The sequence below is a fragment of the Pezoporus occidentalis genome, unplaced genomic scaffold (genome assembly GCF_034315485.1).
Source record: "Pezoporus occidentalis ecotype Australia unplaced genomic scaffold, CSIRO_AGI_Poc_V1 ctg158, whole genome shotgun sequence".
In the NCBI taxonomy this organism is placed as follows: Eukaryota; Metazoa; Chordata; class Aves; order Psittaciformes; family Psittacidae; genus Pezoporus; species Pezoporus occidentalis.
Window position 1 is genome coordinate 2,007,836 of NW_026913404.1, and position 113,100 is coordinate 2,120,935.

The window sequence follows — 113,100 nt, forward strand, 5'->3', positions numbered from 1 at the left end:
GGGACTTTTAAGCCTTGTATTTTAACTTTCCTGGTTTCCCATTTTTACTCGCCTTGCTGAATCCCCACCTTGCTGATATTTTACTTTGTTTTCTCCACCACCCCATACTTTAATTACTCCCACAACCTATACTGTTCAGACCAAATTCTGCACCCTGTGCAGGAAAAACCCCATTTGACTTTTACCCAAAACCTTTTCGTTACACTGGGTATAACTTAGAACACAGTCTGTCTCACATTCATTCCCAGGATGAAACAAACACGCCTCAGTCTCAGGGTAATACGTATTTTCCTTTTTGCTTTGTCCGTTTCTGGCTGTTTCAGCTGCAGGAGAACACAACTACGGATCAGAACTTCACACTCACTTCGTACTTGACTGTACATCTCACACATAAGTTCACACGGTCCCTGCCCGCGGCGGGGGAATAGGACTGGATGAGTTTAAGGTCCCTTCAACCAAACCGAACCACTCTGTGACTCCGTTACCCCGCAGCACCTCCGCAGCCTGCCCACCTCCACCACGGCGGCGGCAACGGCTTCACGGCCGAGCCCCATAAACATGTGGTGCAGTGCTGAGATCTCGCGAGACTTCACGGGAGCAGTGGCGTCGCCGTGGTTACCGGTGGACGCGGGGCCCTCCCGTTGAGGCAGGTACGCCGTGGCTCGCGCCCCGCCGCTGCCAGGTGTCGCGCCCCGGGCCGGTGCGGGGAGGGGAGGTGCGGCAGGGGCCGCGATCCCAGCCGTGAGCGCCCTGACGCTGTTGGTGGCGGCAGGACGGTGCGCTGAGGCGGTTGGCAGCGCCGGGGTGGAGGCTGGTACCTCTCATCTATCTGGGGTGGCTGGAACGGGGGGGCGCGAGGCTGTGGGGTGCTGTGGAGTGCTGGGGTCACAGGAGTGCCCTCGGCCCAGCCGTGTCTCCAGAGGGGTGGAAGCGCTGCAGACAGGCCCATGGGCGGGATGGAGCCAGGGCCTGGGGCTGCGGGAGCCCCGTGGGGCCAGTCAGGAGCTGAGGCCTTTGTCCCCACAGGCTCCACTGTCAGTCAAACGAGAATCACAGAATCCCAGACAGGTTTGGGTTGAAAGGACCTTAAAGCTCATCCAGTTCCAACCCCCTGCCACGGGCAGGGACACCTTCCACCAGACCAGGTTGCTCCAAGCCCCGTCCAGCCTGGCCTTGAACACTGCCAGGGATGGGGCAGCCACAGCTTCTCTGGGGACCCTGTGCCAGCGCCTCAGCACCCTCACAGGGAAGAGCTGCTGCCTAAGAGCTCATCTCAATCTCCCCTCTGGCAGGTTAAAGCTGCACTAGGGTGAGCTTGGCTGAAAGCAGCAGTCACACCAAGCCCTCCCCATATGCAGGAGGAGCTGGGAGCTGCAGCTGGGTTCCTTTTACTTGAGCGGCATAATTTTGGCATTACATGTCCTCCCTATGCTCCTCGTGAGAGCTTCCTCACTGACAAAGCCCCGTGCTTTCAGTGGCTTTTTGACAGCCAAGCCTAGAATAATGCCAACAACCATGGCTGCTGAGCCCTGCACATGCTTCTGGGAGAGGAATTGAGCAGTTTCATATTTCTTTTCCCCATTCTTTTTCCTGCAGAGCTATGGAGGTCTCGAAGGGGCTGTCTTCCAGAAAAGAGTCCACTGTATCTGTTCCCAGTGAGTCACAACCAACACCAGTACAGATCACAGTGCTGAAGGCGCAGGACCTGGTAAAGCTCTTCTGAAAATTGTTTAATAAACAAAGCTGGAGTGCTGTGGTGTGCTGTGATCCTGTTTGAGAAGAGCTGCGAGGTGACAAGACTACTGGAAGGATTGGTGGGAATATCATGGATTCAGCTATGCCACACTGTGGCTTCCTCCTCCCCATTGAGGGCTTGTTTGCACAGAGTAAAGGCTTGTGATTCATGTAGGCTGGGGAATGCACCTCCTCAGCAATGCTCCAGAGATGGGTTGAAATCTCTCTCTCCGCCTTCTCCGCCTATGTCTGTGTAAATGGCAGCTTTTTAAAGCAAAACAGAGTGAAAAATGTGTATCAGTGAGACAAATACCTCTCCAAAGATCTCACTTTGGATGTAAATTTGGCTTTTCATCCCAGGTACAGCAGTTTATACCATGTTGAAACCAAGAGAGTGGCTCCAGTTTTTAAAAAACAGTGGCTCCAGGGCAGTTAGAGGGAAGACTGTGAGGTGGTTCTGATCAAACTATGACTCCTGCAATTTCCATGTGCAGCATGATGCACCCTGCTGGCCTTAAAGTCTTCTAGAGGAACTAGCATTTAGGAGGGAATGCAGAGGAGAAGCTCAGCTAGAAAATGCAAATCCCCGCTTCTGCTCTAGCAGCAGGCAAAACCAGCAAACCAAAAGCAACTCCCTGGGTTGTGTTTTTGAGGTTTTTATACTGTAGTTTTTGAGCACCTCTCACACTGACAGACTCAGCAAACTGCATCTTAGGTGAGAAGTATAAGGTATGAGGAGGAAAAACAATACTAAAAAAGATAGACCCATGGATTAATTGAACCTGGAATGTTGCTTTGTGGTTTCTTATTGCTCCATCTTGAGAAACGTCTCTGGCAAAAGGAGGGAAGGTTACAAAAGTGCGATAGTAAGAACAACAATATGAGGGGAAAAAAAAATCCAGCTGTAAGAAGAGTGTAATCTGCTTAATTGGAGGTAATGGAGAGAAATATGAGAGAGGAGCCCAGGATAATTAATGGGACAGGGAAAGGTTAATTGGATTTTTGTGCTTAGCCATTCATAGAATGTATGCTCAAGGAGAGTGAGAAGGACTGAGAATTAAAACCAAGTGAATGAAATCTCCTTTTGTGCAAGAGCCAATACGAACTCATTACCTCACCACCAACAACGGAGGGTGGAGATCAGGCATCCCTGTGGCTCAGGACTAAAAAGTTGGGTTTGGGTACAACAGCCTCATGTTCAGGGTGGTGGCTGCTGCTCCCTGCATGGAGAAATAAGCCATGTTCCTCCTTGAAACTGAAACCTCCTCATCTCTACTTAAAGCAAGTGGTATGAAGGTGGTGTAGCAACATATGGCAGAGCTCCCCAGAGAGCTTGCTGGAGCCCTTCTGTCATTTCAGGCTGTTGGCAGCCATGTGATAGACACAAATGATCTCTCAGCTCAGCCGTGTGACTGAGGAGACTACAAAAGTCTTGAGCTTCCTGGAAGCACAAAAATATCAGAATCAGCCAGAAACAGAGACTGGTTTGCGTTGGAAGGTGCCTTAAAGCTCATCCAGTCCCAACCCCCTCATCCATTAGAACAGGTGGCTCCAAGTCCCGTCTAACCTGGTCTTGAACACTGCCAGGGATGGGGCAGCCACAGCTTCTCTGCGTAACCTGTGCCAGCGCCTCAGCACCCTCACAGGGAAGAATCTGTTCCTCATATCTAACCTAAATCTCCCTTGTTTAAGTTTGAGCCCATTACCCCTTCAGTGGGGTATTTTAGGATTTGCTTCAGCTGTGTCTTTCACTGCCTCTCTTGCAGTGAAACCTGGACCTCTCTGCTGCCACAGATTTTGATAACCCCTGGGGTCTCACAGCATGGTGGAGCAGGAAAGTTCCCTCCTAAAAGACAGGGAAGGCTAAGCTCTGCTCCTGTTCCCCATCCCTGTAGGGAACAGCGAAAGACCCCACTGGCGAGCCCTGTCCTGGGCACCGAAGTGCGCTGCCTGGCAGAGGCAACTTTGATCTTAGAGCTGTTGCCTCAGAGCCAGCTGCTTAATGTGCCTTTTCTTGACAGAAAACTCTCAAAAGCGATGTGTTAGTCACTTCAGTGTGCGTGGAGTACAACGGAGTGGTCCTGGGAGAGTCCTCCAGGACTAATGTCCTGCCAAATGGGACAGCAGACTACAATTTCACAACCAGCTTTGAGAGCAGCCCCAATGGGCCCAACTCCCTGGATGACATTGCACAAACCCCCGTGCTCTGTAAGTACCTGAATGTCCCTGGTTGGAGGTGGGAGTCACCAGCTGCCCTGCCCTGCTCTGCTCTGCCTGCCTGCTGTGACTCTGCAGGAGTCACACATTAAGAATAGCACTGCAGTGGTGGCAGGGTCTCAGAGCTTCTGTCCCAATCTCTGCCAGCTGGAAGGGTCTCCTTTCATGTTGGCCTGTGCTCCTTGGCTTCACTATTCTTGTCAGCCTTGGGAGATGGAGTAGAAGCATATGCCAGAGCTGCCCTTTGCAGCCCCTGAACTGCTGGTCTGAAGCTGTCTGAGAAACTCTGCCACTTCCTCTCTTTTTCATCCCTCTAGTGACAGTGATAGAAATGTTGCAAAAGGACAAGAAACAAAAGGACAGGACTGCACCTCTTGGCCAAGCTGTGGTGGACCTTTTACCTCTGCTGCAAGGTACAACACTGACTTCCACAGCCTCTGTAACCATTTCTTAATCCCTGGCAAAGGAATCGAATCATAGAATGGTTAGGGTTGGAAAGCACCTTAAGACCAGTTCTAACCCCCTGCCATGGGCACGGACACCTCACACTAGACCATGTCACCCAAGGCTCTGTCCAGCCTGGCCAAGGATGGGGCTGCCAAGGATGGGGCATTTACCACTTCTTTGGTCAGTCTGTTCCAGAGCCTCACCACCCTAAGCACTTCCTTCCTTTTGACAAAATGTTCTTTGTAGCATTGGGGAAGATGGGGTGACATCAGTAGGCCGTAATTTCCCTACAGAGGGTCTCACTCTGTGCTCTCTCATTCCTGTTTCTTTCCAGGACAGTGTTCATTTCACGTCACAGCTCCTTTACATGCAGTGCCTACCTCTCCATCAGAGAGCCTTCACCCAGAGGCCAAGGTATGTGGAATCTGGAACTGTTTCTTTGCTCCTTCAGCTCTCTGCTGCTTTTTAATGGAAAGACGAGCATGACTCAGCTCACCACGGATGTTACAAACTGTGTGTTACCAGCTTGGAGGCCTTTCCTTCTCCTCTTGACGTCTGTCTCTTGTTGCCTATGACAGGTGAATTGTGCTAGGAAATGTTAATGTGTGCAGCCACCAAATCACTCTGTAAAAAAACATTCAGGATGGAAAGCCCAGTGCTGAAAACCCAGAAAGAGAACAGGATTAGCTGCCTGGCTTGATTAGTCTTCCTCTCTGTGGGTAAAATATCTCAGAGTCTGTTATTGTACCGGCTCTGACTGCCTTCCCCGCAAGGTCCTTTTTCATTCAGGTGGTTGAAAAGTACCTGGTGAATAAAGCATGAGACTCAGAAAAACCACCAGCAAATTGGAGGGGAGGGGATTGCACTAACTTCTCTGTATCTAAGAGGTGTTACACAGTATGTATGAGAGGGGCTCTCATTAGGGAGGAGAGATAATAAATGCTGAGCAGCTGAGTTTCGCTGCACACCATCTATTGGATTGGGACAGATAATTAAGACTGAGATAGGGCAGAGTCAAATTGTGGCCCTGGCTCAGCATGCTCTGAATCACTGGGCGAAAAGTGATGTTCTTTTGCTGTGGCTCACTTTATGAGATCCCTGCACTCTTTCTCCCTGGCTCATTTTATGAGACCTGTGGAGCATGTGCCCTGCCTCGAGCAGGCTTCAATTTAACCAGACAAATCACCACAATTCAGACAAACCCATCGTGAAAGCTGGTCTGTTCTCTTTCATATTTGAGGTGAGGAAGAAGGCATTATACATTCTGGCCTTGGGTTTTTGCTGGCTTCTCCCTCAAGAGCAGGAGTGTTATAATTGTCAAGTTACTGGTTCTACTTTATCCTTGTTTCCTAGGGTGGCCTTGAAGTGACAGTGAGCACCAAAGAGCCTTTGCTTTCTGCCACACAGCTTTCAAACGGTAACTTCCTGAGCATCACACTGGAGGCAGCTTATTCTATCCCTGAAGCATTTGCTGCCACAGGGCCCCTGCAAAACTACATGGCTTGCTTGCAAGTACCAGCAGCTGGGGAGGTGAGGAACAGTCCTGGCACGTTGAAAGGGGTTTTGGCTGCTTCAACACTATGCAGCATGGAACAAGGCCGTGGGGTGTATAGTTCCTATGCTTGTGCAACAGCAGCCTTTGCTGTGGGTGCTTGGGGTCTCCCTGGTGTGATGTGTCTCTTAAACACAAAACAAGGTCTGCTCAGCAAGATTTGGATTGAAATGGCAGGTTCTTTTCCATGTGGCTGTTTGTTTGGCTTTTCTCCATTCTTTGTGTGTGGTGGAGTGGGTTTTCCAAGCCAGGCCCCTCCATTCCTGCTTTGCTTTGTTAGACCCAGCTTAGTGCAGCTGGCACTTGCTCCTGCTTGTGTTGGACATGCAAGTCCATTCATTCTCGTGTTTCTCTAGAAAGAACTCCCCTTGCTCTTCAAGAATGGCATCCTGAAGCTTGCTGGTGAGAAAGAGCCATTACCCCGGCCCAAAAAGTGGCCCCTTGCTAACATCATGGCCCCTGGCGCTCTGAGCATACCGAACTCCTTCATTGTTGGTGGTCCCTATGAGGATGAGGATGGAGAACTCAAAAATGGAGAGGTGAGGAAGGACTGGCAGTGTCATGGCTGGGAGAGAACCAGCCAGTCTCACTGAAAGGACTGAGGAAGGCTTGCATAGACTTGTTACAGGAGGAAGCAGGTAGTCGGTGCTCTGCACAGTGTGCAGACACACAGATGGGTCCCCTAGGACAGCAGAGGAGAGTTCTGAGGGACTATGGGGCAGGTCTGGTGCCCAGAAAGCCACCCAGCCCTCAGCTGCTGGGCTGAAAGTTGTGTTGTTTCCTTGTGAGCCAGGCTCCTAATATGAATGGGCTCTGGTGTCTGCAGGAAGGGCTGCTCGCTTACTCTACTATGGTGATGGTGATTTGGACTCCTCTGTCTGACTTCCATTCTCCCCCAGGGAACATTTTGGGAATGATGTAGATTGCTGTCTTGGCTCTGACCATGTGCTGTTTCTCACAGGACAGGGAATTTAGGACCCAAGCAGAAAGCATGAAGAGAGTTGTGTGGGACATGGAAAGTCGTTGTTACCTGGATCCTGCTGCAGTAGTCACGTAAGGGACCTGAGAGCTTCCCTTCCAGCATGGAGCAGTGGGGATAAACCACCCCAGAATGCACTCAGCTGGGTAACCTAAGGCAGGGAACAGCAACATGCAGGTGCTCTCACACTTCTTACATGATCAAAGTGTGGTTCTGCCTCACTTCCCATGGCTCCTGTAGCTCACTGTTGGCCAGAGGTGTTCACACAAGCAAGGGAACAGGTATATGCCTTTAACTGCTGGAGCAGCTTAGTTCTACAGTGGGAGAAGATGAACTGCCTGTAGCTGCTGTCTCCAGCTCATGTTGCCAGCAACTGGAGGTGGTAACTGCTCCCTCTGCTTGAAGGAAAGGACAGCAGAGTTATGGAGGAGGGTGGCCCACACAGCTCTCCTCTGAGCTGCTAATTAAGTTTTGCTGAATTCCCTGTACATTAAAATCCTTTCACTCCGTGTAGGCACTCTTCATGTGCTTTTTTATTGGATAAATGTTACCTTTAAAGCTCTAGACATGCTCAACATCAAGATGAGCATCCCATTCCTCTTTGAATCTTGCTTCGTTCTTGGCCTCAGCTGCATCGTCGCTGTGAGTTTCACAGCCAAATTAGTCCTCATGTGGAAATATTCCCTTCTATCTGGTTTGCTATTTAATTCTTTTCCCCCTATACTTTCATCAGCCTGCCTGCTGATTTCAGAGTTACCAAACACATTGAATGGGAGCTCAGGGTCTGCCTGCTCTGAGCAATTCAGGATTTATACCAAAGTTCATCATGTTCCTTTGCATTCATTTCATTTCTGAAGTAGCCAGGGGAGAGAAGAAACCCAGCCTGTTAATCTTATGATTGTTTTATAGCTGCTTGTGCCATAAATGCACACAGTGGTGGATGGAGAAGAAAATGTCCCGAGCTTGCCCCAGAACACATATGTTCCAGTGGCCAGAGGGTGTTTCCTGTGTCCCATGCGAGCGGGTGGGAGCAAACCCAAGGGGGGATGTTTTGGGGCAGAAAGGAGGGTGGTGTGGCTCTCCAGCTTTGTTTCTGCCTCTTCTCAGTGCCCTTCTTTGTGTTCAGTCTGCAGAAGCGCATTGCAGAGTGCCAGTACTGGCCCGTGGAGATCTGCAGGGTATCTGCAGCCTTACCCAGCAAAGGGAAAACCAGCAAAGCTGACAAGGTAAAGTGGGAAGGGATGTGTTGTTCTGGCTTGTGGAGCAGCATTGTGCGATTGAGCATTTTCCTTTCAATGCCTTTGTAATACCAAAACCAGCCTTGAACCAGGCAAAGCGAGTCAGAGAGCTACAGGCTTTGTGAAGGGATTAATCAGCCTTACAGAGCTGTTAAATAGACAAAGGATCATATTTTTTCCTTATAGCATACAGAGCTCTGGCTGATGGTCTTTGGCAGCCCAGTGGGAAGGGGTCAGGGAGAGGGAGCTTTCTGGGAATTAAGGTAATTCACTGGAGCTGATGGGGTTGGAACATCTTGAAGAAATTCATGCCTGCTCTCTTGGGTGTAAATAAATTATGCTTTTGCACAAAAACTGGGGTGGGTTAACAAAGAAACAGCCCCTCAGCTAATGGTTCTGTTCATGGCAGCTGGTTATGTGAGGGGTCCTAACCTGTTCCAAGGCAAAGTCATTTAAGTTTGTCTAAACCCCTTTCACCACTCACTGGTGCCAGAATGGAGACCCTTGTCACTTACCCTCACCAGTCTGCTGCTACCCCAGACACTCAGACCTACTTAGCTGCCTGATTCCTACCGGGGATGCACACCTCTGATAGGGTTACTTGGATTTCTAACCACAGAGTTGATAATCTTACAGCTGTATCTCAAAAAGACCACCCTGAGGAATGGCATGAGAAAGAAAAGCTGCCCTGCATGCACTGGGATTGAATTGATATTTTACATATTGAATGACTCCAGTGTATTTGGCCAGGTCGTCTTGGCTGTGTGCCAGCGACAGAGAGCCACTGCCTCATCGGTGCAGCAGTTTGCTCTGTGGGCTCTTCTTAATGGGATCAGTGGCCTTGTTTCCTTACAGAGAATCACAGTCCACTCAGTGTCTCAGTCCCTTGCTCTGTGTTTCCAGGGAGATGAGGAAAAGCAGATTTCCTTCCATGGTGTGGCATATGTCAACATGATGCCTTTGCTCTGCCCTGGTGTGAAGCAGATCAGAGGTGCTTTTCGTGTCTGTGCCTACCAAGACAGCAAAGTGTTTGAGAAGGTGAGAGCAGACCAGACAGCCAGGCTCAGCCCCAGCTCTGAAGTTGGGTTTGCACATAGTGGGGTTGGGAGCAGGCAGCACAGGCAGTGTGGTGTTTGGGAGCAGGCACATGGGCAGTGGGTACTCAGAGGCTGACTCTGAAACTTCATTGCCCTTCTGATCATGGAGAAAAATAATAAGCTTTTAGGTGAAGAATCCTCAAAGGCAGGGGATTTCTGGGCATGCATAGGCAGGTTTGGAGGCTGGGAGAGGCTCTGAATCTCACTCCACTCTTTTCTCTGCCAGCAGCTGAGCAGGAAGAGCTGTAAGAATGCTTCTCTCTCCCCAGTCTGGAACATGGGCAAATGAACTGTGCTGCTGGGCAAAGCAAACAGTGGCTCTAAAAGGATGGTGTTACCCCAGGCAACAGCCAAAAAAAATCTGTCACTGGAGCTCTTTCAGCTATAGCTCATGGAGGTTTATTTGTCTTTGCCTTTCTCCCACCTCTGTTCCTAAGAGTGACAGCTGCATCTCTGTTTTTCCCCCAGCACTCCTAGACCAGACCTGAGCTTGTTTCAGGAGGGCAGATGCACAGGCCTGGTTTTTCTGCCTACATTCCCTGGAGTGCTGCTGTCCAGGCTACAGGAGCTGGGTGAATTACAGCCTTTCTCTCTGCCTCCACTGCTGGCTGTGGCAAAGCAGAGCTTAGCACACAGCTTTTTGCTGGTCTCTGCTTCATCCATGTGAACAATGGCCTTGTGGCTGCATTGTTCTAATTGTCCTGGAGCATTTATCTGTTACAGTGAAGTGACACTCTGTCACTCTCATCTTCTGGTTTTGTGGATGCTTTAGGCTGCTCCTTGGGTCTAGGCGGTCTCGGTGCAGCTGCTCCATCTTCTTTCCGGGAAGCTCTTGCTAGTCCAGTTCACATAACAGTGATGGCTGGGAGGGAGCAGCTTGTCTGTGATCAAGCAGTGTGTAAACAATCTGCCAAACCTGCTCCTTGACATGTGTCAGGGAAGCTGCTCCATGCCAGAAGGTGAGGTAGGAGCTGAGAATCATTGCAAGGCTGGTTGGGGCACCCAAAATGTTACAAAGCAGACCTGAGTAGTGTAGTCACATTCATCCAACAGTCTACACCATCAGGCAGGTCCATAGCTGTGAGGCAGGTCCAGGTTCAGGTGAGGAATTCAGGCCAGCAGATCAGGATCAGGGCAGCCCAGGGCTGGGTTCCAGCCTATCTAACACATAGCTCAAACAAGAATCAAGTGCCTGTGCTCAGTGGAAATGCAGCTCTTGAGAGAAGTCAGAGAGCGCCTACAGAGATGTTCTCAGGAAGCTCGTTTCATAGTCTGACCTGAGGCTTCACAGCTATATGGTATCAGAGCTGGCCCTGAGCATCACAGCTGAACTAGGAGTGGAGGTTGAGCTTGTGTAGCTTCTTAATGCATTTAGGACACTGACAATGTGTTTTGTGATGTGAGAGGTTAAGGCAAAGGGGTGGGGAAGCCCTAGTCTGGTCCTTGAATCTCTGTTCCTTCTGGTTTTGCAGACCAAAAGCCAGCACAGCATTTTCCAGGATCTTAGGGGGCAGCTCAGTGTGACACGGATGGGCTCAGGGACCTTAGGAATCGGTGCTCCTCTTGACCGAGCTGCTCCCAACAAGACTCAGAAGGAAGACAAAGAGAAAAGCACCAACAAGAAGGTAAGGTCTAGAGAGGCACATTGCAACACGGTTGCTCCATTTCCCCATCAGAGGTAGCTGGAGGAACCAGGGACCGATGCTGGGGTGCCTCAGCCAACTGAGAGATTATCTTTGGGAGATAGTGTTATCAGTACCTGCTGCCTGAAATGTCCAACTCACACCCTGGACATGCAAAAGTGTGAGGCTTTTTACATCTCAAACAAGACACATCTTTTCTTCTTCTTCAACAGATGTCCCACATGCCCAAATTCCAGTTGCCAAATGGCACTGGGGAAGCAGAAAATGCCATGCATCTTAACCTTGAAGGACAGGTAATTATGCACCTCCAAAGAGAGGACTTGCCAGACCATCACCATGCTGGTGTCTCACACCTTGCATGCAGTTAAATTCTTCAAGAGTGAGCTGGACAAGGAATGTTTTACGTTAGTGCTGTCCTGGAGTCCTCCCAGTGACGTCCAGCTGGAGGGCAGTCTAGCACTGGGCTAGAAGGTCTCTCTAAATTTAAAAGGGTTCCTTCAAATTTTGGCTTATTCCTCAGAACATTGAGAATGCAGCTTCATTCTGCAAGCAGATTGATTATCTGGGCCTCCTCATTTTCCTAGACTGGCTTCTTGAGCTGAATTTTGCTTCAATCAATCATTCTGAGGTTATAAAACAAGCTGTATCTCTGCAGCTTGAAGGGGATTTGCTGAAGATCTGTAGCTATATGCTCAGTCTTCCATCATACTGTAATGGCTCTAGACAGCATGACACTGAGACAGCAATATTTATCTTTATAGCAATATGTTGAAGCAGGAACATTCCTGGTGATGGAGATAAAGCTGTACAAGGCCTTGGTACCAAGAAGACTGCGAGAGGAGCTCACCAAACAGTGCGTAAAGCCCTGCTGTGATGCTGGGGCTGACAGCTCCTTTCTGCAGGGTAGAAACAGCGCTGCACAGCGAGCTTCCCCTAGGAGTGCTCCATACAGACCATGAGAGGGCCTGAGCCAAAGCCCACTGGAATCAGGGGGAGGATTTGGCCAGACTCCTTAAGTGGTGGTATGTGGTGTGTTGGGAAAACACTTATGTTCATCCCAGCTGGCATCTCCCTCCTATTCCTCTCAAAAAGAGAGATACCAGAGAAGCACAACAGTGCCTGTGTTCCCATCAGGACTTTGTTTCCCACTAGTCCCTGTGTGCTTGCCTCTTGCATGTGCTGCTTCGTCAGGACTGGCCACCAGTGTGGACTCCCCTGAGTAGCACTGCTCTAACTTCCCCATAGCATTCTATCTTTTGCTTTTTACCTTTACAGGATTCCCCCCCCTCCCCAGTCTTCTACCCATTCCTCAGCTCTTCTGTTAGTTTTCAAGTTGAACCACTGCAGAGCTGCTCTCATCTCTGTTGCTTTGATTCAAACCCTATCTGTCTGATTTGAGGCAGTTTCTTCCTCTCCAGTGGTAGCCCTGCTGTGTTTCAGTTTAGAAAAGATCTAGCATGTATCATTTTATTGACTAAAACAGAGAAAATGCAGCAAATGAATGAAGTATGACAAGTGCAGGTGGTATGTCTCTCTCAAACAGAAAGCAGCAGCCATTCCTTGCAAAGAAAGTGTGTGTGCCATCTTCTGTGCTGCCTGCTCTCTCCTAGGAAGAACAGGTTGAAGAAGGTGAACCTCTGTAGAACCTTCTCCTGGCCCTTTTTATACCATTTCTCCCCAACTGGAACTTGCTTGAATTCAGTGTAATTCCTCCACGTTGGCCTGCCATGAAAAAATCTACCCTCCTGAGTCATGGGAAGGGCTCCGAGTCTTGGGGAGCTCCAGCAGATGCCACATATATATGTCCTTGAAGAGGAGATCAGCAGATCTTTTTTTGGGAAGGGCATTTAAATACATGACTTAGTAGAAAAGCATGGCTCTTTCTTGGGCCCCACCCAAAATCCTCTGTCAGCCTCTTGCAATTTGCTTTGCTAGCTGGGCAGGAGCCATCACACCTTTGCTTGGTGGGCTGGATTGTGTCCTAAGGACTGAAGGTGTTTTGGCTATCAGCAAGCAGGACATCTTGATTAAAATCTCAATGAATTAACACTGTTTTGACACCAAGGGTTTTAATAAGTTCTCGGTAAAAGTTCTGGTAATCCCCATGGGGTTTTGATGAGTATTTGAAAGGTCGGTGTAACTCTAGTAGTGGTACAGCCAGGGTTGGGATAGTGCCAAGGGGTCAATGCCTGCCATAACCACACAACGACGTGTTGAGAACTGCTGGAGTGGTGGCCTGGGTCGCAGAGTGAGAACATTCTACAGGCTGATTTCTTCTGTCCTCTCGCTGACAGGGTCAAGCAAATGATTCCTCCTCGCCCTCCGCTGCCTCCCTGGACTTCAGGAGCCCAGAAGGTACATGCAGGAGCCTGTGGCCTTGCCTCTGCCACCTCTTCTTGCCCTCATACCTCTCACACAAAACCTTCATTCTCAATATTAGCTCCACAGCAACATGTATATGAGGTTTGACGAGGAAATACACAGAAAAGAAACTTCTGGATGTGTTATCCTTGCAGTAGTATGCCTTAGGAAAACATTCCTGGGCTGCATCATTCATGTTCGCAGCCCATACGAAGTGGAGAGATGTAGCAAGAGCAGGGAAGGCAGCAGTGGGGGTGTTTGAAAGGAAACAGGATGCTGGAGAAAGAGGCTACCGAAACCTTAGAATCATAAAATCAACCAGGTTGGAAAAGATCATCAAGTCCAACCATTCCCCAGCACTGCCAAGGCCACCACTGAACCATGTCACTGAAGGCCTTGTCTACATGGTTTGTGAACACTTCCAGGGATGACAACTCCACCACTGCCCTGGGCAGCCTGTTCCAGTGCCTGAGCACCCTTTGGGGAAGGAATTGCTCCTAATATCCAGTCTAAACCTCCCCTGGCACAGCTTGAGGCCATTTCCAATTGTCCTACCCCTTGTTTCTTGGAAAAAGGGACTGACTGCCACCTCACTGTGACCTCATTTCAGGAGGCAAACCTTAGATTTACCCCAGGCAGTCCCAGCAGTTTCTTGTCTCAGATTAGCCCATGTGCTTCCTCAGACCCAGACAAACATGAACAGAATCAGCCCTGAGCACTCTCAGGTCACCCAGAATATCTGAGGACCTTTGTGTGTGTGACGCATCCTCAGGAAATGATCTGACAGCGCTGGCTCATCTGTGCGCACAGAGCAGCCATCAAAGGAGAAAGTCCCCAGCTAGCCCCTGGACAATGGTGAATTCAATGCACAGCGAGGAAGGAGCAGCTCTGCAGTGACTGACCCCAGTGCTGCTGCAGAACTGATTTGTGCTGGACTGTCTGGAGTGCTTCCAGTGCTATATTTTGATTGTCACAGCACATGGAAGCTTCTGCCACTGAGAGTATGGAGATTAGACACTGCTGAAGAGGGCTGCCCATGGGTTTAAAAGGCTTCCAGAAAATGTTTTTCTTACAGCCAATTTTACTGCTATAGAAGAGACACCAATGACTGAAATACTGGGTTCTGATGGAAAAGTATAGCAGAAGCAGTATCTAATTATGAAGGAGCTCTTTTGTATTTACACATAGATGTATTCACAGCCCTCTGGCATGGACAGGAAGGGATGAGTGACAGACTAACTGGGACTTGCCTCAGGTGGAGTTCGTGGGAGGTGAAATTAAATCCATTTCAAGGTTGATGGCATGAGTGCCTTGTGAAGGGTGATTGTTTCTTTATTTGTTCGTAGGCTGTGGAAGATTATCACCACCACGTCACGAGCATTGCTGCTGCCATCCTAAATGAATGCCATGAGCTCTTTGGGAAGCAGCTGCCTGACCAGACAACGACAGACCACCAAACCCTGGAGGAACAGAAGCGTCAGCTCAACTTTGAGCTGAACAGCTCTGGCAAATATTTTGCTTTTAAGGAACAGCTAAAGGTAAAGAGTCCATTTGTGCTTTTCACTTCTCTACTTGTTTTCTCCTGGCAGTTTCTCAGTGAGGAACTGCTGCTCCATGACGTGTGGCTCCAGAACCCATCCTGCCAGCTGAGGTTGTTGCAGGGCATGGTGGGGGGGACAGGTTCTCTGTAAGCGGCGAGGAGAAGCAGACAGGCCAACCCAATATGGGTGATAAGCAACTTCTAGTTTATTTGTGACACAGTTCACACATATATAGGAGTGGTATTCAGCCACTCCTTCTTGGCATAACAGTATTGGTTAGCACAGCTTCCTCCACATTCTCCTCCCACACTGGCCACCTGTGGGGGCCACCCCCTGCCTTGCTTGCACAGTCCTCCAGAACTCTATGGTTCTGCTCTTAAAGTCATTCTGCAACAATTCTCCTTCTAATGGAGCAGGCAAAGCTGCTTTGATCACACACCAGAAGAATCATTCCTGTCAATGGTGGGAGACTCCAAAGCTGGTCATATCCATTTGCCCCATGCTAATAGCCTGAGGAAGGCAAAACCTACTCTTACACACTCACAGTCTGCCCTGGCAGAAAAAAGGGGTTCCCCTGTCTCAGCTGGTCAGCCTTGGCCATGCTCCATCTGGGGACCCCTTCTGTGTGCCAAGGGGACGAGCCTTCCCACATGTTGTTCCTAAAGGGGCACCAGTGTGTCAGGGAGAGCCAGGGGTAGGAGGTGCGAAAGGAGCTCACCCGTGCTTGCTTTTATCAGTTCTAGGCTGGAATTCTTCCTCAGAACAAAGCTGGAGCTTCAGGCACAACCAGTGTGTTGTGGCTCTGCATGATTACAGAGTTGGAGGGGGGCACAGGGGGACCAGTCTTGTCCAAGAGTCTCATGTCTCCACAGTATGCTGTAGTGAAGATTGTGAGGGAGAAATACCTGAAGACCATGGCATTTGAGAGCCAGGAGCAGTTCCAGGCGTTCCTCAGTGAGCTCTACGTGTATCTCATGGACCAGATGCACATTGCCCTGAACCAGGTAGGGAGAAAGCTGGGATATGACTTCACTGTGGATCCAGGGCTAGACACTGTGAAAAGATCTAGTGAAAGACAGGGGACTTTTGCCTTCAAGACAGACACAGGCTCATGCTTTCCTTAGTTGCAGTTACCACATGTGGGCCTCAAGCCACATTCAGAGGCAGGGGAGGTTGAGATGAGCTCTTAGGCAGAAGTTTTTCCCTGTGAGGGTGCTGAGGCGCTGGCACAGAGTGCCCAGAGAAGCTGTGGCTGCCCCATCCCTGGTGGTGTTCAAGGCCAGGGTGGACGGGGCTTGGAGCAACCTGGTCTAGTGAAAGGTGTCCCTGCCTGTGGCAGGGGGTTGGAACTGGATGAGCTTTAAGGTCTCTTCCAACCCAACCAGTCTGGGATTCTATCATGATTCTATGAGTTGCAAGTAGTGGATATTTGCTGTCTCTGTGTGGCAGATGTACCTGGGAATGACAGAATGTGTCCCACCACAGGACAGGACATCTTGCCATTCAGCCCCAGCCATATCAGGCTGTACTCGGTGCAGTGCCAGACTGGGGACTGCTGCTGTGCTGGGATGAACCATTCTCACCCTCTCCAGGGTAACACTCTGTCTTGCTCCTTCCAGCTGCTGTTTGAGGAAGCTGCTCCTTCTGCCCCTCCATCCCAAGTGACCCAGAAGCAGCTCTGGCTCTTTGCTCATGAGGCTCAAGTTATCAAGGACTATAAACTGGCATCTCTCTACCACCAGCAGGTAAAGGAGCCCCTGTTCTTTCCTGATCATCTCCCACGTGTCTGGGCTGGCAGCCAGTGTGGGGCCTGTGCTGCTGACAGGCCTGACTTGTGCAGGGAAAAAGGAGGAGAATGTGACCAGGATACTCAGTCTGAACGTGTGTGAGGGATTTTCTAGGGAGATGCTGCTCTCTGGAGGATGTGAGACAGGGCCTGGCCAGGTCACTGAGGGTGTCAGCCTCGAGACCAGGGCAAATGGGGTGAGCTGCTCCAAAAGGCATGCAGTGTCAGTACTGGGGACACTGGGCCCTCAACAGGAAGCTAGGAGGATGTCAACTGAAGTTGGAGGATGTGTGTTAGGTGAAGGAAGTTTAGAGGAAGCCCAGCACAATCCCAGTTAAGGGAAATCCTAGCATGTGATGTAGATGAGGGCTTGGTTGTTGCTAAACTGGGCTGGGGTAGCCAGAAGAAAGCTGTGGTCACTCCAATATTGTTTCCAGTCGGTTGTGTGCTCTGAGCACAACTGCAGCACTCCTCACTCCAGCAATAGTTTTTTTTGTCTAGAGGGTAGCTAAGGACCAGTACAACATCGAGTGCTGGCTGGACTATGGGGCATTCTGCCTCCTGCTCGAGGAAACAACCAAAGCCCATGAGTGCTTCCAGCAGGCTCTTTCTCTGGATCGCAATCACATCCGGAGGTGCTGTGTGCTCCTGGTGGGTGGCTGGGTGGGTGAGGGTGTCCTGCAAGGCTAACCTGCCTGTCCCTGTTCCCAGTTTGCTGCTGTGTGGGATTACAGCTGCCATGCTGCAGCACGATGAAGAGGCAGAGGTTTTATTTGAGGATGCCTGCTGCTTGGAGCCATCCAGCGTGGTGGCCTGGACACTTTCAGGTACAAAACCAAGCAGCCTGTGTGCTCAAGGCATTCCTCTAAAGCCAAGTATTGCTGCTGCTCCCTTCTCTAATCTAAGGGCTAAGGGAAGGATTTTGCTAAGGCTGGATGTCTGCTTGCAGTTCTCTTTCTGTCTCACATAGGTTTGTTTTACGAGCTGCAGGATAATAATATTCAGGCAGAAATGGCCTTCCGTGAGGCTAAAAAGCTCTTGCAAGCACAGCTTGCCAAGGAGAGGAGCATCCCTGAGGCTGCTGAGGGAGAAGGAGGTAAAAAAAAGCCCATTTCTGCTGGGTGTATGAGGTCTCACAGCCCAGGCCCAGAAGACCACTTGCCAGGTAATGCTGGGTGAAACCACGAGGTGCCCCAGCAGTGGGGGCTCAGAGCAGTGAGGTAGATGGTGAACAGTAGAAGGGGATGAGACACTTCTAAGTATTTCTAAGAGAAGAAATAGATTTATAGAATGGTTTGGGCTGGAAGGGATCTTCAAAGCTCATCTAGTCTAACCCCCCTGCAGTGAGCAGGGACATCTTCAACTACATCAGGTTGCCCATAACCACATCCAGCCTGGCCTTGGATGTCTCCAGAGATGGGGCATCCACCACCTTTCTGGGCAACTTGTGCCACTGTTTTCCCACCCTTGTTGTAAAGAGTTTCTTTCCCATATCCAGCCTGAATCTCCCTCTTTTAGTTTAAAACCATTGCCATGATACAAAGGCTAAGGGAAGATGTGGTCTGTGAGCTACAGTAGACCACAACTTCACCAGTGAGAAATAACAGCACAAGTGTGCTGCTTCAAATGTTGAAGCTTCTTGAAAGCAGCACAGCCCATGCCTTGTCTTACCCAGAACCTACTAAAGAGACCAGTCTTTGAACTTATTTTCCTGCCCCAGACCAGTGCCACTGATAAACTGAAGTGTGCAAAGCAGCCAGAGTGCCTGGAGGAGTGTAGCTCTGGAGGCTTTGGGAGGGCAGAGATGCCCAGATGCCCCTGTGCCAGTTGTACATGACACTCACCCAGGTTTAGCTTTAACCAAAGCTGTTGCTGTGACTTCCCAATGCAGCTTGGAAATTACTGCCTCATCAATGCAATGGACAAACCAGCTGCTGGGTAGTGATCCTGAACATTAGGCTTCCTCTGGAACCCCGCTGAGTCCAGCCTAACTTTGAGCCAAGACTTGCTGTCCCAAGGCCCAGATATGTGGGCAGGCTGCAGGAAATGTTTATTTTTACTGTTATTACCACTCCATGCCCAGTGCCTCATGTCATTTGCCTTTTTTTTTTTCCCCTTCTCATTATGAGGAAAGAGATATTCATAGAATCCCAGACTGGTTTTGGTCGGAAGGGACCGTAAAGCTCATCCAGTTCCAGCCCCCTGCCATGGGCAGGGACACCTTCCACTAGACCAGGTTACTTCAGGCCCCATCCAACCTGGCCTTGGACACTGCCAGGGATGGGGCAGCCACAGCTTCTCTGGGCACTCTGTGCTAGGGCCAACCTGTTCCAATTCCATATTGCCTTATTTATACCTGTTTCTATCTTCACATGGTAATGTTGTACTCAAAACACTAGACCCTCCTACAAAGAAACTTCTTCCCAGTTCTGAATATCTTGTAGATCTTTTATATTTTCTGCAGAATCATAGAATGCTCCAAACTGGGCAGTTTATGGCAAACTGCATCTAATAGCTGTTGGGGGTTTCATTCCAGAGAAGGTTCCAGATGGGTCTGCTGACAAACTGACAAAGGTGGCGGAGCCTGCCCTGGCCTGTGGGGCACCCAAGGAAGAGGCGACAGCACCAGAGGCAGCCCCAAAAGGTATGGAGATGAAGGAGAGTACCTTGGGAGCACTGAGCTGTGGCCCTCCTGATGCCAAGTCAAGATATCATGGCTTGTTCTCTCTCCCTAGCTGGGAATCTCCAGACAAAGTAGGTTCATTCTGATTTTCAGAGCAGCACATCTCAGGAGGGACAGCCAGTGGGTGAGCACAGCTCTCTCCCTACATGTCAGTGCACCCAGTGGCCTTTATTGGCTACTTGGATGTCTCCCTCCTTAGATGCCAGCTCTTAAACTGTCCCTGTGGATCTCCCCTGGTCATGTGTTGTGGGATTTGCCTCCTCTACAACTCCACTTTCCCAGGAGTGGCAAAGAAATGGCAGCACTGGGTGCTTTGGGTCCCATTGGGTTGGTCTGAGGGGGCAGGGTCCTCATAGTAGTTAACTCTGAGAAGCCTCACTCATAAATTCCTACCTTTTCTTCTTCTGAACTTGGACTGGAAAGTTACTGGGTCTAGAGCATCATTTCTTTTCACATCTCTCACAAAACTTAAACCCTTCAGACAGAAACACTGAGTTAATCCCTGCTTCAGCCCTTCCTGCCACCTCCTGGGTTTCACACTCTGTTGCTGGGATTCCTCTGTCCCTGCCAGGGTCTCAGGCCCTGCTCTGGCTTCTGAAATACAACCCCCACCCCCACCCCCTCCCCCCCCCGGAACTGACAGGGACACGTCTTCTTGCAGCACCGTCCCCTGCTTCAGGACTTGGACAACCTCCCTGCACGATCTTCAAGAAGACAGTAGAATTCCTGATGAAAGCCAATGCTGTCCAGGTCAGCTCAATGCGGAATGGAGGAGTAGGAAGGGAGGTTTGGTCTTCTTCCAAAGAGCTGGTGGCAAGCTCCAGCAAACCCCCTTCTTGGGCATGGAGAACAAGCTGTGGCTACTCCTAATGCTGAGGGAAAGAGGGAGCAAACCGACCCAGAAATGCAAACCCATTCAGCCCAAAATGCTGGTGGTGGACGTGGTCCCCTCAGGTAGGTTCTTGGGGTGCTCAGCTCAGCACTGCTTGCTGCTGAGGGAGCAGCCAAGTCAGAAGTGGTGAGATGCGTTAGTGTGATGCTTCCAAGACTCCTTCCTTGTTTCAGACACTTGTGTATGTCAGAGTAAGTTTTGTGTCACCTGTGGAGTGTCCCTCTCCCACACAGCCGGCTCTGTGGGATCTCTCTGACTGCCATGTGATGCTGCCTGCCTTAATTTTACATGGCAGAAAGAGTTGCTTAAAGCAAACCAGAACTAGAAGTAATGGAGTTAAATATTTAAAGAAAGGATAAAGAAAGAAATCTGTGTGTTTTGTGTTCATGGAAGTCAAATAAGTGCGAGTCAGCCCTCCAGCCATGTCCTGCTGGGGTGCCCATGGTTTGCCTGCTCTCTTAACATGATGGGTGTCCTTCTTTCACAGTTTGTTCACAAGGCCCTTGCCCACGAGCTGCTGAGCCTCCAGGGAGGTCCCTCCAGTGGGTACTATTTGGCGCTGGCCCAGACTTACTTGCTGAAAGAAGAACTCTCCAAATGTGAAGAATGTCTCTGTGAGGCTGTTAGGATTGACTGCATGGTAACCCAGTGTGTGATCACTTCCCTCCTGTCCTCTCCCACACAGACAGGCAGCATTTCTGAGTGGGGATGCCTCTCCCTGTAGCATCTGCCTTTCTTTTCCCTTTGAATGTGTACAGCCTCTTTCTATCTGTGTGTCAGGCTCTGTTTCATGAGGAACAAGGTTGCTATTCAACAGTGGGAAAGTGGCTTTGGGGAGTGACATTGAATGGAAGGCAGGTTGAATGGAAGGCAGGTTGAATGGAAGGCAGGGGGAAGCTTACAATCCTGAATGCAGTTTGCACATTCACCATCCCTGGGGAGCCTGGCATGACCAGGACACTGTGCAGGGAACGTCTGGAGGGGGCTCCCATTGCTGGTGTCATGCAGGCAGCTGCTGATTTGGTTTTAACTCTGTACATAGAAATCTGCCCTGCTATAATTAAACACTGCTCAGCTCTTCCTTTCTGCTGCTGACAGGGTCCCTGCCCCTCTCCCAGTCTCCCTCCCTCTCTTCTCCCAGCCACATCTCACTCCTGGCTTTGTGTGCACAGAATCCAAATGTCTGGGCTCAGAAAGGGCACCTCTGCTACCTGAAGAAAGACTTTGGTGAGGCAAAGGAGTGCTATGAGCGAACCATGGGGTTTATGGAGGATGCTGAGGATATGCACTTCGTCTACCTGCGCCTGGGTTCCATCTACCTGGAGGAGAAATTGGTGAGGAGCCAGCAGGAGTGGCAAAAGGGAATCTGTCACAAAGCAGAAGATACCAGACCATGGGTATGAAACACCATGAGCTGTTGCCATAGCCAACATACCACAAGCCAGCAAATCCTTCTGGAGTGCTGTGTTCCTTTGTGCCAGCTCTACATCCCAGTTGCAACATCTCTGGGTGCTGCTGAGCCATTTCTCATCATCCCAGACACCAATTGACTGTACCAGTACCTGCCAGCACAGAGTCACTACAGCAGGGGCAGCAGGCAGGCTCCACGCCCCCCAGTGGGAACAGTGGGGGTCTAAACCCCATCAGAGATGGGAATTAGGTGTTTGGCAATTCATAGAAACCCAGACTGGTTTGGGTTGGAAGGGACTTTAAAGCTCATCCACTTCCAACCCCCTGCCACGGGCAGGGACACCTTCCACTAGACCAGGTTGCTCCAAGCCCCATCCAACCTGGCCTTGAACACTGCCAGGGATGGGGCAGCCACAGCTTCTCTGGGCAACCTGTGCTCCAGAGACCCTCAGCACCCTCACAGTAAAGAACTTCTGCCTTTCTGCCTTACATGTAACCTGAACTTCCCCTGCTTAAGTTTGAACCCATTCTTGAGAAAGAGGGTGCTGTCTGCAGCGATGTGTTTGCTGCAGAGTAACGTGCTCGTGTACCTTCTGTGGCAGTACGGCCGGGCGAAGAAGATCTACCTGCTTGCCTGCGACAACTCCGCATCCTGCCTCACCTGGCTGGGGGTGGGAATCGCCTGCTACAGGGTAAGTGCCTACAGGTGACCTTCCTTTAACTGGGATGTGGCCTGGGCTGCTTTTCCCCTTGCCCAAACTAAAGCTCAGCTCCCTGTGAAATGAACGCTCCTGAGGGCCATCGTGTGCTGTGTGCTGCGCTGTGTGGTCCTGCCTGGCACGATGGGCTGCTGGTACAGGAGATGTTGGAGCAGTCACCCCCACAACTGCTTTAGGAGCAACTTCCCCTCATCCCACTGCCAAGAGCCTTCCCCAGGGTGTCCAAACAACATGTAACCCAGCCAGGCCTGAGTTCTGCTCCAAGCACTTGTCCATGACCTGCACATCATCACAAAGGAACTAGGCAGAATGTCGGGAATCTCAGTGCTTTCCCTGCCTGGAGGAATCCAGCATCTGTGACAGGCTGCCGAGGACACCCAGCCCCTGGCAGGGGGTTCACCTCACCAACCAGGGGTTCACCTCATGAGGCTTCTCCATTGGGATGTGGCTGAGGGAAGAAACAGGGAGAGGACTTGAAATTCTGTTTCCTCCTTGGCCAAACATGCACCCCCTGGGAGCCAGAGAGGTGAGTGGTGGCCTGGGAGCTGGCTGCAGCCTGCTGGGCACTGCCTCCTGTGTCTCCCTGAGCCACCCTGCAGCAGGAAGAGGGATCATAGAATCCCAGACTGGTTTGGGCTGAAGGGACCTTAAAGCTCATCCAGTTCCAACCCCCTGCCATGGGCAGGGACACCTTCCACTAGACCAGGCTGCTCCAAGCCCCGTCCAACCTGGCCTTGAACACTGCCAGGGATGGGGCAGCCACAGCTTCTCTGGGCAACCTGTGCCAGTGGCTCAGCACCCTCACAGGGAAGAATTTCTGCCTAAGAGCTCATTTCAGTCTCCCCTCTGTCAGGTTAAAGCCATTCCCCCTTGTCCTGTCCCTACAGGCCCTTGCCCAAAGCCCCTCTCCAGGTTTCTTGTAGCCCCTTTAGGCACTGGAGCTGCTCTAAGGTCTCCCCTTAAGGAGCCTTTTCCAAGCTGAACAAGACCATTTCTCTCAGCCTGTGTTCACTGCTCAGTTCCCCAAGGCTGAGGCGTTCATACTGGTTTCCTTATGCCTGGGTCTGATGTGTAAATAGAGGGTGCTCCCACGGGGGGTCGGGAGTCAGCAGTGAGAGGCTTACGTTTCTGACCGGAATGCTGGATGCTGTCTCCAGGGGTAACTGGTTGTTTCTGCCTTAAATCCTTTCCCCACATCCCTGTTAGTGAAACCCTGCCAGATGCTTTTGTTGCACTGAGACCTTCAGCTGTTAGAGCGATTCTAAAGACCTTTCTCCCTCGGTTTGCCTCCTATCCATGACTGTCCTCTCTCTCTCAAGCTGAAGGAGATGGTGGAAGCAGAAGATGCCCTCTCTGAAGCCAATGCCCTCAATAACACCAACGCTGAAGTGTGGGCATATCTCTCCCTCATCTGCCTGCACGTGAGTGCCCAGCCCACCACCCCCATGGTCTATTGCAACGGCTCATGAGCCTGAACAACATGGTGTAGATGGTGGCGGTAAAGTCTGGGGGCTGTACTGGGAGAGGGTGAAACGTTCTGATGAGCATAGCAGCGCCCTCCATCACTGGCTGCACTCACTCCCCCAGGGCACATCCTTTGTGTGATTTCCCTGAGGGCCCACACCATTCCCATGGGATGATGTCCTCACTGCTCTGTGTCCTTTCCCCAGGGAGGACGACATATGGAGGCAGAGCAGTGCTACAAGTACGTCCTCAAGGTCAGTGTCTGCGCCGCTGTGGGGTGGGCAGAGCAGGGCAGTGTGTGACCAGGCACTGGCCAGAGTGTGCCCCACTATGAGTCATGGAATGGGTTTGGGTTGGAAAGGACCTTAAAGCTCATCCACTTCCAATCCCCTGCCATGGGGGACAAGGAAGAACTTCCTTATATCCAACCTCAATCTCTTGTATTTAATTTTAAATGCATTACCCCTTGTCCTATCACTATACAGTCCCTAGTGAAGAGTCCCTCTCCAGCCTACTTATAGCCCCCCATCAGCTATTGGAAGGCTGCTATGAGGTCTCCATGCAGCTTATCTTCTCCAGGCTGAACAGCCCCAACTTTCTCAGCCTGTCTTCATACGGGAAGTGATCCAGCCCCTGATCATCCTCATGTCCTCCTCTGGACTTGCTCCAGCAGCTCCGTGTCCTCCTTACGTTGAGAACACCAGAACTGCAGGCAGAGCTGCACCTGGGGTCTCATGACAGCAGAGCAGAGGGGCAGGGTCACCACCTTTGACCTGCTGGTCAAAGCGTTTGCCCTTTGACTTGCGAGCTGAGTTCGATGGTTCAGCACGGAAGGGCTGAGGCAGGAAGCCATGGGAGGGTTAAAGCTGCCCTGCCTGTAGCCCCTGTCCACGGCGGCTCTGTCCGGGGGTCGGGGGCGTGCGCGTGTGCCTCTGCCCCGCCTGACCCGCCCCTTTCCCCGCAGCTGGGCCTGACGAACGACGCGCTACTGCGGGAGCTCCGCGCCGCCCAGCTCCGGTTCGGCTTCGGCAACCCGGAGCTCTGAGCTCCGGCTCCGCATAAACCCCCCTGTCCCGACCGCTGCTGTCCGCCTCCATCGCGACCGCGCCGGGACCGGCCGCTGGGGGGCGTGCCACGCACGTCCCGAGGGGCGTGGCTTGATGTGGGTCACGTGACGGGGGTGGGGCCGGGCGGCGGGCGCGGATTGGCGGCGAGCACGCGGGACGGTTGAGCCGGCGGCGCGCGCTATGGCGGCAGGTAGCGGCGGGGGGAGTATGGGTACCGAGGGGTAACGAGCGGCTGGGGGAACCCTGGGGGGAGCCCTCGGAGCACGATGGTAACGGGAGTGTCACCGGGGTCGGGGTTACACCGGGGTTGGCGCGACAGCGGAGCGGGGGGGTAAGAGGAGAGTCACGGGGGTAAAAGGGAGACTCGCGTCATGGGGGGCTCCGGATGCGGACATACCGGGGGTGCCACCAGGGCTGGGGGCTCGGAGCATGGGCGTAACCAGGGGGGAGTCACCAGGCATGAGTGCGACGCTGGGTCTGGGCGGGGGGAGACACTCGGAGCACGGAGATACCGGCGGCGTCACCGGGGTTGGGAGGGGCGCGTTTCGGATCATGTGGGGCTCCGGGCACGCAGATAACAGGGATGCCACTGGGGCATGGGGTTTCAGAGCACGAGAGTAACAGGGGTGTCACTGGGCTGGGAGATCTCAGAGCTCGGGGGTTACCAGATCTGGCACTGGGCTAGAGGCAGGGTGGTGACACTGGGGCTAGGGGCCACTTGGGGTGTAGAGGTAATGGGGCCATCACTGGGGATGGAGGGACCCAGATCATGAGGGTAATGCGGCTGGTAGCAGGTCTGTCACCAGGCTCGGGGCACAAGGTTGACACCGGGGCTGGGTATACTCGGGACATGGAGTTGACTGGGTGCCAGCAGGACGGGGAACCTTGGGACACAGGGACAGCAGTGGGGTCTGCGGTGCGGGGGACACCGTTCCGCCACTGTTTGTGGTACCGGCAGCCTGGCAGCGGCCATACCTGAACATCTTCAAGCACTTCCGTGTGGAGGAGTGGAAGCGCTCCGCCAGGGAGGGGGACGTGGCCACCTTCACGGTAACACCGGGGACACTGGCACCAGGGTGCTGGGGGACTGGCTGCAGTGGGCACCGCTGACCCCCCATTGCCCTGTGGTTTGGGCAGGACGCAAGGCTGAAGGGAACTGTGTACCGGATCCGAGGCTCCATACCCGGCAGCAGCTACCTGCAGCTGCCCCGCACTGGGACACAGTCACTGGGGCTGACCGGGCGCTACCTCTACCTGCTCTTCAGGCCTGTGCCTTGCAAGCACTTTGTTGTCCACCTGGATGTCACCACCGAGGTAGGACACTGGGCAGCCTTGTTAAACTGCCATCATGGGTGTTGTGGCTAATGGAAGGGTTGAGGGGTGGTACTGGTGGTCTTGGGGGGAAAAACCTGGCTGATCTTTGTTGTCACTGGTGTTTTATCCTGGACTGGAAATGGTTTCCATCCTCGTGGCATCTCTGCTGGTGACAGGAGACAAGGAAGGGACAGCAGATAGGATCACTCACCTTCTCCCCTGCAGCATATTCCTGCTGAAGCCACCAGGGTGACTAAAGCTGTGTCTGTGTCTGTCACCTCAGGAAAAGCAAGTGGTTCGCATCTCCTTCTCCAGCCTCTTCAAGGAATTCAAATCCACGGCCACCTGGCTGCAGTTCCCCTTTGTCTGTGGAGCTGCTGAGGGCTCGGCCAGGGCACCCAGGCATGGTGAGGAGGATTTGTGCTGCTGCTCATGGTGCGCAATACCAAATTCATTGAGTTTGTAAGTGGACTTGATGTATTCGAGGAGAGTGAAGAGCAGGAGACCCTCAGCAGATGGGGGTCAGAGCTGTGGCTCCCAGGAGGGATGTCCCTGCTTTGCAGCAATGAATTACGGGGCATATTTTCCCACCTCCCATCTTGGCGCAGGCAAGCCAAGCCTTGTGGGAGTCATCCCTGGTGAATAGTACCACTTAACCATGTTAATCTTGCATCTATGTTCTGTGAAGCCCAAGGTCTATAGCATCTTCTTCCCTTTCACCACTTGCCACTCTCTTCCCCAGAGCTGGTGGGAGATGCCCCCACTGACGTGCGCTGGACCTGCCTCATGCTCGACCTTCGCTCCATCCTCTCCCTCTACCTCAGCCGTCACTACAGCCACCTCAAGAGCATCAAGCTCTGCTGCAGCCTGCTGGTGAAAACCCTCTGCACCAGCGACTTGGTGTTTGACCCAGGTGAGGAGCTCAGCGTGGCCTCTCATTTCTCCTGTGACCTCAGCCCAGTCTGGATGGAACCCTGGGTCATACTGGCTTCTGCAGCGTGGTGCTGACAGGCTTAGCCCTGGAGGAGCACTTAGCTGCCATTATGGTAGGAAGCAGAAAGGGCAAAATACTTGGTCTGACGTTAAGTTTCTGTGTGTGCTGGTGAATAAAATCTCCCAGCCTCCAGAGGAAAGTGTCGTCTTGTTTTCCAGCTGTAGAAGTGAACAGTAAGGGCAAAGTTAAATATCTTACTAAAGTTAGAATTCTTTTTCAGGGGTAAACAATCAAGGTGTTCCCAAGCTTCACTTCCCCAAGGCCTGTGCTTTTATCTGCTAGAAGAGCCTGTGGGTTCTTTTGTCTCAGAAATCTTCCAACCTGGTTTTTTGATACCCCTGCTCAGTGTGGCAGAGATACTTCAGTCAAAACTTTTGGTTTTGCCTTTCTTTATTTGCACTGGTAATCTGCCCGAGCTAACTGACGCCATCAGTGGAGTTCCAGGATGTTGCAGGTGCTGCTTTTGGGTTCGTGAAACTTGTTCTGTCTGGAGACTTGCACGAATTTACAAACATATGAAGGAGACAAGACAAGCAAATGAGAAAAGAGCCTTAACACAAATCACGTGAAATTGCTGAATCACTGAATAGAGAATCTGGGGAATCTCGGGCCTGGGAGATACAATCCCAGACTGGTTTGGGTTGGAAAGGACCTTAAAGCTCATTCAGTTGCACTCCCCTGCCACGGGCAGAGACACCTTCCACTAGACCAGGTTGCTCCAAGCCCCATCCAACCTGGCCTAGAACACTGCCAGGGATGGGGCAGCCACAGCTTCTCTGGGCAACCTGTGCCAAGTCATGGGTTTGTGCTCTGGGACGTCCCCTGAAATACTTGCGCACCTCGGGCTTGTACTCTTTGCTTTTCAGGTGTTCTCAAAGACAGAAGCAGTTTGAGCCCTTTCACTGGAAACATGATTGCAGCTCCACAGCCCTTGGAGACCTGACCCTCTTTCTGTCCTCTGCCTCCAGGCGTGACATTCTCCGAGGCCCGTCAAGCCGAGCTGGCATGCCACGGGGTAGTGCCCATGCCACGGGAAATGGCATTCCCTGTGCCAAAGGGCGAGAAGTGGCACGACCTCTACGACTACATCAGGTACGGCTGCTCCTGGCTGCACTGACCCCACTACAGCTCCAAGACCTCTAGGAAAGGTATTTAGATAACACTGCTTAAGGAATGACAGATCCAGGCAAACGTGGGGCTCAGTGGAGACATTGCCATCACCCTAAGTCCAGCATTTAGGTGTTGTTAACACATTTAGCCTGGTCTAAGCTTAATGCTGATGGGTGATGTTTTGGGGCAGGAAAAAGGCTGTAGAGGACTCCAGTGTCCAGAGTTAACACCAGTCCTCTCTGTCAGTGACCTCTTGTTGGGATGGCTCCCCTGTAACACCTTGTTGGGGGGCAGATGTAAAAGTACATCCCTCAGCTCCTGTGCTGGGTTCCTGTTGGTGGTGTGGGAGCACAGCACTCCATTCTATCTGGTGAAACCTCCCTGCAGTCCTGATGCAGCTCTGGGGCAAGAACACAAGAGGGATGTGGAGCTGTTGGAGGGAGTCCAGAGGAGGCCACGGAGATGCTGCAAGGGTTGGAGCAGCTCTGCTCTGGAGCCAGGCTGAGAGAGCTGGGCTTGTTCAGCCTGGAAAGAGAAGCTGCGTGGAGGAGAGACCTTAGAGCAGCTCCAGTGCCTAAAGGGGCTACAAGAAACCTGGAGAGGGGCTTTGGACAAGGGCCTGTAGGGACAGGACAAGGGGGAATGGCTTTAACCTGACAGAGGGGAGACTGAGATGAGCTCTTAAGCAGCTCTTACCTGTGAGGCTGCTGAGGTGCTGGCACAGGGTGCCCAGAGAAGCTGTGGCTGCCCCATCCCTGACAGTGTTCGAGGCCAGGTTGGACGGGGCTTGGAGCAACCTGGTCTGGTGGAAGGTGTCCCTGCCCATGGCAGGGGGTTGGAACTTGGTGATATTAAGGTCCCTTCCCACCCAGTCTAGTGGAAGTTGTCCCTGCCCAAACCATTCCATGATTCTATGAGGTTTTTGCTAGAGAATCCTGTTGGTCATAAACTCAGCTCATCACAGTCATCACATTAGCGACATTACTTATCAAGTGTGCAGTGCCAAGTTAACCCCTGGAATGTCATGCTGTAGATGAGACCCAGGACATGCTTTATTTAGGGTGGGTGGGGCAAAAGGGGAAATCTTAACAGGACACATGAAAAGGCTTCTGTGTCAGGCCATGAGTTGCCAAGTGGTATTCCTTGGTGCCAGTGCAATGTCCCAGTGACATGGTGTCTTCCTCTGATTTTGCTCAGATTCCCATCCGAGGGGTCCAAGCTGCCAAAGGATTCCATCCAGAAGAGCTGTCCCGGCCCTGTGCCAGGTGGGAATGCTGGGGATGGCAGCCAGGGTTGGATGCTTTGGGTTTCCCAGGGACCCCAACCTCCTCCTCGTGTCACTCAGGTGGCCAAGCCCCAGAGGATCCCATCCAGCAGCAGCCAGTGCCTCTCACCAGTGCAGTCCGTGACCGACTGTCCCTCGTCCAGCAGATAACCAGTCCCAGAGCTGTAAGTGCCTCAGGGAGGAGGCTGAAACTTCTTCCCTTCTGCCTCCCATGTTTTTCACCACATCTTCTCTTTGAGGGCCTTTATTTAAGAAGCTGCTTCTTGTTGCCTGTGGCCGATCTGACCCCAGTCTGGGCACAGTCTGTTGACTGCAGCCCTGCAGTTACTGATGGGGTGGCTCAGTGTGGCCCAGCACAGAGCAGAGCTGAGCTCAATGCCAAGTACCTCACAATCTCCAGACAGCTCCTCCGCATCTCAGCTGAGGCAGCAAATAGTTGTGTCTTCAAATTATAGATAAGAAATGAGGGCTGGGGGCTAAAGATCCCGATCAGGTGTCCTTTGGGGCAGAATAGTGTGTAGAGTCTGAACTGCTGGGACCACAGCAGCTGCCCTCACCCCTGATTTCCCATTCTCCACTGGTGATGGGGAGCTGCTACTCAGCTGGCTCGCCAGACAGCATGATGGCGGGCTTTTGGAGAAAGATGGGGAGAAGCCATCCTTCTCACACTGTGGAGGGGGAGAAAATGAGGAGTGTGACCACATTGCTGCTCTGAACTGGGATGTGCCGAGCTGGTGCTTTTAGCCTCTGCTTAGTGGAGAGCAGCTCTTTGAGTCTTTTCTGGGCTGGATCTCTTATGGGGCTCTGGTTTGCTGTCTGGAGGAGATGAACTGTGTATAGACAATATTAGGAGCACAGGGAGAGCGGTTGGTTAACATACCTGGCCAGGTTGGGTACCTACAGGGATACTCTGCCTCCATGCTGCTTTGTGTATGGCTGTGAAGAGTCATTTGGGAGACATGTGGGTGCCCTCGTCTCTGCCTTTGCAGAGGGTGGAAGGTACTCAAGGAGGGCTAATCTCACTCTGAGGCTTTGCTCTTTCTCAGATGCCACACCACTGTCCTGTCATTCCAAAGAGCATCCCTGAGGTTCAACTGACAGCCTCCAGGCCTCCGAGAGCTATGCCAGCTGGAGACCAGAAGCTAGAGAAGAATCAGAAGTCACGCAATGTGGAGGACACTGGCCAGTCTCCAACAGTTGGCGACGGAGGCATCCACGTGTACGCTCACCAGAGGAGCAAACAAGCCACTCGAGCTGTTCATGCTGGCTCAGAGGAGGTGGGTGAAGCACTGAGCAGTCACAGCAGCCTAAGGGTGCCTTTGGGATGCTTACTGCTGATGCTGAAGCAGCAGAGGGAGCACAGGCTTCCGGATGGAGTTTCAGTTAATCCCTTTTGCTGGTGTTATTTTTCTCCTTTCCACTTCCTCACCTTGAAGGAGGGACCCTGTGTTCAAATCCACTCATCTTGAGCTAATAATGTGTGTGTATTGATTTGCTCAGAGCACATGCAGGAAGGGCCCCGGACCAGGTGTGCTGCCCAGTAGGAGAGCTGCTGCCTGCAGGGTAGGTCTGGTGCTTCCCCCAGCAACCACTGGCTCTGGGCATCACCGGGACACTGCAAGGGCTGTCTGTAACCAAGCCTGGGTGGGATTGCTGCTTAACACTGGAAATCCCAGCTCTTGCCGACAGATTTGGCTTCTGCCAGGCTAAATACTGTAAAGCCATACCCTCTAGCAGGAAAGAACCCCTGTGCTTTAGAGAGAAACCAGCAATGGGGATGGAGGGTGGAGGACCTCAGTCCAGCTCTACATACAACAGCTCTGTCTCTTTTAATTCCAGAGGCTCTTACCAGATCCCATCCTGAAGCTGAGAATGATTATTGGCTTTGGAGGCTGCAGCACCAAGTGGGTCAGTAGCTCGGATGGTTTGGGGAGCTGATCTGTAATCCCATGCCCAGGGTATTAAGTTTGGAGGTATGAAAGGAGTTGAATGTACTGCTCGATAGGGAAAATGGCCCCAAAACAGATGGGTCCAAGCTTATGTTTGTACATGAGTCTTCTGCTGTTATGGTGGTGAATTAGAAATCAGGGGACTTTTTAGATCTCGTGGCTTCTGTGTTTTAACACGTTAAAATAGAGGTGCTTTGTAGGAGTCTGCAAAGGGTTTCATATTGTTTCCATGTGGCACTGTGCCTTGCAGGAGCCCAGCTTGCAGTGTGTGTTTCGGTAAAGAAAAGGTTGTTTTGGTTCAGTCATAGAATCATAGAACCAACCAGGTTGGAAAAAACCTTTAAGATCATCAAGTCCAACCATTCCCCAGCACTGCCAAGGCCACCACTAAACCAAAATTCCCATCCTGGGAGTTCTTCCCCATGTGAGATCCATCCCTGCCTATAGACTACTGCAGTTCACACTGGAGGCTCCTGTTTTCTTGGCTTGGCAGCTGGCCAAGGTTACACCTCATAAGCTCAGCAAGCCTTTGGGGAAGGGATGGTATCCCTTGGAAATGATGCAACCCACCTCGATCAGACTGAGACAGCTGGGCTTGTTCAGCCTGGAGAAGAGGAGACTCCTTAAGGGGAGACCTTAGAGCAGCTCCAGTGCCTAAAGGGGCTGCAAGAAACCTGGAGAGGGGCTTTGGACAAGGGCCTGTAGGGACAGGACAAGGGGGAATGGCTTTAACCTGACAGAGGGGAGACTGAGATGAGCTCTTAGGCAGAAGCTCTTCCCTGTGAGGGTGCTGAGGCGCTTGCACAGGGTGCCCAGAGAAGCTGTGGCTGCCCCATCCCTGGCAGTGTTCAAGGCCAGGTTGGATGGGGCTTGGAGCAACCTGGTCTAGTGGAAGGTGTCCCTGCCCATGGCAAGGGGTTGGAACTGGATGAGCTTTAATGTCCCTTCCAACCCAGACCATTCTGATCCCATGATGTGAGCAAGGCAATGACATGGAGGAAGCCTGGAGTGGGGAATAGGGCAAACAGACAAGGAGATAAGGCAGCAGCGTTGGTGTGGGGATATATGGGACTGAGCTGTAGGTAACAGCCCACACACCAGCTGTGGGGGCAGGAGAGGAGCACTAAGGCACAGCACAGCCCCACACCTGTTCCAGCTGTCACTCTCTCTGACCAGAGCTGGTTATCCCAGCGCTCTGCTTCCTGGTCACTTACTCCACAGCCTCAACCTCCAGGCACTGGTTCAGAAGAGATTAAACCATAAATGACCCACACAGACAGCTTGCAAAGCCATGTCCTCTCTTATTACAGTACAGCGGGTTTTGTTCAGTGTTGGATGGGAGCCTATTATGAGATGATGATCTCTCCATATGAGCACAGGAGCAGGCTATTGCCTTACCAGCTGCAGGAAATCCATACTATCATGTCTCAAGATACCCTTAGCCTTTCCAGAGACAGAATGACATTTCATTTTACTGGTGACCAGGAGGTCATCAACACTCACTGGCTGGGAACAGCAAAATCAAGTCCAAATGCTGACCCCATTATCAGCCCTCAGGAGCTCACACCACAAATACAAATACATCTATTGATGACTGAGCATCTGATGGCAGCCTTTAACTAAGAGAGACCCAGAAATAAGCCACTTCTTCCCATTGCAGCAGGCTCTATCCCTGCGTCCTCAATCTAATCTATAATTCAATTGGTTTTAACCCATCTCTTTGCATTACAAACCAGCTGAGCATCCTGCTAGATGGCCAAAAACAGACAACACGCACCTTTGCATCCCTCTCTGCAAACTTGGTGAACGTGTTGGTGTAGATCCTCCAGTCCCGCTTTTCCATTCAAGACTGTTACAACATCTTTTTCCTTATATCTGCTGTTCATGCAGTAGACGTGATTGTACAATAAATCCACTGAATGAAGTAGGATTTTAGCTGGGCTCTTAGTTTTCCATTGTGAGTTAGAATAATACTCGTATGGGATGCGCACACGCGTGCAGAGCTCCTGGGGAAGAAATCCCTGCAGGTCCAGCCCAAAGACCTGGGGCACCTCTGGAGGATCTGCAGCCCTTTCATTCCTGTCTGGGTCCTGCAGGCGCTGTGGGCTCAAAACAGCACTGCAGTGGTCTACCCCTGCCATGCGGTCATCGTGACCCTGCAGATCCACTCCAGGAAGCAGAGGTTCTTCATTGGGCACACGGATAAGGTGAGTGTAAGTCCTTACAAAGCCCCATGGCAGCACTGTCCATGTACCCCAGATGTACCCTCAGTTGCAGCTCTATCCCGGTGCTTCCTGCAGGTGTCAGCACTGGCCTTCAATGGGAGCAGCACCTTGCTGGCTTCTGCTCAGGCTGGTCCCCGGAGCGTCGTGCGCCTCTGGGACTTCCCAAGGGGAAGCTGCCTCTCCGTGTTCAAAACCCACGTCCACTCCCTCTTGTCCTTGAGGTGGGTTTCAGCCTGAGTGCAGGAATGTGTTCGGGTGGGTAAGGCGTTGGAGCATGGCAGCTTTCCCATGCTATTCCTGAGTGATAAATGAGGGGTGAATTACAGCTTCTGCTTCAGCCTGCTGGCAACCGGCCTGGAACAGCTGATATGCTGCCAGCTCCCTCATGAGCTTATCCCTCAGGTCTTGCTGTCTCCTCATCCTCACAACTTGTCTCCTTTTATTTCCTGTTGAGATGCACTTGGGGTACCAAGGGCTGCATTTCACCATGTCTCTTCTTGCAGCTTTTCCTACAGTGGAGCTGTTCTGTGCGGCGTCGGAAAGGATGGGCATGGCAAAACGGTGAGAACTGGAGTTTGGGTTTGGAGGTTTCCCTGCCCTGTGAGTGAGCAAGTGCCAGGATTCTGTAGTTATTTTGCAGACAAACCTCTGCTCTGGGCTTTCCTAGATGTGTTCTTCACTGCAGTCAGAGGGAGTTCCTTTTCTCGTTACCTCCTTAGAAATCACTTACCTTCAGCTTGGTGCTTGTGAGCATTCACACACGTGTTCCTTAGCAGCGAGCAAACAAATCCTTTTGGGAGCAGCCTGAGGGATCAGCTCAGTTTGAGCTCTGAGGCTGTTTCTCTCCCTGGTGTGGTCCCAGCAAGGAGCCCAGGTGGGGTGATGAAGGCAGCTGTGTGCTTCTGCCTGTACCCATTGCCTCCACAGCATTCCAGCCCACTGGGCTGAGGGTGACATGTTTGTATGGCATTTTGAGCTGGAAGGTTTGCAAGCATGTAGGGGAGGAGTGGGAATTGAAATGGGAGGTTCAACACTGACTGGCGTCCCAAATCCTTTGAGTTTTTTTATAGCATTTAGGGCAAGATGTGAGGTTTAATCTTTCAGTCCTGAGCCTCACAGGCATCACTGCTGGGAGGGATGGTGGGCACTGAAGCTGCCAAACACCACTGTAGGTGGGGGATGATGCAGAGTCCACATGTAGCAGTCAAAAATGAAATTGTTTCATGGGACTGTGGGTTTGCTTTATCAGTGAAACTGTTCTTATCCGCTGATTCGTTACTAACCACCACCAGCAATTAGCTGTGCTGTTGCTCACTAGGTACTGCCTGCAGGAAAACCAAACACTGCTCCCTTATTTTGTCCCAGGACGTGGCAGTGGTCCCTGTGCTGCATGGGAGCAGGCAAGCTGCAGCTGGGGAGGGGGGACTTATAGGGTGAAAACAGGATGGGAGAATGGGGTGGCCTTTGGTGGGGGCTGGCCAGGACCACCTCTCCCAGGGTGATGCTTCATCCCACCCCAGCCTCTGAGGTGGATTTAACACTATTCTGAATGTAGAGCATGAAATCACCTACAGTTCTTTCCCAATCTCTCCCTTTCCTTTGGGAAAAGGAAACTTGCCCCTCGTGATGGGCACGTGAACAGGTGACCCCACATCAGAGCAAAGTCCTATGAGAGCCAGTGCAGCCAGACTTGTGCTACCTCCAGCTCCTACAGACCAGCTCAGGCCTGGTAGAGATCTCGTATCTCAGCAGCCAGAATTCCCACTCTTCTGGATTTTCTTTTCAAGTCTGATCCCTGTTGCCAGGCAGGCCTGGGATTCAGAACCTGTAATTACGGATGCTAGAGAAGCATATTCCCATGAAGCTTTATAAAGCTCTTGGACTGTCCTGAACCCTCTGTGTGAGGGTTTTTTATTTCCCCTGCTTCAACTCTGTTATCAGTACTTTGTTTCCAGCTCTGGGGACGTTCCCGTGTGTGCAGCTGGTCAGCTGTGTGACAGAAATCTCCCTTGCTGCCAAGGTTTCCATGTTTGAACAACTCTGCCAGTAGAGAATCACAGAATTTCAGACTGGTTTTGGTTGGAAGGGGCTTTAAGATCATCCAGTCCCAACCCTCTGCCATGGGCAAGGACACCTTCCACTAGACCAGGTTGCTCCAAGCCCCGTCCAACCTGGCCTTGAACACTGCCAGGCATGGGGCAGCCACAGCTTCTCTGGGCAACCTGTGCCAGCACCTCAGCACCTGCACAGTATATATATCTTCCTTATATCTAACCTGAACTTCCTCTGTTTTAGTTTGAACCCATCACCCCTTGTCCTATCACTGCAGTCCCTGATGAAGAGTCCCTCTCCAGCATCTTTTCTTGCTTCAGATGGTGGTGGTGTGGAACACTGCTCAGGTGACCCAAGGTGGAGAGGTGGCTGTGCTGGCCAAAGCACACACAGATGTGGACATTCAGGCCTTGAAGATTACTTCTTTTGATGATACCAGGTAGGATGCAAAGGAAATAAATCAAAAGCATTGGTTCTGGCACAGCCTGGGGGGTAGAATGGGGCTGTGTTCTTGTTCTTAGTCCTCACTGGTAACTGGTGGCCGTTGGGGCATTGGCATGTCATTGGGAGAGTCCTCCCCTGGTGCTCATGCAGCCTCTCCCTGGGCAGGATGGTGTCGTGTGGCTGGGACAACATCAGGCTGTGGCGAGTGCGGAGTGGAGTGCTGCGCTCCTGTCCTGTTGACCTGGGCGAGTACCGTTCCCTGGAGTTCACTGGCCTGGCCTTCCAAGAGGGATACGCAGCTGAGCGGGAGCGCGAGGACCACACGTTGTAAGGGGCTGAGGGAATCACTGGGGTTGTCGGCAAGGAGGGATGCTTGGCATTCTCTGCATGAGCACAGGATTTTCCCTCTAGAATCGGGTGCCTCCTGGAGCTGGGAGAGCTTCTCTCCTGTTCAGCACACGTTGCTTCCCAAAAGAGATTTGACTGCTTGAGAACAGCCCAAGAAACATGATTTTCCTCTTGCCATTCTCTTCATTAGGGACTGTAGCAATAGGACAAGGGAATGGGTTCAAACTTAAACAGGGGAGACTGAGATGAGCTCTTAGGCAGAAGTTCTTCCCTGTGAGGGTGCTGAGGCACTGGCACAGGGTGCCCAGAGAAGCTGTGGCTGCCCCATCCCTGGCAGTGTTCAAGGCCAGGTTGGATGGGGCTTGGAGCAACCTGGTTTAGTAGAAGGTGTCCCTGCCCATGGCTGGGGCTTGGAACTGGATGAGCTTTAAGGTCTCTTCCAACCCAAACCATTCCGTGATTCTGTGGTTCTGTACTGATGTTTTGCCATATTTAATGAATTTCTCCCCCACCTGATGCCTGTGTTTTGCTTTCTCTTGGCAGTGTGATGCATAGCCTCTTGCATACAGACAGATACATGCTTTTTTCCCCCTTGTTTTATTTTAATCATCAAAGCCAGACCTTTGTTGCTGCCACATACCATTCCACAAGCAGAGCTGTCAGCTCAGCTGGCCCTGTCTTCCCTGGTGCCGTGTCCTGTGGCAGAGAGGTTCCTTTCTGACATCTATGCCGGGCTTTTAGCTGTTTTAATTAACCTTTCAAAAGGACAGGGAATAGAGTGGGAAGCCCCTGGTTGTAGATTTGCCCTTGGACCTGGTTGACTAATTACATTGCCATGAACCAGAATTGCTTTCCATCAGGCAGTTGAATGGCTAAACCAAGCTGGGTTTTTACTAAACCACACTGACACAGCCCCTTTTAATCCTGGTTAAGTGGAGCTTAAGTGCCAGAGCAGGGATCTTTCTCCTCTACAGCTTTGTCTGCAGCAAGAGTGGCCACATCTTGGAGGTGGACTACCAGAACATGAGTGTGAGGAGCGCACTGCAGCTGCTGCCTGTGCCACTCCGGGACTGCCAGCGGCTAGACAAGTCAGGTAGGAGCATCTACAGGGAGGAGGGACCAGCCAGGAGCAGCCCACCATCATCTGGGGCAGACACGAACTCACCTCCCTGGTAAAATAAACCAGCAGTTTACCTACTGCTAAGGGTTATTTTGCGTCAATTAGAGCATTTGTAGCTATTTGCTTCTTAAGTACCTCAGATAATCCTTAATACAGCAAAGTATCATTTTAAGAAAGAATTTTAGCATCTAAAATGCTGATTGCACTTTCAGAGAAACACCACTTTTAGAAACATGAAAAAGTCTTAATTTGCTGATGGGAGTCTTAATGTAGAGATGGAAAAAGAGCTAAGCAGCCCACTAAAAAAAGATGAATTTGGGGATGTTTCTCACTTGTCAGCCTGTGCAGAGTGTTTGGGAAGTCTTTGTTGCTGTGTAGAAAGCTTTGCAGCTTTCAGCTCTTCCACTGATTTTTAACAGCAGGAAGAATTTACTTTCAAGTGGTATTGCTCTCATATCTCAAAACCTAGTGCCCAGTTTGATTTGGCAAATTGAGCTGATTAATGTAGGGCAAGCCCCTTTGAGATGCGTGTAACTGTGGTTCTCGCTTCATGGGTGAGAAAGCACCCAAGAGGAGATGAAACGATGTCCTTGGGTGTCTTCCTGCTACCAGTGCTGGCTTTCGCCAGTGCTTTGACCAGTGAACTTTATACCTAAATCAAACCCACAGTTTTGGAATCACAGAATCTCAGACTGGTTTGGATGGACCTTAAGATCATCCAGTTCCAGCCCCCTGCCATGGGCAGGGACACCTTCCACCAGACCAGGTTGCTCCAAGCCCCATCCGACCTGGCCTTGAACACTGCCAGGGATGGGGCAGCCACAGCTTCTCTGGGCACCCTGTGCCAGCGCCTCAGCACCCTCACAGGGAAGAGCTTCTGCCTAAGAGCTCATTTCAGTCTCCCCTCTGTCAGGTTAAAGCCATTGCCCCTTGTCCTGTCCCTACAGGCCCTTGTCCAAAGCCCCTCTCCAGCTTTCTTGGAGCCCCTTTAGGCACTGGAAGCTTCTCTAATGTCTCCCCTTAAGGAAGGAGCCTTCTCTTCTCCAGACTGAACCAGCCCAGCTCTCTCAGCCTGGCTCCAGAGCAGAGCTGCTCCAGCCCTTGCAGCATCTCTGTGACCTCTTCTGGACTCACTCCAACAGCTCCACTTCCCTCTTGTGCTGTTGCCCCAGAGCTGGATCAGGGCTGCAGGGGGGTCCTCCCCAGAGCACAGCAGAGGGGGAGAATCCCCTCCCTCTCCTGCTGCTCATGCTCTGGGGATGCAGCCCAGCACATGGGGGGAGTTCTGGGCTCAAGCACTCACTGCTTATAGGAAAGAGCAGTGCTGGAAAAGGAGAGGGACTAGACATGGTGTGAGTCCTGAGAGGGGCTGTTCAGACTCTTCAACCTTTGTTGTGAGTCAGTTGTGGGATTCCTGGGTGCTGCTGCTTCTGAGGGTTCTGGTGCTGGTGCAGGTGGACTGTTGGACTGTTCTGGGATGGAGCAACCGTCAGTCTTAGTTTTCTTGTTCTGACTGTACAAGGTGCTGTTGTTTTTTGGTTTTCAGGTGCTGGGATTGCTATAAACAGCATTAGCATCTCCTCACACTTCTGTGCCACGGGTTCAGAAGATGGCTACCTGCGGCTGTGGCCACTGGACTTCTCAGCTGTTGTCGCAGAGGCAGGTGAGTAGAGCTGGGAGCTTCTGAGCTCTACATCTCTTTCAGCCTGCTGCTGTGAGGCCAGAGATCCACTGCCATGTCTCCTAAAGCTATTCTTAGGAGCTCAATCTCTCTCCTAAAGCAATTCTCAAGCATCTTTTGTGCTTGCTGTCAGTAGGGGTGACTGGCTTGGAAGTCTCCTACTCCAACAAGCCTTATTGATGTTCATCCTTGTAACTTAAAAGAGAAAGGCAGGATCTCCTGGGTGAGCACAGGCACTCTGTCTTGATTTCTGCACCCTTGTACCTATGGCTCATCTGTCTGTGGAAAATTAGGGGAGAAATCAAGCAGTTCTTCACAATTCTTGAAACAATCACCATCACAGCAGAGCCTGGGGACTTCTAGGGGGCAGAGACGAATTTATCACTTAAGCCTGCAAGCACCCAGTCTTCAGATGGTGGGATGCTCATTACTGAATGTGCATCTGCCTTGGTAGCTGTGTTCCAGCTGCTCCTGCTCCTTTTCCAGGGGGGTTGCTGACTCCTGGGTCTCTCCCTAGAGCAAGAGGCTCCGGTGAGCAGTGTGTGCATCAGCCCGGATGGCCGCAGAATCTTGTGCACGACAGCTGCTGGGTACCTGGGCTACCTGGATCTCCAGTCCTGGGACTCCAACACCCTCATGCGCTCTCATGAGGACTCCATTCTAGCATTCTCCATGGAGGGAGTTTGGAAGTGGATGGCAACGGTGTCTCGGGACAGCACCATCCGGGTCTGGGACCTCGTCTCCATGCAGCAGGTGGGCCAGATGAGACTTGGAAGGTGTCTTATATGTATTAATAGTCTTCCTGGTCTCTGTTTGGTCCAGTTACCAAAGCTCCACAGTTCAAGAGCCCTTAAATGTCCTCCCTGAAGCATAAGGGGCATGGGCAAGAAATAGTTTGGAATAATGGAATTCTGAGAGGTTTAGCTTAATGCATAGTTTGGCCTTAGCTCCTGAAGGTTTTGTTAAACAACAGTATTTCCATTTCCTCCATCTTTTGAATCACAGACAGGTTTGTGCTGGAAGAGACCTTAAAGCTCATCCAGTTCCAACCCCCTGCCATTGGCAGGGACACCTTCCACTAGACCAGGTTGCTCCAAGCCCCATCCAACCTGGCCTTGAGCACTGCCAGGGATGGGGCAGCCACAGCTTCTCTGGGCAACCTGTGCCAGCGCCTCAGCACCCTCACAGGGAAAAACTTCTGCCTAAGAGCTCATCTCAGTCTCCCCTCTGTCAGGTTAAAGCCATTCCCCATAGTCCTGTCCCTACAGGCCGTTGTAAATAGCCCAGATTTCATGTAGAATATTGCTTTTCAACAAGGCATAATAACCAAGGGTTTTATCTAGATGCCAGGACTTCACTGGGCTTCAGATCCATCCAGGCAGGACCAGATTTCTGTTGTAAGAATTCTGGTGGAGGTCTGAGGCTGTTTAGTTGAGCTTTGTCCAGCTTCATGCCTGTGGTGTGTCTCTTCCCCACAGCTGTATGACTTCACAGCTGCAGAAGGAACACCATGTGCTGTGGCCTTTCACCCTACCCAGCAGATGCTGGCCTGTGGCTTTGACAACGGAATGGTGTGGACCTTCAGCCTGGCCACCTCCAGTCTCCTGGTGGAGCACAAGTAAGGGCTGTCCTGGCAAGAGCCACAGTGATAATCATGGAGGTGGGAAAGTGCTTTTCTTGGGCTTGACAATGCTCATGTACCAGCTGAGTGGTGTTCAGGCAGAGGTGGCCTGCTCTGGGTGGGAAAAGTCCAACCTGGGAAGGCTCTGAGGGCTTTTTTTATGGCATCCCAGTGGACAGTTGACCCACATTAGGAAAAGCTTGTCCTAGAGAGCAGCTGAAGAGGGAGCCCTTGCAAGGCGTAGCATGGGAAGCAGTCTGGTCCAGAGGGAGAGGAAGCACATCCCATGGACAGCTGGTGTCCTGAGCTTGCTGCTCAGTTTTCCATGAAGTTTGGGTGTTGATTGACCTGAGCTGCTGCAGGCATGAGCATGGTGGGGTCCTGCCCCCAATTGCTTTGTTCTCCTGGGTTCTTCAGCATGTTGTGCTCAACATTGCTCCTGTTTTCTGACAGTTGGTTTGTTCTTTCCCCACCCCTGTTTTATGTTTTCCACCTTCTTTCAGACAGCACCGCACTGTTATCACTGGGCTGACCTTCTCTCCAGATGGCAGTTTCATGTTCAGCTCCTGTTTGCAGGGAAGTCTGGCTCTTTACAGCTGCATGGCACAGAAAAGCCACGTCTTGCGAGTCCTGGGTAAGACTCTGGGGCTGTGGGTTGCCTTTCTTCTTTTATGAGCACAGACATCCTAGCACCAAAACCAAACCTGACTCAGAGAGCTTTTCTGATGAATCTTCTGAACTGTGACATTTGTGTTAATGTGTGAGCAAACCCTTGTGACTGCCACCCCTTCCCTACCCCTCCTAATTCAAACACTCTCCACTTGCTTGGCATTATGATTTCATGAACAAGCTGGAATAACAGAGACTTGTTCATGCCCAAGCCCTGAATCCTTCTGTCCTGTGGATGTACAGTTTGTTTAAACTGGATCATTTCCCTAATCCTGCCTTCAGCTGTGCCGATGATCAGAGAAGGTGGAGAGCTCCAGGCAGGGGAAGCAGTACAGGGGCAAGGCAGTTTGGAAATGTTAATGTCACGTTTAACGCACCCTTTTGAAATGAGCCGTGGCAGCAGGAGAAGCTTGGGCAGGGAAAGGGAGTTCCATTATTGTACAAAGAGGAGGATCCTGCTCCAAGAAAAGTGTTCTTAAAGCAGGTGAGAAGGAATAGGGGCTTGGAGAGATAAATCACCCAAGTTTGGCGTCAGTGCTGCAGCTGGACCTTCGCACGTTGACTCTGCTCTGAAACCCTGTTCACTGCCTGGCCACGTTCCAGGGACAGAACAGTGGCAGTGGAATAAAAACCAAGGATTGCTGTGATTTTGGTGAGTTTTAGACCTTTGGGTCTTTCTGCCCACTGGGCTGACATCAGCACAGAGGAGTTGGGCACTGATTTCATTCCACACAGGGTTCAGACACCCAGGCCACAGCTAAGACCTCGCATTCATAGTTTCTTGTAACATTAAAAAAGAAACACTAAAATCCATTTTATTCCCTTGACTTTGTTCTGCTATCCTTGAAAGCACCACACAGTCAGGCGATGAGCCATGACTCTAGACCTTGTCTTTGAGGTCTGCAACTTTGAGTGTTGCAGATAAAATGTGTAGTATCTTCTACAACAGAGGTTGCTTCTTTCTGAGGCCAGAACATTAACCCAGGGCTGATTGAGAGGCAGGAGAAGCTGCAGGGTCAGCAGCACCATCACAGGGTGAGCTGGCTGCAGCGTGGGCTTTGCTCCTCTCTTCACTTTCTCTGGCTGTGGCCCTCAGGCAATGTGGTGGCCCTGGACACTGGGAGCAGTGCGGATGTGCTGGTGGTCAGTGGGGACAGCCATCTTCTCGCCTTCGTGGGACCCTCCAAGTACGTTGTGACTGTGATGGAGGCCTGCTCGCTGGATGAGGTACCCAGCGGGCTCCCCTCATCCTGGGAGAGGGTGGGAGGACAGCACAGGCTGCAGAGTGCTGTGAGCAGGAAAGGCAGTTCCCATGGGCTGCATCAGATGGGATGGATCGAGGGCTTTGGGCACCAGCAGTGTTGGAGAGGGCCCTTCTTCCACACCAGACACTTCCTCAGGGTGCTTACAGTGAGGTTGGTTTTCCATTCTGTGAGACAGAAACAACAAAGTCAACCCCCTCCATGGCAGGGGTTTGGAACTAGGTGGTCTTTAAGGTCCCTTCCAACCCAAACCATTCTATGATTCTGTGAAGGTTTCTTCTCCATCTTCAATCCCCTCTAGAAAGATAATTTGAAGAAGTGTTGTGTAGACTGTCAGCTCCAACTTCTCTTTGTGAGCTGCTGTCCTGGGCAGGAGGGACATTGCCTGGATCCTGTAGCCCCTCATTGGGGGGAAGGGAAGGGTCTGGGGGGGTTCCATAGCCTCGTGCTGGGGGAGCCACGAGAGCAATTCTGAAGCTTCTGCAGTATTTCCTCCAGTATTTGTTCAGGATCTCCTTGTTTGACAGCTGCTGAGGGTGGACATCAGCGTCCTCGATTTGAAGAGCACAGCCTTGGACTCTGCAGTGGGAGTCTGCTTTGCTCCTGTGCCTCGAGGCGAGCTCCTGGTGGCCACTTCTTCCAATAAAATCCTTGTGCTTGATGCAAAAACGGGACGACTGGTGCGAGAGGTAGGACACTGAGAAATTCATGCACTGAGGTCTTGTGTCACAGAAGCCTTGGGAATGTTATGTCACTGTAGGAGGGGGAAATGAGAGAAGCGCTCATTTTAGAGTTCACAGGCTTCAAAGAAACACAGGAGTTGGCAAGCCTGTAGCCATCCTGGTGCGGTCATGCTCAGGGTGAGCCTGAGCTTGTTTTCAGTCTTGTTGCATTCCTGCCTTCTTGCTGAAGCATAAGTAAGGATGTAAGCTAGCTCAGTTAATGCTGCTGGTGGTGTTTCTTGTCCTCAGGTGTCTCCCGTGCACAAGGTGTCCTGTTCTTCCTTGGCGCTGAGCAAGGATGGCAGGTACCTGCTCACTGCTGGTGACAAAGTCATCAAGGTGTGGGACTATCAGATGCACTCCAATATCAACTTCCAGGTACCGCCCACAAAGGGAGGGAAGGGGGTTGTTGTTGCATTTCTGAACCCCTGGGGAAGAGAGCAGCCCCCTCTGTGGGCCCAGTGTCCCTGTTTGCACAGCTGGAGCAGCTCTACTCTGGAGCCAGGCTGAGAGAGCTGGGCTTGTTCAGCCTGGAGAGGAGAAGGCTCCTTAAGGGGAGACCTTAGAGAAGCTTCCAGTGCCTAAAGGGGCTCCAAGAAAGCTGGAGAGGGGCTTTGGACAAGGGCCTGTAGGGACAGGCCAAGGGGCAATGGCTTTAACCTGACAGAGAGGAGATTGAGATGAGCTCTTAGGCAGAAGCTCTTCCCTGTGAGGGTGCTGAGGCACTGGCACAGGGTGCCCAGAGAAGCTGTGGCTGCCCCATCCCTGGCAGTGTTCAAGGCCAGGTTGGATGGGGCTTGGAGCAACCTGGTCTAGTGGAAGATGTCCCTGCCTGTGGCAGGGGGTTGGAACTGGCTGAGCTTTAGAGTCCCTTCCAACCCAAACCAGTCTGGGATTCTATGAAGCCCTATTCCTATGTTGTAATAACACTCGGCACCAAGCACAGCCTGGGCTGCCAAAGCACCGAGCTTAATGAGACCCTCTGTGAACGAGATGTAGGTGTGATCTCTGTGCTAGGAACAGAGCCACCCAGAGAAGAAAATGTCTTGCCCAGTGTTCCAGTAGCTATTGAGAGCTAGTTTTAGATCTTGGGGGGTTTCAGCTCCTGCTTGCTTCTCCAGATGTGTGTGAGGATGGTCAATCCTAGGTTCATCAACCCTAGGTCTGAGCACTTGCAGGTGTGTTGCTGGCCTCTGAGAGGATCTGCTGAGCTATGTAGACACTGGCTGTGAGGGCACGGAGTGGAGTAACCACCATGCTGATAGGACAGGGTGGTGCTGAAGTTCAGTATGTGTTCTCTCCCAGGTGTACATTGGGCACTCAGAGCCAGTGCGCCAGGTTGCCTTCACCCCAGACCAGCGGCATGTCATCAGTGTTGGAGATGCCATCTTCCTATGGGATTTCCTAGCTCTGCCTGAGGAGAGATCACCACCGACTGGGTAAGTGCTCGGTGCTGGGCAGAGTCTTCCCCTGCCTCCCTTTACTCCCCTGCCCCATCCTCACTTGGTGTAATGCCACTCTCCTGCCTTTTCCAGGCTTCATTCCTCTGAGTCTGTTCCACTGCTGGGACCAGGTGAGTTTGTCTCCTCCCATGTGTTGACACTGGCAGCTCTTCCACCACTGCTCATCATGGCAGAGGGTAGGGGTTGGGGTTTTTTGATTCCTTCCCTTAGGGATTTACACAGCGGGGGGGGGGGGGGGGGGGTAAACCAGCTAATTAGCCACAAAGGATGGTCTCTAGCTAGTACCTCTCAGTAGGAGTCTGCCAGGGAGGGGATGTTCTGAGCAGAGCTGCTCTGGGTTTTCTGTTAGGTCTTTCAGCTTTTGCCTTCTGTCTTTCACTGCCTCCATCTCTTCCGTCTTCTTTTTCCCTGCCCTCATTGTTCCCCTCCCTCTTTCCATCCCTCTCTTTAGTGACATGTTTTAGTGGTGGTCTTGGCAGTCTTGGGGTAAAGGTTGGACTTTATCTTAAAGGTCTTTTCCAACATAGTTGATTCTATGATTCTTTCTTGAAGAGCAGAGGAAAAATGGCTTCTCCCATATAGGAGGAAGCTGGAGAAATGAGCTTGGAGGTATCATCATTGATCAGCCCAAGATGATGAGGGAATCAGGGATGAAGGAAATTGTACAAAACCTTTTATTTTCACAGAAGGCAGCTCTGAGATGCTGAAGGATGCCTCTGAGACGCCTCGGCAGGCAGTGCCTCTTCCATTGCTGTCCTCACCGCCGTGTCTGGATGTCAGCTCTGTCCACCAAACAGGATGTCAAAGTAAGAAGAGATGCTTGCAGGAAAGGGGAAAAATAATCTTCCTTTAGGAAAAACTCCTTGTGTAGTTGAGCAGTATCCCTGGAGCCATCCCTGCCCATGATCCCCTTCCTGCAGGTTGACAGACCAGGCTGTGTTTTTTTTTCCCTAAGCTGGATAAAGCCAGCCACAGGTGTTGGACTTCAGCACTGCTTTATCCTCTGCTCTCCTCCATGCACTAAGCTGCTGGCACAAGCTTCTGTGAGGGCTACAGTAAATACCTTGTTTGACATACCCAGTAGGAAATGTCTTCTTTGACCTCCACGTGAACAGATGGACTGTTACACGTAGCAGGAGGATGACACTGGCAGAAATCAAAGGGTTGGTCACACATGAAGCGGTCCTGAAGGACACGGTGGCTCTCTCCTCCCACCAGGTATCTTTTCCGAGTCAGACAAAGAGGAGGAAGCAGATTTGCCAGGCAGCAGCCAGATGGTGGCGAATGGAGACAAAGATGCGTCAGTCCTTGTGGTGGAACCAGTGAGGAATGAGGAGCTCATTGTTGTGAGGCCCAAAGAGAGGCAGGAGAGGTCGAAGTCTCCTGGAACATTGGCAAGTGGTAAGTCAGAGGTATTGCCATCTTGTACAGAGCATGACCCCTTTGGGACACAGTATGCACAGGCAGCTTGGTCTATCCCTGAAAAATAAAGAGCATTGATATGGTACAGATAGACCTGGACATGTGCTCAGAGTTGTGAGGTGAAGGGCAGCAGCTCTGGGGCTTTCCCTTTGTGTGTGATTTACCAAGAGGAGTCAGCATTGAGAGAAGCTCATGCTAGTCCCCAAGACTGCTTGTTTATTCTGGCTCTTTCCCTACTATTGCTTCTAGGCACACCAGAAGCACCTGTTCAGCTTGGAGCCAATATCATCTCTAAGTGGCATGTTCTGTTAAAGCTCTCCATGTCTCTATTAATAGATGTACAGCCCCAAAGCTTCAGCAGTTGGTGGCCAGCTGCCAAAGCAGGCAGGAGCTGTTGGAAAGCTTCAACACAAAACTGTGCCTCTACTTCTTCTATCACGGATGTCTTTCTAGCAGAGTGGCTTATGCTTTCACAGCAATGTCCAGGGGACAGACACAGCATGGATGCCCAGAGGCTGGTTGCAGTGTGGCATGGCTGAGCAGGGTGATGGGTGGCAATGGAGGTTCCTTGTTAACTCCTGGAAAGCTGGTGCTTTTCCTACAGCCAATTGTGTAGGAGCACATCCGATGCTGCAGTCTGATTTTTGCCTTGTGTGTGTGTATGCACACACATAGAATCCCAGACTGGTTTGGGATAGATGGACCTTAAAGTTCATCCAGTTCCAACCCCCTGCCATGGGCAGGGTCACCTTCCACTAGACCAGGTTGCTCCAAGCCCCATCCAACCTGGCCTTGAACACTCTCCTGCTGCTCACACTCTGGGGGTGCAGCCCAGCACACGGGGGAGTTCTGGGCTCAAGTGCTCACTGAAGCTGGGTCATAGGAAGCTGCTCATCGACCAGCACCCCCAAGTCCTTCTCCTCAGGGCTGCACCATCCAGTCTACCCCTGTCTGTGTTCGCGTTTGGGTACATACACAGCATGTGAGCAGCTCACAAGCCACAGCCTAGGTGCTGCTCCCAAATCGTTCTTGAGTAGCAGCATCCCAGAGGTAACAACTGTTTAATTCTCTGTGTGGCAGAACCCAGAAAGGAGACTACAAACCCCAAACCCCAGTGCTCCGTGCGCCCAGATTCCTACCGGCATTTCACTCCTTGCTTCAAGGCATCAGTGCTTCCCAAGGTGAGAATTGTACCTGGGCAGGTGGTGAGTGCGCATTTTGGGGCTGGGATAGGTGGGTTTTCCAAACTATTTCTGGTTTATTCTGTTTGAAAGCAGTTTGTGAAGTGTACTCCTGGGCCTGATGCTCTATTACAAACTCCTCACGATAGTTACCCTTTCTCCTCTACATGCGGCTCTTTCCAGACTAGTGGAAAGTGAGTTGTGATCAACTCTTTTTCCGTTCAGAAAATCTGCATACATTTTTATTCCAAACAAATGCAAATGGCATGTGCTATTGAAAGGGAAAGCCGAGTGAGCAGTGGAGTGATTCATTTCACACCCGTGTTTGCGAGCAGATGCGTTGGCAGAGCAGGCTGGGGAAGGCAACCATTGAGCGTGGGGAGGATGGGCAAAGCCCAGCTCTGGTTCCGTGAACAGAGCAATAATAAAACAGAGACTTAACCTTTTCCTAAGCTCTCAGCTGTTCACTGTGCTTCTCTGCCCCTCTACCCAGCAGCCTTTCCCTTCCCCACTGTCTACACCCCAAGTGAGCAAAACCCACCAAACTCTTTGCCAGCAGGATTAGCAGCTGCTAATCAGTTGCTGCCAGCGGTTTGTGCCTCATCTGAGAGCACCTGTGCCTGGTTTTGCTGGTGCAGTCTCCCTTTTGTATGTGTAAGTGTGCTTTGGTACTCATCTGTTGATGTGTTGAACCTGAATGCTGTGAGTGCTGGCATGAATTTGGGTGTTGTGTGCACGACAATGTGTGTGTGTGCTTGCGCTCAGGCTTTTTCTCATGTGGGTGTTGAATGCACCTGCCTGGGCCATTCCTCTAGAGCTTATTTTAAACCAATGTCTATTTTTCTTGCAGAGTTTCTTACCTCCTCCAACTGGCAGTGAGGTCTTGAAGCTGAAAGCAGTGATCGGCTACAATGGGAATGGCAGAGGGAATATGGTGTGGAACCCAGACACAGGTACACCAGGAAGGCTCTGGAGGGGTGGGAGACATGTGCACTGTTCCAGGTTATGATCTTCTAGCTTTTGGGTTGGGATCTTTGCTTTAACACAGAGGTTCTTTGCATTACTAAAATGCAGTAACAGGATTGGAACTGGATGATCTTTAAGGTCCCTTCCAATCCAAACCAGTCTGTGAAACACTGGCACATGTTGCCCAGAGAGGTGGTGGATGCACAGTCCTTGAGAGGTTCAAAGTCAGACTGGATGTGGTTCTGGGCAACCTGATCTAGTTGAAGATGTCCCTGCTCATTGCAGGGGGGTTGGACTAGGTGACCTTTGAAGGTCCTTTCCACCCAAACTATTCTGTGATTCTCATTCTGCTCTGTTCAGCCTGGAGAAGGGGAGACCTTATTGCAGGCTTTCAATACCCTGAGGGGGCCGACAAGAAATCTGGAGAGGTCCTTTTTAAAAGGACATGTAGTGGCAGGACAACGAGGGATGGATTCAAGTTAAACAAGGGGATACTTAGATTTTATCTTAGGCAGAAGTTTTTCCCTGTGAGGGTGCTGAAGTGCTGGCGCAGGGTGCCCAGAGAAGCTGTGGCTGCCCCATCCCTGGCAGTGTTCAAGGCAAGGTTGGACAGGGCTTGGAGCAACCTGGTCTGGTGGAAGATGTCCCTGCCCGTGGCAGGCGGTTGGAACTGGATGAGCTTTAAGGTCCCTGCCAGCCCAGACCAGTGTGGGATCCTTTGCTACTGGCAAATGTTAGCTGAGACAGGCAGGTCAGGCTTCAGTTGTTGAGTGGATAGAGCAGAAGGGAAAGCTTTCACTAAGACCATCTTTCCTCCTTCCTGTAGGCTGGAGGGATGCCCAGCAGCTTTGCTCAGGTTAGGGGAAGGGAGATTTTACTCCACCCCCAACCTGATGGGCAGGATGCTGACATGCTGTGTTTCTACAGAGTCAGCTTTTACCTCTTAGCAAAACCCAGAATTTAACTGAATTGTGAGGTAGTGGGTGCTGTATGTGAAGCCTTTACGTGAAAACATCCCATTTCCTCCTCCACAAGGCTTCTTCGCTTACACCTGTGGGTGCATCATCGTGGTGGAAGACCTGCACTCGGGATCACAGAATCACTGGCTTGGCCACGCAGAGGAGATCTCCACACTCACTGTCAGCCATGATGCCCAGGTAGGAGAAACTTCTGCTACCCCAGGCTGGGTTTTGTCCATGTCGCTTTGGGATAATGGAATGTTACAGGCTTAAAGCCTGTTTGTCTGTTCCTCCTTCTGTATGGAGACCTGGGCTTATGGAAATGCAATGAATGGTTTTCAAAGAATCATAGAATCAACCAGGTTGGAAAAGACCTTGAAGATCAAGTCCAACCATTCCCCAGCACTGCCAAGGCCACCACTAAACCATGTCACCTCATCTACATGGTTTTTGAACACTTCCAGGGATGATGATTCCACCACTTTCCTGGGAAGCCTGTTCCAATATTGGAGCCTCATCCATTGTTCTGGCTCAGTAGTGACATTAAAGGCTGCTCCCTCCCTCCTGGTGATGGTCCATTCCCTCCTGCCATCAGCTGACAGTTGTTCTCACAGGATTTTCCATGTGCCAAACATCACTTTAATTTGAGACTAATTGTTTCTAAGACTAAAAGTATCTCTAATTACTTACCAAGGTTTCAGTGACAACATATTGTTCTGTTAGGTTCTTGCCTCTGCCTCAGGAAAGAGGGATGGAGACTCCTATTGTCAGATCTGCGTCTGGAACGTCCCAGATGGGCTTTGCACAGCAAGTCTCTTCCACCATGAGACCCAAGTGCAAGCCATGGCATTCTCTCAGGATGATCGATTCCTTGTCACCCTCGGTGAGTACGCCCATAACATGAGGTGTGGGACACCCTACATCAGACATCTCGTGGGAGGGTGATGCTATAACTGTGCAAGACCGTGACACATGCACCAGGCTTGTGGCTATGAAGTTGTTCCTTGGTAGCCTTGGGGCAATGCATAATGCAGCATGTAATACTGGAGGTGATCTTGGATCTTCCTGGGAGTGATCACCTGCAGGGGCACTTTTTCCAGCTGAGTGTGGTCCAGGACACTGTCACCAGTGTTTCAAGGGGAAGCATGTATCCTGTGCATGAATATGGAGCTTCCCCAGCTCCCCTTCAGTCCTTTCTCATTGCCCCAGCTAGCTAGTTTTCCTTCAAGTTACAGCTTGCTTCTGGCTCACAAGTCCTTGTTAAACCTGTATAAATAGTTTCCAGTTACTATATATAGTGTCCAGGGGGAAAAGCCTTCTTCTGGTCTTATTGCTGCTTAGGTGGCATTGCATAGAAGTTGCCAGGCTTCAAACTGTGAGCCCTCTGCCAGGCAGCAGTGCCAGCACTAGATGGACACTCAAGCTGTCTGTTTAGTTTAGGCAGGGGGCATTTGAAGGACAAATATGCAATTAGTAAGCTCTTGTTTTGCATGAGAGAGGACCTGTGGAGCAGGCAACAGGCTTACTCTGGGCTGGTGAGTCTGCCCTTGGAACATATCAGCCTTTGCTGGAGAGAAAGAGCTTTGTGCTCTCCACGGAGCAGTGTGGGAGAGCAGCCTCCTCCTCCAGCTCCGGTCTGGGCTGCAGAGGAGAGAAAAGCTGGGAGTCTCCACTAAACTTGTGGACCTTGAGCAAGGCAGCAGAGAGCACTGTGCTCCAGAGCTGTCTGGGAGCTGGGGATGTGACTCTCCAGGGCAGCCTTGGATGCAGCGATCACGAGATGCTCGAATTTGAGATCCTCAGGACAGTGAGAAGAGTGTGCAGCAAACTCACTGCACTGGACTTCAAAAGAGCAGACTTTGGCCTCTTCAGGAACCTGCTTAGGAAGGTTCCGTGGGATACAGCCCTAGAGGGCAGGGGGGCCCAAGACTGTTGGTTGATATTCAAGGATCACCTGCTACAAGCTCAGGAATGCTGCATCCCAACCAGAAGGAAGTGCAGCAGGAGGGCCAGGAGACCTCCTTGGATGGATAAGGAGCTCCTGAGGAAAATTCAAATGAAAAAAGAGGCTTATAATAAGTGGAAGCAAGGACAGGTGGCATGGGAAGAGTACAGGGATGTTGTCTGGGAAGCTAGGGACCAGGTTAGGAAAGCTAAGGCCCAGTTAGAATTAAACTTAGCTAGAGGTATTAAGGATAACAGGAAGGGATTCTACAGGTACATAGCAAACAAAAAACAGACTAGGAAGAATGTAGGCCCCCTCAGGAAGCTCTCAGGAGAACTGGCTACACAGGATTTGGAGAAGGCTGAGGTTCTGAATGACTTCTTTGCCTCGGTCTTCACTGGCAAAGGCTCTGACCAAACCACCCAAGTCTTGGAAGGCAGATGCAGGGACTGTGAGAATGAAGACCTTGGGCCCACTGTAGGAGAGGAACTGGTTCGAGACCATCTTAAAAATCTGAACGTGCACAAGTCCGTGGGTCCTGATGAGATCCATCCGCGGGTCCTGAAGGAGCTGGCAAATGAAGTTACGAAGCCGCTGGCCATCTTATTTCAGAAATCCTGGCAGTTAGGTGAAGTTCCCGGTGACTGGAAAAAGGGAAATACAACCCCCATTTTCAAGAAGGGGAAAATGGATGACCCGGGGAATTACAGACCAGTCAGTCTCACCTCTGTGCCTGGCAAAATCTTGGAGCAGATTCTCCTGGAAGGCATGCTAAGGCACATGAAAATCAACAAGGTGCTTGGTGACAGCCAGCATGGCTTCACTGAGGGGAAATCCTGCCTGACCAACTTGGTGGCCTTCTATGATGGGGCTACGGAACTGATGGACAGGGGTAGAGCAGTTGATGTCATCTACCTGGACTTGTGTAAAGTGTTTGACACTGTCCCACACGACATCCTTGTCTCTAAATTGGAGGGACATCAATTTGATGGATGGACCACTCGGTGGATAAAGAACTGGCTGGATGGCCACACACAAAGAGTTGTGGTCAATGGCTGGAGACCAGTAACGAGTGGTGTCCCTCAGGGATCGGTGTTGGGACCAGTCTTGTTCAACATCTTTGTCGCTGACATGGGCATTGGGATTGAGTGCGCCCTCAGCAAGTTTGCCGATGACACCAAGCTGTGTGGTTCCGTTGGTAGGCTGGAGGGACGGAATGGCATCCAGAGGGACCTTGACACGCTTGTGAGGTGGGCTGATGCCAACCTCATGAAATTTAACCATGCCAAGTGCAAGGTCCTACACCTGGGTCGGAGCAATCCCAGGCACAGCTACAGGTTGGGCAGAGAAGAGATTCAGAGCAGCCCTGCGGAGAAGGACTTGGGGGTGTTGGTCGATGAGAAAATGAACATGAGCCGGCTTCAGTGTGCGCTTGCAGCCCAGAAAGCCAACTGTATCCTGGGCTGCATCAAAAGGATGATGGAGCTAGGTTTTTTTCAGTGATGTCCAGTGACAGGACAAGGGGCAATGGGTGTAAACTGGAGCATAGGAGGTTCCATGTGAACATCAGGAAAAATTTCTTCACTGTGAGAGTGACAGAGCACTGGAACAGGTTGCCTAGGGGGGTTGTGGAGTCTCCTACATTGGAGATATTCAAGGCCTGCCTGGACAAGTTCCTGTGTGATGTACTCTAGGTTACTCTGCTCTTGCAGGGGGGTTGGACTAGATAATCTTCTGAGGTCCCTTCCAACCCTTGGGATTCTGTGACCAGAAGGTCGAAGGAGGTGATCATGCCCCTCTGCTCTTGTGAGACCTCACCTGGAGTATTGTGTGCAGTTCTGGTGTCCTCAACATAAAAAGGACATGGAACTGTTGGAACAAGTCCAGAGAAGGACCACGAGGGTGATCAGGGGCTGGAGCACCTCCCGTATGAAGACAGGCTGAGGAAGCTGGGGCTGTTCAGCCTGGAGAAGAGAAGGCTGTGTGGAGACCTCATAGCAGCCTTCCAGTATCTGAAGGGTGCCTATAGGGATGGTGGGGAGGGACTCTTCATTAGGGACTGTAGTGATAGGACAAGGGGTAACGGGTTAAAACTTAAACAGGGGAAGTTTAGATTGGATATAAGGAGGAAATTCTTTCCTGTTAGGGTGGTGAGGCACTGGAATGGGTTGCCCAGGGAGGTTGTGAATGCTCCATCCCTGGCAGTGTTCAAGACCAGGCTGGACGAGGCCTTGGGTGATATGATTTAGCATAAGGTGTCCCTGCCCATGGCAGGGGGGTTGGAAATTGATGATCTTAAGGTCCTTTCCAACCCTAATTATTCTATGATTCTATGTTTGCCATCACCAAAGCTGGTGCCTTCTGCCACCCAGATACAGTGGCTTCCATTCAGGTCAGCTCCCATCTCAGCTGTGACCTCAACAGAGGTCTGATTTCCAGATTGTTGTTCTCCTTGAGTGCACAGTACTACTGAAGGGCACACATGTGGTGTGCAGTAGCTCATGAGGATGTAGAAACAGCAGGAAACTTGCTCTTGCCTTGAAATCCTTACTGAGCGCTGGCTGCAGACCCTCTGCTGGGCCAGACTTGCTACAAACTCCACTGTGAAGTGATAGTTATATCTGTCCTCAACTTGGATAAGGACCCATCACACTGTGCAGCTTTTGCTGAGTGTGCAAGGAGCTGTGTCCACTCCTGGGATGGTGTTTGCAGCAGTCATCTCCGAACAACAGGATGAGGGAGTGACACAGCTGATGCAAGAGCACAGTGCATATGCTGTGAGCAGCCTGGGGCTGCAGAATTTCCTCTTACTCTCTTTCATGTTCTACCTAGGGGATTACAGCGATCAAACCATTGCTCTGTGGAACACCTACACTTACGAACTTATGTGGTCGACTTGTATCTCAGAGCCAGTCCATGACGTGGCTTTTAGTCCTTTTTCTCACAGAGAACTGGCCTGCGTGGGGAAGGGAACTGTGATGTTCTGGCTGTTGGAGCAGCAGGGAGCTGATGTCCACCTCAAGGTAAACCCCAGTTTTACCTTCTTTTATAATTTGTGATCACAGAATCATAAAATAGTTTGAGTTGAAAGGGAACTTAAGATCATCCAGTTCCAAACCCCTGCCATGGCTGGAACTAGACCAGGTTGCTCTAAGCCCCGTCCAACCTGGTCTTGAACACTGCCAGAGATGGATCATTTACCACCTCTGACTTCTTTCCCAAGCCCCTCATTGAGTGTGATGTAGGCTCTACCCCCAGAGTCTGTAAGAGCTGATGATTTCTCTTAAGGAGATGATGTTGGCTGGTCATTAGTGGCTTTCAGTTATATTTGAATTATATAATACATGAATTTAGGAGGGGAGGAGGGTTATTTTACCTGATCTAGGTAAGCACCATATTCTCTTTGACATTGTATGTGCTCCTGCAGGTTCATCGTGCCCCTGCCCCAGATGTGCTGGGGCCAGTGGAGCTGACCTCTCTCTGTTATGGTGCTGACACTCTTCTTTATAGTGGGACCAACTCAGGCCAGATCTGTGTGTGGGACACTGAGACTAATTGCTGCTTCATGACATGGGAGGCCGACGAGGGCGAGATCGGTGGGTGCAGGTGCCCTGGGCATTTCTTGGGGCTGTAAGAAGGAAAGAAGCGTTGAGCTTGCAGTCCTCCAGTTTCAGCTGTGCTTGGAAAATGAGTTTGCTGTGTCAGATGCAGGGTGCATGGCGTGGTGATGGCTCTGTGTCCTGGGTTTCCTCAGGGTCCTGGGTTTCCTTGGGGGGTTCACCTCTAGTCTGTAAAAACACTGCCCTGCCCGAATGAATCGGTGGCGTGGCTGTGAGGAACACACAGTGGGTGATGGCTGGGAGCAGTGGATGTTCACAGGTGCCCTTTGTCCCCTCCATGGTCTCCCAGGTGTGCTGGTGTGTCGGCACAACAGGCTGCTGAGTGGCAGCAATGTGAAACGCATCCGCCTGTGGGCAGTGGCTGCTGTGCAGGAGCTGAGGCTGAAAGGTCCCAATGCCAGGTAGGAGGTGGTGGCCCTTGTGCCTGTCTCACCATGCTCTGGAGATGCTCTTCCCCTCATCCAGCCGCTCCCTGGACCTGTCTGAGAGGTGGCTTTTCACGGACAGACATCAGCTCTGCCTGCAACCACGCTGCTCCTGTTGCTCTTCATCCTTAGCTTTTCCTGTCCATGCTGTGACTACTGATGCTTTTTGTCTGGATCTTTTTACTGAACTTTTGCCACAGGTAGCTGAACCCTCTTAATACTGGAAATGGGTGGAGTTTGGCATGCCTGAAGTTTGTGTCAGTGATTTGTAGGAATTCCTGGTGAAATAGGAACTGGTGAAAATACATTGCTTCTGTTTCTTCTCTCACACTGCTGCATCCCCTTTTTTTTTAATTTTCTTTCCTCTTTTTTTTTCTTCCTTCTCTTCCTTCTTTCTCTCTTCCATTTCTTCCCTCTCTTCCATCTCTTCCTTATTCTCTTATCTTCCCTATAAAAGATGGTTGTAGTGCAAATGCAAGAGTAGTCACTGTTAATGTAGAGGAGCCCCTCACTGAACCATTTACCTGCAAACACATGACTAGGCTCACTGGAAAGTTGCATTTAAAGGAGGCAAAGTGTCCATTTCAACATTTGAGCCCGTTCTTCTCGTGTCCTCCTCTCCTCCAGGTCTAACTTGGTCCTGTTAGAACATGAGATCACCCTTGACGGGACGATAGTCAGCGCAGCCTTTGATGACTCTCTGGAAATGGGAATTGTGGGCACCACGGCAGGAACCCTGTGGTACATCAACTGGACGGAGAGCACAAGCATCCAACTGATCAGCGGTCACAAGAACAAGGTTAGAGGTGGTTTGCCCCACAGAGCAGCAAGTGCTGTGTGTGCTGCCCATGCCCTGGGAAGCACGTGTGGGCTGCAGCAGCACTCCCTGCTCTGGCCATTGGAGAGGTCAAGGAGCTGCAGGGCTGATGGGATGGCATGGAGGAGTGTACGGGAACTGTGCACACTGAGGAGTCCAGCCTGAAGAAGTCTGAGCTCATCCATTCTTAGCCCTCAGTGTTCAACAGTCTCAGGCTGGGAGCAGCTGTGGGCCTTTCTGCTGGAGCACAAAGATGCAGTTTGCAATCACTAAGGCTTCATTACTGAGTACTGCAGTTTCTGTTTGCCAGCTGGACATCCATAGTGAATAACATTTGCTTTGCCAAAGCACAAAACCAAATCACCCAACTCTCTTTGTCTTTAGGACTTCTTGGCTGATGTTTCCCATGGGAGAGGTCCTGGAGGGGATGAGAGGGGGAGAGGAGCATCTGTAGATACCTGTTCCCCATCTTGTTTCTTGCTGTAGGTGACTGAAGTGTGCTTCAGTCCTGATGAGACTCACTGTGCAACGTGCGGGGAGGACGGTAGTGTGAGGATCTGGTCTCTGGGCAGCATGGAGCTGGTGGTACAGTTCCAAGTGCTCAACCAGGTAATTGTAGTACATTAAGTTCTTCCTCCTGGCAGAGGGCACAGGAGGAAGGAATCCTTGCTTGGGGTTGCAAGGACTGCTATGTCCTCACGGAGGAGATAAAGCTGGGGAAATACTTGTAGGTGGAGCCTGTAGTGCACTGAACTGCACAGTCCTGCTGTCCTCACTGTGTCATCAGGTCTCTGCCCTGGTTCCTTTGCAGAGCTGCCAGTGCCTGGCCTGGAAGCTTCATCCTGTCGTTGCATGGGGAGCTGAGAGCCAGCACGTAGTGTCAGGGTACAGTGATGGCACCATCCGTGTGTTCAACATTTCCAGGACAGAGCTGGAGCTGAAAATGCAACCCCATGCTGTAGCACTGACCGCGATTGCCTACTCCACAGATGGTGAGGCTGCCTCTCACACAAGTGTGGAACATGGCTTGGTTGCGCCCGGGTTACCCTGACCTCTAAATGCTCTGCACACCATCAACCTGCCCAAAAACATCTCATCATACCCAGCCCTGACTCAGTTGTTCCCAACCTTTCACAGTGTTTTGGGACATTGGTATCCATGATCTCAGACCTTTCTCCTGTGAGCTTTTTCTTCTCCTACGAGAAGTGTCACATTCTTTTTCTCTCTCTACCCACAGGAGAAATGATCTTATCAGGGGGCAAAGATGGGCTCGTGGCTGTCAGCAGCCCTCGCACTGGAATGACCATCCACGTCCTTGCTGACCATGAAGGCTCCCCCATCACTGCTCTGCAGTGCACCATGAAGCAGGTGAGACCTCACCTTTGCCCTGGCCCTGTGCAGCAGCAAGTCCCTGTGGATCACTGCACAGCCATGTCAGTCAGTGAGTCTGCTTCTTTGTCCCTTGCTTTTCCTCTTTGGGCCATCAACCCCTCCAATAGCTTCTGTTCAATTTTTCTGGCTCTGTACTGTTCCTCTTTGCAGCTGGGAAGACTTGGCTGTGCAGCAGTGTGATGGTTTTAGCATCTCCTTTGTCCTCCTCTTTATGGGGAGTCTTCTTCCTTTGTGCAGTGGAAATGACAATAATTTTGCCTAAGTACTTACGCTTTAAAATCATCCACACTGCAAGGCTGGGCTCCCTGGGAATTCTAGACTTGGGAGATCCTCCTCAGTTTGAGGTAAAGGGTGTTGTTAGGGGACACACAGTATCAGCAAGAACTGCCCTATGACATGAGCGGGTTCAGAGGGCATCCCAGGGAAGAGATCCATGTTGCTCAGGCCAGGCACTCTCCCTCCTACAGCAGCCTCTTCTGCTGGGTCTTTCAGCCCAGAGCATGCTGCTGGTTCCTACACCACAGCCTCATTCTCCTGTTGGACTCTAAGAGACTTTAAGCACTGCCCAAATGGAAGTGAATTGATCCCCTGTGGCATAAGGCCTGTGTTCCCACCAGCTCCTGCCCCACACTCACTCTGGTGGCAGCTTCTGGACTAAACTTCAAGCTTAAACTGACAGCACTGTGCTCATCTTCTGCAGTACCGGGACTTTGGGGTGGAAGGAGGTGAGCTCTGGCTGGCCACCAGCTCAGACCGGCGGGTCAGCATCTGGGCCTCCGACTGGCTGAAGGACAAGTGTGAGCTGCTCGACTGGCTCAGCTTCCCTGCTCCTGCCAGTCCCGAGGTGAGTGTTCCACTGCCAGCCTCTGCCTGTTTGTGGCAACAGTTTGGTGGCACAAGTCTCAGAACCAGCAAGCTGGAGAAGGAATGCCTGAAGGCTCTGAGCAGGATGGGGCCAAAGAGAGAGGGTGAACTTCATTAGTCATAGAATGATAAGAGTGGTTTGGAAGGGACCTTAAAGCTCATCCGGTTCCGAGCCCCTGCCATGGGCAGGGACATCTTCCACTAGACCAGGTTGCTCCAAGCCCCATCCAACCTGGCCTTGAACACTGCCAGGGATGGGGCAGCCACAGCTTCTCTGGGCACCCTGTGCCAGTGCCTCAGCACCCTCACAGGGAAGAACTTCTGCCTTATCATTTTAGTCATCTTCGTTAATTCTGCTGCTTGTAGAGTATCTTGGCAATGCACTTTCTTGTCTGTTGAAGAACAGTGGGAACTGGAGCAGTGCCTGACTTCTGGGAAGCACTGACTTTGTAAGCGTGAGGAGACAAAACTGTTCCTGTGCTGTGCAGAACAGAGCACAGGCAGCAGTGAGCACAGCACCCAGGAGAGGCACCTCATTATGAGCATGCTGCCAACTTTGACACTCCCAAAGAGCATGAATACTCAGAGCCAGGAGCCCAAGGACCAGCTCATAGACCAAGTACTCAGCCTTGTTTGTCTGTGATGCTTTGCAGAACCCTTTGGCTCCAACCCAGGTGTGAGACTTAGGTGGCAGAACACTTGCTAGAAAGAGAAGAGGGTGTGTATCAGATGTGGAGATGATCCCTTGTTCCCAAAATGCCGGTTTTCCTCTCCATGAAAGAAGCTCCCCACAGTGAACAGGGAAAGGGATGATCTTGCATCCACTATTAAAGATCTATCTTATGGGCCCTAATTTCTTGTGTTAAACTGATCCATAACCAAATCCCACCTTCAAACCCATGTACCAATAATACCTCGAAGGAAATTCAACCCTCCTGTGTCCCACTCCTACAACAGTAAACAGTTTACTTTGGGTTTTTGTGGCGGTGTGTGGTTGCTCATTGCTTTGCCAGGAACATGGCTGAGATGGCAATGCAAAAGGGAGGAAACAGCCTCCAGCATACTAATTTCATACTGCTCAGACAACACAGCCCCAGGATGGGTGTCCTCATGCTCTCCTTTTAACCCCCACTGTGTTGGGTCAGGCTGGAGAAGCTGGCCTCAGTTTTCTTCCCTTTGGTTCCCCTCACCAGGGTCTGGACACCTTTCCGCCCAGCCTGGCCGCGTTCTGCCCATGGGAACATGGCACCCTGGTCTACGTCGGCTTTGGGAGGCAGAAGGAAGCCTTGTTTTACAGTCTGCACAAGAAACAGGTACTTGTGCCCTGCCAGGGCAGCTCGGGTACTTGTTAGCCACTGCGGGGCCATGGCCACATGGAATGGAGTGCAGTGGGGGGAGAGGCAGCGCTGCCCTGTGTGTAAAACCATGCCTCAAGGTGTGAGGTGGGCCCAGGTGAGCGGCTGCTCAGGGCAACAGCTTTTCATCTCAGAACCTCCAGGGGCCCTGGTCTGGGCAGGCTGCCAGCCCTGCTGCTGCCTTTCCATCCCAGTGGAGGGGAAGGCATTTGCTTTCAGGAGCACCAACACTAAATCTTTGAGTCAAGTCTCCTCTGGGAAGTCAATGCCTTTGGCAGGTTTCCGAACTCTGAGAGGTGTTGTGCATCTGTCAGCCTCCCCTCTGAGAGGAGCCCTTTGCCCTCCTAAGAACCATCACTGCAGCAGCTCTGGTCTCCCGCCTTCTTTCTGAGGTGCTGTTTCTCTTGCTGGAGCATAGGTAGTCATGAAGATCCCCTTGCCATACTTTGCCACATCGCTCAGCCTGTCTCCTGCAGCACGATTCATGGCTGTTGGCTTCGGGGGTGAGTACTGGAGAGTGCTGTGGACTCTGCTACCCAGGCTACCTTTTGGTGGGGAGGGATGTCCCCTTCTTCCTGTGAATGGGGGAAAACAAGTGTCCTCTTTTCTTTAAACAAGCAGCCTGTATCCTCAGAGCTGGGAGCTGTGGTCCTGGGTAGGGTATGCATTGGGCAAGGAGAAAGTTCTGGGCAACTCCTAGGTCAGAAATGAGATGCATGAGCTCAGTCCTGTTTGTCAGTGAGCAGGGTTTGTCACTTGAATGATGACTTGGGGTTAGGAACTGTCTTTATCTGTGGCTGTGTTGAGCTACAGCCCAAGAGGCAGAAGGGACTTGCCCACAGCCAATCTGGGACAGTTGGCACCCTGCTTTCAAGGGTACCTTGCTCCTATAGCTGTTTGTACCTGCCTGAGGAGGCAGCACGTCCATGCTGTGCTGAGCTCCATCCCTGCCCCAGAGCTGTGGGGCACCTGCTGAGCCCAAGACCGGCTGTTTTAGGGGGCTATGAGCTAGCAGAGCTGCACCAGTGTGTTCTGCCATACCCATCACTGCCCTTGGACAGCCTGATACACAGCAGGGAGCTGTGCCATCACACTCTCTCCCTGTTACCAGCCAGTAGTTGCCTACTTGCCTTATGAGGAGCTTGTCCCTGCCCCTCACCGGGCTGTCTGTCAGCTTAGCACTGGGGTGATGGGACCGATGCTGGTCCCAGCGCTCCTGCCCTCGGCTGACCCCTGCTCTCCCCACAGCCCGGCTGCTGCGGCTGCTGCGCTGTCCCGGCGAGGCTCAGGACTACGCCGGCCACGATGACGCCGTCCACCGCTGCTGCTTCGCCCCTTCGGGCCGCCGCCTCCTCACGGCCTCGCACAGCGCCGTCCTGCTCTGGGAGCTCACTGGCGGCTGAGCCGCAGCCCCCGGGCTCGCGGCGCTCCTCCAGGAGCAGGCACGGCCATGTGGTTCCGCGGGCCGGGACCCGGCTCCGCCGCCTCGGCACCAGGCTCTGGGACAGGCCCCAGCTAGGCCCGGACGCCAACGCTCCCCTGGCTGGGTCGGGTGCGCAGTGTGTCTGACGGCTCCATCCGCCGTCACACCCTTTGGTTTTGTTTAATAAAAACACCGAGAGCCGACGGGTTTGGGGTGCTGCGCGACGCGCTCCGCCCGCCCGCCCGGGGGCGCCGCTCCCTGTCCTGCGCCGCTCTGTGCCGCCGCTCGCTGGTGCGGCAGGAAGCGGAAGGTTGTGGTGGGGAGGGGGCGGCCCCGGTAGCGGCGGCGGCGGTGCCGACATGAAGCGGGACGTGAGGATCCTGCTGCTGGGGGACGGTGAGCCCCAGGGTGCGGGAGGGCGGCTGCGGCCGGCCCCGGGAGCAGGGTTCTGCCTGCCCCGAGTCTGGCGGCTCCGGCGTCCTCCCTCTCTCCCTGTGGCTGCCTCCAAGCGGGCCGGGCTGCGTCGTCCTCCGCCCTTGGCTTCCCGCTGGGAGAGGGCCCCGCGGCCGGGCCGGTGCCAGCGTGCTGCCTTTCTCTCCTAGCCCAGGTGGGGAAGACGTCCCTGATCATGGCCCTGGTGGGAGAGGAGTTCCCGGAAGAGGTGAGCGGCAGCGGCGGGACGCTGTGTCCCGGGAGGCGGCCGTGGGGCTGCGGCGGGTGAGCGGGGGGCTTCCGCCGGAATGGTGCTGTCTCCGGTCTGCACTCTAATCCCTGCCCTGCGGAGGAGTGTAGGGACCTGGCAGGCCTCGCTCCCTGCTGCTGGGGTCTGTGTGGCACAGTGGACCATTGGGCACAGCCTTGCCACACAGAGTGGAGCCATTTGTTCCCCAGCTCTGGCCTTTCCCTGGTGGCACCAGCACAAAGCCTTTAGAAGGGGTTTGCACCACGTTCCCTATCCTGTGCCCATCTGGAGACAGGCTTGGTGCTTTGAGCTGGGCCACCTGTGAGGAGCAGCACCCAGCTGGCCCCATGGAGCCTCCACATGGGTAGCTTGCTGTCCCATCATGGTGTGGGTAGGAAAATGGGATCGTTCTGGCCAGGCGTGTTTGTCCTGTGCTGTCAGGTGGCTTCCCCGCTGCCCACGAGCAGATGGTGCCCTCTGCAACGTTTCTGCTGGGAAAACATCAGCTCTGGGGGCTTGGGGGAGGACTGGCCCTGAGCACCTTCCTGTGCTCTCATGGCAGAGCCTGGACAATCAGATTAGAGCTTCTCCCAGCTGCCAGGAGGTCTGTCTGGAGAGCTGGGGGAGTGCTGAGGGCTTATCTGGGGCAGCAGCACTGGAGAGGCAGCTTCCCCAGCTTCCTGCAGCAAGCTGTGGTGGCAGCTGCAGCCCAGGGAGTCAGGAAAGAAGCCTTCCCTGGTGTGGAGCTCATCTCATCCCAGCATCGAGGGAGCTGGGGAGCAGTGACACTGGGCTCTGAAGTCCCTTGTTGTCATTCCTCTCGTCTGTGTTGGGCTGGAGTGGAGGCTGTTGGCTTTGCAGGTGCCACCTCGTGCCGAGGAGATCACGATCCCGGCTGATGTCACCCCAGAGAAGGTCCCCACACACATAGTGGACTACTCAGGTATGGCCTGTGTCCCCTCCCTTCTCCACTCCCTGCCTGGCTGAGGGGAGCAGGAAGGGGTCCAGTTGATGATGGGCTCTTCTCCTTTCAGAGTCCGAACAGACGGAGGATGAGCTGCAGGAGGAGATCTCTAAGGTGAGCAGGGCTGGACAGGGGTGTTGCAGGACTGCTCACTCTCCCTCTTAGCCAACCAGAGACACACAGATTAATGCTATGGGTTTGTTTAATCCTTCCCTGTATGTAATCTAGTGTGTGGCTTGTCCCAGCCCTCTGGGGGTTCTCTGGAAAGAGAGCAGCAGGGGGCAGCCCACCAGGAGGTAGAAGAGGCTGGTGAGCAGAGGACATGCTCTCAGCCTCAGGATGTTCCCCGTGGACTCAGAAGAGGGAAGAAGTAGTTGCTGAGCTTGGATGAGCCTCTCCTGCTCCCTTCATTAGGTCCTTATGGTTGCCTGGTGAAGCAGTCGCCCAGAGGAATTGGTTTGGGAGCTGGAGCCCTGGGGAGTGCTGGGCAGGGAGGAATGAGGACTCCCATGTGTTTGGGAGCAGCCATGGAGCCATTTGGCTGGCTGGGGTGGGCCCAGCTGGTCTTCCCTGCCCTGGGATTAACCCTGGCTCTGCAGAGGGGAGGACCTCTTGATTATGAATAATAAAACTGCCTCTCTTCTGCATGTCTCACATGCACAGAGCTATTTAATATTTCTATCCACAGGAGTCTTGTTTCCTCTACACAGGCTTAGAACGGCTCGGGAAATCCTGCCTAAACCCTTGTGTGTCCTCAGGATTAGCACTGAACTCTCTCCTGAAAGGGCCAGTGATCCCTCCTGTCTGCTTCAAACACAGAGCTGGGGTCAATGCTGCATGCATGGGGTCAGGAGGGGAGGGGGGCAGCAGCCCCTGGACCAGCTTAGCCGCTGAGGGGTGGGAGCAGGGAACCAGGGCTCAGGCCTGCAGGCAGATGTGCTCAAGGGGTGCCTGGAACAGAAGAGCTGGTCTGTGCTCTGAGCACCCCCTTGTAGAGCTTGTGTTGATGGCGGGTGACTGTTGGTGCATGTACTTGCTGGGTTTTAGTGCAAGGGCTGTGCCATGGGCTCAGGCAGCCTCACTACTGCAGTGACCCTCGCTCACCACCCTCTGCTGCTTCTCTTGTAGGCCAACGTGGTCTGCGTGGTGTATGATGTCACCAAGGAGGCCACAATTGAGAAGGTAAGGGGGGGTGCCACCAGAGTCCTGAGCAACAGTACCAGAGGGAAAGGGGTTTCCAGTTCTGGGTCCTGGCTTTTTGCTGTGGGTGGATGTTGGTGCCCCACAGCCTTGTGGAGGGGGTTTGGGGTTTTGAGACCCCTGTAAGCAGAGGCAGGCTGAGCACAGCCTAAGTGTGCTCCCATGCTGGCTGTTGTCCTCATGTGCTGTGGGACAAGGCTTGCTGGATCCTTGTGCTGCCATCCAGCATCCCTGGGGCAGCTGAGCCTGCTGGTGCAGGGGAGTGCTGGGAGCAGATGGCTGCAGGGATGTGCTGGGGCTGCACTGACAGGCTTTTCCCTGTGCTCACCTTCCAGATTCGCACAAAGTGGATCCCCATGGTAAATGGGGGAGCTGAAAAGGGCGCCAGGTAATGTGTCTTGTGTGGTCTATGTGTGCAGATCTGGGGGGTTACGGAGGCTGAGTGGTGCCCGCCACCCTCACCTCCTTCTGTGGTTACAGAGATCAGACCAGCTCTGTGGCTTGTGACATGACCACTTGTAGCTGAAGAATACAGGGGCTTTTCTCCTTCATGGATCTAGCTGAGGGCTCCAGGAGAGGGTTCCTTCCCCTCCTTGATCTCTTCTAAGCCAGGCAGGGAGAGGAGCCTGCAAAGAGAGACACAGATGCCTTAGTCTGTGTGTGGATTGCTTAGGCAGAAGGCTGCTGTGCTGGATTAAAAGCTCCTGAGCATATTGTTGCTCAGTGAAAGCGTAAGCAGGATCAGGCAGCCTGTTCTCCAGATGGATGCTCCCAGCTGCTCTAGACGTTGCAGAGGAGGGGGGGTTGCTCCCAGCCTGCTACCCGCGAGCACATGTGACTGGGGCAGCACTGGCCTCACTCGTGTTCTCTGACATTCCATCTCTTCCCAGGATCCCCATTATTTTAGTGGGAAACAAGTCTGACTTGCAGATGGGGAGCTCCATGGACGTCATCCTGCCCATCATGAACCAGTTTTCAGAGATCGAGACCTGCGTGGAGGTAAGGGAAGTCCAGAGCCTTCCTGAGGGGTAGCAGCATTTATCTGGTGTGAGTCAGGGAGCCTTTGTGCTTGTGGAGATGATGTTGAGGCCTCCAATACAAGAGGGACATGGTGCTGTTGGAGTGAGTCCAGAGGAGGACATGGAGATGCTGTGAGGGCTGGAGCAGCTCTGCTCTGGAGCCAGGCTGAGAGAGCTGGGCTGGTTCAGCCTGAAGAAGAGAAGGCTCCTTAAGGGGAGGCAGTTTCTGGTGCCTACAGGGCCTACAAGAAAGCTGGAGAGGGGCTTTGGACAAGGGCCTGTAGGGACAGGACAATGGGGAATGGCTTTAACCTGACAGAGGGGAGACTGAAATGAGCTCTTAGGCAGAAGTTCTTCCCTATGAGGGTGCTGAGGCGCAGGCACAGGGTGCCCAGAGAAGCTGTGGCTGCCCCATCCCTGGCAGTGTTCAAGGGCAGGTTGGACAGGGCTTGGAGCAGCCTGGTCTGGTGGAAGTTGTCCCTGCCCGTGGCAGGGGGTTGGAACTGGATGAGCTTTAAGGTCCCTTCCCACCCAAACCAGTCTGGGATTCTATGAACTGCCTTGATAACCCTGCACTGCAGAAGTCACTGTCTGGATCTTGAGGGCCTGTGCTTTAGGCATTCTGTCCTTTGTCTTCCTTGCAGGGGGTGGCTGTCAGTGTCTGCCCACTCTGGCTCTTGCTGTAACTGATGTTGGAGCTATACACAGCCACTGCTGGCATTGGGGCTGTGGAACAGGCACAGCAAAGCCACAGCACAAGCAGGTTTCCCTCTTGTGAGCAGACATTGCTCTGTGCTTTGGTGCACAGTCTGTCTGGTTCAGGGAGCTTGTGTCCTCCCTCTGCTCTGTGTCACCAGCCCATTGCCTGCCCGCACTTACAGGGCTGTCTCTTCCTTTGAATCCTCAGTGCTCTGCCAAGAACCTTAAGAACATTTCTGAGCTCTTCTACTATGCCCAGAAAGCTGTGCTGCACCCCACTGCCCCCCTCTATGACCCAGAGGAGAAGCAGGTAAGGTCTGCTCAAAGCCCCTTGGAGGACCTCCTTCCCATCACAGTGCCCTGGCCCGGGGCTGTGTTGTTTTTTTCGCCTGGAGTGTTTGGGCCAATGCAGCTAAACTGAGGGGAAAGCAGCCATCTCCTGTGCTCAGCACAGCCAGCTGAATATGGCCAGGCCAGTGAGAAGCCAGGAGCATGTTGGGGTAGAAGCCATTGTGCTCCAGGCCATGTTAGCCATGGTGGGAAAGGTCCAGGAGAAGACTCCCCCTGGAGCTGTGATACTGGCATAGCTGGACTGTGCTCCTAGCCAGCACAGGAAGGCAACCCCTCTGCACACGGGGTTTCAGGAGGCAGAGCCAGGCTGATGGTGTTGCCTTGTTTTTTGTCACCATGGTTGGTCCCTTGCAGCTGAAACCTGCATGTGCACGAGCACTGACACGGATTTTCAACCTCTCGGACCAGGATAACAACCAGATCCTTAGTGATGATGAACTCAACTACTTCCAGGTAGGGCTGGCTGCAGAGCTGAGATGATTCCCCAGCCCCTCATGGAAAGCCCTAGTGTCCCCTTTCCATCCAACACCAGGCAGAAAGGCAGACACAGCTGTCCTATTTGCATCCAGTACTTCTGTTGGCCAGCTGTAGCTAAAGCGCCTTAAGGTACATCTTGGAGCAGATGGGGATCCACAGGTCCTCCATCTTTGCTAAGCTTGGGCTGAATTTGCTCTGCAGTGGGGAGAGCAGGAGGCACTGGAGCTGTTGAGAGTCATGTATTACTGGGATTCTGAAGAGCAGGGGTTTGGTGAAGGTCCAAGGCAGGAATCCCTGGTCTGGGTGGATTTTCTCTCCTAGAAACTCCCATTCCCTTGCCAGGGGAGATAGTGGTGAGACAGAGGCTTAGGCTGTCTGAGTGCTTTGCTGACAATGACCTTCTTTCTCCTGGGAGGCAGAAATCCTGTTTTGGAAACCCATTGGCTCCCCAGGCCCTGGAGGATGTGAAGGTGGTTGTGTGTAAGAACACCACAGACGGGGTGCAGGACAACGGCCTGACCTTGAACGGTAACAGCACAGGAGCTCTGTGCCTTATCCCAGCAAGAGATGGGGACCCCCCTCCTTCACCACATTGTGAGGGGCCCTGACATTGGTCTGAGCCTCCCAGCTCTCATTCCAAGCATAGTTAGTCCCTCTTGTCAAAGCCAGTTGGAGCCTGCTCTGGCTACTAGAGCTCTCTGTCCAGCAGCCTATTTTCCTAGGGGAAGCATGGTCCCAAGGAGTGGATCCCTGAGGCTGAGCCCCCACTGTGTCTGAGCCACCTGATCTCTCCTGCAGGCTTCCTCTTCCTCAACACGCTCTTCATTCAGAGGGGCCGGCACGAGACCACATGGACCATCCTCCGCCGCTTTGGGTACGACGATGAGCTGGAGCTGACAGATGACTACCTGTACCCACAGTGCGTATCCTGCCTGGGGTGGGGTGGCCAGGGTGTGACACCCCCGTGGTGCACAGCTTGAGCTCCCCAGCTCCTTTGCTGGCTCCTGCCCACACCCTGCTGCGTTCCTCAGCTGAGGCTGAATCCACACCCATAGCTCATGGTCAGGTTCATGCTCCTACATCTTCCTCTGTGGGCAGGAGCTGACCAATGTGGGGTTGGCAATGAATATAATGGGCCTTGGAGCTGCTGGCTGTGCTGCTGGCTCTGATGTAGGCAGGCAGGGAGCTGGGGAATGGAGGCCTATCCCTGACTTCACATTAGCAAGGGGTTTTTGAAGACTGCTCCATCTCTGCCTGAGCTCAGGCAGAACGGCTCTGTCAGGAGCAGTGAGCTGTCAGCATAGCCCTCCCGGCTGATTCTGCAGCTGCTGCCTCTTCTCTGCTCCCTGCCACTCTGGAGGTGGTGATCCAGCAGTAATGAAAGGGTTTGGCTTGTGAGCTGCCTTGTCTGCTCCCCAGACAGCAGGCTGTGCAAGGAGGCAACAGGGTGCGTGCTGGTGGAAAGCACCTTGGGGGGAGTGCTGTGCCCTGCTGAAGCCTTGGGTGTGAGGCTCCACATCTCCCTGGCTGCTTGGGATGTGCTGAGGAGAGGCCACTGTGCACCCTTGAGGGCTTCTTCCCAAAACAAAGGGCTGTGGCAAGTAGCGGCCAGGCCTGGAGACAACTACTGGTCTTGAGCAGGGAGGGAGTGGGGAGCTCTGGCTTGGCTGCAGACTTGCTCAAACTCTGCCCTTGGTTCAGAGCTCACGGAGGGTCACTTGGGTCTCCTCCAGGTTCCGGCTGCCCCCTGGCTGCTCCACGGAGCTCAACCACTTGGGCTACCAGTTCCTCCAGCGGCTGTTCGAGAAGCATGACAAGGTGGGCAGAGTGTGCTGGAGCTGCCTGGGAGGGGGTGCTCTGCTGGGCCTGCACGTAGCTCTCCTCTGCTCCAGGGAGCAGATGTAGCCTCAGTTGAAGGGCTTCCCTCTGCCACAACACTCCCTTCAAAGCTGCTTGCCCAGGCTTTGGGAGCAGGAAGTGGTCACAGCAAGTCTGATGGCATGTCAAGGGGTTGTGGTTGTGACCCTTGACCAAAGGACAGCCAGTAAAGTTTGTCTCTTCAGGGGCTGGGTCCAAGTTAACAAACTGGTGCCTGGCTGCAGCATGAAGGGAGGCAGGGAAGCAGGCAGAGCTGCTGGCCTGCAGCCACAGACCAAGCACAAGCATTCACACAGCTGCCAACCCTATTGAGGGGGTGCCAGGCTGGAGAGGGAGAGAAAGCAACTAATCTGTGCCATGCTCTGGTTCTTTGGAGAGAGGGAGAAGGGAATGTGCTGGATCTGCTGTGCACCTGCACACAGTACTCAGATGTTGATGTGCACTGGGATACAGCAGCTCTGTGGCCACAGGGAATTGGAGCACTGAGCTGATGCATGTCCAAGTGTGCCCAATGCTGCAGATCCTGTGCTGGTGGCCACACGCAGACCTTGGGTGCTACCCTGCAGTGTTCAGGACCAGGCTGGACCAGTGCAGGCTGCTGTGGGGTGGCTGGCCCTGGGGAAGCCAGGAACAGCAGCTCAGGGCCGTGGGATTAATTTCTGTTATTGGAAGCATCCCTGTGTCATTACATAGCGGCGAGCAAGGTGGCTTGTGTCCTGGTGATGCTCTCTGGACCCTGTCAGTGCTTGGTGTGGCTGCAGACAGCTGCTGCCACTGCACGGGCCATGTCCTCAGCTGCTGACTCCTCTTTTTCTCTCCAGGACCAGGATGGAGCCCTCTCACCCACAGAGCTGCAGAACTTCTTCAGCGTCTTCCCCTGCATGCCCTGGGGTCCTGAGCTCTACAATACGGTATGCACCACTGATAAAGGCCTGCTTTCCCTGCATGGATTCCTCTGCCAGTGGACGTAAGCTCAGTCCCTCTCCCTGCCTGTACTCACATCTCTTAGCCCTTGCTGATCCTGTTGGCTTCCTGGTGTGCTCCATCTCTGCAGGCTCATGGCTTACCTGGACGTGCGGCACTGCCTGGCGTGCCTGGGCTACCTGGGCTACCCTATCCTCTCGGAGCAGGACTCCCAGACACAGGCCCTCACGGGTACAGCCATGCCCTCCCCTCCTGTCACGGCTCAGGTTCCTGCTCTCACTCACCCAAGCTCTTTCCTGCCAGTGACCCGGGAGAAGAGGATTGACCTGGAGAAAGGCCAGACCCAGAGAAACGTCTTCCTCTGCAAGGTGCTGGGAGCCAGGGGAGCAGGCAAGTCTGCCTTCCTGCAGGCCTTCCTCGGCAGGAGCCTGGTGGTGAGTACTGCTCCCCTTTTGGGAGGGGAGGCCCGGCGGAGAGCCCTGAGGCCCTTGAGCTGGCCAGATCCCAGCAAAGGGCTTCACACCCTGCTCCATGCTGGTTGCTGTGGCTCTTGAATCCTTAACTTTGGCAGTGGGCCCATCCCCTCTGCTTGTCCTAAGGGGCTGGAGGGGCTGTGCCTTTTCCAGGCAGCTGCACCTCCCATGTCTGGGCAAGGTGATGCTGGCTTGTCCTGCATTACAAACAGCCCCGTGTCTCATGCCAGGCACTGGCTGGCCTTCCAGTGGCTGTTACACCATGGGGACCTGGGGCAGTGTGAAATATTCTCCCTTCCTCAAGCTCTTGCTGCCAGCCCTCTGAGATGGTGTTTTCATGGCAGGCTCAGAAGGAGAACCCAGGAGAGCCATCCCTCTATGCCATCAACACAGTGCAGGTCAACGGCCAGGAGAAGTATCTTATAGTAAGTCAGGGAGAGGAGGGAAGGGCTGCTGTGCCTCTCTGGCAGCAGGGCTGGCATAGTGCCTGGTGCTGGTGTTGGAAGTGGCCCATCCTGGTGATGCGGTGCTGTGCCACATGGCCTTTCCCTCCCACTCCAGCTATATGAGGTGAGCACCAACACGACGTTCGTGAAGCCATCAGACACAGCCTGTGATGTCGCCTGCTTCATCTATGACCTGAGCGAGCCCAGGTCCTTCAGCTACTGTGCCAGTATTTATAAGGTAGGCGCAGGGGCCCTAGGGGCTTTCAGCCTCTGTGTAGCAGCCCCACATCTCCCAGGCTTGGTGGCTTACCCCTTGCTGGAACTTCTCCTTGTCTCTGCAGCAGCACTACATGGACAGCCAGATCCCCTGTGTCTTTGTGGCCTCCAAGACAGACCTGCCAGAAGCGAGTCACCAGCCCGGCCTCTCCCCCGCTGAGTTCTGCTACAAGCACTGCCTCCCACCACCCTTCCTCTTCACCTGCCACAGCCAGGGGCCCCCCAGCAGCGCTGTGTACACCAAGCTGGCAACCGCCGCCACCTTCCCGTTAGTATCCTTCCCATGGAGGGTGCTCCTGTGGGGGGAGCAGAGCTTGTGGGGCCAGGAGGGGCTGTGTCCAAACCCTGCCTCTGCCACAATGCCTTGGGTTTGGTTTTTCTGCAAGCTTCTGGTGTCATCTGCTCATACAAGTAATCAAAACCAAAAGGGCACTTTATTCCCTGCTTGGAGTGGGTGGCAGCTTTCTTCTGTCTTGTGTGTGTCTCTGGCAGATTTATTAGATAGATCCTGCCATGGAGGTTTTCTTTCTGAAGCCTGAGATAAAACTGCTGAAGGGGAGCAGCCAGCCTGGTTTGCCAAGGCCCACAGAGGGGGGTGGCAGCTATTTTCTCCCGATGAGGTGGATCAGACTGAAAAAAGAGGTCAGCAAAGCAAGACCTCTGTTCACACAGCCTCCCTTTGGGAAGGAACAGCACCTGAAAGGGGCTGGATAACAGGGCAGGACACGGCCAGGGACATTTGGGAAGGAGAAGGTGTGTGTGTGGCATCACCCTGCTTGAGGAGCAGAGGAGGGGGCTGACGGTCAGCTCAACACCGTGGGTAGAGCCCTCCCAGGGAGAGTGTGTGGGTGCCTTGGAAGCCAGGCTGGGATTACCAGTGAGTGGTTTTCCCTCCAGCTGCTTTTCAATAAACAACTTTATTTTTAGAGCTGACACTTCTTTTTATTTTTTTCCCCCTCTGCAGTATTAAAATTTAAATATTCTTAATATATCTTAGGGTATGTGGGATAAATAAATAACAGTGTAATGGAGGGCCAGGGATTGGCTTTTCCCCCTCAATTTAGTGGGGAATGAATAATGGATATCTCTTTCCTCCTCGGAGAGGAGCAGGTTGATGCTGGACAGCACATGTTTAGGAGGGGAATGTGTACACTGGGCATGATGGAGCCTTTTCTCCCTCCCTGCCCTTCGGTTGGTCTCTGCGTGCATCCGCTCCTGGGTCTGTGTGCACTTGGAGTTGGGAAAGCAGCTTGACCTAGAAAGGCAGCTCCTGCCTCATACCCATTATTAGGGGTTGCTGTGCTATTTCCAGGATGGATAGAGCCACATCTGTCTCACCAGAGGGTTGATGATGATGCTGGGCTCTCCAGTGTGGCAGGGGAGGCTCTCGGTGCTTTCTGTCCCTGTCACCAGCCTGGAGCTCGCTGTGGTTGCTCTCTGTCCTTCCCGGGACACCCCAACCTCACTGCATGGGGTGGAAGCACTCCGGGCTGTAGGGGATCTTGCTGTTGGACAGTGTTGCTGTGCACCTTCTCACCAGCCTCTCTCTTTCTTTGCAGTCACTTGAACGCCGTGGAGCTGGGAGCCGCATCCTTCTGGCTGCGGGTGGCGCTGGGGGCTGCAATGACAGCACTGGTGGGGTTCACACTCTACCGGGTTTTGGGCAAGAACAAATGAGGCCCCTGCAGCCCGTCCTAATGTGACACCAGCCTCCCCCTCCCCAGCACTGCCCCGAGGGGCCCTGCCTCAAGCTGGTTCCTGGTAGGAAATGCTCCTTTTCGCCCGGCCTGGATTGCAGGACCAGTAAAACCAGAGCTCCCGGCACCAGCAGAATCGATCCCCCAGCACCGGCCACCCTGACCCTGCCATCCTCATGGCCTCTGCCCAGCTGTTGTGCCGGGGCCAGGCAGCTCTGCCGGGGCTCTGCCTTGCTGACACAGGAGGGATCAGCCTCATCTTTTATTCTGTTAATATTTTTTAACGTTTTTAAGCTCAAACGTCAGTGTTTCAGTGTCTGGGGGGCCGGGCACATCCCTTCCCAGGGGGCTGGGGTGGTGCTCTCATTCTTGGGGGCAGCACTCCCAAAGCACTTCCAGCAGCAGCAGAGCCATACATTGGGCTCGTGGGTTCAGCCCCCGGGGTCACACCACTGTCCCCTGTCTCTGTGTCCCTCAGCCAGCCCTGGGAAAGGCAGACCCCCTGTGTTTTGGGGTTGGGATGCTGTGGCTGCAGCTCTTGCTGCAAGGGGAGGGAGTGAGCTCCAGGACTGTCCCAGGCTCCTTCTGTCTCTTGTTCCAGCACAAAACCACTCCGAGTCCTGCAGTGCACCAGGCTGCCAGCACCTCTGCCCTCCATGAGGGCCTGGCACGTGTCAGGACTCATCCTGCTGGCCCCATCGTGGGCCTCTGGGCCTGCTGCGGCTGTCCCCAAGCACAAAGCTCTGGGTGTTGCATCTCCTGGTGCAACTGGAAGCTGTTTTCTCCACTGTCCTTTGCCCTCACCGGTGTTAACGCTGTCACTTCAGCTCAGTGCAGATCTGGGGCCGGGGTCCAATAGCATCCCCATCTCCATGTCCCAAAGAGCGAGGCCAGCCCCTGTGCTCTCCTCAGCATCCCTGGGCTTCCAGCCTCCTGCAGGGAGTCTGGGTCAGCTCCTGCCTGCATGACCCCAGCTGCTGGACTGTGAGCACACTCAGGCCAGGTTTTGTAGCCAGCAGCTGCTGGGACAGCACCAAGGTCACTGCGAGAGCTGCTTTTTGCTGTTCTGTCTATTGAAACTCCTTGTCGGGGCCTGGAGCCAGCAAGGCAGGCATCTTCCCACTGCTGCCCATCCCAGCGCTGGCTGGAGCTGCTCTGCCATCGGGCTCTTGTTGCTGGCCTGGAGTTCCCATATCCCTTCCTCGTGTGTAGCTGTTGGGCAGGCCTGTGTCCTGTGCTCTGACCCTGCTCCCAGCACTGGTCTGTGCCTGGCAAAGCCACACTTTTAGGTTTGTTCTCTACAGCGGAATAAATTTTTACACACCTTCCCCTTGCACAGCATGTCCTATGTGTCCTGGGGGGCAGGATGGAACCGGGGTGGGAGCAAGGACACCCCAAGGGGTGAGCTTTGGGGTTTGCTCCTGTTTGGAGCAGTTCCAGGGATTTAAGACAGGCTGAAGCCTGGCCTGTGGGAGACAAGGCTATGTGTGTGTGTCCCAGGGGTGGGAGCCAGGGCAAAGATGGGGAGCAGCACTGCTGTGGGGGACAGAGGAGGCGATGCCAAGGTGGATGGGACACGTGGTGCTCCCTGGTGAGTCCAAACCAGGCCTGGCCCCACGGGAGCAGCAGGTCCATGGTGTTATTAATAGTGCCTATGTACTGGGTCTGTGCATGATCCGTAAGGAAGGAGCCTGGGAACTGACCCCCTGCTTGGCATTCTTGCTTGCACAGGGAAGCCCCATGGCAGGCAGGGCTATGAGGTACTGAGCTCCCTGCTTGCAGTGGGGATGAGCTGTGGACCACGGGTGGCCATACTGGGATACTGGTACCCATATTGGAAGGGTGGTACCTGTGCCGGAATACTGGTACCTGTACTGGGATGCAGGTGCCAGGTGCCATACCAGGATATGTATTTGTGTAGCAGGATGTGGGTGATGTACTGGGATGCAGAAACATGTACCAAGATACAGGTACTATACCGGGGTGTGGGTACCCGTTCTGGGATGCAGGTATTGTACCAGGATGTGGGACTGTACTGGGATGTACATACCAGTGCTGGGATGCAAGTATGTATACTACGATGTGGTAACTATACTGGGATGTGGGTACTACACTGGGATGTGAATACTGTACTGGGATGGAGGCACCATACCAGGATGCGGGTCCTGTGCTGGGATGCGAGTGCTGTACTGAGGTGTGGATACCATTACCGGGTTGTAGGTGCCAGGACTGGATTGTGGGTACCCTACCGGGATGCAGGCACCGGCTGCGAGTGTCGGGAGCCCTCCCTCCCTCCCTGCTCCTTTCAGGGAGGGCCGCGGGGCGGGTCCCGGCTCCCGGCGGCGGGGGACCGTTGTGGGGGGGGCGCTGCGCCGCGCGCTGCGGTGGGGGCGGCTCCGCTCGGTTCCGCTCCCGCCCCCGCCGCCGCCGCCGCCCCGCTGCCACCGGCGGCTCCCGGAGCCGCCGCTGCCGCCCGCTCCCGGGCCCGCCGCAACGCGGGGCTGGCGGCGAGAGCCGCCCCCCCCGGAGCCCCCGCCGCCCGCGCCGCTCCCCTGCCCGGTTCGCCGGCCCCGGGCGCGGGGGAGCGGCGGAGCCCAACGCCCGCCGGGTGCATGGACAGGAGCTCCCTGCTGCAGCTCATCCAGGAGCAGGTGAGCGCGGGGGGAGCACGGAGAACCGCTCGCGGGTGGGGGGCGCCGGGCTCCGTTCGCGGTGGGAGGATGCTCGCCCGCACCGGGCAGCGCTGACCAAGGCTCCGGCAGGCACCGGGCAGCGCTGCCCGCCCAGGGCGGCTCCCGCGCCCGCTGAGCATCCCCCGGTGTCCCCAGCCCTGCCCCGGGGGACCGGACCCCCCTCCCCCTGTTACGCAGCTGAGACCGCGCAACTCAGCTCACTTGTGGCCTCCCCCTCGCCCCGGCGCTGCCCCGGGCTCGGTCCCGCCGGGTTCTCCCTCAAGGACGAGAGGTGCCGGGTCCCCCCAATCCCGCCGTGTGCCGAGCCCCGGCGCTGAGCGCAGGATCGGGCCCGGGGCTGTCGTGGAGCTGTGCCCCGCCTCGGTTGGGCTGGGGGGGCCGCATCCAGCCCCGTGACCTGATTGCAGGATCAGGCCGTGGAGCGTTGATGCCGCGCTGGGCTCCGCTGGGATGGGGGAATCAGCTCCCCCGGCGCTGGTACCCGGTGCCCCGAGGGTCCCCCCTTGTGCTTGGCCATCTCATCCCTCCCTCCCCGCCGTCCCTGGGCCAAACAGACGACTGCTCTGGCTTGGGGATGGGGAGGGAATTCATTGGGGGTCAGGAATATTAACGGCCCCCTCACCCCCAACTGGCTCCGTGACCTTGGCCTTGTTCCCCAGCCCAGGAGCTGGGGTGCATCCCCCTTGTCACCCCAGCTTCACCATGAGAGCTCCAGGTGCCTCTGAGCCGTTCAGGGATGGGCAGCATCTTCCCAGTAGAGAGTGGGAATTGGGAGAGCCAGGAAGGGCTGGGGGGGGGGGGGGGGGGGGGGCTGCAGAGTGGCTGCAGGGAGGCACTGGGGGGAGATGCACCCTAAAAGCAGAGAGGGGCTTCCTGGCTGCTGCTTGGGCTCGGGGGACCATCGAGCTCAGTGTGTGACAGTGCATTGGGAAAGCATGTGCCAGGTCCCGGTGTGGCACATGCACGTGGCTCCTGTGGGGCGGCAGGGGGGCATGGGGGATGGGTGGCACCAGGGAGCTCCTGAGCCCCCAGCACCTCGGGGTGCTCTGAGGATGTAAGTGCTACTTTTACTGCACCCTGCATCCCACCTTGCACCCTGCATACCACCTTCCACTCTGCATCCCACCCTGCACTCTGCATCCCACCCTGCACCCTGCATCCCACCCTGCATCCCACGCCGACCTCAGCAAGGCTTCAGATAGCTGTACCAGCCTTGGGAAAGAGGCTTTGGCTGTTCCCTGCCTGGAAAGGATGGTCTGCACATTGGGATGGAAGTGCAGTCCTGCCCATCCCATGAGGATGAGTTTTCTCACCTGCATTTCATTCCCTGCAGGAAAAAGGTTGAAACCCAACACTCATTTCAGGGTGATGCTGCAGGATGCAGGGTCCTGGCCACCCCCAGCCATAGGCGCCTTCTCCCATCTCCATCCTCCTTGTGCCACCCCACAAGTGGGACCACACTGGATGCTCAATGGTGCTGGGTACCAATGGTGCATGATGCCTGGAGGACACAGGGTGCCCCGGCACAGGGTGCCTGGTGTGTTGTGTGCAGGAGGATGAGGAGGAGGCTGGTGCCAGGGCTGCGCGTGTGTTTAGCTTCGTGGCTTCCTGGCTGTCAGGCTGCTGGCGGCAAGAAATAACTGAGTGGGAGAGTATTGGCTGTGACACGGGGAGATGGATGGGGATGGGGATGCTGGCAGGGCACTGGGGCACCCACATGGCACCCACACCATGCAGTGTGCAGGCTGGGTGCAGGCTGTAGCCTCCTGCAAGAGAAACAGGGGCTGGTCGTGTTGTGAAGCAGCATATGAGACCTCCAGGCTTGAGGCCAGGATGAGAGGCACTGGGTGGTTTTCCCCGGGCAATGAGGGAGCTGCATCCTGGTGATGCCTCGCTTTGTGCCCCACAGCTCGACCCCGAAAACACTGGCTTCATCGGGGTGGAGACATTTGCCAGCCTCGTGCACAGCCATGAGCTGCCCCTGGACCCCGCCAAGCTGGACATGCTGGTGGCCCTGGCGCAGGGCAACGACGAGGGGCAGGTCTGCTATCAGGAGCTGGTAGACCTGGTCAGTGCTGGGGGGGGCACTGGGATGGTTTGGGTACCGGGCACCTCCTTGTGTCCCTGGGGACGGGGGGCTGGTGGATGCCAGTGTTCCTCAGGGGACTCTCCTGGCATGATGCAGTGATGGGGGGTCTTGCCTGGGCCGGGCTGCGGCGCAGGGTGGAGATGGGCAGGGGGTGGCCTGTCCCTGCAGATGAGCAGCAAGCGCTCGAGCAGCTTCAAGCGCGCCATTGCCAACGGGCAGCGTGCGCTGCCCCGCGACGTGCTGCTGGACGAAACCGGCCTCGGCTTCTACAAGCGCTTCGTGCGCTACGTGGCCTATGAGATCCTGCCCTGTGAGATGGACCGGCGCTGGTACTTCTACCAGCACCGTGCCTGCCCGCCCCCTGTCTTCATGGCAGCCGTCACCCTCACACAGGTACAGCAACCCTTGCGTGTGCAGGACGGGTGACCCTGGTTGTGATGTGCCAGTACCCATGGGGGGATCAGATCTGGCATGGAAGGTGTGGACGACCACACTTATGATGTCCTAGTGGCCATGGGGGTTCAGATCTGGAGGAGATGAGTGACCCCAGTTGTGATGTCTTGACGGCCATGGGGGGGATCAGACCAACGGTGGAAGGGATGGGTGACCCCAGCTGTGATGTGTCAGTGCCCATGGGGGGGCTCAGATCTGGCATGGAAGGGATGGGTGACCAGGCTGGGCTCAGAGCCACGGCAGAGGGCATGGGTGACTCCAGGACAGAGAAACAACGAGGGTGGTGGTCTCAGCAGTATGTCTGACAGTGGATGTGGGCTTTGGTGCAGATCATCGTGTTCCTCTGCTATGGGGCCCGGCTGAACAAGTGGGTGCTGCAGACCTACCACCCCGAGTACATGAAGAGCCCCCTGGTCTACCACCCAGGGCACCGCGCGCGCGCCTGGCGCTTCCTCACCTACATGTTCATGCACGTGGGGTATGTCCCTGCTGCCAGGGTGGACACAACAACGTGTCTGGGGGTACACCCTTGGGCTGAGGTGTCCCCTCCTGCGTTGCCTGCACAGGCTGGAACAGCTGGGGTTCAACGCGCTCCTGCAGCTGATGATCGGGGTGCCCCTGGAGATGGTGCACGGCATCCTGCGCATCAGCTTCCTCTATCTGGCTGGGGTCCTGGCAGGTGGGTGTGTGGTACCTGGGGGGTGGGGAGACAGGACTGTCCCCATCACCAGCCCCTGGGGAGATGCCCCCTGACGGAGATGTGGGGCTTGGCTCCTGACTGCTGGGTACCAGCAGCATCGAGTGCCCCAGGGAGGCATCACAGCCTGTGGTTGATTAATATGGACATGATTAATTAATGGCATGGGGGAGGCCCTGCACTGATCCCTCCTGTGCCCACAGGCTCCCTCACCGTCTCCATCACGGACATGCGGGCGCCGCTGGTCGGGGGCTCAGGGGGGGTCTATGCGCTCTGCTCAGCACATCTCGCCAACGTCGTCATGGTCAGGCAGTGGGGGGGCACTGGGAGGTTGGAGGGTGGTGGGGGTGGGATGACCTCGGGGAGGGGATGCCATGGGGTGGGTGGCATTGGGTGTCATTGCAGGGTGGGTGACATGGTTGTGTAGATGATGCCTTCTGGTGGCATCACAAGGTGGGCACCATCATGCGGGTGTCATCTTGGGTTGAGTGTGGCTGAGAGAAGAGGGGACACTGGGGGGGATCCATGGGGCCAGGGCACAACTCTGTTGAGGCACACTGTCCCATAGCCCAGCCACCCATCTGTCCGTCCATCCATCCGTCCATTCATCCATCCATCTCTCCACAGAACTGGGCTGGGATGCGTTGCCCCTACAAACTGCTGCGGATGGTGCTGGCGCTGGTGTGCAGTGAGTACTGGGGGCCAGGGTGGGCAATGTGGGGTGAGGGGATGTAGCATTGGGTGGGTTGGGCAGTGTGGGGTGGAGGGTGCAGTGTGGGGCAGGGGGATACAGTGTGGGTTGGAGGGTGCAGTCTGGGGCAGGGGGATACAGTGTGGATTGGAGGGTGCAGTGTGGGGCAGGGGATGCAGTGTGGGGCAGAGGGTGCAGTGGGGCAGGCAGCGCGTGTCGGGGCGCGCTGACCTCCGCCCGCAGTGAGCTCCGAGGTGGGCCGCGCCGTGTGGCTCCGGTTCTCGCCGCCGCTGCCCGCCGCGGGGCCGCAGCCCAGCTTCATGGCGCACTTGGCCGGGGCCATCGTGGGCATCAGCATGGGGCTGACGATCCTGCGCAGCTACGAGGAGAGCCTGCGGGAGCAGTGCGGCTGGTGGGTGCTGCTGCTCTCCTACGGCACCTTCCTCCTCTTCGCCGTCTTCTGGAACATCTTTGCCTACGACCTGCTGGGGGCACAGATCCCCCCCCCGCCATAACATTCTCCCCTAACCCCTTTATGTTGCTCCCCAAAAGCCCGCCGGAGGATGAAGAGGGGGGTTCACACGCGTGACATGGGGACAGGCCACCCCCCTGCCCGCCTGCCCCCTCGGTGCTAGCGAGCGCGATGCCCCCCCACCGCGGGCTGTGTCCACCCCATAACATACCCCATGGACCCCCCCATAGGCTGTGCCCCCCCCTCACCCCAACGATGCTCCAGCCCTGCCTCTGCATCGCCCCTCCCCGGGTGCCCGCAGGGCTCTGATGTGCCCCCAGGGATGGAGCTGAGCAGTGGGGACACCCCGCTTGCTCCTGTACCCCCTTTCCGGGGGACGGGGGGCTGAGCTTGACCCCCAGGACCTGCACTTTCACACCAAGGACTGGTGCCAAAATAGGAGCCATTTATTTTTCTATGCCAAAATAACTATAAATAAGAGAAAAAAGAGAATAACGGGGGTGGGGGGGTGGGGGGGGGTGTGTGTGTGTGTGTGCAGCCGGAGGCGAATGGGCTGAGACCGGCACAACTCGTTTCAGCAGTGCCCCCCCACCCCCCCTCCCCCGCTTTGCTGCCGCCACCCTCCCCGTGGCAGGGGCTCGCCCCGGGATGGGGTCTGGGGGGGGAGGCCCCCTCCGACACCCCCCCCCCCCCCCCCCAGTTCCCAATTCCCCCTTTCCGACCTTTTTGGAGGATAAATAAATATTTTGCACACTGCCGGGGTGCGTATTTGAAGGAGGAGGGCGGGGGCCCGAGGGTGCGCCCCCATCCCTGATGGATTCAGTGTGGGAACTGGAGCTGGAGGACCTGGGAAGCGGCGGGGGGAGGGTGGCTGCAGCCATGGCTGGGCACCGACACCCCCCACAAGCACCCAGACCCAAGCAGCCAACACCTCCCCTTTCTCCTGCACCCCCCATCTGCGCCACACCGCCTTTGTAGGCCCTCCCCGCTTCCCTTCACCCTCCCATCCAGCCCCGCACTCCATAGCCCCCATTCACCCCCCCACAGCCCCATAACCCTCATCCAGCCCCCCCCAACCCAGCCGCCAAAGCTCACCCCGCCCAGCCTCCTCCCTTGTGGCCCCGCCCCTTCCCTTGCCCCGCCCCCTTCTCCTATTGATCACGCCCCTTCGCCTCTCGCGCCCCGCCCCTCTCCTGTGGCCCTGACCCCCGCGCAGGCCCCGCCCCCGCGCAGGCCCCGCCCCCGGAAGCGGCTCGGCGGCTGTCGCAGTGCGCGGCCGGAGCTCTCGCAGCCGCCGGCCCCGTCGGGCCGGGCCGGGCCGGGCGGTGCCATGAAGGGGAAGGAGGAGCGGGAGGGCGGTGCGGCGGGGGCCGGGGCAGCGGGGCCGGGCGCGGGGGGCGCGGGGGGCGGCGGCAGCCCCGAGAAGAGCCACAGCGCGCAGGAGCACAAGGAGCAGGGGAACCGGCTCTTCGGCGGACGCAAGTACCCCGAGGCCGCTGCCTGCTACGGTCGCGCCATCGTGAGTGTGTGCGGCACCCCAACCCGGGACGGGACAACCCCAGGACGGGCCCCCTCCGCCGCCGGGACACCTCCGAGCCTGGCCTGGGTCCTCCCGGGACGGGACCTGCCCCGGCCTGGATGCCCCCCCCGTCCCATCCTTCCTCTTTCCGTGAACGGCTCCCCCCAGGCCTGGCTTAGACAGCCCCGCCCTGGGCCTGGCTCCGGCCCCATCCCTGGGCGTGGGTGCTCCGGCCTGCCCCGCTGCCACGCTCTGAACTGGACCCTCCGGTGCCTCTCCCCCTACATCAGGCTGCCCCCCCCCGGGGTGCTCCCAAGTCGGGCATGGGGCCAGGGGGGTGTCCCCAGACAGGGCTGCCCCATGGGGACTGCCCCCAAGTTGTCCCACATCCATCTCAGCAGCTCCCCCCAGGGTGCAAGCTGGTCACCACAGTGACAGCGTTGCGCAGCCGGCTCATCGAGTCACCCTGCTGTCACCCTGTTGTCACCATGTCTCACCCGTGCCAGTAGTTGCCATCTCTGGCCATGACATAAGTGTCTCTTTGCAGAACCGAAACCCCTTGGTGGCTGTGTACTACACGAACCGAGCTCTGTGCTACCTGAAGATGCAGCAGCACGACAAGGCACTGGCGGACTGCAAGCGAGCCCTGGAGCTCGACGGACAGTCGGTGAAGGCTCACTTCTTCCTGGGCCAGTGCCAGATGGAGATGGAAAACTATGACGAGGCCATTGCCAACCTGCAGCGAGGTGAGCAGGAATGCTGCCAGCACGCCCACTGTGCCCTGCACTAGGAGGCAGCCAGGCATGGCAAGGGGGAAGCCAGATGCTGGCTCTGAGGCGCTCATTCTGCCCCTAGCCTACAACCTCGCCAAGGAGCAGCGGCTGAATTTCGGGGATGACATCCCCAGCGCACTGCGCATCGCCAAGAAGAAGCGTTGGAACAGCATTGAGGAGAAGCGGATCAACCAGGAGAACGAGCTGCATTCCTACCTGACCAAGCTGATCATGGCGGAGAAGGAGAGGTAAAGTGCCAAGGGGCAGCACCCAGAAAGGCCTTTTTAGTGCCACAAAACACATTGTGTGTGGTGCCTCCTCCTTCCTGGAGGCACCCAGAGCCCTGCTGCTGGGGCAGCAGCAGGGAAGGGAGTGGTGGTGTCCTTCCATCCTGTCCTGATGTTCCTGCTCTGTCCTAGGGAGCTGGCTGAGTGCAGGAAGACTCAGCAGGAAGAGAACGCCGACGAGAGCCGGAGCCGCGTTCAGCTAGCCAGCATCGAGGCCAAACATGTGAGTGTAGTGGTGGGGCTGCTTGTGGAGGCTGAGATAAGCTGGGGGACAGCCTGGAGGAGAGGCTGAATGGAGAGCTCAGAGCAGCCTTCCGGTATCTGAAGGGGCCTGTAAGGATGCTGGAGAGGGATTTTTCATCAGGGACTGTAGTGACAGGACAAGGGGTAATGGGTTCAAACTAAAACAGGAGAAGTTCAGGTTAGATTTTATGCAGAAGTTCTTCCCTGTGAGGGTGCTGAGGAGCTGGCACAGGGTGCCCAGAGAAGCTGTGGCTGCCCCATCCCTGGCAGTGTTCAAGGCCAGGTTGGATGGGGCTGGGAGCAACCTGGTCTAGTGGAAGGTGTCCCTGCCCATGGCAGTGGGTTGGAACTGGATGAGCTTTAAGGTGCCTTCTAACCGAAACCATTCCGTAATTCTATGACATCCTTGCCTCATCCTCATGCTGTGGTCAAGGAAGCTGCAGGGCCATGCAGGCCAAAGTCAGGAGACCCAGGGGCAGAGCATGGCCTCTCAGCCTTTACTGTGTGGTTTGAGCTGCTGGTGCAGGGCTTTTGGATCCCCGTGTGACACTGCCCCTTCTCTGTCACCTCAGGTCCCAGCCCTGCCTGTTTGTGCTCCCTCACCTGCTGCTCCTGTTACTCTCCTGTTGTTGTTCCAGGGCTCTCAGCCACATGTGGGTCTGGGTGTCAGCATGGCGCCGGGCACTAATCCTGGGATAAAAATAGCCCCTCCTGGAAGGTTATTTTTAAGCTGGATCACTCCTGCCCTGCAGTTCAGCCTGGCTGGGGCTGTGAAGGCAGAGGGGCCACCAGGACCTGCCACAGAACCCATGGGTGGGAGGCCTTGGGGCTGTCCTCTGGAGACCCCCATGCACCAGGGTCCCCTTCTCCTCAAGGCCTTCTCTTTCAGGACAAATACCTGGCAGACATGGACGAGCTCTTCTCTCAAGTGGATGAGAAGAGGAAGGTGAGCATGCCCCGGCCTGCGCTCCTGGCTGGAGCTGCTTGCCATAAACCTGCTTCAGTCCATGCTCCCACCTCTGCCACGTTCCTTTCTCCTCGCTCCGATCCAGCACAACCTCCCAGCCCTCTCTTTGATGCTGGTCTCCCCCAGCCCCTCCTGACCCAGCTCTGCTTCTCTCCAGAAGCGAGACATCCCCGACTACCTGTGTGGGAAGATCAGTTTTGAGCTGATGCGGGAGCCGTGCATCACGCCCAGTGGCATCACCTACGACAGGAAGGACATCGAGGAGCATCTCCAGGTACCGCTGGGCTGGGAACACTGGGGGCTCCCCAAGTCCTGTCCTGCCTGGGCTTGAAGGCAGCTGCCTGCCCAGCCAAGGGCTCAGAAGCTTCCTTGGGCTTGGTCGCAGGTGCCTGCCCAGGCAGCTCCCTGGGGAGGCATTGGGACATGCAGGAAAGCAGCAGGCACTGCCCAAAGCGGAGGTGGCTATTGGCAGGGCCTTGGCACTATGGGAGGGGACTGTGCCTCTGTCCCATTCCTTCCTCCCCCGGCATGTTGTGCTGGATGCCCCAGGGCTGAGCATGCGGAGTAACTGGTTCACACGGAGGTGTCCTCCCCTGCAGCGTGTGGGGCACTTTGATCCAGTGACGCGGAGTCCCCTGACCCAGGACCAGCTGATCCCCAACCTCGCCATGAAGGAGGTGATCGACGCCTTCATCTCGGAGAATGGCTGGGTGGAGGATTACTGAGGGGCTATGGTCCCGTGGCTGGCACCAGGCCTTAACTTGCTCTCTGGCTCTTCCCCCTCCGCTCTGGGTACCCAGAGGCCCGGCAGTGGCTGGGTGAGGGCACACTGTCACCACTTCCCCTTACTGAGGAGCTGCAGCGGCCGGGTGGGTGTGAAGGCTCCCCAGGCTCCCCTCTGCCCCAGCTTTTGTTGACCATGGAGAAGTCTGGCTCATCGCAGCGGCCTGGAAGGTCTCATCATCATCTTCATCACCCAGAGAGCAGTGTTCCCCTCAGCTCCAGCAGCTGACAGTCCCCAAAGATCCCATCCTGCGCCAGGGAGGTGCTGTGAGGAGCTTGCCGGGGTGAGCGCCTGCTGCTGGTCTGGCCCCCTTCCCTCCCCATGTACGTAGTTGTTTCCTTCTCCAGCCTGGCCAGGGTTGAGTCCTGCTCTTCCCTGGAAACAGCCACTTGTGAGAGTGGCAAGGGACTCGCCTTGGCTTTTCCTGGGAAACAACAGCCCCCTCGGGCTGGTTGGGGCTGGCTCACGCTTCCCCTCAACCCACTGGGACCGTGGTTCCCTACAGACAACCACCTGAGTTAAAAAGTTCTTTCTTTTACTGAAATCCCTTTGACAAACAACAGAATAACCACCAGATTTGCACCCAACTGAGCCTCCAGGTGTTCAGGTGGCTGCCGGGCTTCTGAGCACCTCTGGAAGTGGCAACTTCAGAAATATATATATGAAAATAAAATTACTTCAGCAATAAATGTGGAAAATCCAAAGCTGGAGTGGTTCATGGCAGACGACCAGGGAGAGCCTGGTCCGGGAGCCAGGGACTGTCCCCATGGGCTTAGGCTACTCCAGTGGCGGTGGGGATGGAGCAAAACACAAAGCACAACAGCAGAACAACTTTAATCCAAAGGGGAGGGAAAAGACCAGTAAAAACCAAAACTTGAGGTGCTTGGTCCCAACACCTGGTGGCTGCAGGAGCAGGAGAACAGGGACGTATCTCTGTGCTCCCAGCCTTACCCCAGGAAGGTGGAGATGAAGACGCTGGTGTCCAGGTTGAGCGTGGCGTGCCACCAGCGGTCAGGGAAGTACAGGACCTGCCAGGAGGGAGCAGGTGAGCCCATGGGTGTCCCCTCCAAGGGGAGTGCAGAGCCAGGGTGCTGTGGGGCTGGCTGGTACTCACCTCCCCGGGGCGGAGGGTGCACTCCAGTGGCCTCTCAGCCTGTGGCAGCGTGGGGTATGTGTGGTGGAGCCAGGCCAGCGTTGTCTCGTTGGGGTGGAAGTGGGGTGTTTTCTCCGGTGGGTACAGAAACCAGCGCTGGAAGACACCGGGACACACCGCCCCCCCCATCCCCTGTTTCCCCTCTAGCCCCTCGAGCTCAGCATTCCCCAAGTTGGGGGATGCCTGTTGGGGTCTTCCCTTTCCCCCCCTAAATACACCCCCCCAAAGCTCACCTTCCTGCCGAAAATCACCTCAGAAAAGCCAGGGCCATGCCAGTGGAAGGGAACACCAGAGCCTGAGCCTATGCCAGGAGTGGGGAGGTTGGGTGCTGGGGAGGATCCCCCCACCCTCGGGCTGCCCGCACCCACCATCCTGGCTGGCAATCCCGATCTCACCTGCGATCCCAAAGCTGTAGGCAAGGCTGGTCCCCGGGATGCGGAAGGTGGGGGGCACGTACTGCTGGAAGAGGGGGCCCCATTCCGTGAGATTGTTGTCCCCGAAGAAGTAGAGGGTGTCTGGGGGGGGCAGAGGGGGAGGTTGAGCCCAGCGAGGCAGTGGGTACCGGTGGTGGAGAGTGGAACAATGCTACCCACCACTGCCCAGCCTGCTAGGATCCTGCGGCTCCAGCAGCTGCTCCACGTACTCCGTGAAGGGCATGTCCACTGCGGGCAGGGGCGGGCGTCAGGCCGGTGCCCCCGGGCAGGTTCTGCCCGCCGGGTGCCGGACCCCCGCTGCTCACCCTTGCGGTAGGAGTAGGTGTTGGCCGTGCTGAGCCGCACCGGGGAGGACCCGAAGGCCGCCAGCAGCTTCTCCCGCGTGCACAAGGCTCGGAAGGCCTGGGGAGGGGGGAGCGCACAGCGGGGATGGGCTGATGCTGCCGCCGCCGCTCTGGGGACACCGGGGTTTGTGTGTGTCTCCAAGTCGTACCCCGAGCCCCCCGGTCCCTGTCCCGGCACTGACCGAGTTGTCCGTGAGCCCTTGGAGAATGACCGGACGGGAGAAGGCGAACCTGGGGAGACCAGCCACACTGGGTCCCGCACGAGCGAGTGCACCGAGACCTGCCCCACAGCGGACGCCGGGGCGCCGGGGCACCGGGCCCTGCCTCCCTCCTTCTCTCCCTGCACCCCCGCCTGGGACCCCCTCTCGGTTTAGCGGCCTGCCCATACCGCTGCAGGAAGAGGGGGTAGGTGAGGGAGGCGTCTGCCCGCTCCACGGTGCACCGCTGCTCCTCCGGCACTGTGCCCAGCAGCCTGCAATGGGAGGCTCCGCTCGCCACCGGGCTCGGTACCGGTACCAGCACCGGCCCAGCTCCGCCCCCCGGGCTCACCAGCCGCCGCCCGGCTGGTCCTTGCATGCCGCGGGCCGGGCCCAGGCCAGCAGCAGCAGGAGCAGGAGCAGCCGTCGTTCCGCCAACATCACGGACCGGCACCTGGGACACCAGCGGACTAAGCTTCCCGGCAGCCATCGCGGGCTGCTCCGCCATTGGCTGGGCCGCAGCTACGGGTCCCCGCAGGGGCCATGATTCAAAGGAGCCACGATGTCTTAAAGGGGCCACGGCATCTTAAAGGGGCAACGGGAACGCGGGCACCACAGGCTGCAGAGTACCTAGAACCGGGACCGAGCCCCAGGCCCCGCTGCGGGCAGGATACGCACACACAAGAGACAGAGCTCAGTTCAGCTGGTGTTTTCTTTTAATTCGGTACAAAAGTGCCGGGCAGGGGGCTGGGCGCACACAGGGCCCCTATTTACACACAATAAATACCAGAGGGAGGCACGGGGCGGGGAGCTGTGCCTGCCTGCCCGCAGCCTCCCCGGCCGGGCAGTGCTGCTCAGGTGTATTCGCAGAGGTGGCCGCAGCCCGCAGGGCAGTGGGAGCTGGTCTCCAGCCACTTCATGATGTGCTGGAGGTGTCCGCCGTGGCTGCAGCCCTGACACCAAACGAAGAGCCCCTTCACGACATGGTGGCAGACGGCACACATGCTGGCGCACTGCCGGCATCTGCATGGACAGAGCGGGGAGCATGGGCGGGGTAGCCCTGGGGAGGGCAACACCGGGGAGCAGGAGGAACCTACCCCATCCTCCTGCCCCCCTGGGCCTCCCCTTGGAGATCCCCACCTCCCTGCCCTCACCGATCGCAGATCCAGCCTCTGTTGCTCATGGGCCGCTTGCAGTTGCTGCAGTTGATGTGCAGGGTAGTGGACGCCTGGTTGAGGCAGTTGATGGCACGGCACGTGCTCAGCTTGATCACCTCGTTGGAGATGTTCCAGAGCTGGAAGCGCTGCAGCAGGTCGATGTAGGACGTGTACCAGTGCTCCTGGGGATGGTTGCACACATCCAAGCCTTGACAACTCCCCAAAACCTCCTGAGGACTCAAGCCTTGCATCCCAAATGGAAGGGAGGAAGTGCTCTGTGGGGACGGGAAGAGGCATCCTTCCCCAAATCAACAGGCCAAGGCCACATCCCCCTTCAGACAGCCCCCTGGGTCCCTGCTGGAGTCCTGAAGCTGCCCACCCAAGGTTAGAGCCAGCCTGGAGGAGAAGGGAGGTGCCCAGAGGCCAGACAGGATCCCATCCCATTGGGATACACCACCCCTGGGTCCCACTACAGAGTCACCTCACAATCACACCAATTTCCCTGGAAGTGAAGGCTCAGTTCTGACACAGCCAGGAAGGGGATTCCCAGGATCTACCTGTGTCTGCTCATCGATCTCCTTGCGGATGCGGTCCCCCAGCACAATGAGGACGGATACGGCCGTCTGCACATCTCCTTGCTCGGCATAGAAGAGGAGTGTGTCCCGCACGATGGGGTTGAAGAAGTCTGAGGGCAGGCGGTTCTCATACAGTGAGTGGGAGATAGAGATGAGGGAGAAGGACTCCACAGGGGTCAGCGACACTGTCTCAGCCTCGTTGCCGCTGACGTGAGGGGAGTCGGCCTTGTCCTGCAGGTGGTCCAAGGCCGATGGGTTGTCCACGATCTCATGGCGCAGGGGGAAGGCTTCCTGGGGAAGGCTGTATTCCTGCTCTTCAGCTGCAAGGAGTTTCAGGAATGAGAAGGGAAGGCCAGTTCCCTGCCTGGTCCAGGGAACACTTCCCAGCACCCACTGTGCACTCACCATGTGGGTTCTCATGGTCCATCATATACAGGTCATCCTCATCCGCCTCCACATCTCCCAGCAGGTAGTCTGCAGGGACATCACTGCCCTCCGTCTCCTCATTGTCTGTGTGATAAGGGAGAGAGAAATCAGCTCATTCCCCCCTTGGACGCATGGCTGGATCATAGAATCACTGAATGGTTTGTGTTGGAAAGCGCCTTAAAGCTCATCCAGTTCCAACCCCACTGCCAGGGATGGGGCAGCCACAGCTTTTCTGGGCAACCTGTGCCCGTGCCTCAGCACCCTCACAGGGAAAAGCTTCTGCCTAAGAGCTCATCTCGATCTCTCCTCTGTCAGGTTAAAGCTTTCTCTTGTCCTGTCCCTACAGGCCGTTGTCAAAAGCATGCTCCCTCGTGTCCTGCCCCATGTGTGGGTCTGTGTCTGAGCTCCATACCATGGTCGCGTTCCTGACTCCGCAGCCACCATCACAGGGCCCACAGGGGCAGATTGCCCGTCTGCAGCACTCCAGGTTCACATGCTGCACATGGGGGCTGCAGCAGGTCTAAGCCCCACAATGTGCAGGGTAAATTCACTGGGTTATCATACATCTACAGCTAAAGAGGGAAGAGCTGTAGGACCTGGACTGCCCCTGCCCCATGAACGTTACCCTCATTGTTCATCAGGGTGGAGGAGGAATCCATGAGGATGTTTTCCGAGCGGCTTTCTCCTTTGCTACGGTCCAGTCTGGACTCACTGGCCAGCCCAGAGGGGATATCCTTCAGGTTAAAGCTGAGAAAGAAGACAAATTTCAGTCACAGAAGTTTACAGCTTCTGCTCTAGCCAGCAAACAGCCTGGATAGAGGTTTCCAGTTGCAACTTGAATGGTGAAACCCAAGACAGGGCAATTTCCCCAAGAGCACAGAAGTCAGCTGCCCCACTTGGCATCTTCCTGAAGGTTTGTGAGCTCAGCCCAGGATCTTGACTCCCTCCTTTAACATTTACCTTCACCTCAGAGGCAGGTTCAGGAGCTGCCTTAATGAAAGATGGTTTACTGCCTGCAAAGCACCAGTGCTCCCCACCTTCACAGACACAGAGAAGGAATCATGGAATGGTTTGGGCTGAAGAGACCTTAAAGCTCATCCAGTTCCAACCCCCTGCCACAGGCAGGTACACCTTCCACTAGACCAGGTTGCTCCAAGCCCCATCCAACCGGGCCTTGAACACTGCCAGAGATGGGGCAGCCACAGCTTCTCTGGGCACCCTGTGCCAGCGCCTCACCACCCTCACAGGGAAAAACTTCTGCCTAAGAGCTCACCTCAGTCTCCCCTCTGTCTGGTTAAAGCCATCCCCCATTGTCCTGTCCCTACAGGCCCTTGTCCAAAGCCCCTCTCCACCTTTCTTGTAGGCCCTGGAGGCACCAGAAGCTGCCTCCCCTCCCCTTAAGGAGCCTTCTCTTCTCCAGGCTGAACCAGCCCAGCTCTCTCAGCCTGGCTCCAGAGCAGAGCTGCTCCAGCCCTTGCAGCATCTCTGTAGCCTCTTCTGGACTTGCTCAATCATGGAAGGGAATGGGGCTGAAGGACAGCTGAGCTCTTCAGTGTGCTGCCTACACTGTTGAAATCAGGGACAGACAGGAACTTGCTGGATGCAGGGCTTGGCCAAGGAGAGCATTTCCTTTGATGTTACTTGAGGATTTGCCACTCACCCTGGGAACCTGGCCCTGCAAGGTCTGACAGCTAACATGGAGTCCTCACCCCTCACTTTTTGGTCATCAAGAAGAAGAAAAACAAGTCTTCCTGCTCCATCAGCCCACAGTGGGGCTCTCCATGCCAGAGAGCAGCTCACAGAGCTGCCCTCTCCCTCTGAAAGGTAGAAGACAACATCTCCACGACAGCAGTGAGACAGTTTATCCATCCCCAGCCCTGACACGGTAACTAATGAAGTAACCACAAAGCTGGTTTCAGTCCCACACCCCACCACAGCTCCAAGCTTTGTTTAAGGAGGACAGGGAGCAGAGCACAAGGCTGCAGGGCTCAGGCCTGGGCTGGCCATCACTTGTCACTCCCACATGAAGAATGGGCTGCATTCAAAGGATGCCAACCTGCAAACCAGAATGACCTGAGGCTGGGAAGAGTGTCCCTGCTTCCATCGCGGGGCTGGCTGCAGCTCCAGCCCCCCTGTTACCTGTTCATGAGGGGAAGGGTGGTGCTGCCCTTCCCCATGCTGTGGTTGAGGTTGGTGGACGACACTGTGCCGAGGCTGGAGTAGATAATGCGCAGCATTGTCCAAGTTTGAGCCACCTGCATGAGAGAGCTGGAGTCAGACCCTGACAAGTTACAAACCCTGTGTAGCCACGTGCCTGACAGCAAACTCTAAAGCTGGACAGGCTAGTGGGGGGCTCAATACTCTTGAGCAATGATCTATCCTTGTTGTAGGCAACGGGTTTGGTGCCAGGCAGAAGTCATGGAGCTGCCAACCAGCTCGGGTTGAGCACCCTTCAACCTCAGCACCAGCCCCGGTCTCAAAAGAGAGCCTGCAGCCCTGGCCTCACCTGGTTGCGGTCCAAGCCCTTGGCCACCTTGGCATTGTGGTCGCAGAGCTCAGGCAGGGGCCGGCCAGCCAGTGCATACTGCTTGGCCGTGTGCACAAACCAGTCCATGCTGCCGCTCTCCACATCTGTCTCGAAGACACTGAGGGCGCTGGAGGAGGAGATGTACTCAAACTGCTCCGTGGGGTCCAGCTTGCGCTTGAAGAAGATAGGGTGCCGCCGGTCACCAATGTAGGGCTTGCGGTTGGAGTCAGAGGAGATGAGGCTCTCCTTGGCAGCGAAGGCCAGGTCCCCGTAGAGGCTGTAGCATAGGCCCTCAGGGTTGGCCCTGTCAATGGGCTGGCTGGCATCCTTGAATATGTGCTGGTAGAGGGTGCTGTCCTTAGAGCCCGACAGGAGAAAGTAGGGGTCGTGGAGGTGACGCCACACGATGCCCGTGGTGACGTCCTTGTGCTCCTCAAACATGGCAGAGGGGATGAAGGGCCGCCGCACGTCCCAGACGTAGATGTTGTGGTCCACCATCATGGAGCACGTGGCAATGTGGTGTTTGCACTCCGGGCGCCACTTCACCCGCGCCACCGAGGCGATGGTCTGCACACAGTAGATCTCCTTCGCCCGCGTAGTGTTCATGTCCCACACCTTCACCATCTTATCCCGTCCTCCTGTTGCTAGCCAGCCCCTGGAGAAGGATGGAGGAGAGATGGTTAGATGCCAGCTTGGGCCAGGATCTGTGCTTGTTCATCTCTTCTTTCCCACAGTGGCACAGGAACACACACAACACAGACATGCCAACGGATTGTTCCTCTCACGTGCTGCCCTAACACCTCCACTCTCCAACAACCAGGTCAGGCAACACCTCTCCTTCCTGGCCCCATTTAAGGCCCCGCATCTTTGAGCCACGCTCATCTGAAGGGCTCCCAGACAGACCAGTTCCCCCTATCCCTGGTTTCCACTTGTCAGGGGCAGCAGATAGGGAAAAGGCCCAGTTATGAACAGACTTCAGGGCCTCTCTAAGCTCATGATGAGTTGCAGTACTGCCTGACAGGGAGCAAGGAGGGACCCACATACCACAACAGCTATTTCCACACACACCCCAACTGCCTCCAGGCAAAGGCAGGAGGAAAACACGATCAGACACAAGCAAGGCCTGACCAAACACAAGGAAGCGGTGTCCCAGAGCAGCCATGCAGTGCTCTCCCCAAACTCAGCACCCAAGCAAAAGCCTGCCTTGGCGTGGGGGCAAACCAGCAGCTTGCTACTCCCAAACATTCTGAGGCCCATCCAGGGCCAATCATCTGTCAAAAAACAAAGCCAAAACACCCCAACCCCTCCCCCTGCAAATCCTCAAAGTGATCATTGCTCCCATCATCCATCAACAGCCCAGCCCCTGACACAAGGGGGCAGGGTATCAAGAGACCCTGCTTTTCCCCCAACCCCACTTTTAGGGCCTCCCTCGCCTGTGCTGAGGCCAGGGAGCTGGCAGGGCCCAGCTCCAAACAAACCTGTCCTCTGGGTGCCAGTCGCAGCAGAAGACAGGTCCATTGTGGGCTGTGAACATCCTCTCATAGCGGTCGGGCCGGCGTATGTCCCACAGCTGCACGTTCCCGTTCTCAAAGGTGGCAGCAAAGGTGAAGTAGTCCCGGATGCTGAACTGCACGTCCCGCACACTCTCCGACTGGCCTGAGCAGGCACAGAGGATGAGGTGTGCTTGGACAAGCTTCAGCAAGGCTAAAAACCCCACTGGAACAGCCATGGGGGTCCCCAGCCCAGGGAGGAGAGGAAGCAGGGAGTGATGCGGCCACCTTCAACCTCCCTGCAGAGCCAGCCCACTGAGCAGCCAAAGCAGTCAGAATCATGGAATGGTTTGGGTTGAAAGGGACCTTAAAGCTCATCCAGTCCCAACCCCCTGCCACAGGCAGGGACACCTTCCACTAGACCAGGTTACTCCAAGCCCCGTCCAACCTGGCCTTGAACACTGCCAGGGATGGGGCAGCCACAGCTTCTCTGGGCACCCTGTGCCAGCGCCTCAACACCCTCACAGGGAAGAGCTTCTGCCTAAGAGCTCATCTCAATCTCCCCTCTGTCAGGTTAAAGCCATTCCCCCTTGTCCTGTCCCTACAGGCCCTTGTCCAAAGCCCCTCTCCAGCTTTCTTGTAGCCCCTTTAGGCACTGGAAGGCTGAAAAAATACCCACCAAAAAGCTCCTCCCTGCCTGCTCCAGACACCCACTCCTGAGCAAAGCCTCCCCCTGGGAACAGGGAAAGGGCAAAGCCACAATCTCTGCCTCTCAACAGAGTAAGGGGACAAATAACAGCCCATGCTCCTACCAGAGAAGGTGCTGACAGAGTCCTTCTTGCGCAGGTCGAAGCACTTCATGTAGCCATCCTGGGAGCCGCTGAGGAGCATGTAGACCTCGGTGGGGTGGAAGCAGACCTTGTTGACGGTGCGCTTGTGCTCTGTGAAGAGCTGGTCCTGCTTGTTGCGGGACGGCTTGCCCAGGTTCCAGGTGACCACCACGCCATTGGTGGCAGCAGTGGCAAGCAGGTTCTCGTCCATCTGGTGCCACACCACATCGGCGCAGCTGAAGTTCAGGGAGGGTTTGCGGCCAACGCGGAGGTTCAGCTTCTCCACAAACTGCTCCTCCTCGATGGAGTAGATCTTGAAGATGTTGCGGCCGGCCACCACCACCTGGGCAGCATCGCGGCACACACTGATTGCATTGGCAGGGGCGTCCAGGTGACAGAACATGGTCCGGCCTGTCAGGGCATTGCCCCCCAGGGCCGTGGTGACCCTGGCCATCTTCTCCATGGCTGTCCTTGGGGCGCACTCCCCTCTCCAGGAGCTGGCTCGGAGGCTCGTGTCCTCACTGGCTGCATTCACGCTCGCACGGCTGCCCTGCTCCACCTCAGCCAGAGCTGGGAAGGGACAGGCTCCGCTCCCGTGGCTCCTGGCAGGACCAGGCAGCTCCAACCACAACTTTTTGTAGCCACATCAACAGGAAGTATGAGGCTAAAGCCCGGCTGAGACCTGTGGGAACAGAGATATGGCCCCACACTGGGCTTCTCCTCCTGCTGCCTTCTGTAAGTCCCTCCCAGAGAGTTCCTGAAACCCTCCCTGGGTTCCTGGTTCCCTCCTTACTTCAGTGATTGTTGGTGACACTACGGGATGTCGACTGCAGTGTCGTGGGCTGAAGGTGAGCAGAGTCTTCAGCAGGAGGTTGAGTCATCTCCATGAGACGTTCTTCGTGCCCCAAACCCCTGCAGGAGGCAGAGGGGCTCACCCTGCTTGCTAGCAGAGGGGCCAGCAGCTCCCCTTGGGCACCGGAGCGAGCCAGGGCGCTGGCCAGCTGCTCCGGGATGGCCAAAGGCCACCACAAACCAACCGCCCCCGAGCCAGGCTGAGCCCCTGCTCTGGCATTGCACCTTCGCCCCCCAGTTCCCCTGAGCCTACACTCCCCCTGCTCAGGGCTCGCCCCTGACCCACAGCCACTTCAAGGCCTCCTCAAGACCCCTTCTAGCTTGCTCAGAGCCTCCTAAGGGCTCCCTCTTGGCACTCAGGGCCCCCTCATAGCCCGATCCTGCCCCACAGCCCCCTCAGGGCCCCTTCAGACCTCTCAGAGCCTATTCCGAGTCCTCTGCCACGCTCAGTGCCCTCAGAGCCTGCCCAGCGCCCTCAGAGTCCCCCGACGCCGGACCCTCAGCCGACGCCGCCGACACGGAAACGAGCGCCGCGGCACGCCCCCTTCCGCCGGGCCACGCCCCCTTCCGCCGGGCCACGCCCCCTTCCGCCGGGAAGGTGCGCGCGTCCCGTCCCAAGCGCTGCCCGTAATTCGCGCCGTGCCCCGTGGCGCGGAACGGGGGGAGCGGGGGGAATGGGGTGAATTGGGGGGTGCCAGGGGGAAATCGGGGTGCTGAGGGGTATGGGGGGTATCAGGGGGACATATGGGGAGAACTGGGGTGGGGATGTCAGGGGGACGCGGGGTGCAGTGTTTGGAGGTACCGTGGAGAGAAAGGGAGTGTCAGGAGGGTATGGGGTGCGCTGGGGTGAGAGTGTAGTGGGGGAATGGGAGTGCTGGGGAGATATGGGATGAATTGGGTGTGGGAGTGCAGGAGGAAAATGGGGGTGTCGGGGGGTTATGGAGTGCATTACGGGTGGAGGTACACGGAGGGGAATGAGGGTGTCAAAGGGATATGGGGTACATTGGGGATGCAGGGATACACTGGGGGGATATGGACTTGCACTGAGGTGTGGGGCTGCTTGGGGGCTTTGGAGGAGCTCTGGGGTATGGAGGTACACGAGAGTTTAGGGGTACATGGGAGCCTGATATGCAGGCAGTTACAGGGCTACACTGACGTGTGGGTGTGCAGGGGTTGAGAGTGCAAGGAGGGGGTGGGGGGCGTATGTGACTGCCCTGTCATGGAGGGCTGCAGAGGGGGGTATGGGGAGACCCGAGCCCCAGTGCTGTGCCTGTTCTGGGGATGTGGGACCGTGAGGGTGAGCAGGGCTGACGACACTCCCCAGCTGCAGCTGTCCCCTGCTGCTGTCTCCCCCTCCGTGGGGGGACCCTCCGTGTACCACAGCCCCGTCCCCAGCCCCTCACACCCATGTCCTACGGGCACGGGTGGGTTTTGGGATTGCAGGCTGCTCCCTGCCCCACAGCCCCGGTGGCTCCAGACGCTCCCCAAACCCTATTCCAAGGCCAAGAGGATTCTTCATTTTGGGGCCAGAAAAGGGCATTTTGGACAAAGGAGGGAGCGGAGGCGGTGGTTGGTGCAGCAGTTCCTTCCCGGCCGGTACAAAGGCAAAACAAACCGAAAGCGTGTCCGTGTCCGTGTCCGTGCCCGTGCCCGTGTCCGTGTCCATGTCCGTGCAGGCAGCCGGTGTGGCAGCGGGGACGGCCACCGAGCCCCATCCCGCGCCAGGTCCCCGTGGTCACCCCAGCCCCGTGCCCGTGCTCTGCTCGTCCTCTGTCCCCCGCTTGCCGCCGGCGTCGGGTGATGGCTTTCCAGCTGGAAGCGTGCTGGCGGTGGCAGTGTGTCCTAAATGCCGCCTCCCACCTCCGCTCCGCGCTGCCGGTGTGTCCGCGGTGGCTCAGAGCTGGCCCCGGTCCCCCGGATGCGCCATCCCAGCCGAACGGGTCACTCGTCGGCGTCGATGTAACCCCACCAACCCCACGTAAACCAGGGTGCAGTGGCGTCCCCAAGGCGAGGGGGGAACCGGGAGAACCCGGAGGCAGGATCTGGCCACGTTGAAACCATATGGAAGAGCCAAGTGGAGGCTGCCACTTGTCACCATCCCCCCGGGTACCCCAGAGCCTGCTGTAGCACAAGACTGAAGCAAGCGAGCATGCGAGGGCAGCGGGCGGGCGCAGAGAAACATCCTATTCACCAGGAGAAAGCGCCGGGCATCCCAAGGGCAGAACTGAGGGCGCGGGGAGACACGCAGCACGAGGGGGGGGTGGCTCAGTGACCTGCTCCGGGAATGCAAGGGGACCCATCCAGCCTCCACCGCTACCCATGGGTGCCAAAAATAAGCATCCTCCTCTTGCCCATCCCTGGGAGCATCCTTTGGTCCCTGGGAGCATCCTTTGGTCCCCGGGAGCATCCTTGGTGGCAGGGCCATGCACCCATTTGGCCCTGGGGCAGAGGGGGAGCAGGATGCAGCCAGAGGGGGTAACACCACTGTTGCCTTCCCACTTTGGGTTTCCATGATGTCCATTTGTCTGTCCAGAAGGGATTGGCAGGACACTGGGTGAAGGACGGGCGATGTTGGCAGTGTGTGGGGAATTTACAGGGTGCCCGGGGGGGCTCTGGCAAGGGGTGACACTGTCCTCATGTCCCCGCAGAGCCACGTGCCCCTCGGGGTGTCAATGCAGGGGATGTCCGGGATCGGTTGTATTCAACAGTGTCTTTTGCATCCCCGAACAGATGGAAAGAAAAGGGGATGGGTGATGTCAGATGGAGTGGCAGCGGGAGCGGGGCGGCCGGGGCCAGCACTACTCGATCACCATGCAGCACGGGAGGTGCTGGGAGAAGTACTTGAAGAGCTCCGGGGTGGCACCAGGGCAGTTGGTCAGCTCCAGCTCCTCCAGCTCCTGCAGCTGCACCAGCCCTGACAGCCCTGTGGTGGTCAGCAAGGGGCAGCCTGCAAGAGGACAATGTGCACTGTCACCCCCAAAACAGCAGCACCCAAATAAACTGGCACCCCGAGAGCCCTGTTGTGGACCCATCCACAGGGAGGATGCCTGGGAGGAAGCTGGCTGTCCCCCAAGGTATCCCAAGGCTGTCCCTTTCCATTGTCTCCCCAGCCCCATGGGGTCCTGGCCACCCCATTCCCAGGATAGCAAGGGAAAGGATCTCACCAGCCAGAGAGAGGAGGCGCAGGCTGCCCATGCTCAGAAGATGCTTCAGGCCAAAATCCTGCACCTGGAAAAGAAAACAGAGTGGGAATGGGGGGGACAAATGGTGGGGACAAATGGGGGATGGCCACCATGGGGGCTCAGCAGTGCTGAGGCAGGATGCTGGGTGCTGGGGCAGGGAGCCTGAGCAGGGTGCGGGATGCTGGGGCAGGGGGTAAGGAGCTGGGTGTTGGGGCTGAGTCCTGCTGAGCTCACAGGAGAACCCCACTTCCTAACACCAAGTCATGAGGGACCCAGCTGGTGCAGGGCACCCACCCTGAACTCATGGCCTGTCCCCAGGACAGTGCCAGCCACTCTGCCCTCCCCACCATGCCAGCCAGGACAGGCACAGCCATGTCCCACACCTACCTGGCAGCACCAGCGCAGGTAGAGGCTCCGTAGGGACGACATGGTGGACAGGTAGCTGAGGCCGGTGTCGGTGATCCGCACGCACCTGATGGGACACAGGGTGACAGGGCTGGTCGGGAGCAGAGCACCCATGGGTGTCCCCAGACCATGGCCACGCATTGCACCCATTGCTTCCAGCATGGCACAGCATGGCTTAGCATGGCTCAACATGATGCATCATGGCATGGCATGGCATGGCATGGCATGGCATGGCTTGACATGGTAAAGCATGGCTTGGCTTGGCATGGTACGCTCAGCATGATGCAGCATGACATGGCATGGCGTGGCATGGCATGGCTTGACAAGGCACATCATGGCAAAGGTTGGCACAGCATAGCTCAGGCCGGCACAGCACCATACCTGTCGAGCACCAGCTCCTCCAGCTTGTGCAGGTCACAGGCGATGTACTCCAGGGCCATGTCAGTGATACGAGGGCACCAAGAGAGGTCGAGGCTGCGCAGCTTCCGCAGGTTCTCAGCCACCAATTCCACGCCATCATCGGTCACCTTGGAGCAGCCCGAGAGGCTGAGGACGCTCAGGTTGGGCAGGCTGTGGACCATGTTGACCACGCCGTGGTTGGTGATCTCCCAGCAGGAGTTGAGGCGCAGGGTGTGGGTGGTGTAGCCTTGCTTGGCGGTGAAGTAGGCGAGCGCCGTGTCCGTGACGTGGTAGGCTTGCAGGTTGAGCTCGGTGAGGTTGGGCAGGAGCTGCGAGATGGCGGCAATGGCGTCATCGGCCACGTTAATGCAGTCGCTGACGCTCAGCGCCGTGATGCGGGCGTTGAGGCTGGACCACAGCCCGGCCTCCGTGAAGTCGTTGCATCCCGACAGCTCCAGCCGCACCACACCTTGCATCTGCTCCAACATCACCTGCAAGGGGCAGAATGTCAGAGTATGCTGGGCACTGCTGTCACCCTGCGCAGCACTGGCTCCCTTTGAGCCTTTCACTGTCACCAGCCTTGACTGGGTCCAGCCTTTGCAGTTGCACTGCCCTGGTGCTGGTGCAGTGTCCTGTTCTAGGACATGGGGGGTTGGACTAAATGAACTTTGAAGGTCCCTTCCAACCCAAATTATTCTGATTCTATGCCAGCATTGGTGGGAAATGAGAGGGGACAGGCATGGATCCCTGGTCATGGCCCCTGCTCTGTACCTGGTGCTGTAGACAGGGGCAGGATTAATACCACTCCCATCATGGGCAACACTTGGGTAGGATGTGGCCACAGAGCAGCTGGTGCTGTGTTAGGCCATGGTGCAGGGCAGGGGACCTCTGTGGGCATGTTGCTTGGCTCTGTGCAGGACCACGAGTTGCCCCATCTCCAACTGACCCACAGCCCCCTGCCAGCAGGGATGTCCCTGTCCCCATCATCCAGCTCATCGCCCACACCCATCACCTGGTGTCATGGCCACCTCATCCAGCTTTGCTTTCCCAGCAGCATGTGCAGGAAGCATCAGTGGGCAGTAGGGATGACCCCCCCCGAATGCATCCTCACCCCATGCCTGCGACCACAGCACAGGCTGCAGCCCACCCTCCTGCCCTGACCACATGCAGGGACTCCCAGTGCTGCCTGCCTCCAATGCTGCTGTGGATGGGATGGCGGTGACACCTTCCTGCTCCATGCCTGTGGCTGGTGAAAGCTCTGCCCAAGCATGTGTCCCCAGGGCCACTGGGAGGACCCACCATTGCCACATCTCAGCCACCCTGGTCACCACACAGGGGTCACCTACCTCCAACCCTGCATCCGTGATGGTCGACCTCTTAAGGCTCATGGACTTGACCCCCTTCTTGGAGAGGGGGTAGTTGTCAATGAACTCACAAATGTCCAGGTCAGAGACACCCACGAGGCAGAAGCCTTCGAAGCCGCGGACGGCAAAGCCCTGCAGGCTGACAAATTCCTTCTCCCCACCAGGCAGGACATTGTAGAGCTCTTTGGTGTGCAGGACAGGTGTCAAGCCCACCCAGAACTTGGGCTGGTAGAGCACCCGCCGCCATGCCTTGCACACCTGAGCCAGCACGCACTTCTCGCACGCCGAAAAGTACCAGAACAAGCGGTTGAGGATCTTCTCGTCCACCGCCAGCTGCCTCTCCGAGGGCGAGCCAGGCAGCCGCTCTGGAGAGGGCTGCTCCGAGCCTTCGCTCGTATTCAGTCCCACCAAGGAAGCGCCGGGAGGGGAGGAGACGCCTGCCAGAGTGGCCAAGGAGAGTGGGGAGGCCAGACTGGGGATGGGCAGGTCGCTGCGGTGTGCTAAGGCCGGGCTGAGGATGGCAGGCACGGAGGAAGGCTGGCACAGGCGGTTTTTGACAGCAGGGGTGCCTTTGGTGATGCTGGCGGAGCCGAGGCCGTTCGGTTGCGTGGGGATCTTCACCAGTCCATTGCGGGGCAAACATGGGGGCTTGGTGTCGCCGTTTCTCGGGTTCGACATCTTCCACAGGTCTCTCTGCAACACAGGGATGAGGGCTGAGAGGCTGCTGGTCTGGCAGGGAGAGCAGGCAGGAAGAGTGGACAGGGCTGGGGGACATCATGGCACCAACAGGGAGGGAGACCCTGGAGGTCCCTGTGCAGAGTGGCACAGGGGACCAGACAGTGCAGGGCTGCTGGGCCCCGAGTGGGATCCTCCAGGAAGCTGCATGGCCCTGGTGTCCCCCATAATGGGGGTGGATGGGGATTTATCCCCAGAAATTCCCATCCCTCTCAGAGCCTGGGCTCCAGCAACCAGTGGCAGATGGAGCAGGATCATAGAATCATGGAATAGTTTGGATTGAAGGGACCTTAAAGCTCATCCTGTTCCAACCCCCTTCCAAGGGCAGGGTCACCTTCCACCAGACCAGGTTGCTCCAAGCCCCGTCCAACCTGGCCTTGAACACTGCCAGGGATGGGGCAGCCACAGTTTCTCTGGGCACCCTGTGCCAGCGCCTCAGCACCCTCACAGGGAAGAACTTCTGCCTAAGAGCTCATCTCAAACTTCCCTCTGTCAGGTTAAAGCCATTCCCCCTTGTCCTGTCCCTAAAGGCCCTTGCCCAAAGCCCCTCTCCAGGTTTCTTGTAGACTCTTTAGGCACTGGATCTGCTCTAAGGTCTCTCCTTAAGGACCCTTCTCTTCTCCAGGCTGAACCAGCCCACCTCTCTCAGCCTGGCTCCAGAGCAGAGCTGCTCCAGCCCTTGCAGCATGTCTGTGGAGGGCAGAGCAGGCAGTGGTAGTGGCAGAGGTGCCCATGCTCACCGTGCCAGCCAGGCACTGGGCAGTGAGCCCATGCCTGCCATAGCCCTGCTGAGCCCTGTGGCAGTCAGGCGGCTCCAGCAGACCAGGCCAATAAATATTGCAGTGGCAGTGCCCAGCTTCCAGAGCCCTCCGTACCCACCATCCATTATTCAACACACTGCCCTCTATAAATACAGAGGTGAATAATTGATGGGGGCTTGCCCCCCCTCCTCCCCCAGCTGGTGCCTGGGGAAGAGCTGGAGCCCAGCAAAAGTGGCTTCCAGCCCAGGGACCAGGAAACAGGAACATGCTTCCCAAGTCCCAAGGGATGGCTGGAACATCATCTGGATGTGTCTAATGTGACCTGAGGACTCCCTCCATTGCCAACTTCCCCCAGACCAAGCTAAAAGTGAGAGTATAATTTTAACCACTTGATTTGGGATGGAGATGGCCAGGCCCTGATGGGGGGGCACCAAGGGAGGAGTGTCCCAGCTGGTGATGCTCATAGCCCAGGTCCATGGGCTCTCTGGATGCTCCATTCAGTCTGGGGGAGGTGGCTCCTAAGTGGGGTGCAGCCTAGATCCCTGCTGCCCCCAGCCCATCACTTTCACTCTCACAGCACCCTCACAGCCCTCCTGGGTCAGCCAGGGCTGGGGGGTGAATCAGGCACCCAAAAGGCACTACGAAATTTTTGGCACAGCCAGAAAACCCCATGGGATGTGTGGGACATGGCATTTCCTGGTGATATCAGGACAGGGCTGTGCGAGAGGACTGGTGGGAGCTGCTGAAGCCTCTCCATTAGTGTGAGTGACAGACAGCCCGGCCTGGTGGCCTCTGGGGATGAGTCCGGCCCTGTGCAGACAGTCTGGCGCCACTCCCCACTCGGATGCAGCCTCTGCTGCCTCTGCTCACTCTGCCCAACAGAAGAGCTGGGCCTCTGACGCTTGGACATGTGTTAAATTCTCTTGAAAGCAGGAGAAGAGGAGGGGAAAGAAGGAAGAAACTTAAAACCAGCAGCTCGGTGCTTGGCAGCAATTAGGGAAGCAAACAGAACATGCACCAGGGTGTCTAACACAGCCACACAGCACAAATCCAAACAGATAATTACCAGGCAGCACGGGAAGGCTGTCGCTCCAGCATGGAGCCCACAGCCAGAGCCGTTCAGCATGCTGGTTGTCCCCAGGGGAGAGGGCAGGTGGTGGCACAGGGGCAGCCCGGGGTCTCGGGAGCCCCGGAGGACACTCATGGGAGGAGACAGATGCTGACAAGTCGCCAGTCTGAAATGCAGCCAGCGGGAGGTGTTGGCAATGGTTCCAACCAGCTCAGACCTTGGCTGGTCCCTGAGGCCGTGTTCAGGGGGGCTGAGTGGATTCAGCAGCTTTCCTGTCCTGCCTTGGAAAGCTGAGCCAGGTCCCCCTGCCACAGGCACTGGGGCCGCCTGTCTGGCTCACAGAAACCCTCAAGTGTGAGTGAGCTGGGAAGTCACTTCAAATAGACAGACAGGGATTCAGGGCTTCTGAGCACAGGGAGGCTCCAACCAGCAGTGGTGGGAGCCTAGGCAAGGCTCTACATGGCCAGGGAAATGGGCAGGCAAGGTTTTGGGGATTCCTACTACCCCAAAAGGAGCAGGACTGTGCTGGGGGGAAGAACCTCAGCTTGGAGAAGGTGTTCTGAGAGAAGGTGGTTCTCCACTCTCTCCTCTGTCTCTGGCACCATGGGGCAGCGCTGGGATCTGCCTGCTACTGCTGCAGGAAAGCCGCTGCCTGCAGCCCCAGGTTCCTGCAGGCCACATCACTCCAATGTACAAAGTGCAAGTACCACATCCCATGGATACCAGAGCTGCTCTATGCTGGGATACCCAGCACATATTCTGCCCTGCCCCAAGACATCCCTCCAACCCACTGAAACAGCAGAAGGAGAGGGAAATACAAAACTGTATGCCTTGGAGATGTCAGTACTGAGCCCATCTGATGTTCAGGCATTTCTATGAGCACCTCTATATGCTTTTTGGTCACCCCAAAACTGCAGGAGAGCAGAAATTTGGCCTTTCTTCCTCACCCCATAACTCACTGTTTGCAGGTTGCATGACTGGGCCAACCACAACATCATCAGGATAGGTCAGCATTTGGTACAACCATTTTTACTCTGGGATTCCACAGGAAGGGCCCAGCTTTGCATGGTGGTTTAGTGTGAGGTGTCCCTGCCCTTGGCAGGGGGGTTGGAACTAGATGATCTTAAGGTCCTTTCCAACTATTCTATGATTCCCCCCAGATGCTCCCTGCAGCTCTCACAGGCCACAGCTCATGGGGGAAGCACCTGCCAGCAGTGGAGTGCTAGCTCGCAATCCACAGTGGGAGGAACCCTGACAAAAGCAAAGGGCAAAGTCTTTCAGTCTTCCAAATTCACTCCAGGGTGCACATTTCACAGAAAACGTCATTGCCACAGAAGTCACTCCATTCATAAGGGTTTTGTCATCCACAGTGAGCAATGGTGCAGTGGTGGGGGGCGGATTTGACGCAGGAAGAGAGAAGAAAGAAGAGGGCCGAAGAGCCTGTCACTACAAACATTACACAGACAATGAAGATGCTGGGGAGAATAGGTTGAAAGCTGCCAGGAAGACAGTGCTTGTCCAAGCTGTTGGTGAGTTTACCATCTCCGTGTAACATTGAAGAGGAACGAGAGCCTCAAGAGAGAGGCAGGATAACCAGTCACCCTGCTAGTGCCACCCCTGTGAGGGTGTTCGCTGGGAGACCCTGGGCTGTGGCAGATGAGACCGTCTGGGCAGAGAACGTGAACCGATGTGCCCAGCTGGCCGGGTAGAGCGGTTCAGCACCACAGACAGCGGCCTGGCCGAGTTCAGCACCACGGACAGCGGTCGTTTTCAGGTGCCGTGGACAGCTGCACTGTGCCTGGGGGCCGCGGCACCCCAGGAGGGCACGCCGCAAACATGCCCGTGCGGGACCCTTCCTCCCCAGGGGCCCCCTGCGAGGACACGCCATTCCTCACCAGGTCCCTGTAAGGACCCACCATTGCCCTTCAGGTCCCTGTGAGATCCTTGCTATGGCCCCAGCAGGTCCCAGCAGTCCTCTCTCTTGCTGCAAAGCCTTGTTATTGCCCTGCCAGAATCCAAACCTGCTGCAAGATTCTTTCTGTAGAGCCACTGCTTCTGTGAGAGAGCTGCTTGGCAGCAAGCAGCCATCACTCATGGCTTCCTGCACACACACACACACACGCACAATCACACACACACAATCACCTCGTCAGAGTCCCAGGAGCTGGCGGATGCACCTGATGTGAGCCTTGGTGTTCAGCTGCACACATACATGCACACATCCACACACAAACAGAGAGAAGCGCATGCACGCACACACACACAGAAGGTTGCATCAGCTGAATTCATTAGCCCATCTATTTTTACTAATGCAGCAAATCAAGTTGATCTACAGGCAGAGAAAACACACCCGAGATGTGGTGCTGTGGCAAGGCTTTTGTCCAGCACTCTTGCGGGGAACAGCTTTCCAGGACTCCCTCAGCTGTACGCAATATCCCAACCACCAGCAATGCCAGGCAAGGTCTTGCTTTGGAGGGCTGAACCTGCAGGCCAAAGTTCATGGCAGTAATAAAGACATCTCACTAAAAAGATTGCCTTCCCCAGCAGCGCTTAGTGGGGTAGGAGCTGGCTCCTGCTCTTATCCACCAAGTCAGACCACTGCCATGCTGTGAGTAGTGCGTGTATGACCACTGGCCTCCAAGGCCAGGTCGCCTCATAGGGCTTGGATCACTCCAGGAATATGAAAGAACTACAGAAGGCCCTGAGGAGCCACTGGCTCCCCTGGAGTTGGAGGGACAGTGGCTGTGTTTGGAGAGAGAGAAGCTGTACTTGTGTGTACAGAGGTGGATCTGCAATCCAGGGCTCAGCACTCACCCAAGTCAGCTGGGAGAGAGGCTCAGAGCACAGCTCCAAACTCAGTGCCACCTATTCCACCACCACACAAGCCAGGAATTCATGGTGGGGAAAGACCTTGCTGCTCCGTGTGGCCCTGGAGACCTGCCATTTGTGTGATGGGAGCCAAGAAACTTCTTCCCAAGATTACCCTAAGAACTCCTTGGGAGTCTGGAGGGCTGAGAGCAGCTTTCCTGCTCCCTTGTTGGCTCCCAATAACACCAAGGAGGATATCCCACCTTGCAGTGGTCAAAAAGGCTGGGAAAACAACTGGTTTGAGTCCCATTCCTGTTGGATGCTGGTGTCAGTGGTGGGCTGGGTGGTAAATCCATTGCAGAGTCTCAGGCCAGGCAGTGGAGCTGTCACAACCAGGCATCCCCAGCACTTCTCTGCCCCAGGTCCCACAGCTTTAACAGCAAGACCTGGAGCCAGGTTCTGTGGGGCCAGCCCTGTGCCCAGGGATCTGGAGAAATGCTGGCTGAGGGGCCCAAGCCAAGCCCTGCTCCAGACCCACCACATTCTGCTTGGCTGAGAGAACAGCTCATGTCCAGGAGCATCAGGAGATGCAGCTCCTGCACTCAAGCCCTCAGCATGGGAAGCTGTAGGGAGAAGGCAGAGCACCAGCACCCCCAGCCTGGCCAGGCAAAACTTCCTTGCTCTGGCTGCCACAAGCCCTTCCTGCAGCAGCATTTATCTTCTCTGCTAAGACCCAAATCTCCTACGACATCAAGCCCTGGCCTCCCTCTCTATCCCAGGCAGCCCCACATCCCCTCAGAAGGACCCCCCTGCCCAAGCAAAGCACAGGATGCCCAGATCAGGGCAGATCTGGACCTCAGCCTCCTCTGGAGGTCCTGGCTCTCAGCACCATGGGAGGGTGCTTGTGCTTCAGCCTGGCTCCCCACCAGCTGAGGGCAGGGGAAAAGGGAACAGCTCCTCTTGTGACAGTTCCTGCCCAGCCTGGCCTCCCCTCACTACAAACCCAGTCAGAGCTCAGCCAACAGCACCAACTGTGTTACAGCTCTTCTCTTTGTCCCTCTTGGGCCCAGGAAAGGGGTGAACAAAAATGCAAGATCCCACAAGGAGAACGGAGACCATGGCCCATGGCTGCCGCTGAGCCCCCTCTCCAAGGACACAGATGTCCCCTTGGGCACTACTGGGACTTGAGTCTCTTCTTCAACCCCCTTCATCCCTCCAGAGAAGGCAACAGCCATGCAAGTAGCAATGCCCTCTGCCCTGGGGCTCAGGAGTCTGACCAGGAGCCGGGGTTGAGGCAAGGTGGCCAAAGACTTTGTCAGCATGGAGCTAACAGCATGGGATGCTGGGGCATTCAGAGCTCCTTGCTGCAGGCAGCTGTGAGTGCTAAATGCCAACACAGGCCCCAAAAAGCTGCACCCTGGAAGCAAAAGCAAGAGCCTGATCCTGCTCCCCCAACCAGGAGCTGGGCACAGGTCACACTTCCAACACGGAGAAAGCCTGGAGAAAGGGCTTCTGATGCCCTGAGCCCTCAGCACTGGTGGCTGTGGATCACCCAGAACAAGCGTGGATGGTCCCTGTGGTGGGTGGGCAGAGGTTGGCTGCAGGTGGGATGCTGCTGAGGGAGCCCTGCACACCCGCGCACTCCATCCTTCTCCCTCCCACACCATCGACACCCACTCGCATCCAGAATCTCCTTTTCCCTTCTCCAGGTTCTGCTCCATCTGCACAGGCAGCGGTGGGGAGCAACAGACCATGGCTTGGAGATGGCTTGGGAAACTGATGTATGGGAATGGTGCTCTGGTTTTGCCATCGAGCTGCCAGAGTCTGAGCCAGGCACAGCTCAGATCTGCAAAGCATGAAGGCAGGATCCATTCCCCCAACTCAAAGTGATTCCACTCCAGCCTTTCTCCTGGCTGGAGCATGGTCATATCTCCATGGGATGGTCAACATGGAGGTGATCCCACCAGAGGGGACAAGGGGATCTTTTCCCTCCATCTGCCATCCCATATGTGCCACACAGCCCAAGAGAGGATCCCTCCATCCCCAGGAGCAGGATCTGGGGAGGCAAGAGGTTCCCAGCACTGGGGATGCTTATCCTGCTGCTCCTGACTGCATGGGGAGCTGCTGGCATGGGGAGGGGAGCAGGCCCGGTGGATGGCGAAGGATCGATGTGGGGGAAGCCAGCTCGGGGAAAAATAGATATCTAGCTCATTAAAAATGGATGCACAAACGAGTCCTCCCCACTCCAAAGCCACCTCCCTCCCTCTTCCTGGTAGCCAGAGTGAAATCAGCAACCAGCTTTCAGAGAAGGGGAGATGCCAGCACGGCACAGCGCTTGCTCTGCGCCTGCTGCTCCCATCCTGCTGGGTGTCAAGACCCTCTGGGTACTGGGGAGGGGACCCAATAGCCCCTGCACCCCGGGCAGAGTGTGGTTATGGAGCAGGACCTCTTCCGTAGCATCCCTGCTGCAGGGACTACTACATTCTAGCCTTTACTGCCTGGGCACTGCCACGTCCCACCAGCACGGGTGGATGCCAAAGAGCCAGAGGTGCCCCGGCCCAGTTCTCCATGGCACCCATGGAGACCATGGGAGTCTCTCCCTGGTTGCTCACACAAGCCCGTGCCTCAGTTTCCTCCATCTGTGCCTGGCTCAGCTCTTCCATGGGGCTCAGCCTCCCTGGCCCCAAGACCCAGCTGACCTCGATCACAGACCACTCCATTTGTCTCCATCCCCTCCCCTGCCCAAACAACCTGCCCTGCTCCTTCGCCCCCATCCTGGTTGCTGAGGTGTCCCCGGCCCCACACTGGGCTCTGTGGGACCCTGCTGCGGAGTTCAGCGCCCTTGGCCCTATCCCAGCCAGGACCTTCCCTTCCTCTCTCCCATGGGCCTGGGGATGGGGGTGGCTGCCCCTGTCCCCCCCCCCGGCCTGTATCACCCTGCACCCAAGAAAAGCCCCACCAAGGTGTTGGTGGGCAGCTCTGGGGGTGCCAGTGGTCTCATGGTGCCACCAAGGAGGACAAGGGTCAGTTTGGAGTGGGGGAGCAGCAGCAACCCCACACCCAGGTGACACTGTCCCCACAGCGATGTCCCCCCCACCCCAAAACATACCCCCTGCCCCCCCCCCCCCCCCCGGCAGCTGCCCACTCGGTGATGCTTGGCCATATGGGGCGGGGGGGGGGGGGGGGGGGATATCGCATTAACCCCCTCACCCCCCAGCATTCCCCCGGTCCCCAAACCAGGGCGCTGGGGGCGCGGGGGGGGGTGTGTGTGTGTGTGATGCAGCATCACTGAGGGGGGTCACACCGACCACCATCCTCGGCTGAGCTGCTGTTAGCCGGTGGGAGATGGGGGGGTGGCGCTACCGGACCGGGAGCCCCGGGGCCGGGCCGGCTCCGCCGCCGTTATATAACGAAGCTCCATGTTGCGGGATGCGGCGGCAGGGGGTGGATGCGGTGCCGGTGTCGGTGCCGGTTTCAGCAGCACCGGCACCGGCTTTGTGTTGTGAAGGGCTTTCCCGGGCGGCTCTTACCTCCAGCGCCGTCTCCCGCAGCTCATGCCATGCCTTGTGCCCGTCCTCTCTCGGTAGCAGGAAAAAAAACACCGGGAAGAAAACCGGGAAAAATTCTCCCCCTCCAAATCCCCGCTGGAAAAGGGGCCGGATCCTGCCCGGCCCCCGCCCCAGCCCCGCTGAACAACAGGAAAAATAAGCGGGGAGGGGGGTGGGAGTGGGATGGGGCCGGATCCGGGGAGGATGGAGAAGGGGGGTCCCTCCTGCCCGCCAGCCCGGGGAGCCGGAGCTGCACACGCACACGCGCGGTTCACACACGCACACGCGTGTCAGCAGCTGAGGCTGTTAAAGAGACACGGTCGTCGGGAGCGGTAATGGATCGAGGTAGGATGGCACCGGCACCAGGAGCGGTGAGGTGAGTGGCGAGGCCACCGGTGAGAGAGGCGGGGGGGAGCAGGCAGGGATGGGCTGGCAGCGGGGTGTGCAGGCAGGGGGAGAGGGTGGGGGGGAATACAGGGGTGGGATGATGGCGGGGATGGAGGGAGGGATGGATGGATGGAGGCTGGGATGGAGGGATGGGAGATGGAGGGATGGGAGGATGGGGAGAAGAATGGCTAGATGGGAGAGGGATAAGGGGTAAGGAGTAAGGGATGGAGGAGCAATGGAGGGATGAAAGGATGGAGGAGATGAAGGGATGAAGGGAAGAAGGTATGCTGGAAGGGTGGATGGAGGAATGGAGGGATGGAAGGATGGAGGAGCGATGGAGGGATGAATGGAGGGATGAGGGGTGGAAGGAGGGATGGAGTTCCGGGTGGAGTGGTGGCTGGAGGGCTGGAGGGGGGGCTGGCAGGCTGGATGGACAGACGGATGCTTGCTCTGGCTCTCTCCCCAGCAGGGTGCTGGCAGCCGGAGATCCTGGTGCAGACCCCTCGCCCCAGCAGCCAGCTCTGGCTCTGCTTGACAGCGCGCAGGGCACAGTGCGGATGGTCGCTGCAGCTCCAGCACCCCGGGGTGCTGCGGGCACCCAGGGAATGGGGGGGGGGGGGGGGCTTCTGCTGCCAGGCCATAGCTGGCAGCAGGGCCTGCAGCTGGGGGATGCCCCGTTGCTGCCCCCCATTTCCCACCCCCTTAGCTCAGCACCCACCCAGCAGGCCGGGGCCCAGCTTCACCACTGCTCCCCAGCCCGCAGGGGACCAGTTAGCTGCCACATTTAGACCCTTCCCCTGTCCCTGGGGAGGCTGATGGAGCTGCCTGGATCCGGCGCCTGGCTCCTGCCTCCATTATTTATAAGGCAGGTCGGGTTTCGCACTGGCAGCCGGGAGGGAGCCTGTGGGAGGAGACTGGGCACATACACACACACTCACACTCACTCACACCCTGCCCAATGGGTGACCAATGCAGATAAAGGTGCCCTCCAGTGACTGTGGGGACATGTAGGTCAGCGTCCTCATCCTGGTGATGCATCTTCTCTCCATTGCATAAGGAACTGGAGGTCCTTCACCTTGTGAGCCCTTGTCCCCACCAAATGGGGTGTCCCAGGGCAATTGCCAGTCCAAGAGCAGCAGGTAGTGGTCCAGCTCCCCGAGTGATCACAGTGATTCCAGGCACAGGGAGACAGCCGAGTCCCAGAGGGTCCTTGCTGTCCTCTTGGGACTGGCACAGCTCCGTTGTCACTAACTCCTGTCAGCTCCAGGCACAAGGCGGAACATGTCTGTGTGGCCCCATGTCCTGGGCACATTTTCATACTGAGAAGGTTCACAGCTGCTGGTGGAGCCCCTGGGCAGGAGGATTCTTCATGCACATGTTCCAAGTGGAGGAGCACAGCTGGATGGGGGTACCCACATCATGGGGTGTCTAGTGGGGTGTCCCAGCTCACCCTGCAGCCACTGGCAACTCCGCGCTGTGGCAGACCCGGACCCTTGAGCCTCCCTGGTCCATGGGGTTTGTCCCCCCTGGGTACCAGCAGGGTGGTGGCCAATAACCCCACACTCAGGCTGGGTCAGCAGCCAAGAGCCAAAAGACACCCCTGCTCCACAACTCATCTTTACTCAGAGTGCCAGCACCCCATTGGCCCTCCAGCAGCCCCACCACCCTAGGGGTGCTGACGGGTCACACCCCACACTCCCATCAGAGCCCCATGACGACACGACCCTGGGCTGAGCATCACCAGTCCGTCAGCCGGCCCAGGGGTGAGGGAAGCTGGACCGCAGTGCGCGGGGGAGGGGGCTGTCACCGCGGCAACCGCCGTCGCCTAGCGCCGGCTGTCTCCCGGTAACCCGTCGCCTAGCAATGGGGGATTTCACAGCTCGGGATGAAGAGTTGAAAGTTATTTTTAGCCCGGGCTGTGAATCAATAGGCAGCTCCATTCGCCGCCCCACAGGATGCTCGTGCGGGGCCTTGCTGTGGTGGTGGCAGGCGGGCTGCCATGGGGACCGCATGGCCTGGCCAGCCTGGGGTCACCACCCCGGCACAGCCCCTCGATGGACACCCAGGGCTCAGCCTCTCTCGGCTCCCCCCAGTGCCCTCCATAGGGTTCAGTGCCCCTGGACCTCCCCTGCCAAGGATCTGACACCCCAGGCCCTATGCAGGGGATGGTTGGTGAGGGCAGGATACCAACTGGACCACTGCTTTGCTATTAGGACCCTCACCTCACTGTGGGGGTCCTCTTTCATTTGTGAGCACCCTCATTGCAGCTGCTGGGAGCCTCATTGTGCCATGGGGATCTGCTCCCACTACTGTGGTCCCCCACTAGTCCGCAAGGGATGTGGACAACCGTTGCCATGGGGACACTCTCCTTGCCATGGGAATCCTCTTTATGCTGCGGAGACCCTTGCCTTGACATGTGGACTCCTCTTGCCCATTGCACACTTGCCCTGCCACAGGGACTCCCATCTTGCCATGGGACCCCCACCTTGCCATGGGGACTCCTTCCTTGCCATGGATATCACCTTTTTGCTGTGGGGACCCTTGCCCTAGCATATGGACCCCCTCTTTGCCTTGGGGACTACTTCCTTGCCATGGGGACCCCATCTTTGCCATTTTATGGGGACCCTAATCCAGTGTTTCCCCTCCTGACAGCCTCCCTGAGCTCCTCCAGGGCTCATGCCTGCCCTCAGGGACACCAGCCTGGGGGTCTGGATACTCAGTGTTAGTGGGGGGGATGGAGCCTGCTCAGCACACGGGTTCCATGGGGAAGGGCTGGGGGTATCCCTAATTGCCCCCATGCTAGGCTGGGCGTTGAGGTGAGGCTCCTCAGCTATTTTTGAACGATGAGGTGGGTGCCTGGCACAGCTGCTTCTCCTTTGGGTGCTCAGCTGAGCTCCCACGCAGCCGTGGGAGGCCAGGCAGCAGGATGCAGAGGATGGGGAACCCCAAAAAGGGGGCTCCAAGCCTCTGAGGAGCTCCTCCTGAGTCCCCTTTTTGCCTTTGCAGGAGGGTTTTTACCTCTGGGCCCTGCCCTTGCTGTCCCCCCCCCAAAGCACAGGAGCACCCAGGGCCCCTTTGTCCCCACTGGTGAGAGACACTCCATCCTGAGGCACATGTTTAACGCTGGGATCCCAGCACAAGGCAGAGCTGGAGTTGTCAGAGAGGGTCCAGAGGAGACCATGGGAATGGCTGGGGCTGGAAGGTCCCTCCTGCAGATGAAGGCCGGGAGAGGTAGGGTGGGTGAGCCTGGAGAAGACATTCTGGAGCCTGTCAGTGTATGAGGGGCTGGTAGGGGTGATGGAGATGAGAGAAGGGTGACAGCTTTAGGCTGGAAGAGGATGGATTTAGGTTGGATATAAGGCAGGAACATGGGGTAGAGGGGAACTGCCTCCTTGATTGAGGGGAGATGTCCGTGCCCAGGGCAGGGCTTGGACCAGGGGATCTGTGAAAGTCCTATTGGATGAGCCCATCCCCTGCCCCGCGGCGGGACGTGGGTCCTGCTACAGACACGCCATCACCCTGAGACCCCGGCGTGTCCAGCCCGAAGGGGTCCCCGCCGGGGGCGGCGGGAGGAGCAGCCGCAATGACCGTGGTCACAAGAGGGCACTGCGAGATCTAGCGTCCCGGGCACCGGGCAGGGGAGGGACCGGTGACCGGAGCGGCCCGGGACCCGCTGCCGGGTCCCCTACAACCTGCTCGGGCAGGTCCCTGGGGGGCAGCCGGTCCACGGCCCCGCAGCCCTCCCTCTGGCAGCGGGGACAAGAGGATACGGCCAGCGGGGACACGGGGTGGCAGCTCCTGTGAAGCCCGGGGATGCTCTGCCCCACGGGGGTGGGGCTTTGCCCGGTCCCAGCTCAGCCCCAGCTCCAGTGGCTGCTCACTGAGTGCTCCGGCCCCCCCAAGGCAGTGCCCGAGGCCAGGAGTGGCCGGGGGTGGACACGCCAGGGGTGTCCACGGTGGCTTTGTCCAGCTGGGGCCGAGGTTCCTCCCAAAACACCGCGTTAAGGTGGATCGGGGATTTCCTCCCCCGCCCGGGCTGGGGGTGGGGGTTCAGGGTGCAACCCCCCCCCGGGATGCTGCAGTGGGGCTGGGTCACACTCACCGCCGTGTGCCCATGCGGACACCGGGATCCAGCCTGCGAATGGCAGCTTCCCACCTCCCCGCACTCCCGTGTGTCCCAAGGAAACCCCTCCCGAGGGACCCCACGGGACGGTGGGAGTCAGTCTGAGTGAGGTCCCTGCCTGG

General features: G+C 55.7%; 8 protein-coding genes across 19 annotated transcripts; 5 read left to right on the forward strand and 3 right to left on the reverse strand.

Moving 5' to 3' along the window:
• Window positions 1-708: 708 nt before the first annotated feature.
• On the forward strand, window positions 709-24,892 carry CFAP70 (cilia and flagella associated protein 70). Of its 4 annotated transcripts, none has more exons than XM_062611906.1 (28): window positions 709-776; window positions 1,597-1,708; window positions 3,756-3,942; window positions 4,269-4,364; window positions 4,733-4,812; window positions 5,752-5,928; window positions 6,307-6,489; window positions 6,912-7,003; window positions 8,056-8,155; window positions 9,071-9,205; window positions 10,737-10,889; window positions 11,120-11,200; window positions 11,669-11,760; window positions 13,202-13,262; window positions 14,615-14,806; window positions 15,682-15,813; window positions 16,429-16,554; window positions 17,097-17,230; window positions 17,307-17,422; window positions 17,566-17,691; window positions 19,132-19,239; window positions 19,940-20,028; window positions 20,658-20,810; window positions 21,343-21,504; window positions 22,183-22,272; window positions 23,619-23,720; window positions 23,915-24,017; window positions 24,728-24,892. In XM_062611906.1, the coding sequence occupies exons 2-28, from the start codon at window positions 1,601-1,603 to the stop codon at window positions 24,823-24,825; spliced, it is 3,276 nt and encodes a 1,091-aa protein (XP_062467890.1). In that variant the 5' UTR covers window positions 709-776; window positions 1,597-1,600; the 3' UTR covers window positions 24,826-24,892. The 4 variants fall into 4 exon arrangements, with proteins under 4 accessions (XP_062467890.1, XP_062467889.1, XP_062467892.1 ...); XM_062611905.1 differs by having other exon boundaries at window positions 710-814; XM_062611907.1 differs by lacking the exon at window positions 709-776 and having other exon boundaries at window positions 1,080-1,708; window positions 23,970-24,017.
• Window positions 24,893-24,958: 66 nt separating this feature from the next.
• On the forward strand, window positions 24,959-61,570 carry WDR90 (WD repeat domain 90). 5 transcript variants are annotated; one of them, XM_062611923.1, is made up of 44 exons: window positions 24,959-25,020; window positions 25,705-25,880; window positions 25,968-26,144; window positions 26,428-26,551; window positions 26,887-27,057; window positions 28,107-28,230; window positions 29,446-29,513; window positions 29,594-29,697; window positions 30,580-30,810; window positions 31,034-31,096; window positions 31,373-31,441; window positions 33,579-33,689; window positions 33,783-33,928; window positions 34,211-34,268; window positions 36,080-36,198; window positions 36,369-36,530; window positions 37,526-37,644; window positions 39,218-39,334; window positions 39,870-40,105; window positions 40,831-40,970; window positions 41,477-41,607; window positions 42,739-42,869; window positions 43,432-43,593; window positions 43,876-44,004; window positions 44,932-45,065; window positions 45,162-45,199; window positions 45,642-45,698; window positions 45,776-45,895; window positions 46,308-46,490; window positions 47,592-47,692; window positions 48,543-48,645; window positions 49,694-49,815; window positions 50,341-50,500; window positions 54,395-54,585; window positions 54,990-55,158; window positions 55,472-55,583; window positions 56,235-56,406; window positions 56,911-57,033; window positions 57,236-57,416; window positions 57,662-57,792; window positions 58,517-58,660; window positions 59,874-59,993; window positions 60,454-60,538; window positions 61,284-61,570. In XM_062611923.1, exons 1-44 carry the CDS (start codon window positions 25,011-25,013, stop codon window positions 61,436-61,438), a joined length of 5,679 nt encoding a protein of 1,892 aa, XP_062467907.1. In that variant the 5' UTR covers window positions 24,959-25,010; the 3' UTR covers window positions 61,439-61,570. The 5 variants fall into 5 exon arrangements, with proteins under 5 accessions (XP_062467907.1, XP_062467908.1, XP_062467909.1 ...); XM_062611924.1 differs by having other exon boundaries at window positions 30,610-30,810; XM_062611925.1 differs by lacking the exon at window positions 45,642-45,698.
• Window positions 61,571-61,707: 137 nt separating this feature from the next.
• Window positions 61,708-73,878, forward strand: RHOT2 (ras homolog family member T2). Of its 2 annotated transcripts, none has more exons than XM_062611913.1 (19): window positions 61,708-61,854; window positions 62,061-62,119; window positions 63,002-63,083; window positions 63,175-63,218; window positions 64,233-64,286; window positions 64,640-64,692; window positions 65,195-65,303; window positions 66,231-66,332; window positions 66,728-66,826; window positions 67,270-67,378; window positions 67,649-67,769; window positions 68,584-68,668; window positions 69,550-69,695; window positions 69,783-69,883; window positions 69,956-70,086; window positions 70,470-70,550; window positions 70,687-70,809; window positions 70,913-71,115; window positions 72,407-73,878. In XM_062611913.1, the coding sequence occupies exons 1-19, from the start codon at window positions 61,818-61,820 to the stop codon at window positions 72,522-72,524; spliced, it is 1,857 nt and encodes a 618-aa protein (XP_062467897.1). In that variant the 5' UTR covers window positions 61,708-61,817; the 3' UTR covers window positions 72,525-73,878. The 2 variants fall into 2 exon arrangements, with proteins under 2 accessions (XP_062467897.1, XP_062467898.1); XM_062611914.1 differs by having other exon boundaries at window positions 61,778-61,854; window positions 62,066-62,119.
• A 1,156-nt stretch (window positions 73,879-75,034) lies between these two features.
• Window positions 75,035-80,148, forward strand: RHBDL1 (rhomboid like 1). Of its 2 annotated transcripts, none has more exons than XM_062611915.1 (8): window positions 75,035-75,195; window positions 77,147-77,305; window positions 77,495-77,719; window positions 78,109-78,257; window positions 78,346-78,458; window positions 78,680-78,780; window positions 79,104-79,164; window positions 79,411-80,148. In XM_062611915.1, the coding sequence occupies exons 1-8, from the start codon at window positions 75,157-75,159 to the stop codon at window positions 79,680-79,682; spliced, it is 1,119 nt and encodes a 372-aa protein (XP_062467899.1). In that variant the 5' UTR covers window positions 75,035-75,156; the 3' UTR covers window positions 79,683-80,148. The 2 variants fall into 2 exon arrangements, with proteins under 2 accessions (XP_062467899.1, XP_062467900.1); XM_062611916.1 differs by having other exon boundaries at window positions 77,147-77,278.
• An 806-nt stretch (window positions 80,149-80,954) lies between these two features.
• Window positions 80,955-84,916, forward strand: STUB1 (STIP1 homology and U-box containing protein 1). 2 transcript variants are annotated; one of them, XR_009963476.1, is made up of 7 exons: window positions 80,955-81,158; window positions 81,706-81,904; window positions 82,014-82,179; window positions 82,351-82,441; window positions 83,351-83,407; window positions 83,555-83,702; window positions 84,028-84,165. XR_009963476.1 is itself a non-coding variant. In XM_062611956.1 (7 exons), exons 1-7 carry the CDS (start codon window positions 80,970-80,972, stop codon window positions 84,151-84,153), a joined length of 945 nt encoding a protein of 314 aa, XP_062467940.1. In that variant the 5' UTR covers window positions 80,955-80,969; the 3' UTR covers window positions 84,154-84,916. The 2 variants fall into 2 exon arrangements, 1 of the variants encoding a protein (XP_062467940.1); XM_062611956.1 differs by having other exon boundaries at window positions 83,586-83,702; window positions 84,028-84,916.
• A 111-nt stretch (window positions 84,917-85,027) lies between these two features.
• Window positions 85,028-86,798, reverse strand: JMJD8 (jumonji domain containing 8). The gene is made up of 9 exons (XM_062611960.1): window positions 86,693-86,798; window positions 86,532-86,615; window positions 86,326-86,374; window positions 86,105-86,201; window positions 85,959-86,027; window positions 85,761-85,880; window positions 85,599-85,666; window positions 85,327-85,461; window positions 85,028-85,240 (listed from the first exon to the last, which is right to left on the reverse strand). The coding sequence occupies exons 1-9, from the start codon at window positions 86,779-86,781 to the stop codon at window positions 85,160-85,162; spliced, it is 792 nt and encodes a 263-aa protein (XP_062467944.1). The 5' UTR covers window positions 86,782-86,798; the 3' UTR covers window positions 85,028-85,159.
• A 236-nt stretch (window positions 86,799-87,034) lies between these two features.
• On the reverse strand, window positions 87,035-94,223 carry WDR24 (WD repeat domain 24). Of its 2 annotated transcripts, XM_062611919.1 has the most exons (10): window positions 94,139-94,223; window positions 93,328-94,027; window positions 92,504-92,681; window positions 91,005-91,680; window positions 90,638-90,753; window positions 89,124-89,245; window positions 88,478-88,582; window positions 88,055-88,392; window positions 87,495-87,679; window positions 87,035-87,363 (listed from the first exon to the last, which is right to left on the reverse strand). In XM_062611919.1, the coding sequence occupies exons 2-10, from the start codon at window positions 93,806-93,808 to the stop codon at window positions 87,195-87,197; spliced, it is 2,370 nt and encodes a 789-aa protein (XP_062467903.1). In that variant the 5' UTR covers window positions 93,809-94,027; window positions 94,139-94,223; the 3' UTR covers window positions 87,035-87,194. The 2 variants fall into 2 exon arrangements, with proteins under 2 accessions (XP_062467903.1, XP_062467901.1); XM_062611917.1 differs by having other exon boundaries at window positions 93,328-94,217.
• A 2,354-nt stretch (window positions 94,224-96,577) lies between these two features.
• On the reverse strand, window positions 96,578-108,770 carry FBXL16 (F-box and leucine rich repeat protein 16). Its single transcript, XM_062611920.1, has 6 exons — window positions 108,451-108,770; window positions 99,530-100,240; window positions 98,166-98,674; window positions 97,767-97,851; window positions 97,362-97,425; window positions 96,578-97,144 (listed from the first exon to the last, which is right to left on the reverse strand). Exons 2-6 carry the CDS (start codon window positions 100,223-100,225, stop codon window positions 96,996-96,998), a joined length of 1,503 nt encoding a protein of 500 aa, XP_062467904.1. The 5' UTR covers window positions 100,226-100,240; window positions 108,451-108,770; the 3' UTR covers window positions 96,578-96,995.
• Between the last annotated feature and the right edge of the window lie 4,330 nt (window positions 108,771-113,100).

Coding starts and splice junctions, on each gene's coding strand:
- CFAP70 (XM_062611906.1), top strand. CDS start 1,601: ATGGAGGTCTCGAAGGGGCTGTCTTCCAGAAAAGAGTCCACTGTATCT. Junction 4,365..4,732: donor CCTTTTACCTCTGCTGCAAG/GTACAACACTGA, acceptor GTTTCTTTCCAG/GACAGTGTTCATTTCACGTC. Junction 24,018..24,727: donor GCTACAAGTACGTCCTCAAG/GTCAGTGTCTGC, acceptor CTTTCCCCGCAG/CTGGGCCTGACGAACGACGC.
- WDR90 (XM_062611923.1), top strand. Junction 39,335..39,869: donor AGCTGTTGTCGCAGAGGCAG/GTGAGTAGAGCT, acceptor GTCTCTCCCTAG/AGCAAGAGGCTCCGGTGAGC. Junction 56,407..56,910: donor TCAGCGGTCACAAGAACAAG/GTTAGAGGTGGT, acceptor TTCTTGCTGTAG/GTGACTGAAGTGTGCTTCAG.
- RHOT2 (XM_062611913.1), top strand. CDS start 61,818: ATGAAGCGGGACGTGAGGATCCTGCTGCTGGGGGACG. Junction 63,219..64,232: donor TGCAGGAGGAGATCTCTAAG/GTGAGCAGGGCT, acceptor CTTCTCTTGTAG/GCCAACGTGGTCTGCGTGGT. Junction 69,696..69,782: donor GGATTCCTCTGCCAGTGGAC/GTAAGCTCAGTC, acceptor CCATCTCTGCAG/GCTCATGGCTTACCTGGACG.
- RHBDL1 (XM_062611915.1), top strand. CDS start 75,157: ATGGACAGGAGCTCCCTGCTGCAGCTCATCCAGGAGCAG. Junction 75,196..77,146: donor TGCAGCTCATCCAGGAGCAG/GTGAGCGCGGGG, acceptor TGTGCCCCACAG/CTCGACCCCGAAAACACTGG. Junction 78,459..78,679: donor TCTGGCTGGGGTCCTGGCAG/GTGGGTGTGTGG, acceptor CTGTGCCCACAG/GCTCCCTCACCGTCTCCATC.
- STUB1 (XM_062611956.1), top strand. CDS start 80,970: ATGAAGGGGAAGGAGGAGCGGGAGGGCGGTGCGGCGGGGGCCGGGGCA. Junction 82,442..83,350: donor CCAGCATCGAGGCCAAACAT/GTGAGTGTAGTG, acceptor CTTCTCTTTCAG/GACAAATACCTGGCAGACAT. Junction 83,408..83,585: donor AAGTGGATGAGAAGAGGAAG/GTGAGCATGCCC, acceptor GCTTCTCTCCAG/AAGCGAGACATCCCCGACTA.
- JMJD8 (XM_062611960.1), bottom strand. CDS start 86,781: ATGTTGGCGGAACGACGGCTGCTCCTGCTCCTGCTGCTGCTGGCCTGG. Junction 86,375..86,531: donor TACCCCCTCTTCCTGCAGCG/GTATGGGCAGGC, acceptor TGGTCTCCCCAG/GTTCGCCTTCTCCCGTCCGG. Junction 85,881..85,958: donor TCCTAGCAGGCTGGGCAGTG/GTGGGTAGCATT, acceptor TGCCCCCCCCAG/ACACCCTCTACTTCTTCGGG.
- WDR24 (XM_062611919.1), bottom strand. CDS start 93,808: ATGGAGAAGATGGCCAGGGTCACCACGGCCCTGGGGGGCAATGCCCTG. Junction 88,393..88,477: donor GGACCATGAGAACCCACATG/GTGAGTGCACAG, acceptor AACTCCTTGCAG/CTGAAGAGCAGGAATACAGC. Junction 87,364..87,494: donor AGAGGCTGGATCTGCGATCG/GTGAGGGCAGGG, acceptor CTGTCCATGCAG/ATGCCGGCAGTGCGCCAGCA.
- FBXL16 (XM_062611920.1), bottom strand. CDS start 100,225: ATGTCGAACCCGAGAAACGGCGACACCAAGCCCCCATGTTTGCCCCGC. Junction 97,852..98,165: donor GAGGAGCTGGTGCTCGACAG/GTATGGTGCTGT, acceptor GTGTCCCATCAG/GTGCGTGCGGATCACCGACA. Junction 97,426..97,766: donor ACCTGCGCTGGTGCTGCCAG/GTAGGTGTGGGA, acceptor TTTCTTTTCCAG/GTGCAGGATTTTGGCCTGAA.